This window comes from Prionailurus viverrinus, chromosome A1 (assembly GCF_022837055.1).
Source record: "Prionailurus viverrinus isolate Anna chromosome A1, UM_Priviv_1.0, whole genome shotgun sequence".
Lineage (NCBI taxonomy): Eukaryota > Metazoa > Chordata > Mammalia > Carnivora > Felidae > Prionailurus > Prionailurus viverrinus.
The window spans coordinates 90,613,376-90,723,873 of NC_062561.1; the positions used below are offsets into that span (position 1 = coordinate 90,613,376).

Sequence of the window (110,498 nt, forward strand, 5' to 3'; positions counted from 1 at the left end):
CAGGGGTGGGAGGTGAGCAGCAAAGGAGGGCCCTGAACGCAGGGCTAGACGCTCAGCCTTGACCCTGAGGCTTGGAGCAGAGGAGAGGCGCGTGGGCAGGGCGGCCCGCGGAACCGGAGGCCCCAGGAGAGGAGCTGCAAGGGCGCTGCTTGGCCAGGGCGCCCGCAGCCCCACCCCGCGGCCCGCGCGGCCCGCACTTCCCCGTGTGGCCGCGAGGGGGCGCCGCGCCGCGCTGCTCCGGGGCCGGCCTTGAGCGCACGGCGGGCTGCGCTTGGGAGCCGCGCTGACAGCGGGCGACGGGCAGCGCCCCGGGTCTGAGGCGCCGCGGCTCGCAGCGAGAGCGACGGGCGCTGCCCATGGGCCGGGCCCGGGGTCCTAGCGCGCCGGGAGCCGGTGAGTGGGGGCGCGGCCGGGCGGAACACGAGCGCTGCGGGCAAGGGCGCGGGGCTGCGGGCGCTGGGGAGGGGCTGCGGGCGGCGGCGGGGCGCGGGTGCCGAGGCGGGAGGTGCGGGGCGGCGAACGGGCGGGGACCGCGGGCGTCCGGGCCGCGGCGCGGGGACGCGCGGGCCTGACCCGGAGCACAGGTGCGCGCGCGGGTGACAGTGCGCGTGGCCGGCCGGTTGGCGGGCCCCGGAGACGCGGCGCGCGGGAGTGTGCGGCCGGAGCGGCGGAGGGGGGTGGGGGGGAACGGCGGGAGGGGGCTGCAGGGTGCGTGCGCCAGGGCGGCGGCGGGGAGGCCACCGGCGGAGGGCACACCCCCGGCCGCCCGCCGGGGCGAGAGACTGGCTCTGCTGCACGCCCCCCGCCACTCACTCGGGGTGAGCAGCCACCTCCTGCCTCCACCGGAGTGGCAGAAAAAGCCAGCCTGGACCCAAGGCCTCCACCCCGCGCCGGACCTCAGTTTCCCGGTCTATGAAATGGGAACAGCTGACCTGCCGGTTGCTTGTGAATGAGAGAAAGAGGGTGTTGTCTCTGAAGCTGGGATCGGATTGAGGAAAGGATCAATGCTACGAGCAGAGAGCCTGCAGGGACAGTGGAGTCAGCTTGGGATTCTGAGTGGTGCCTCACACGGTGGCAGCAGACAGGGTCAGGGGACCCCTAGTCCACTCCTCTCTGTGTTCAGGTAGGGAAAGGCAGGCCTGGAGGGGAGGTGGTGAGGTGTGCTCCCAACCCTGTCCCATGCTCTGCTCTGTATAGGGGGCAGTGTGGAGAGAGCAGACTTGGCAGCTTGGGGTCGTGGTGGAGGGGCTCACCCCAGCCTCTTCCCTCCTGCCTCCTGGGCCCCTGAGGCAAATGACCTGCTGGGCTTCAGTAGCCCAAGAAGCACCCTGGAGAGGCTTACCTGCGGGCAACAGCTATGTCCTCATCTTACCATGGAAATAACTAAGGTTTAGGGAGGTGACAGGACTTATTCAAGGTCACAGGACTAAGAATTGACAAAGCTGGCTTTCCAACCACGGAAGCCAAACTCCAGCCGTTATGCCCGGCGACCGGGGTGAGGTTGTCCACTCCCTCACCCAGGGCATTCACTGAGCCCCTATTGTGTGCTGTCTGCTCCCGGCCCCAGTAAGTGCTTAGGGAAGCTGAACGAGTAATTGAAGACTGAGGTCATGGCCAAGGATACCTGCTAGGAAGAAAACAAAACAGAGTTATTGCAGAGAGAGAGACTGGGGTGGGGGCTGAGACTTAGCCTGGTAAGGGGAGGATCAGGAAGGGTCCCTGAGAAGTGACCACTAGCTGTGATGCAGTTACAAGGTGGGAGCCCACTGAAAAGTTCTGAGGGAACAGCAGATGGGAGGCCCCTGAGGCAGACACAGGTGGTGGGTGGAAGGAGCTGGAACAGAGCTGTGAAGTTTGGGTTTTTCTCTGGGTGCGATGCACAGTCCTGGTGGGAGGGGGGAAGGGGAGAGGGGAGAGATTACAGTTTGTGTACTGCAAGGATGCCCCCCCACCCCAAGTGGGTAGAGAGGACTTGGGGCAGGATAGGGAGCAAGCAAGGAGGAGGCTGCTGGAGTCCACCAAGGATTTTCGAGGAGGAGCGAACCAACCCAATGTGGAGTCACCCTCACTCCAGTGGGACTGCAGCCACGTGGAGGCTTCCTCCCTCCTCACAGGGCAAGGAGGGCATGAGTATGGAGGGGCTTTCTGCAGGTGGTGGGGTTGCCAGCGGTAGTGGCCAGAGGAGCCTGGTTTGGGCTCAAGCAACTGCCCCACTCCTGGCATGTCCCCAGCAGGCCCCCACTGCTCTCAGACCTCCCCGTGGAAGCAGGGCACCTGCCGGGAGTTCGCAAAGATAAGACAGGGTGCTGCTGGATACTTGGGCTGGGTGTTCAGGCTGGTCTCTCTGCGTCCTTTTGACATGTCCCCAGAGGTCTTGGCACATTGTTCCAGCTCTCACTTGTTTTGACCCAGACCTAGAGTCAGCCACTTCTCCAAGAAGCCTCCAAGCCTCTGAGTGGGGGGTGGGCTTCAGAAACTAGTATCTGGACTTTCAATGTGCTCAGAGTGCTTGGCGTCATTGTCTCTAGGCCTTCTCAGTGCACCGAGGCAAGAAATCAGGTTTTTGTTTTTTAACTAAAAATTTGTATTTTCATCTTCCTCCCACAGTAAGAACCTGGTTCTCCCCAAACATCAACATAGGTAATCATTTGCTTAGTCTTAGAATATATCCCAAAGAGTTTTAGAGTCACTACATCCAAACCACTGCTTACCAAAACCTACCAGGTCAAGTTCAGGATGTCTTTGGGTGTGTAGTCGGCCCTGTGTGAGCTTGTTATCAGTTTGTTTATACCAATAGCTTCAGCTATTTCTGTTTGCATGAGATTTGGGTTTTTTTTTCCTTTTTAGTGTTTATGATATAATTTTATTTTTTGAGTACGTAGAACATTTACATGGTTCAATGCCAAAATTTCAAAAAAAAAAAAAAAAAGCTATACCAAGAAGTCTGAATCCGGTCCCTGATTCTTCCTCCTTGTTCCTACACTGGGTGTAACCACTTAAAACCACTTCTGGTTTATTCGTCCATTTATGCGTTATCACACAATTAACATATCCATCTCTTTTGCACCTTGCTTTTTGCAATTAAAAATGTCTCCTTACCAGTTAATAGAGACTTTCCTCTTGGTTTTGTACAAGGACCTACGCTACGGACTGGCTGTATCATACTTACTCAGCTTGTGCCCTGCAGAGGGACATTTGGTTTGTTCCAGGCCTTTGTTATTACAATCAGTAGGTTAAGGATAGCCTCACATACATGTTGTTTCCATTTGTGAAGGTGTATCTTTAATTCCTAGGAATAAATATGTATTTGTTTTGTTAGCTACTCCCAAATTCCCCTTTCCCCAGCAGTGAATGGCTGTGTCTGTTTCCCCTGCAACCTCTCTTGGAGCCAGGAAATAGTATTTCAGTGTGTTTTAATTTACCTTTCTATTATGAATGCAACTGGACATCTTTGTATACAATTTCAAGTCACTTAACTTCTTTTTCTGTCAATTGCCTATTTTGCCCGCTTCCTATTAGATTTTTGGTCCTTTTTCCCCCTTGGATTGAAGTTTGTTTAAATACATAGATTAGTGCTTTATCTATTATTATTTTTTTTTTGCAAGTGTTGCTCCCAGTTTTTTAAAAATTTTGTTTATGGCAGGTTTTGCCAGTAAAAGCTTTCTATTTTCACATAGTTGATTTAATTATTCTTTCATTGCATCTAGATTTTGAATCCTAGTTAGAGAGACTGTTCTTATATCTGATTGTATGGAATCTACCCATGTTGGGTTTTTTTTTAAGTTTTTTTATTTTGAGAGAGAGAGAGAGAGTGAGCAGGGGAGGGGCAGAGAGAGAGAGGGAGAGAGAGAATCCCACGTAGGCTCTGAGCTGTCAACACAAAGCCCCATGCGGGGCTTGAACTCGTGAACCCTGAGATCATGACCTGAGCTTAAATCAAGAGTTGGATGCTTAACTGACTGAGCCATCCAGGCGCCCCTACGTGTGTTTTCTAATGCTTGTTTGGTTCATGGATCCAATTGAATCTTCTTCCAAATGTCTGTATCTCTATCCCAGCACTATGTATTGAAGAGGCTGTCTTTTCCCCAGTGATCTGAAATGCACCCGTGTCATATAATAAACACCCAAATGCATTGGACCTAATTCTGGGCTTTCCAGTCTGTCTCACCAGCTCTGTCTCTTCAGGTGCTGGTACCCCATGGTGGGCATTGTAAAGGCGTCATTATGTTGCGCATGTGTGTGCAAAAGGCAAGGAAGGGCTTCATCCACAATTGTTGCAATAGGAGGGAGAGATTGAACTCAACTCCCATTACTGTGTTTGAATATCTGGTAGAGTTAGACCTCCTCTGTCTGCTTCTGTGTCAGGGCATCCTAGCTATTCCTGCGTGTGGCCACTATCTTTTGTTGGGATATCACATTTACAGACAAACTTCAGGGTAATTGACACCGTTATCAAGTTGAGCCATCTTATCCAAAACCAAGGAACATCTTTCTGTGTGTTCAAGACTACTTAGTCTTGGGGCGCCTGGGTGGCTCAGTCGGTTGAGCGTCTGACTTGGGTTCAGGTCATCATCTCACAGTTCGTGAGTTCATGCCCCGCGTCAGGCTCTGTGCTGACAGCTCAGAACCTGGAGCCTGCTTCTGATTCTGTGTCTCCCTCTCTCTCTACCCCTCGCCAACTTGTGCTCTGTCTCTCAAAAATGAATAAACATTAAAAAAAATTTTTTTAATAAAAAAATACTATTTAGTCTTATTTGTTCAAGACCACTTTCAGGAGCATTTTGAAGTTTTCCTCACATGTTTTTATTAAGTTTATTCATGAGGATGTGGCTTTGTTTGTTGTTATTATAATTTTTTTCTTCCATCCTGTCTAGAATGGGTCAGTGTGTGTATGTGTGTGTATGTGTGCTGTTTTGTGTGCACCTACCTCACTGAATTTATTTTGTTATTAATTTCAGCATTAATCCTTTTAGAGAGTTTAGGGATTCTATCATCTGAAACTTGAAATAGTTTGACTTCTTCTTTACTGATTTTTATGCATCTACTTGCTTTCTCTTACCTAATTAAATTGGCTAAATACCTCCCATTCAATATTTTTTTATTTTTTTAAGTTTTTATTTATTGGGGCACCTGGGTGGCTCAGTTGGTTAAGCCTCTGACTTCAGCTTGGGTCATGATCTTGTGGCTCATGAGTTCGACCCCGAGTCAGGCTCTGTGCTGACAGCTTGGAGCCTGGATCCTGCTTCGGATCCCATGTCTCCCTCTCTCTCTGCCCCTCCCCCACTCACGCTCTGTCTCTCTCTCAAAAATAAATAAACATTAAAAAAAACTTTTTAAAAACATGTTAAGTTTTTATTTATTAATTGAGAGAGAGGGAGGGAGAGAGCACAAGTGGGGGAGGGGCAGAGACAGAAGGAGAGAGAAACTTCCAAGCAGGCTCCACACTGTCAGCACAGAGCCCCATGTGGGGCTCGAGCTCCAGAACTGAGAGATCATGACCTGAGTCCAAATCAGAAGTTGGACATTCAACCGACTGAGCCACCTGACACCCTTCCCATTTAATATTAAATATTAGGTATAATGGGCCTCTTTCCCTTGTTCCTGAGGTTAGGAAAAAAAGTCTCTAGTACTTCTCCTGTTACAGGAGATGCTGACTTTAGCGCCCCCCCCCCCCCCCCCCCCCGCAAAATAAAACAAACACCAGCCAGGATGTTACATGGAAGGTAACACAGGATACACATCCATCCTTTGGCCACATGTGTTAACATGTTGTATTGTGTTGGTTGATCCCTAGCCTATTCTAGTGTTAGTTTTCTTCATTTATTGTATAAATTGTCAAATAGGTAATTTAAAAATTTCTGTAATAGGGGATTTCTATCTTTTAAATTATTGTTACCTAAAGTCAATCCAGATTTTGTGGTTTTTACACTGTTCAACACAAAAGTGAGTAACATTCTGCCTTGCATGTCAAAAAAAAAAAAAAAGAGAAAGAGAGAGAGAGGTACTGACTTTAGAACAGAGATAGGGGGATGTATGTATGTATATGTGGGGGTACACATTAATTCCTATTTTATTGGGTGGTTTCTTAAAATCAAGAATGAATATTGATTTTCATTGAAGACCTATATGGAGATAATTATATGATATTTCTCCTAGTACTGTTAATAAGATGAATCTTTTATTTTTATTTTTTTATTTTTTTAATGTTCTATTTATTTTTGAGAGAGAAAGAGAATGCATGCAAGCAGGGGAGGGGCAGAGAGAGAGGGAGACACAGAATCTGAAGCTGGCTCCAGACTCTGAGCTGTCAGCACAGAGCCCGACGCAGAGCTCAAACAAACCCATGAATCGCAAGATCATGACCTGAGCCGAAGTCGGATGCTTAACCAACTGAGCCACCCAGGTGCCCCCCACCTTTTTTTAAATACAGAAGGCTTCATAAACTTACCTGTCTTCTTGTGCAGGGGCCATGCTAATCTTCTCTATATTGTTCCAACTTTAGTATATGTGCTGCCAAGGCAAGCACGATAAGATTAATCATACTAATGGATTTCCTGATACCAGGTCCAGGATTAGAGGATAAGGCAAACAATAAGACACAAAATTTATTAAATATGAATATTAAGCCATCCTTGCCTTCCTGAAATGGAAGCCACTTGGGCATGATATATTATGTTTCAATATGATTGTGTTAGCCATCTGGATGTGAGGTCCAGGCGTGGCTTTGCTGGGTTCTTACTGGTGTCGGCCAGGACTAATCCTCATCTAGAGGCTGAGGTAGGAATGGATCTGCTCTTCTACCTATGTGGTTGCCAGCAACACTCACCTTTTTTTAGTTGCAGGACGAGAGCTTATTGCCATATTCTGTTGGTTAGAGGAAAGTCAATGGTTCCATCCACACTCCAGGGCGTGAACTCCAGGAGATATGGATGGCAGGTGCTTTAGTCCATCCAGCACAATGGTGTTAGATTTGGTTTGCTGATAGTTATTTTTACTAGTTTTCCTAGTCATTCCTTCGTTTGATAAAGTGTAGCTTCTGACAGGTTTTTCAAGAAGGACTCATGAGTATGACATTCCCTGATTCATTTCATGTTGACATTGTTTTCTGTCCTCTTGATACCTGAAGGATAGTTTGGCTGGTTATAAAATCCTAGCTCACACTTGCTTTCTTTGAATTCATTATAACATTGCTCTGGGTTGTATTGCTTACATGCAGTTGTCAAGAAGTCTGATGTAAACACACTTTTCTTCCTTTTATGAGTCACTTGATCATTTTTCCTGGAGCTCCAGAAGATTGTTTTTTTCTTTACCTTTAAAGTCTGACCATTTTACTAAGAAATATCTTGGAGTTGCCCATTCAGTATCGATTTTCTCAAGTGCACTGGGCAAGGGGTGGGGGGAAGTTGACTATGCAGATTCAAGTCTGCTTTTATTTCCAGAAAGATTTCTTGGAAAATCATTATGCTGCTAATTATGTTGTTTTTCTTCCAATGCTATGTCTATACACTAGATCTTTTTTGCCCATCTTCTGTATCTATCACTTTCTATATAATCCTCTTTGCTACTGTTTTTATTTCATTTTGGTTTTATGGTTGTTTTCATTCATTTCCTCAATGAACTTTATTAAAATTTCAGTCAAATCTATTCTCCCTAAAAGAGCGTCTAGTTTAGTGTTCATTTCTGAGATGATGTTGTGTTTTTCATTTTCTCTCCTGAGTTTGGGAATTCTAGTTTTGTGTGTACCTTTTTTGTGTGTGTCCATTTCCATTTTGAGTTTTCAAGTTTATATGTAAGGTATTTTGTCACGTCTCAGACACTTTCGTAAGGCTATTCAAGTCAGGATTCTGTGTTACATTATTCCCATGTAAATTAGTTTGTGGGTAGAATGATTGTCAGCCCCTTATATTGCTTTTGTATAGATACTGTTTGTTACCCTCTGTTAACTTAGAAGTGTCTTGGAGAGCCTGGGTGGCTTAGTTGGTTAAGTGTCTGATGAATGATTTTGGCTTAGGTCACAATCCCATGGTTTGAGGAATTGAGCCCTGTGTCAGGCTCCAGGCTGACAGCATGGAGCCTGCTTAAGATTCTCACTCTCCCTCTCTGCCTCTCCCCCCACCCCAAAATAAATAAATAAACTTAAAAAAGAAAAAGAAATGTCTTTATGTTTGCAGGTAGTGGGAATAATAGACCAATCATAGGCTAGCCTTGGGGATTTGGGTAACATCAGATTTCTTAGTTCAGGAGTGCCCTCTTCTGTTGGTTTAAGGACTCCTTTACTTGGAGTCTTACCCGGTATGGGATGGTTTGGTGTCTGCCAAATTTACCATTCACTTTTGCTTCTATAGGCCTTTGATTTCCCCATACTACTTTTTTTTTTTACCCTATCCATTTACCCCCAACCCTCTAAAGGCCTCCACCTCTGAGCCACATCCTCTAGAAGCAGGACCTTTCCAAGACAGCCAATCCTGGTCCTGCACACTTTCTGTCCCTTTTGAATCCCCCCAGAATCCAGTGCTGCCTCTCACCTGGTCTCACATCTGCTCTCAGAACTGCCCCACTCTAGTGGGACTTTCTCCTTCTGGTGTCATTTTGTCTAAATTCTTGGCCCCAGTTCCCTGCTCCTCTTTCCCACCTGGTCTCTGCCCGACCTGCCATGCCAGCGGTTCTCTGGAGCGGGCTCTGCAGGTGGGGTCTCTCGCCTCGCTCACACCAACTACAGGCGGGCAGCAGCCTGTCTCCTGGTCACGCTCTAGGCCCCAGTGTGGGTGGTTTTATTTGCGCTCTTGGTCAATCTGTATGGAGAAGTTTGCCTTTAGGTGGCTGCCATTATCTACAGGGACTTGGAGATGTCCCCAAGCTTTTTACTCAGAAAACTTCGTATGGAATGGTGTACACCCCACTTCAATCCATTCCTCGTTAACATCTGGCAGTGTGTGTTTTATCTCAGCCCTCATAACTTTAGCTGAACCATTTAAGTGTAAGTGTATCAGTATCTCCTTAGGACAAGGACGTTCTACAAAACCCGAGGTCGGGTGTCACACCCAGGAAACATTAACACAAAAACATTTCTCTTATACAGTCCATATTCAACTTTTCCCAGTGGCCCCAGTAATGTCCTTTTGGGCCTTATTTTTACATCTGGGATCCAATCAATGATCAAGCATTGCACTTGTTTGTCATGTTTATTAAAGTCTTTTAATCTACCACAGTCCCTCCATATTGTTTGTCTGTCTTTCCTGGTGTCGTGAAGGCTCCACATCAGTTTTCTCCCATAATCTGGATTTGTTGGACTCTTTCCTCAAAACTCAATTCAGGCAAAGTGTTTTGGGTTGAAGTTGTTTTAAAATTACAGACAGGGGGGCGCGTGGGTGGCTCAGCCAGTTAAGTGTCAGACTCTTGATCTCAGTTCAGGTCATGATCTCGTAGTTGTGACATCAAGCCCCACATTGGGCTCTGCACTGACAGAATGAAGCCTGCATGGGATTCTCTGTTGCCCTGTCCCCTTACCCTTACCCCACTCATGCTCTCTCTCTTTCTCTCTCAAAATAAGTAAATAAACATGTATAAAAAATAAAATAAAATAAAATAAAATAAAATAAAATAAAATAAAATAAAATAAGGGCGCCTGGGTGACTCTGTTGGTTAAGCGTTAAACTTCAGTTCAGGTCATGATCTCACAGTTGGTGGGTTCGAGCCCCTGTCAGACTCTGTGCTGACAGGTCAGAGCCTGGAGCCTGCTTTGGATTCTGTCTCCCTCACTGTCTCTGCCCCTCCCCCGCTAGGCTCTGTCTCTCTTTCTCTCAAAAATAAATAAATATTAAAAAAAATTTTTTAAATAAATAAATAAAGTTACAGACAGGGATGCATACCTAGGAAGAGAAGTCCACCCTGTATTCTGCCGGCCCATCCTGTACCCTCCTGGGAGCTGGACAGGGGCCAGCAGCAGCGTGGGGAGGGGCTGTTGGGAGAAGAGGCCAGGGCCTTGGGGCTGCAGGCTTTACTGGGGTGTCCTGTGGTACTCTTGGGCTCCGGTCTCAATTTCCCTTCCCACCCTCCTGTCTTCCTTCCTGGTCCCCTTCCTGTCACTATGCCCTCCCAGCAGGCTGCCTGGCCTATGCATCAGGCTCTGCCTTAGCGGGTTCCTTCTTTCGGGAAAGGTGCTCACCGTTTCATGCAGACCCCACAAAGATTCCTCCAGGAACCAGAGGTAGCAGAAGATGCCCACATCACCAAGGCCAGACTTTGAACCCCTTGCTTCCTCTCTGGGGGACTGCTCTTACACTCCCAGGATCACCCTGCGTTCCAGACACAAAATGGGGCTCATAATGGCAGTGTCTGGTGCAGAGAAGGCCTCCACTCTGTGTTCATTTCCTTCCCTTCCTGGAGACCCAGCATGTGTGCGTCACTTTCAGTAATAATAGCAAGAGTGGGGCCTGGCGCTCCCTTGCCCAGCAGAGCTCTGTGGGCTCCAAAAGGAGCCTTCTCATGCATGTCATGTCTATCTCCATTGCTTCCTTTTTTTTTTAAGTTTATTTATTTATTTTGAGAGAGAGAAAGAGGTGCAAGCGGGGGAGGAGCAGAGAGAGAGAGAACCCCACGCAGGTTCTGTCAGCATAGAGCCCAACACAGGGCTCAAACTCACAAACAGAGAGATTATGAGTGGAGATGAAACCAAGAGTCAGACACTTAACTGACTGAGCCACCCAGACACCGCTGTCTCCATGACTTCCGGAAGGCCTTACTACCCAGTCCACTGCCACCCGGCCATCAAGGATGCCCCAAACCCCAAGCCACATAAACTCAGCCAGGGAGAGTCTTATGGACTAATCTGTGAAAGGCCCATGACTGGGGGTGGAAGGAGTGCTCAGTTTTATTATTTTTGGAGAAAGCTAACACAGGCTCCAATATTGCCAGTTAACAGCCTTTCCATCCTGCACCAGGATCATCCTAATTGGTGAATTCCTGCTTTACACGAAACAGATCTCACTAAGAGTGGAAAGGAGCACAGCCTCTTGAAACCAGCAAAACACTGCCCCCTGCAGAGTAAAGATTTCCTTGACTTACTTGGTCAGTATATTGTTCATTTTTAAGTTTATTTATTTTGAGAGAACCAGTGCAAGTGGAGAAGGAGCAGAGAGAGAGAGGGAGAGAGAATCCGAGCTCCTAGCTGTCAGTACAGAGCCCGACGCAGGGCTCAAAGCCACAACTGCAAGATCATGACCTGAGCCAAAATCAAGAGTCTGATGCTCAACCAGATGAGCCACCCGGGGAACCCCGGTTCTCTCATTTCGTGAAGCAGACGGAGGTTGCTGTGACAAGTGCCTGAGGCCACAGGTACACAGTGGCCCTGTGTGGGTGCTCCAAGCATCAGAGAGAAGTGATCCTTTCATTATTATTATTTAGCCAAACTCTGTTGCTTTTGGATGCTGTTTGGATTTAAAAACAAACAAATGAACGGGACACCTGGGTGGCTCAGTCAGTTAGGTGACTCTTGATTTCAGCTCAGATCATGATCTTTCAGTTTCCTGAGTTTGAGCCCCACGTAGGGCTCTGCACTGGCAGCACAGAGCTTGCTTGGGCTTCTCTCCCCTTCTCTCGGTGCCCCTCCCCACCGCTCTCTCAAAATAAATAAAGTTAAAAAATAAAAAAATATGAGAAAACAGAGGTTCAGGGACATAAGGGAACCTCACAGGGTCATCCAGACCATGCGAGCCTTAGAGCTTGGTCTGTGTGTTTATTTCTGAGATGTTTGCATTCAGGTCTGTTCACATTCAGATGTTTACATTTAGGTGGTGTGACCTGCCTGCTCCTTCTGTCTTCATGGGGCCTCCACTCTGCTCAGCCACCCATTTGTCCATCCATCTGACCACTGGCCAGACATGTGCTAAGCAGACAGGAGTGCCTGTCTGAGTGCTTACTATCTTATCAGGCAGTGTGCACCACGTTGTTTTTTAAACATTACCTCACGAGAAAGGAAATAAATAATATAGAAAGCAAAAGAGAAAAAACCCTTTGAAAAGATTAATAAAATTGATCAAGTCTTAGCAAGACTGCCTAGAAGAACACACAAGTTACCCAAATCCCACAGACATTAGAAGGATAACAGATTTTTATGAGGAACTTTATACCAGTACATTTGATAAAAGGGACAAATGCCTTGAAAGATGTAACTTCCCAAAACTGACACAAGGAGAAATAGAAAATCTATTTCTGTTAAAGGAATTTAATTTATAATTTTTTTATTGTTTATTTATTTAATGTTTAGAGAGTGGGGGGAGAAGGAGAGAGAGAATCCCAAGCAGGCCCCCATTCAGTATGTTTGCCTTTTAGTTTTGTTGATTGTTTTCTTTGCTGTGCAGAAGCTTTTTATTTTGATGTAGTCCCAAGAGTTTGTTTTTGCTTTCATTTCCCTTACCTCAGGAGACATATCTAGTTAGAAGGTTTTACAACTGATGTCAGAGAAGTCACTGCCTGTGTTCTCTTCTACAACTTTTATGGTTTTAGGTCTCAAATTTAGATCTTTAATCCATTTTGAGTTTATTTTTGTGTATGGTGTAAGAAAGTGGTCCACTTTCTTTTGCATGTAGCTGCTCAGTTTTCTCAACACCATTTGTTGAAGACACTGTCTTTTTCCCATTGCATATTATTTCCTCCTTTGTCAAAAATTAATTGACCATATAATTGTGGGGTTATCTCTGGGCTTTCTATTCTGTTCCATTAACCTATGTGTCTGTTTTTGCGTCAGTACCATACTGTTTTGATTGCTACAGCTTTGTAATATAACTTGAAGTCCGGGATTGTGATACCTCCCATTTTGTTTTTCTTTTTCAAGATTACATTGGCTATTCAGAGTCTTTTCTGGTTCCATACAAATTTTAGTATTGTTTGTTCTAGCTCTGTGAAAAACGTTGGTGGTATTTTGATAGGGATGGCTTTAAATGTGTAGATTGCTTCAGGTAGTATAGACATTTTAACAATATTTGTTCTTTAATCGTGAGCATGGAATGTCTTTCCATTTCTTTTTGTCTTCTTCAATTTCTTTTATCAGTGCTGTATAGTTTTCAGAGTACAGATCTTTCTTCTCTTCGGTTAAGTTTATTCCTAGGTATCTTATTATTTTTTGTGCAATTATAAATGGGATTATTTTATTGACTTCTCTTACTGCTGCTTCCTTATTAGTGTTATATAAATGCAATGGGTTTCTGTACATTGATTTTATGGTGCAACCTTGCTAAGTTCATTTATCAGTTTTAGTAGTTTTTTGGTGGAGTCTTTAGGCTTTTCTATTTAGGGTATCATGTCATCTGCAAATAGGGACAGTTTTACTTCTTCCTTACCAATTTGAATGCTTTTTATTTCTTTTTGTTGTCTGATTGCTGTGGAGGGGACTTCCAGTACTATGTAGAATAAAAGTGGTGAGTGGACAGCCTTGTCTTGTTCCTGCCCTCAGGGGGAAAGCTCTCAGGTTTTCACCACTGAGGATATGTTAGCGGTGGGATAGCACGTTGTCTTTATCCATTCATCCATCAGTGGGCACTTAGTTTGTTTCCATATCTCGGCTATTGTAAATAATGATACAATAAACATGGGGGCGCAGATATCTTTTCAAGTTAGTGCTTTTGTTTCTTTTGGGTAAATACCCACTAGTGTAATTACTGGATCATAAGGTGGTTCTATTTTTAATTTTGTGAGGGACCTCCATCCTGTTTTCCAGAGTGCCTCCACCAGTTTGCATTCCCACCAACAGTCACACAAGGGCTCCCTTTTCTCCGCATCCTCACCAACACTTGTCATTTCTTGTCTTTTTGATACTAGCCATTCTGACAGGTGTGAGCTGCTATCTCACTGTACTTTTTTTTAAATTTTTTTAATGTTTATTTATTTTTGACAGAGAGAGAGAGTGCGAGGAAGGGAGGGGCAGAGAGAGAGGGAGACACAGAATCTGAAGCAGGCTCCAGGCTCTGAGCTGTCAGCACAGAGCCTGACGTGGGCCTCAAATCCACAAACATGAGATCATAACCTGAGCCGAAGTCAGATGCTTAACCAACTGAGCCACCCAGGCACCCCAATCTCATTGTACTTTTGATTTGCATTTCCCTGATGATGGGTGACGTTGAGCATCTTTTCGTGTGCCTGTTAGCCATCTGTCTGTCTTCTTTGCAAAAATATCTATTCAGATCCTCAACCCAAATTTTAAAGTTAAAATGTAAGTGATCATTAACCATTAATTAATCATAATTAATCCATTCTAATTGTATTGTTTGGGTGCTTTTTGCTATTGAGTTATGTGAGTTAGATAAAATATTCTTAATGAATTTTTTAAAAATTGCGGATAGTGGGAATGATGGAAGTGGGGTGGGTAGGGAGGATGGCCCAGGTGGACGAAATGGAGGGATTGATCATGTTTCCCTGCCTGATTGGGTGGAGGGCCTCTAGGCATCTAACTTGTTATCATGCTTCATAACATATATGTTACAGGTAATCTTTTTACATAGCAACCATTACATAATAAAATCACTTTTTTTTTTTTTTTAGTTTATTTCGAGAGAGACAGAGAGCATGAGCGGGGGAGGGGCAAAGAGACCCAGAATCCCAAGGAGGCTCCGCACCATCAGCATGGAGCCCGACTAGGGGCTTGAACTCATGAACCATGAGTTGATGACCTGAGCCAAAACTAAGAGTCAGACACCTAACCAACTGAGCCACTTAGGCGCCCACGTAACAAAATCACTTTCAGTGAATGCAAAATATTAAAAGGAGTTCTCATATTTTCTTCCCATACTCCTCATGTTGGTCTGTGCTATGGGGCACCCTTTGCCCTTGGCAGACCACTAAGTTCATCCAACCACGAGGTCACCAGCCCCCACATGCCCCCGCCCCTCTGCAGCAGGCCCAGGGCATCCCTGAGCTCACACCCCAGTGAAGGAGGGCTGCAGGTGGGGACAACTCAAGGGAGGCTCCCTGGGGGAGCCCATGCCCCGGCTGCTCTGGAGGGGGTCAACCAGGAGCCCAGGCAGAATGTTGGTGGTCAGGTAGGAGGGGAGGAAGGAGCAAGGGTCCAGGCCCCCAGTATCAGAGACTCGGGCAGTATGGCTGTGTGCAGCTTGAGGACAGACACTGGACCACTGTCGCTACCTGCATGCACACAGGCTGGGGGTGCGGCATGGGGTGTATGGGAGGGTTCTGGGCCTTCTTACCTTCTTTTTGTTTTAGTGTTTATTTATTTTGGAGAGAGAGAGAACATGAGCTGGGGTAGTACAGGGGTGGGGACTGGACAGGAGATCTGAAGCAGGCTCTGCACAGAACCCAACCTGGGGGCTCAAACTCACAAACTGTGAGATCATGACCTGAGCTGAAGTCAGATGCTCAACCAACAGAGCCACCCAGGCACTCCTGGGCCTTCTTACCTTCTTAAGCCATTTCCTGGCTTCCTTGTCAACCCTCAGCATACACAAACACAACAGAAGCAGGCAGAGGAGCCAGGAGAAAGGGGCTGGGGCTCTGGACTGGGTCACACACCCAGACCCACCCTGGGCAGGTGACGGCGGGGGGGGCGAGGGGGGGGTGCGGGGAGTGGCTGGCTATGATCCTCAGAGGTTAATAGTGCATCGAAGGCCCGCGCTATTGTGACATATCCCCAGAGAAATGAACTCCCTAGTCCTTTCGAGTTTAATGGTGGTGCCCTTCAGTCACCCAGGGGCACTGTGTCCTGACCACACCAGGGGCTTTCGCGGCTCAGCAGTTCTGATACCAGGGCTGTTCTGACAAGCCCCTTCAGAATCAAACATTGCACACTTGGTGGTTTGTGTGAATGTGTGCAAGGGGATTGTGGAAAGGGTTAAAGACACTGAGGTGACAGAGTGTGTGACAGCTGCTCCGGGCGTGAATTGCAGGCCCCCGGTGGCCTGCGGATTGAAAACAGATGTTTCTGCATGAACGCAGCCAAATTGTATTAGCACTTTGGATGATGAAAAGGGCTTTAAGTGTCTGCATGTTGCAGTTCTGAAATGTTTGCTGGGGAAAATGTCCTTATATTTTGCAAACAGCGAGTGTAAAGGGGGTGGGGGACAAATTAGGTTATTGGCTGTAACCAATTTCAGGAGCAGAGTTGTTGACAGATGCACATTGCGTGTAATAAACTGATCAGCAGTGTTGCCACTCACCTTAATGAGGAAGCCTGTGTCCCTGCTGCCGTCTTCGTCCCTGGCTCAGTCAGGGAGGGCAGCCCAAGGTCACACAGCACCCATGTCTCATGGGACTTTCAGGGAGAAAGTCACAGGCTTGCCTCTCTTTTCTTTTCTTTCTTTTTTAAAAATTTTTTTAAAAGTTTTTTATTTATTTTTGAGAGAGAGAGAGACAGAGTACTAGTAAGGGAGGGGCAGAGAGAGAGGGAGACACAGAATCCAAAGCAGGCTCCAGGCTCCAAGCTGTGCAGAGCCTGATGCGGGGCTTGAACCCACAAACCATGAGATCATGACCCAAGCCAAAGTCGGATGCTCAACTGACTGAGTCACCCAGGCGCCCCTCTTTTCTCTTCTAACTTTTTCTTATGGGAAATTTCAAAAACTTAAACATGCAAAGAATAGGGCAAACATGACCCGCCACCACGTACCCGTGTCCCAGCTCCTCTGCTAACCTCACAGCTCATTTTCCTCCGTGTGTGCGCCCAGCCTGCCCCTTCCCTGCCGTGACTCCAGTGTGGAGGGCTTGTATTTGTATAAGCGCCATGCCACTGACACAACTAATGAATGGATAACAATTTCTTAATATTGTTTAAAAGCCAGTCCATAATCAGATGCTTCAATGACTTCAAAAATACCTTTTCACACTTGGGTTGTTCAAACCAGGATCTAAGACATGCCCTGCACATTGCATTTGATTTTTTAACTTCTTTAAAAAAATTTTTTTAAGTTTACTTATTTATTTGAGAGAAAGACAGCACAAGTGAGGGAGGAGCAGAGAGAGAGGGAGAGAAAGAATCCCAAGCAGGCTCCACACTGTCAGCACAGAGCCCTGCATGGGGCTCGAACTCACAAAACTGCAAGATTGTGACCTGAGCCAAAACTAAGAATTGGACGCTTAACCAACTGAGCTGGCAGGCACCCCGATCTTTTGACTCTTAAGCCTCCTTTATTCTGGAATTGTCCTTCTCTCCCTCTCCTCTACTTTGTTTCTTTGTTTTGCTTTGTTTGGGTTTTGTTTTTGGGTTTTTTTTTTTTTTTTGGTCTTTAATCCACTGATTTCCTTGAGAAACAGGGACATTTGTCCTGCAGAGTGGCCCCTCTTCTGCATTTGTCTGTCTCCTGGTGTTGTTGATCTTGTTTGTGAACCCCCTACTTGCCCTCACCGAGTACTCTGATCTAGACCAGTTCTGTCCGGTAGAAATACCACAGAGTCCTGTGAGTCATGTGAAATTTTCTTGTGGCCGCATTAAAAAAGGTGAAATTAAGATTAATAGTCTATTTTGGGACGCCTGGGTGGCTCAGTCAGTTGAGTGTCAACTTCGGCTCAGGTCATGATCTCGCAGTTTTATGAGTTCGAGCCCCACGTCGTGCTCACTGCTGTCAGCGCGGAGCCCGCTTCAGATCCTCTGTCTCCCTCTCTCTCTGTCCCTCCCCCACTCACACTCTCTATCAAAAAAATAAATAAGCATGTTTTTAAAAAGACATGTAACCCAGTTTTATGTAACTCAGTATCTCCAAGATGTTACCATTCCAACCTGTGATCAATATAATACAATGATACAGCCTTTTTCATACTGTCTTCAAAATCAGATGTGCATTTAGTGCTTACCACACATCTCAGTTTTAATGTTAAGTTTCCATCAAAAATAGTTGACTAGGGGGGCGCCTGGGTGGCTCAGTCGGTTGAGCATCCAACTTCAGCTCAGGTCATGATCTCACAGTTCATGAGTTTGAGCCCTGCATCTGGCTCTGTGCTGACAGCTCAGAGCCTGGAGCCTGCTTCAGATTTTGTGTCTCTCTCTCTGCCCCTCCCCTGCTTGTGCTCCGTCTCTCTCTCTCAAAAGTAAATAAACATTAAAAAAATTTTTTTAAAGAAATAATTGACCTGAATTTAAATTTCATAAAAATAACGGTAGAAAAGTTGAAAAGCATACTTAAATGTTTTCTAATAACTATCAAATATCAGATTTTATAGTTATTTTTTAAACATCTGTATAGTTGTTGTACAACAAACACTCACAATATATATAAACATAGGTAAATACTCATGAAACCATCACCACAAAATGTTCCATGTATCTATCCAGCTACTTTCACTCAGCATGGTCATTTTAAAATACACCCATGTTGTTGTGTGTATTGAAAGCTTCATTCCTGGGGCGCCTGGGTGGCTCAGTTAGTTGAGTGTCCAACTTTGACTCAGGTCATGATCTCAAGGTTCCTGAGTTTGAGCCCTGAGTCAGGCTCTGTGCTAACAGCTCAGAGCCTAGAGCCTGCTTCACGTTCTGTGTCTCCCTCTCTCTCTTCCCCTCCTCCACTCATGCTTTGTCTCTCTCTCTCTCTCTCTCTCTCTCTCTGCCTCTCAAAAATAATCAAAAATTAACATTAAAAAAATTTTAAAGAAAGCTTCATCTCTGTCATTGCTGAGCAAGATCCCCATTGCATGGATATACCACAATTTGTTTCTGTGGTAGGCAACATTCTAAGATGGCCCCCAGGGTTCTCTCCACCCCAATAGATACACATTAGATAATCCCCTCCCCTTGAGTGTAGGAAGGACCTTTGAATATGAAGAAATTTCTGGCGATTTGTCAGTTGACTTTGAGTTACTGAAAAAGGGAGATTATTCTAGGTGGGTCTGACCAAATCAGGTGAACCCTAAAAGATGAACTGAGTCCTCCAAAAGTCAGCTTTGAAGCCTGAGAGAGATTCTTCTCTTGGCTTTGAAGAAGCAAACTATCATGGCGATCAGAAAGTGGGTGGCATCTTAGAGTTGAGGGTCTGTGTCCTACAAGTGCAAGCAACTAAATTCATTGAGGTTGGAAGAGGATCCCAATGCTCAGATAAGATGGCAGCCCCTGCTGAAACCTGATTTCGGCCTGGTGAGTCCCTGAGCAGAGGACCCAACCAGAATGTTCCAGAATCCTGACCCAGAGAAACTGGGAGATAATAAGTTTGTGTTTATTTAAGTTCATGGTAATTGTAAACAAAATTTGTGGCACTTGTTACATAGCCATAAGAAACTGGTACATGTATCTGTTTCGCCTGCTGATGGACATTTGGGTTGTTCATGTTGTGGGACTATTATAAATAATACTGCTGTGAACATTTATATGAAGTCTTTGTGTGCATATATGCTTTTATTTTTCTTGGATAAATACCTTGAAGTGGAATGGCTAAGCTATGTGGTAAGTTCATGTTTAACTTTATAAGAAACTGCCAAATTCCTTTTCAAAGTGCTTGAATCATTATACATTCCCACTAGTGATGTGTGGAAGTTCCACTTGCTGTACATTCAGTAGCTGTGTAGTAAATTTTGAAATCAGGATTGTGAGCCCTCCAACTTTGTTATTCATTTCAAGATTCTTTTGTCTCTTCACGACCCCTTGCAATTCCATATGAATTTTAGAATGGGTTTGGATTTCTGTAACAAAAAAAAAAAAAAGGCCACTGGAATTTTGGTAAGGATTGCATTGTATATATAGATTGCATTGAGTAGTATTGCCATTTTTATGACATTAAATTTTCTAATCCATGAAAATGAGATCTTTTTTTTTTAATTCTGATTTTCTTTCATGTCTTTTCAATAATATTTTGTAGTTTATAGTATACAAGCCTCTCACTTTCTTGGCTACATTTTTTCTCAGATATTTTCTTCTTTTGGATGTTATTGTAAAATGGTATTGTTCTCTTAATTTCCTTTTCAGTGTGTTAATTGCTTGTGTATAGAAACACGACTGATTTTTGTGTCTTGATCTTGTACTCCACAATTTTCCTGAATTTGTTTATCAGCCCTGGTAGCTTTTTTATGGGTTCTTTGGGATTTTGTCTATATGGGATCATGCCATCTGTGAATAGAGATGGCTTTACTGTTTCCTTTTAACATAATACCTTTTATTTCTTTTTCTTGCCCAGTTTCCAATAAAATATTGAGTAACAGTGATGAAAGTGGGCATCCTTGTCCTATTCCTGATGAGAAGGTTTTTAACTACAATTTCCATTTCTTTCTTGTTTGGTGAGATTGGGTAGTTTGTATCTTTCAAGAAAATTTTCCACGTCACCTAAATTGTCAATTGATTGGCATGAAGTTGTCCATGACATTTCCTTATTATTCTTTTGATATCTTTAGAACTTGTATTAATATCTTTCTCCCATTTGTGATATTGGTAATTTGTGTATCCCCTCTTTTTTCCTGATTAGCCGGACTAGAAGTTTATTAAATTTGTTAATCAGAAAACCAGCTTTTTGTTTCATTGTTTTTCTCTATTGTTTTTCTGTCATATACGCCATTGATTTCTGCTCTGAATAGTATCATCTCCTTTCTTCTGCTTTGTGTTTCATTTGTTCTTCTTCCAGTTTCTGAAGGTAGAAGCTGAGGTCATCAATGTGAGTATATGATTTAAGATCTATTTTTTTAATCTTTATTTATTTTTGAGAGAGAGAGACAGAGTGCAAGCAGGGGAGGGGCAGAGAAAGAGGGAGGCACAGAATCCCAACCAGGCTCCAGGCTCTGAGCTGTCAGCACAGAGCCCTACTCAGGACTTGAACTCACAAGCTGTGACATCATGACTTGAGCCAAAGTCAGATGCCCAACTGACTGAGCCACCCAGGTGCCCCTATTTTTTTTTTCTAATATAGGCATTTATATATAAAATTTCCACTAAGTATCACATCAGCTGCATCCCACATACTTTGACATGTTGTGTTTCTTTCTTCATTCAGATCAAAATATTTTAAAATTCTGTTATTATTTTTTCTTTTACCCCAATAAGTTATTTAGAAGCATATCTTTTAGTCTCAAAAGGTTTGTTAATGGTATCTAATTTAATTCCACTACAGCCAAAGAACATACTTTCTATGACTTGAATCCTTTTAAGTGTACTGAGATTTGTTTTATGGCCCAGAATATGGTCTGTCTTGTTAAATATGCATGTGGGTTCTTCTGTTGTTGTGTGAAGGGTTCTATCAATATAAATCAGGTTAAGTTACTTGGTAATGTTGAAATGGTCAATATTCTTCCTGGTTTTCTGTTTACTTGTTCTGTCCATTAATGAGTAAGTGGTATTCAAATCTCACCTGCAATTTCCATTATGAAATGGCCCTCTTTATCTATTATAATGTCCTCTGCTCTGAAATCTGTTTTGTCTGATGATAATGTGGACATACCAACTTTCTTTCCTTTTCTCATCTTTTTACTTTTAACCTATTTGTGTCTTTATATTTAAAGAGGGGTTCTTATAGGTGTGCTGGATGGCTCAGTCAGTTAAACGTCTGACTTCAGCTCAGGTCATGATCTCACAGCTTGTGAGTTCAATCCCTGCATCAGGATCTGTGCTGACAGCCCAGAGCCTAGAGCCTGCTTTGGATTCTGTGTCTCCCTCTCTCTGCCCCTCCCCGCTCATGCTCTGTCTCTCTCTCAAAAATGAATAAACATTAAAAAAAATTTTTTTAATAAAGAGGGGTTCTTGTAGACAGCATCTATGTGGTTCTTGCTTTCCTATTCAATCTGAAAATTTCTGGTTATTAATCCAGTTGTGGAGACCATTTACATTTAGTGTATTCATTGATATTATTGGATTTAAATCATCTTGCTATGTTTTTTAGTTGTTTCATGTACTCTTTATTCCTTTTACTTTTTCTGATTCTTTTAAACTAATTGGGGGCAGGGGACACCTGGGTGGCTCAGTCACTTAAGCGTCTGACTCTTGATTTCAGCTCAGGTCATGATCTCAAGTTCGTGAGTTCAAGCCCCATGCCGGGCTCTGCGCTGACAGTGTGGAACCTGCTTGAGGGGCGGCTTGGGGCCAGAACTTAGCTCCCTGAGCCTGTAAGCAGGGACCTAGGACCCAGGGGTGATGACAGCTGTTAAAGGACTCTGCAAACTGTAAAGTGCTTGCACACACCCATCCGAACCCCCAAATAGCAGGTTACCTTCTGACTACTTCTGGTCAGTGGTGGCAGCTCTGGGTTTAGAGGAGAGGGGCCCTGCAGCTATTGTGTCTGAAGGCAGCAGCCGGGCCACCCCGTAGGCCAGCCTCTGCTTTGACAGATGACTTGGAATCAGTTATCCCTGCCTTTTGTTAAACACGAATGTGCCCTACATGCGCCTGCATGTTATTACCTCCACGGATTCATACAAGCCTGGAGAGAGAGGAGACTGTTGCCTTTTTTTTTTAAGTTTATTTATTCTGAGAAACAGAGAGAGACAGCAGGGGAGGGGCAGAGAGAGAGGGAGAGAATTAGGGAGAGAATCCCAACAAGCTCTGTGATGTCAGTGCAGAGCCCGACACAGGGCTTCAACTCACGAACCGCGAGATCCTGACCTGAACTGAAGTTGGACGCTTAACCAACTGAGCCACCCAGTGACAGTTGCCTTTTAGTGGAATTGGCTGGTTTTCCCAGAGCAGGCAGACAGGTGCAGCCCCAGTAGGTGGCCTCCACCTGGCGCCTGCAGAGTGACCAGCGCTCCCGCCCACCTGAGGCCCCACACTTCACCCCCACCACCTGTTGGCTCTCTCCTTTCTTTTTGAAGGAACACAAAGAAGTCAGAAATGCAGAAAGGGGTAAATGAGAAATTGAAACCCCTCACTAGCCCATTAAATGAGATGATCCCTCTCGTCATTGAACGTACTGGGGCTTTTTCTCTGGGCACATGGAAGTGTCATTTTCTTCTGCAAAGATCCGTTCCTCCGAAAGCAGAGCCTGAATTATAACTGGCTTTTCTCACTCCGCCGCTGGCAGACATTCTTCTCAGAGGCTCTGGCGCTGCTCTGACGGCCAGGTGGTATGAAGAATGGGCTCACACTTTGTTGGTCAGTGCTCTGTTTCTGGGCTCCCCTCATGTTCAGCCTGGTGAGGTGCTACTGATGGTTACACACACACCCCAACGCTGGATTGGGTCCCTGAGTAGTTGCTGTGTAAGGTCAAAGGTGTTGATCCAGGCCACCTTCTGCCTTCATGCCATCCACCAGGGGGTCTGGGGAGGGTCCTCAAAGCCTCAGGCATCACCTGTGGGGTCACTGTGCCTTGTGGTCCCCTGCCCCTGGCTGTACCCTGGACCCACTGATCAGCCTTTCCGTCCTGCACCACCCTCCTCCAGGCCTCCAAGACCCCCTCCCCCAACCTCCTCCCGCTGTGGTGCCCATCTCTCCCCACCCACCCCTCCAGTCTCTTCTCCCTACAGTCTCCCTCATCTTCATCAAGTCACCCCGGTGGCCAGGTGTTACCCAAGTAGCTGAGTGACCTTCCCATCAGCAATGCCCCTGCCATCTGAACATCAGCATAAGCTGTGGGCCTCACCTTCCCAATCTGTCCAGATTGCAGCCACTCCTTTCCACCCCAATTCCAGCTCGTTCCATACTCCTGGCTCTCCCTCCACCTGGTCTTCTCCCAACAGTCAGAGACCCATCAGAGACCCTCCAGGCCATCCTGCAGCACTTGACCAAACCTACCTCCTCCCCATCCTGTGCCCCATGGCAAGGGTCCCTATCACCCTGCTGCAGCCATAGTAACCTTGCCCTTCCTGGCTTACTCCCTCCTCTGGGCCTTGGCACTAGCTGGCCCCCTCCACACACCCTCCTCCCAGTCCCCAGATGTCCTTCCCAAGGCTGGTTCTTCCTGCCATTGAGTTTGACCAGATGTCACCTCCACACATCAGCCTGGGAGCTGGGGTCACTAGGCCCATTTTACAGACAAGAATGTGAGAGGGAAAGTGACCTTCTTAGAGTGTCCTGGCCAACAAGGACCAAGCCCACCTCTACCCTCTGGTCCCATAGGCCATTGCCAATTCAGCACAGCTCCTGCCTACTGGTGATGGCATATTCCAGATAGGCATATTCCATCCATCTCAAGAGTCTGGGGTAGTATGATTCTTCGTATTGCATGTGCAGAAGCTCAGCTCAATCAGACTTAAGCTCAAAGGGATAATTTGTTTGTGTCTGTAAATAAAAAGCCCAGGGGATGGACTTCAGGCATGGCTAGATCTAGGACATGGCTTCAGTCTCTCTGCCTTTGGCTCTGCTTTCTCCACATGCGTTCCTCTTACAAGGAAGCCCCAGAAGCCCCAGTCACACTTATTTTCTATGCTTTCCATGACCTGAGCAGAAAGACAGAGTGTCTGCTCTGACAGTTCAAATACATGTTCCAAGAACAGAGTGCAGTGGCCCAACCAGGTAACGTGCCTACAATGAATTGATTTCAAAAGCTGGAGGAATGAAATATGCTGAGTGGCCAGGCCTGGATCACATGCCCATCTCAAACCGTTGCAGGTCAAGGCAGCTCCTGCCTGGAGTGGCTACCAGAGCCGTGGGAGCCTTCTACCTGAGACAAGAGAGGAAGGACAAAATGGGTTTTGTTGACAGAAGGAGGGACAGATGATGGGCATGCAGAAGCCACAGAGGCCGGGGACCCTGGGCAGCCACGGCAGGGTCAGGTCTTGGCATGAAACCTGGAGGCAAACCTAGCCTCCCTCTGGCACCTGCCGCCCCCTGGCCTTCCTCGATCCATTAACTGCTGCAGCTTGGCAGGAGGGATCATGCAGACACTCACCTGAGTGCCCTCACTGGGGCTGCTGGAGCTGAGAGGAGGCTAAAAATGGAGCCAGTTAACAGCCTACTTCCTTAGGGAAGCTGCTAGGTGAGCGGAGCCTGAGCACTCCGTGAACTCAGCTTGAGTACTAAGGGACTAAGGCAGACCAGCCCCTGTGTTGGGAGGGGGGCAGGCCCCAAGAGGGAAAGGACTGGGGCTGCTGAGTCAGGGGTCTGATGCGCAGCTGGCCCCAAAGGCATGCTTTCCCCCAGGGTGGATGTTTCTGGAAGTAGCCCCCAGTCGTTCTATGGCCCTTAGGCCAGCCTCCCCATCGCTGCCTCTCACCCAGCCCCTCCTTCTCACCCCGAGGGTCTCACTGCCCTCACCCCAGTTCCATCCATCCCTGGAAGCCCCTCTTGTCTGCAGCCCCCTCCTCCAGGAAGCCAGGTTTACCAAGGTGTGCCAGGAGGGGATGCACGCAGGCACTGGCTTCTGCCAAGCGATTGCCAGAGCAGCAATGTTTTCATTGAATCTGTGTGGCTAAATCTTTTCTGAAGAAAGATACTAGCCTGAGCAAACCAGGGCCCCCCTGTCACCTGAGCGGCGGGGCCTGTCTGGACCAGCAGCAATTCCTCCCTGGTGCAGCCCGACAGGGCCAGGAGGTGTAATGGGTGACACCTGGCCTGGCCTACGGCCCACACAGAGCCCACAGTCATTGCCCTGATGACAGGATGGATGGCCACTCAAGCTGAGTCTTTGCAAGAATGAAGCAGGCAGTCAGCAAGGCTGGCTCATCCAGTGTCCTCCTTGGCCATTCATCTGCAGGAGCCCACAGAAGCCAGGAGGGCTGCGGGGAGGGTGTGGCCTCTGCCTCAAGGGCCATCTGCTGCCCAAGCGTGTCACCTGCTGAGGTCCAGGCTTCCTGCAGGGCTCAGGCATGTCAAGGAGCCAGCTTGGTTTGCCTAAGAGACCCCAGCGTAGGAGGTCCCAAAACCCACCCCACTGGCAGCCAGTGATGCTGCCTCTTCAGGCTGGACTGAGGATTAAATATAGCCATGTGTTTGTTCACCATTCAGTCATTGTTACGTGTTGATGTGGTTATTTTAACACATTTTGAAAAGCATACAGCCAGCACACATTAGACCCATGAGGTCATAGATACTGTTGGTAAGGACGATGCTAATTTTATAAACATTTTTTTTAAGTTTATTCATTCATCTTGAGAGAGAAAGAGAGAGAGTGTGTGTACTTGAGCAGGGGAGGGGTAGAGAGAGAGAATCCCAAGCAGGCTCTGCACCGTCAGCACAGAGCCCGATGAGGGGCTCAAACCCACGAACCATGACATCATGACCTGAGCCGAAGTCAAGAGCTGGACGCTCAACTGACTGACCCACCCAGGTGCCCCAGGACGATGCTGATTTTAAAACGTGGATTGATATGAGGAACGTGATTGACTAAATAGCTGTGCAGGAAGCAGTCAGGCCTGGAAATACCCGCAAACTGACCCTGGAGTGCCTCATTCAACAAACGCTGAAATGGAGGGACCATTTCCCAAAGGCCCTAAGCCTGAGGCCGGGTTCTTGGAGGGACCCTAGGCGCTGCCCAGGACAGGTATGCCCAGGGGGAGCCCCGTCTGTGTCACCCACCTGTACCTGGCATACAGGTGTCCCCGATCCTGGGAAGGCCCCCCTCCTGGTGGGGGTCCTCGCTCCTCCAGCACCCCTCAGGGACTCCACACGCTGCCACCTGTAGCCCAGGGCTCACCACGGAGGAGGTGGGGTGAGCTGGGTTCCGGGTCATACACCACCACAGCCCAGCTCCCTCGCCTGCAGGGGCAAGTCAGGCACCACAATTTCGTCATGTGAAACAGAACAAGAGCAGCCTCATGCAGATGGGCAAGTGCAGGTGACAGTGCTGGCTGCTGGAGAGGAGGCAACGAGCCCAGACTCCTGCTGTTGGTGATCACGATGACGGCTCCTCCCCCTCGCGACTGCTCCAGACCCCTTTCTTCCAAGGCATTGTGGTGCTTTCTGATATCACATGCTCATGTTCAAGCACGTGTGTATCAGCCATGTTTGGACTGTGACTTTGTCTGAAGCAAATCAGCCATGTTTGGACTGTGACTTTGTCTGAAGCAAAGTGGCTGGTTCACAGCTGTACCCTCCCCTCCACCAGCACGAGGCAGTGCACTGGTGGCCACTTCGTTTGGAGGCTCCAGGTGAGGACCCAAGTCTGTGGCCTCAAATCAGGGACCTCGCTGGTTTAAGGTTCTTGCCAGCCTGAGCATCAGAATTATGCAGGCTGACCAAGATCAGAAGCATCTGTGAGCCCCCTGGAGGCAGAGAGCAGGGACAAATGTCCAATGCCCGCAGCCGAGCAGGTGGCTTTTCCCCCAGTGGTGAGACAGCCTGGCCTCTGAGGCAGGGACTTGCCGGCTTCTGCAGTGGTGGACACGACCACGTGGCCTTCAAGCCAGGATTCAGGTTCTAACCCAGCTGCCTCCTTGACCATCTTTCAGGACAGTGCTAGGGAGACTCCATTTTTCCCGGGTTCCTGGGGTTGACCCTGTGCAGGGGGGCAGCCTCTAGGGCCTGTGGTCAGTGTAGCCTGCCATCCTTCATCCTTCCTGAGCCTTTCCCCACACGAGCTGCCTGGGGTCTCCATGCAGAGATCCTCCCAAGTCAGAGTCAGTCCCTGTTTCGGGCTATTCTGGGCCCGCTTGCAGAAGACGGTAAAAGCCTGCTATCAGTTTGAGTCCCTGGAAGCGGTGGGGGCCATTCTGTCCCCATCATGCTCCAGCTGGGTGACCTAGCATGGGTCAGGTCCTCTTCCTAAGCCTCAGTTTCCCCTTCTGTGAAATGCAGAGAAGGACGAAACTGCTTTTAGGCAAGTCTTGGGGACAGCAGATTCACAATGGTGTGTTTGTGCACATGCAGCCTGGGTGTTGGCTGCAGCCCAGGACAGGGACTGAACCCACAATTGCGAGTGTAGCCGCCAAGCTGGGGGGGGGGGGGGGTTCAGATGCACACATGCACATGTCGTCCCAGCCTTTCTGACAACGGCCTTTTCTCTGTTTGCTGGATGTTTCTGAGAGAAGCCGGAGAAAAACAGTATGTTTCTTTGTTTTGTTATAACACTGATGACTTCATCCATCCTTGTTCTTCCGAGAAAAGACGATGACGAATTTGTTAAAGTTCAGCTGCGAGAGCCCCCTCTTATAGCAAGAATGAGAAGTATTTAAAGGCAGCTTCTTGCTTCTTGGAGTTATTTTCAGCTAAGTGGCCCTTCCCGGTGTCACTCAGGCCTCACTTGGGTTCACAGCAGGTCTCCAATTCCTCCTGTCCATGGGGAGAAGGGCTAGGAGCCCCTGTCCTGGTCACTTGCCCCCCGACCCCCTGGGACTTCCCCATATGAGTGGCCCCCATACCTGTGGATCCCAGTCACGGGTCACCATTAACAAAAACCTGCACAGTTTCCAACTCATTCCCCCAGATTATCAAATTCAGGGCAGAAATGAAATGATTTCTCTGTCCTTGAAGATTTTCCAGAACCTTGACAGACATCTCCAGTTAGAAGGAAATGAATGGCCTCAACTCTGTTCTGGCTGCTGGGCATCCCTGGACCTCTAGGCCCCACTTCCTTAGCCATCCTGTGATCCCTGGGCCCTGACCAGGACAGCCCCACGCTCATGTGGCCAGGCCCTGGGTCTAGACTCAGAGGGAGCAAGACAATGCAAGTGGCAATGGAGGGTCAGGAAGCCTGGGCTGGGGGGACATTCCTGCATGGGTAGAGGTGCAAGAGCAGGCTGGGACGACCACCCAGCTGTCTGGGCATGACGGGGGCCTCAGTGTGTCCTGTCATAGACAAGGTAGCTCCACTGGTCCTCCTTGGCCCCCTTTCATGTGCAACGGGGCAGGGTACACTGATGCCTGCTCCCAACCCCAGTGGACCCACCTATTGGAGGGTATTATGAACCCACTTTACAGATGTGGAAACTGAGGCTCAGACAGGTGAGGGGGCTGTCTCACAACCAGACAGCGAGGAAGACCCCCAGCGAGCCACACGCTGCTTCCCCCCCTTGGTCACAGCACCAGTCTCTGGGTCCCACAGGCTTACCTCTCCAGATGATTCTTTCAACTCCCAGAAGCTGCAGGGAGAAAACAAAGCATTTATTTTTGCCAACTGTTCCCCATCCCTGAAGGCGCCTGAGAGGTGTTTGTCAGGAGGTGTGGGTGACTCATGCAGACATGCAGAGATGGAACTGGCTATTTTTGTCCCAGACTCTGGCAAGCTATGGGCAGCATCCCTGCCGGGTGAGCGGGTGGCCCAGGCTGACCCACAGTGGAGGAGACAGGGCCGTGAAGTCAGTGTACCCAGGGTTGTAAGCATGCCTGAAGACAAGCCCCTCAGCCCAAAAGGCAGGCTCTGAGTTCCCTGGGGTGCCAGTCGACCCCAAGGTCTCCCGCCCTCTCAGGGACTATGTTGGCTCCAGGCTGTGGGGAGGGAGGACCGTGACTCTGGTGGCCACCCCCTGCCCTGCCGACTCCAGGCTGTGTGTCCCCAGATGGCTCACGCTTTCTTCCAGATCCTTTGTGGCTGCAGCTGTGGAAGCTGAAAATCCCAAGCTCTTGTGGCCCAGGAGCTACACATCTTCAGCACAGGGTGGTTTATCTCCTCTGTGCTCCCACTAGGTGCTCCCTCCCCAAAGAAGTTAAGGGAGTGGGGATACCCAGACTGGAGGGCCGTGGCCAGTGTCGCAGTGTGGTCCCCACATCCTGGAGCCAGGGCTGTGGCCTTCTGACCCAGGCTGTCCCCCGCTGTCTGGGACTCAAGGGCTTCAATTTGGAGAGGCTCTGCGGTGCTTACGAGAGCCCCTTGCCTCCAGGCCCACACCGGGCAGGGGCCACAGAGGGGTCCTCCTGACTCTATTTGCAGGAGGGAAACACACATACCCAGGTTGGACCTGGGGACAGCTCCCACAGCTGCCAACATGTTGGCGACTCAGCCCTGAGGACGAGGGGAGCAGGAGAGGAACATGAGCGGGTGAGCAGATGCCGCACAGAGAGGGGGTGCAGGCCAGAGGAGGCAGGCGGAGGTCTGGGGGGCCCCAGTGCAGGATGGCAAGGAGGGAAGGCTGAGACCACAGGAGCCATTGAAAGGTTTGGTGGGAGAGGAAACTTCGAGCATCTGACCCTGGGTGGTCACAGGAGGGCGGTGAGCCAGCCAGGGCAGTGGTCCTGCAGGGATGAGGCAGGCAGTGCTGGGAGAGTGGCCTAGCAGGGGGCTGGTGGAGCTAAAAGCATCTCAGCGGAGGAACAGTTAGCGCTTTCATGCCTGGCCCTCCCCTTACACGTCTCAGTGGCAAATGTGTTCTTCACACAGTCTGATAGTCATTCTCCGTGATGGTAAATAAGACACTTGTTTCCCTGCACAAAACAGGCCATGTTGCTCCCTGACAGCTGCTGCCTTGCTGGCCAGGCCGCAGAGCAGCCTGGTCACCGCTGTCGACCTCGGCTGGTGGCCAGACGCTGCAGAGCCCTTTTTCCATTCTCCTCCATCGGCCCCTGCATCCAGTCACCTCCTGGTGACTGTCATTCCTTCAGCCATCCATCTGTCCATCCATCCATCCACCCATGCATTCATTCGGCCAGCAAGTGTTGATGCCGTGAGCAGGACAGACAAAGCTGTATCCCCGAGGAGCTCACAGCCCTGTGGGGAGGAAGGCAGATAAACAAGTAGATAAAAAGACGCCTATTAACTTCACACTCAGATGAATGCCACAGGCGCACGAAACGGGGCCCAGGGCACAGTGAGTGGGCTCTGATGGACAGTAGTAGGTGAGGGTCTGGAGGAAGAGCATTTCCAGGGAGGGCACAGCAAGCACAGGGCCCCGAGGCAGGAATGAGTGCAGTGTGTGCCAGAGGGCGGTGTGGGGGGCAGGAGGGGGAATTAGACACAAGGTCAGAGAGGTGGGAGCTCATGGGCCACGAGAAGGACTTTAGGGAAAGGCCCAGGCATGTCACGGGATGTCACCAACGCTGGTGCCAATCATCACTCACAGCCTCTCCAAGCTTACACAGGCTTGTTAGCCTCCTTGTGCATGGGGGGAAACTGAGGCACAGCGAGGTGCCTGCACACTCCCTTGCCCCACACATCCACCTGACACAGCTCTTCCTCTCCCAGCAGACCAACCCTCGGACATGTCCTCTTCGGGGACCCCACTGGCTCAGAGGACCCTTTGTCCATCCTCCAAATGCATTCCTTGGCCCCTGCCCCCTGTCCGCTGCAGTTCTGAAGGTCTCTTCTGGGAGGGGACATGGCATCTGGACCTCCCAGGGGAACAGGAGAAGGGTGCTCTAAAACAGAGGAGACCATGAAGCCTGACTTGGAGGTGGCAGTGTGGACAGCATGTTTGGGCACAGCAAGCAGGCAGATAGGTCCAGTGTAGGCTTACTGTTTTTTTTGTAAAATCGACTCATTTATTAAAATTAATATATCTTATAATGAAAGTTTATGTTCCTACCTAAATCACCATAAATAGAAAGTGACTATAAAAACTAACGTAACAGGGCACCCGGGTGGCTCAGTCAGTGAAGTGCCCGACTTCAGCTCAGGTCATGACCTCACGGTTCATGAGTTCGAGCCCTGCTTGGCGCTCTCTGCTATCAGCACAGAGCCTGCTTTGGATTCTCTGTCCCCCTATCTCTCTACCACCCAACCCCTCTCTGCCTCTCTCTTTCTCAAAACTAATACAAAATAAACAAAACAAAAAAAAAAGTAATGCAACAAAAACAAGCATTATTAATTTGTAAAAAGAATAAAATTAAAGTTCTAGGATGGCTCCATTCTACCTCTCCCACTGAATGCACCTTCGAATCTGACAGAATGCATGGAACAGCTATTTGGGGACTTGGAAAAGTAAATAATAGCAGGCAGGCTGGAGAAAAAGAGCAGAATTTGAAGTGCCACCAAATTGACAGTGAGTTTGCCATTTTCCCTTTCTTTCTTTCTTCCCTTCCTTCCCCTTTCTTTTCTTTTTTTTATTTTTGAGAGATAGAGAGAAAGAGGGAGAAAGAGAGAGACTGAGCATGAGTGGGGAGGAGCAGAGAGAGGGGAGACCCAGAATCCAAAGCTGGCTCCAGGCTCTGAGCTGTCAGCACAGAGCCTGACCTGGGGCTTGAACTCACAAACCACGAGATCATGACCTGAGCCGAAGTTGGACTCTTAACCGACTGAGCCACCCAGGTGCCCCATGGGATGAATGTATTTCTTATTATGAATCACAAGATCACAGAGGTCCCCTCTGGGAGACACATCCCAGCAAGCTCTGAATGATGGGGAATCAGCCAGGTGAAGTGAGGGGACGGTGCTCCCAGCAGATTGGTTTCAGGGGCTGAGCCCAGCGGAGGGCAGATGGTATCTGATTGACCTCTCTTGCCCTCCAGCTGTTCTTTAGAGTCCTGGCAATCCCCACCCACCTGGGAGTGCAGATCAAGGTCTGTTTGGACATCTGCCCTCCAGGCTGCATCCAAGGCACTAAAGTGTGGGAAACTAGGATGAGGCACTGATGTCAGAGGCCCCTCAGCCTGGGAATCCCCGTGGCCCCATCTGGGCCATGCAGGTGAATCATGTTTCAGCCCCATGGCTCTCTGCAACCCCTCCCTCTCTCCCCCAAGCCTGGGAGACACTTCTCTAGCCTGGAGGCTGTGGAGGAGACCTGCCTGTACCCATGGTGTCTGTCCCAGGCATATAAAATGCAGAGGCCTGGGAGAGGCCTGTTTCACATCCTTTCCGGGGCTCTGAGCAAAGCCTGGCTGGGGGCAGGCGAGGTAGGGTCTTAAGTGATGCCCCTCCTCCTTTCAGTATCCACGACTTTCCAGGGGAAGGGGCCAAATGGAGGCATGTACCCCTGCTCAGGTTTTCTGTCGTCCATCGCGTTGACACATTTCTCTAATGCCACCACCTTTATGCCATAAATACGGATGCCGTGGATGTGTATGTAAATAGCAGCATGCCAAGGCAAACACGCCTTAAAGCATTTGTGGGAAGTACCTCTCAATCCACCCTAGGGATCCGCCAGGTTTTCACAGGCAGGTTCTCAAGCCGTGTGTGGATTATTGCTGCCAAGAGACTCAGCGAAGGAGATATTTTTCTCAGTTTTTGCCCCCTCTTGTGCTCCTAGCTAGAGGTTAACTTTCGTTTTCTTTTTTTTTAATTTTTTTATTTATTTTGAGAGAGAGAGAACGAGTAGGGGAGGGGCAGAGAGAGAGTCAGAGAGAATCTGCCAGTGCAGAGCCCGATGCCGGGTCCGAACCCACAAACCCTGAGATCACGACCCAAGCTGAAACCAAGAGCCAGACACTCAACTGACTGAGCCACCCCAGGCGCCCCAAGGTTAACTTTCTATTTGTTACCTTTAAAGGCATTTTAAAGGCTTTTCTAACACTGTATCATGGGTGACGGACATATAGTATATGGCTTATCTGTGGTAGGGAGCCAGGTTTTTTCCTCGCAGACGCAAGTCTGGCACGGATGGTGGGAATGATGCTGGAATTGCATTAGGGTAGGGATGTGTGTGAGAGAAGCTTGAGGGTCTCTCCCTGGAGGCTGTGCTACAGAGAGCCAGGTGGAGTGACCCCAGGTGGTGAAGCAGTGGCCAGTGTGTGTCACTGACACAGGGGACATTCTTCCCAGAGTGGAGCCCACCCCTCACACAGCCTGGAGAAAGATGTCTGAGTTTGCAGAACAATATACCCAGGTGTGTGGGAGGCAGGAGGCAGCCAATCTGGGGGTACCCAGAGGCCAAGTGCACATGGAAGGAAATGGTGCCTTGACTGGACCCCGGAGCCCTGACTGACCCCTCTCTGCTCAGGCCCAGCCAGAGCCAAATGGCTTCTTGCAGGAGGGATCTTGGAGGGGTGCTGCGCTGAGCCACCAGGAACTAGGGGGAATCTGCAGGGAGTACCTCCAAGTTACCAAAGAGCTCCACCTTTCATGGGATAAATGAGGCCACAGGTGGGCAGGCACGAGCCCTGCAGGCAAAGTGTCACTGGAGCAATTTGGGGGCATCAAGACTCTTTCCACGTCCAGTGATACCGGCCCAGGTCAAGTTGGCCAACACAAAACAAAACAAAAAAGGGAATCAACTGTGTCATATACAAAAAAGCCTAACACCGGGGCTAACTTTGAGTGCAGCTGGATCCCAGACACGGTGCTCAAGGCTTTTCCCCCTACCCCCTCTCAGGGGCAGAAAGGGGCCTTCCCAGCCTCCCCTTGGTGACCAAATGGCCACCAGCAGCTCAGGCCTGCATCTGCTCAACCTCCATTCCTGCTGGAAAGAGAGCATCGGGAGAACAGGCTGAACACCCTGCCCCCACTGAAACCTCCACTAAAATACACTTTTGTTAAACACACACACACATACACACACACACACACACACACACACACAGGGAGGATAGGGGTAGCAACAACAGCAAGAAACTTTAGGAGGCTGGAAAGCAGGTGGATGAGTAACCAATGACAGAGCAGACCTGAGAAGTCAAAGCCCAGTGGACTAAGGGGGTTGGTTCCGGCGAGGAGTCAGGCCCATGGCTTCTTTTCCAGACTCCTGTTAGAGTTCCTCCCCCCAAGCAGCCCACCATGATTTCCCCACCAGGAGCTACTCCGCAAGCCCTGCCCTCTCCCTCAGAATATCCAGTCAGCTTCTTAGTCTCTATGTGACAGCCGAAGATTCCCGGACACCTGAGGAATACTACCAACAGGGAACATGTTGACCGAGACAAATGAGGGGGGAAGGCAAATTGGGGCAAACAAAAGCAATGAAGGAAGAAGAAAATTTCTAATAAAACGAAGTCACTAAAAAATAAGATTACTAATATCCTCAGGGAAGTAAGAGAGGATTTTACATCTGTGAGAAAAGAACAGAGTGTCATATATTTGAAAAGGAACATTCAAAGGAAAAATACATCATAGAAATTCAAAACATGTCAATAGAAATAAACAATAGAAGGTTCGGAATACAAAACTGAAAAGCTTTCAGAGAGTAGAATGATATGTTTTTTTTTTAATGGAAAATAGGAAAGAGGGGCACCTGCGTGGCTCAGTCAGTTGAACGTCCGACTTCAGGTCAGGTCATGATCTTGTGGTTCGTGGGTCCGAGCCCCATGTTGGGCTGTGTTCTGACAGCTGGGAGCCTAGATCCTGCTTCAGATTCTGTGTCTCACTCTCTCTCTCTGCCCCTCCCCCACTTGCACTCTCTCTCTCTCTCTCTCTCTCTCAAAAATAAATAGACATTAAAAAAATTTTTTTTAATAGAAAGGGTAAAAAATTGGAGGACAAGTCCAAGAGGTCCAACATGAATACTAAGAGTCCCAAACAAAAAAAAAGAAAGTCTTCTGTGAAATTACTTAATAAAATATTCCAGCACTGAAAGGCCTGAGTCCATCTGGAAAGTGCTCCACACAAGGGATGGAAATGACCCATACCAAGATGCATCATTGTAAAATTTCAGGACACTTAGGGCTGGGATGAACAACTGTCTTGATTTGCCTAGGACTGAGTGGTTTATTAGGAAATGGGACTTTCAACGCTAAAGCCAGGATGGTCCTGGGAAAGCCAGAATGACTGGTCATCCTACTGAGAACCAAAAAAAAAAAAAAAAAAAAAAAAAAAAAAAAAAATTCTACAAAGCTCAGAGAGGTAAGCCACAAGACAATGTCTTCAAAATTCCGAAGAAATATGATTTCTGATTTAGAATTCTATACCCTGCTGAGCTTTCAAACATACTAGAAGTATGATGGTAAAGTAAGAACATTCCCAGGCATGTAAGGTCTCAAAATTTTGTTCCTAAGTATCTATTCGCAAGAAGCTACTGGAGGACGTGCTCCATCAAAATGAAAATAAGCCAAGAAAAATGAGAAGACAAGATACAGGAAGCAGGAGACCCAGTAAAAGAAGTGAGGAGGGAATTCCTCAAAGGACGACGGAGTGATCCCAGATCAGCAGCTCTGCTCCAGATGTGGGGGCAGCTGAGCCGTTCTGGCTCTGACACAAGAGACAGACAGACGGTCATCACTAAGATCCCCCTTCCCCTGACACTTCCATCGGGCCATGCCCTTAACCCAAGGACAGATCACCCATGAGAGGTTGGCCCAGATTTTCATCAGGACTTGGCTTGCCTTGACCATGTGCTGCTGAGGATTTCTCCCCTCGTGCTCTGCTGAGGACACATGTATCACTCCCAAAAGTTCTTGGCTTTCCCCGAGAGCCAGAGGGCCATGGCAGGCTCAGAAGTGGAAAATACAAGGCAGCCCATTCCCTCTGGCCATACTTCTGTCGGTTGCCCGGTGCACACCTCAGCCTTGCCAGGCGCCCGGCTGTGGAGAGCCCTGTGTTTCCCCAGACTCCCTTGTGACCTTGCTTGCCACTTCCCCAGAAGGGGCCTTGTCAGCTTCCAGCGAAGGGGAAGTCAGCCCACGACCCAGAGAGTGCTCTCCTCACCCTCTCCTGGAGCCTCTGTCCAGTGTGCTTACCCTCTGTTTTTAAGAATAGGTGGTATATTGTCTGGAATGGATACACAGGTAGAACTATAAAGAAAAGCAAGGAAACAATTAGCATGAAAGGATGGTCATCAGCTAGAGTTGAGGGTTAGGAGGTCAGCTTGTTTGCAGAAGGTGAATAAGGGGTTTTAAGGTACTGATAATCCTTTTTATATCAGCCTGGATATCAGTTCACAGATGTTCATTTAGTTTTAATAATTAAAAAATTGTTATAATTTAAATTGTAGATGTATTTATAAACTCTTTTGTGTTTAATTTTTGTATAAGTATAAGAGAGGAAGGGCACCTGGGTGACTCAGGCTGTTAAGTGTCTGGCTCTTGACTTTGACTCAGGTCATGGTTTCATGGTTTGTGAATTCAAGCCCCACATGGGGCTCTGTGCTGAGAGTGCAGAGCCTGCTTGGGATTCTCTCTGTCCCTCTCTCTCTGCCCCTCCCCCACTCACACGCATGTGCGTGAGCTCACACACACACACACACACACACGCGCGCACACACTTTCTCTCTCTCAAAATAAATAAATAAACTTTAAGAAATAATAATAAGGTGCCCGGGTGGCTCAGTCAGTTAAGTATCTGACTTCAGCTCAGGTCAAAATCTCATGGTTTGTGGTTTCAAACCCCACGTCCAGCTCTGAGCTGTCAGCAGAGAGCCTGGAGCCTGCTTCGGATTCTGTGTCGCCATTGTTCTCTGCCCCTCCCCTACTCATGCTCTGTCTCTTTCTCTCTCTTTCAAAAATGAATAAACATTAAATTTTTTTAATAAAATAATAAAAGTATAGAGAGGAAAAAATATCGAGGGAACATCTCTGGGTTGATCTCCAAACAAGGCCCAGGATTTATTCTGATTAGATAACCCAGGTCCCTGATCAGGGATGGGAGAAGGGGATGCTGAACTCTCACTGGCCAGGCTTCAGTTAACCCCTCACCCCACCCTAACCAGGATTCCATCCAGTGGTGAGAAATTGTCCTGGGAAGTAAGGAAGCATGACCATTGGGAATCCAAAACAAAACCCCTTCTCTGTGTTCAGGGGAGCAACCGGGCAGTATATTTTGATCCCCTTGAAAGGACTACCATTCTTCAGCCCAGTGGCTCTCCTTATAGAAGTGTGTCCTCAGGAAATAATTGAGGATGGAGACCAAGAGTGAGGGACCCTATGGATTATGGAGCAACAAAGGGGCCGACTGTTCCCTCTTTGAAGAGCTCTATTTTCAGTTACCAGCCTATGGTGGGTCTTGGTGCTATCAACCTGCATGTGGCAGACTGGCTGCAAGTTGGACCCTGAGCTTGCAGACACAGGAGCTTCCTGAGATGTGGAAGCAGCAGGTTCTGTCAGCAGGAGCTGAGAGCCATATGGCGCATAAAAAATAACTGAAGCCAGTCCTTCCCTCACAGCCAGGTCTATTGGGTGGCCTCCTGAAGGCAAAGCCAGGTGCATTCCCAGCTGAGGCAAGCAGAACCCCTGGGCTCATGCCTGGGGGAGGCCCTCATACCTCCACGGCATCCTTTCAGACACCAGGGAACAGGGAGGAGCCCTTTATGGGGCCCAAATTGGAATGAGATGAGTGCCTCAGCCCCAGGCTTTGTTGGGGAGGGAGAAGTGGAGGACCACAGCATTTTGTGGACACTGGACAAGATACTGCCACTGCTCGGAGCAGCAGGCATGAGTTGACATGGTCCAGGGCCCTACCCAGGGTGGACTCTTTTCTCCCCTAAGGTTCCTATGAGAGTCAGGAAGAACTTGGCTATCGACTGAGGTCTCTTCTTCAGCTGAGTCCATTAGGGGCTGCTCAGTGGGCTCCCTGCTTCCTGGAAGCCAGGCCACATTGGGGTTCTCAACATTCAGGTTGCCCTCCCCAAGCTCCCCGCCCCTGAGCCCCACTCCTTTGCTGAATCTCTAGACCACATCTATCTTCTGCTCAGGTTGTACCAGTTTCCCCTCCCAGGGACAGGGCCAAGAGCTGGGCCGAGAGTCAGGAGCCCAGGGGCCTGAGGTACTAGTCACTGAGCTGGTAACCCTGCCCATCCTGTTTTACCTTTTAGGGTCCAGATTTTCTCATCTATAAAGTAGGTAATCATTCCCATGTGTTGTTTTAAGGATTAGGTGACATATGAGAACAAAAGACACATAAAGCATGACACATGTTTTCTCTGAACTGAAACCTGGGACATAGAAACTGTCCAGGTCAGGTGGAGCAGGCACTTTGCCCAAGACCTTTGAAAAAGACTCCAAGTTCAGTACCCCCACCACCACCACCCAACCAAGGACACAGGGACTGTCCCTGTTCCTGCAGAAGTAGTCCAAGCAAAGATGCCCATCTGACTCTTTTAATAATGCCCTGGTCTGGCTGGAGCTCCAGATACGCTATCTGGGGAGCAAGTCTGGTGTGGACCCTATGAGGAAACCTGTAATTCAGGCCTCTTCTTGGAGATTCTGCAGGCCCTGCACAAATAGAAGTAAAACTGAACAATGCTGAAACATGGACTCTGCAGAGGTATAGCTTGACAGGAGAAGGCACTCTTTCTCATGTCAAGGGAAGGAAGAGAGATGGGGCTCTCGGGACACACACAGTGCCAGGAGCTGTGTGCCTCAGCTCCTCCCAAAAACCTGCAGGGGGACTAGGAACATCATCCTAAAAGGGCTCTGAGCTCTATCCCATGGCACACCCGGCCCTGACAGTAAGATAGAAAAGTATAGGATGCTTATTCTCACCAGCACTATTCTCTTTGTTTCTCCTGAAAACTTCTGTCCAATGTGTTATGATAAGAAAAGTGTGTGAGGTTTAACCACCAGAAAGGAAAAGATTAAATTACCATGAATTGTAGACATAACTGCCTTCTGGAAAAACAAGACTGTTAGAACTAATGAGATATAAAACCCACATGTAAAATCCAATACCAATATGCAGTTAAAGATATAATGGGAAGAGGAGGGTATCAGGAAAGACAGTGGAGCAGGAAGCACCAAGACTTTTCAGCCAGACAGCTGAACTGGCAGAATCCATCTGGTGTAACTATCTTAGAACTCTGGAGCCTGTTCAAAGACCTGCAGCTTCCATCAGAATGCTTGGAAATGTTCAGTTAATTTTGGTCAATTTAAGACCATAACACAGTAGCAGCTACCCATCTTCCACCCACCTCACCCCACCCAGCCTCATGACAGGCAGCCATACACAGGTTCCTGGAATAGTTTACCCACAGCTTGTGGGAGCCAAGGTGGACAATAAGGGCCTTGTCTGCAAATTCTGGAGGATCTGATGCTTATTGCTGTTTCTGATCACAAAAGTGCAGATACAGAGGCAGGCCACCATTGCTTCAATCTGTACTGGCTGAAGAGGCTTCCAGGGGACTTCAAGGGCCTATTGTTTTCCCCCTTCATTTCTTCCCTTTTCTCCTTTTAGAAGCTGGGCTTTTAAGGATTTGGCTATTTAGAAGCAACCACATATACAAGGGAATTTAGAAAGTTACTGCACATGCAGAGAAAGGCATAGGCTCAGAAAAGACCCAAAAGGACCTTAAATGTATATCCCAGCCCAGAGGCACCCTACAACAATTTTTAAAAAAGAAATAGATAAAACCCTGCAGAAATCTCACCTCCAGAGTTACCACATTATAAGACTCAAACATCCCATTTCAACAACAACAACAAATCACAATACCTACAAATAAACAGGAAGGTATAGACAATTAAAGGGAGGAAATTAATCAAAGAAGCCATCCCTGGGGCACCTGGGTGGCTCAGTAGGTTAAGTGCCTGACTCTTGATTTCGGTCCAGGTCATAATCTCACAGTTTGTGGATTTGAGCCCCATGTCAGGCTCCACACTAACAGTGTGGAGCCTGCTTGGGATTTTCTCTCCCTCTCTCTCTACCCCTCCCTTGCTTGTTCTAAATAAATAAATAAACAAAAAACAATTGAAAAAAAGGTGGATAGCCAAGAAAACTATGTATGAATAAAATAGAAATGTCAATAAAGAGAGAACATAAAAAGAAACCAAAAAGAAATCTTGAAAAAGAACAATGCAATACCTAAAATTAGAAATTCACTACAAGTGTGTAAAAAGCAGATTTGAGCAGACAGAAAAATCAGTGAACTTGAAGATAGGACAATTGAAATTATTGATTCTGAGGAATAGGGGGGAAAAGATTAAAGAAAAATGAACAGAATCTAACAGGTCTGGGGGACACCATTAAGTAAACCGCAATGCATGTTGCTAGAGTCCCAGAAAGAGAAAAGAGAGAAAGGGAAAGAGATTATTTGAAGAACTAGTGGCCAAAAACTTCCCAAATTTGATGAAAGACATAAATATAAACATACAAGAAACATAATGAACTCCAAGTAGGGTAAATACAAAGAGACCCACACTGAAACATATTATCAAACTGTCTAAAGACAGAATATTGAAAGCAGCAAGAGAAAAGTGATTTGTCCCATACAAGGAATCCTCAATAAGATTATCTGAAGATTTCTCATCAGAAACCTTGGAGGCCAGAAGGCAGTGGGTTGATCTATTCAGAGTGTTGAAAGTAAAACAATTATCAACTATCAATTATATGTAGCAAAACTCTATGTCAAAAATGAGGGAGACATTAAGACATTCACAGATAAATAAAAGCTGAGGGAGTGCATTACCACTATACCTGCTCTACAGTAAATACCACAGGGAATCTTTAGGTTGAATGAAAGGACACTAATTAGTAACTTGAAGCCACATAAACATCTCTGGTAAAGATATATACATGGGCAATTATAAAATCCTGTATTATGATAACTTTGTTACTCCACTTTTTGTTTTCTATATGATATTGTAGACTAATGCATCCTTTTATTTAAAAAATAATTATTGGGGCACCTGGGTGGCGCAGTCGGTTGAGCGTCCGACTTCAGCCAGGTCACGATCTCGCGGTCCGTGAGTTCGAGCCCCGAGTCAGGCTCTGGGCTGATAGCTCAGAGCCTGGAGCCTGTTTCCGATTCTGTGTCTCCCTCTCTCTCTGCCCCTCCCCCGTTCATGCTCTGTCTCTCTCTGTCCCAAAAATAAATAAACGTTGAAAAAAAAAATTTTTTAATAAAAAATAATTATTGGTCTGTGTCTCCCTCTCTCTCTGCCCCTCCCCCACTCACACTCTGTCTTTGTCTCTCAAAAATGAATAAATGTTAAACAAAATTTTTTGAGTGAAACAAGGAATGTCTGTTGTATTTTTTTTAATATAGTTTATTGTCAAATTGGCTAACATACAAAAATTTTTAATTAAAATAAAGGGGGGCACCTGAGTGGCTCAGTTGGTTAAGTGTCCAACTTTGGCTCAGATCATGATCTCATGATTAGTGGGTTCAAGCCCCATGTCAGCTTCTTTGCTGGAAGCTCAGAGCCTGGAGCCTGCTTTGGATTCTGTGTCTCCCTCTCTCTCTGCCCCTCCCCTACTCACACTCTGTCTCTGTCTCTCAAAAATGAATAAATGTTAAAAACTTTTTTAAAATAATTAAAAGTGTGCTTGGGTGGCTCAGTCAGTGAAGTGTCCAGCTCTTGCTCAAGTCATGATCTCATGGTTGTAAGATTAAGTCCCACATCAGGCTCTGCACTGGGTGCTTAAGATTCTCTCTCTCCCTCTCTCTTTCTGCCCCACCCCTGCTTGTGCTCTCTGTCTCTCAAAACTGAGTAAAAGTTTTAAAAAAAATTTTTTTAAGTTGGGAAACGAGGGGCACCTGGGTGGCTCTGTCGGTTGAGTGTCCTGCTCAGGTCATGATCCCAGGGTCATGGGATCATCCCCTTCTCACGCTCACTCCCTCTTAAAAAAAAAAAAAGAAAAAAGAAAAAAACAAACAGGAAATGAAAGAAAGATTATCCTCTGGGTCTGGGCCTTCCTTATAATCCCACCTGGTCCAACACTTGTCCCTGCAGACATTTCCCCCTGTCTCCCATAAAGGAGTTAGGTTTAGGCCACACAGTCCCAAAATGTCCAGCACTAGATCCTGGCCACCAGTGGGCTCCGGGTCTGAACCGCGTGCAACACAAGAAGGAAGGATGCCCACCTGCAGGGTGGGTCTCCAGGGAGGCCTTCCCCCCCTCTGCAGATGCCATGCAGACTGGCTGCCTCATAACTGTCAGGAGTGCCCCAGGACCTCCAGATACTGGGCTTGGAGACCTGAATGTGAAGAGACGGATGCATCTGACAGGTGTGGGCTGGGCAGCCGGAGTAGGGGATGTGAGCAGGGACATGGAGGCAGAAGTGCATGCCTAGTTGGGGGAAGCTGTGACTCAGAAGCCTGCCTTCAGGGGTTAGGCCTCTTTGGGTCAGGTTCCCTTCAGGTGCATTTTTCAGTATGGCAGCGTCTGATTGGCCCAGCCTGTTATGGTGCCCACCCTTTGGCCCGCTGAAGGCATAGCCTTCCTGACAGTCTCACCAGGATGTTCAGTGTTCATTAGAGAGTGTGGTGGTTATTTCCCCAAGCAAAACCCTGGTGTTCTGGCCAGAAGGGAAAGGAAATGGATGCTGAGAAGGCAGACTCAACAGATGGAGGCACCAGGAGGGTGGACTTGGGTCTGGAACTAGGGTCTGGGGTGGGAAAGAGACACAGCACCTGAGGCTGGCACCCACAGGCCAAACACAATGTTTGGAAGGGCTGGCCTGTCCCAGGAGGGGCCGCGGTGATCCCTCTGCCAGCCAAGTCCCTTGGAGGCTGTGGTTTGGGGATGCCAACATCAGTGCCCATGTGGGCTGGTGGACAGAACAGGGCCCAGGACCCAGACACACCTGTGCTCAAGTCTCAGCTCTGCTGGGTACTTAGCTTGTGAGCTGGGCACTGGCCATTCACTCTCTGAGCCTTACTTTCCTCATCTGTAAGATGGGAAGGCTAGGGGATGAGATGAGGGGGCAGGCAGGGAGAAGTGGCCCCATCATCCTTCCTGGGCCAGGACCCCAGACATCTCCCCTGCTCCTCCCTCCCCACTGACTACCACCTGAATCCCTTCCACATGTATGTTAGCCACATCCCCTTTGCAGTATTTAATCTCAGGCTTCACTGCTTCTCACCTGCATTACTGAGTCACTTGAACACCACACATCTTGACCAAGCACCCACTATGAATGTGCCAGGTGGGGGGGCTGACCCTAGGAGTTCAGCAGTGAGCAACCCAGTCCCCTCCTAGAGGAATCGCAGCACAGGGAGAGTCACGTGGTGCTGGGAGGCCACCAGGCAGGCAGGTCTGGTGTGTGCCAAGGCCTGGTGAGTCGCTCATCCCGGAGTGCAGGGGTCCTCCCCTGGGCAGGTCAGAGAGTGCAAAGCGTGGCTTGGCCACTCTCGGTTGTAAGTCAGAGCCAGGCATCTGTGCCCCCTCAGTGACATCATCACAGGGTGGACATGCCCCTGACCCCAGCACCCCTTGCAGCCCTGGGATTGGTTCAGGTGTTCCTGGGGCCTGTCATCCTTGAGGCTTTGTTTGATGACTGGGCTGGAATAAAGGACACTAAAACAATAACAGTGGTGGGGGTGGGGGGATGCATATCAGTGACACCTTTTGCAGTGCCCCATTGTAGTCTTATCCACTCCAATATGTTTTGTATCGTGCTATGTGTGCAGTGGTCTCTCCTTTTTTTATATAAATTTTTAATGTAACTTGCTTGTTTTGAGAGGTGGAGGAGGGACAGAGAAAGAGGGAGAGAATCCCAAGCAGGCTCCACGGCGCTCAATCTCAGGAACTTTGAGATCATGACCTCAGCGGAAACCAAGAGTCAGACACTCAACCAACTGAGCCACCCAGGCGCCCCTCTCCTTCTATACCATGACCGCTTCTGTGTTGCCACCAAGTCTTCATTACCCCATTATCAGTGACAACAGACACCGCACTAAAAGGTGCATGCTAATGTTCTTGTCCCATCTCCTTTCGTTCATCATCTATGGTGCTCTGGATTTAATCCCCTGCTTATAGTTCATGCCAAAGCAGACCCCTCTCCCCAGCTTTTCCCCTTCAGATGATTTTCTTGGGATGCGTTTCCAAGCATTTGACTGAGGTGAAAGGCGCTATCAAACTTCAGGCTGTTGGCACATGGAGCCAGATCTTGTACGATTCAAAGGGGCCGTGACACAGTACACCCCCCCCCCCAGCTGTATTTAATGGGATTCTCCAGCATACCTGATAGCACCGGCTGTTTAATGCAGTCTTGTGCATTAATGGGTATAAAGCAGAAGCCTACTGGAGCCATATCATGCACGTGTCTCTTCACACACACACAGAGCCCCAGGCCCCCAGCAGGGCAGAAGGAGAGAATCGAAACCTCTCTTTAGAGGTCACAGGCAGAGCAGCCTGCCAGTCTGCCCAGTGTCCCCAGCCATGGTGAGCCCCTCAGGCTCAGACCCTGTCTATGCCCAGACCCCCAGCCCCCTGCACATACACCATGCAGGCTGTGTTCACAGAAACACAGATTGGAAGACTTACTGGTGATCTCAAGGATTTTTCAAGGGAAATTGTGACAATAAACAATTTTCCCATCATCACTGGCTTTAAAAAAAAAAAAATTTTTGGTAGAGGCGTGTGGGTGGCTCAGTTCAACTTCAGCTCAAGTCATGATCTCATGGTTTGTGGGTTTGAGCCCCACATCGGGCTCTGTGATGACAGCTCAGAGCCTGGACCCTGCTTAGGATTCTGTCTTTCTCTCTCTCTCTGCCCCTCTCCCACTCATACTCTCTCTCTCTCTCTCTCAAAAATACATATTAAAAAATTTTTAATTGTGGTAAAATACACATAACATAAAATCTACCATATTAGCCATTTTTAAGGGCACAGTCCAATGCTATTAAATACATTCATGTTGTTGTGCAGCCATCCCTGCCATCTATCCTCGTAACTCTTTACATCTTGCAAAACTGAAATTCTGTCCCCATTAAACACTAACTCCCCATTTCCCCCTCCCTCCAGCCCCTGGCAACCACATTGCTTCCCCTTTCTGTCTCTATGAATGTGACTACTCTAGTACCTTGAATAAGTGGAATCACACAGTATTTGTCCTTTGGTGGCTGGCCTTTTTCACTTAGCATAATGTCCTCAAGCGTCATTCATGTTGTAGCACATGTCAGAATGTCCTTCCTTTTTAAGGCTGAATAATATTCCATTGTAAGGATAGCCCACATTTTGTTCACTCATTCATCATCAGTGGACACTTGAGTTGCTGTATTATTGGCTTTTTAAAAAAAAATTTTTTTTGAGAGAGAGAAACCAGGGAAGGGGCAGAGAGGGGAGAGAGAGAGAATCCCAAGCAGGCTCCACACTGTCAGTGCAGAGCCCGATGCAGGGCTCGAACTCACAAACAGTGAGATCATGACCTAAGCCAAAGTCAGACGCTTAACTGACTGCACCACCCAGGTGCCCCTGCAACATTGGCTTTTAAAAATTATCCCTGGGGGAGCCTGGGTGGCACAGTCAGTTAAACATCCAACTCTTGATTTCAGCTCAGGTCAGGATCTCATGGTTTTGGGTTCAAGCTCTATGTCTGGCTCTGCCTGTTTGGGATTCTCCCCTCCCTTGTGCTCACGCATTCTTTCTCTCTCTCTCAAGATAAATAAATAAACTTAAAAAAAATTATCCCTAGACATCTAAAGCATGGAAAACCATGAGGTGGTTAAAAAAAAAAAAAAAAGAACAAACACCCTCTATGCTGCCAAGGAAAGATCTTCAAAATACATTGTTAGTAAAAAAGAGCACAGGAGAATGTGTACAATATTCTAATAAAGACAGAAAAGGTGCCATATATATATATATATATATATATATATATATATTTCTTCATCCTTGCATAAAGAAGCTCTCCTACAAGCAGTTGCTTATGGAACTGGGGCGTTGGGTGGGGGGGCTCTGTCTTCACATGGCTGTGTTTTTGCACATGGGCGTGGGATGCCCCCAGCACCCAGTACTTTCCCTGATCCCCTACTAGGTCACTCAACCCCTATCTCTCCAGGAACAACAGCCTGGCTCCTGCCACCCAAGCACACACTCCCATGACCACAGCGTGTTGCCCCCCAGCTTGCCTAAGCTTTTGCACACGCTGATCCCCTTGGCCTGGCAAGTCTCCAGACAGACTGCCTCCTGCCCTCAGTCCTCAGCACAGACAGCACCACCTGCCCCCAGCCCTTCTCTGGAGCCCCTGCTGGAGGAAGGAGGAGGCTGGCTTGTGCCCCCAGGGCCCCCACAGCCCTGTGCTCCCCAGCACACCTGCAGGAAGGGGCAGAAAGATTGGTGGGGCACCACCATTCCCCTCTCCCCTCACCTGGGCACACCCTGCAGAGCACATGCCTCCGTGGGACACTCTCTCTGCACACATTGGTCTGCTCGTGGTCTACTTCCCACCGCCAGTTCTGAGAGATCCCACTGAGTCCACGGCACCTAGAATGGTGCAGAGGGAGCCAGAGACTGCAGCAGCAGGAACACAAGCCCATCCACTGAGCCCCAGGCCTGGGCCCAGCCGAGGTCACAATGGGTAGCTGGAGGTCGGAGGGGTGATGCCAGCAGCCTGTCCACTGGGCATCCCTGTGGACCACGATGTTTCTGGCCTCCAGCTCCACTCCAGCCTCCAGTGTGAGCCTGTTGCTCCAAAGCAGAGCTGAGTCTGAGCCCACCCACCTCCCCACGTGCCCAGCATCCCGCATCCAGCCCCCAGTGGCAGTCCAGGCCTGGAGGTGATCTGGGGGCTTCCCAGCTCACCTCTTGAAGTGGTGGCATCCTGGCCTCCCCAGAAGGGATTCTCCCACCCTGCCCTGCAGAGAGGTTTCTAGAATCACCTCCACCCAAGATAGTGGCTCATCTTTGAGAAAATTGGACTGGGATCCCTGGAGAGAGAAGGTGCCAGGTATCCAGCAGGAGAGACCACGCTTTGCCGGCCTGGCATGAGTTCTGTCTTACGGAATTAGGCTCAGACACCAGGCCCTGGGTGTGGGGCAGAGCTGGCCCTCATCCCAGAGCTGACAGCCACCCCCCCAGTAAGCTCAGCAGCCTCCCGTGTGCCCACATGCACACCTGTGGCCTCCCCCACAGGTTGGCAAGAGGTGGTTTTGTGACATTTCACAGTTGCATCAGCTGAAAATTGAACACTTACAGCTTTGCCAGGGAGGTGAAAATAAAGTTGCCGCTGTGCTCAGGGCCAGGACTGTGCCGGCAGACATCCACGCTGGTTCCCACACTGCCAACCCCCACCCCATGCTGTGACCCAGTCCCTGTACACCCTCAGGACAGCCCTCCTCAGGGCTCCCTCCAACCCCCAACCTCAGCTCTGACTCTGCACACCCCTGTCTCTACGTTCAGAGCCAGGTCACCCAAGGGGTCAGAAAAGACAGAAATAGGCCTGGGTTCCAGTCTGCCATGGGAAATGCACAGGCAGAGTGAGCAGGGTGATGGGGAGACTCTGTTCCCTGGAAGGTCCCTATAGGAACCCTGCAGGACTCCCTGGTTAAGAATGTGGGGGTGACAGCGACTGGATGACTCAGTCGGTTAAGTGTCTGACTCTTGATTTCAGTTCAGGTCATGATCTCATAGTTCAGGAGATCGAGCCCCAGGTTGGGCTCTGCACTTACAGCTCAGAGTTTGCTTAGGATTCTCTCTCCCTGTCTTTCTGCCCCTCCCCTGCTCGCTCTCTCTCTCTTTCTCTCATTCTCTCTCTCAAAATAAATGAATAAACATTAAAAAAGAGGGGCAGCTGGGTGGCTCAGTTGGTTGAGTGTCCAACTTCAGCTCAGGTCATGACCTAACAGTTCGTGAGTTCGAGCCCCACATTGGGCTCTGTGCTGACAGCTCAGAGCCTGGAGCCTGCCTCAGATTTGGTTTTCCTCCCGGCTGTCTGCCCCTCCCCCCACTCCTGCTCTAGCTCTCTCTCTGTTTAACAGAGAGATAAACATTAAAAAACATTTTTAAAAACATAACATTAAAATAATAAACATTAAAAAAAAAGAAGAAGAAGAAGACTGTAGGGTGACTTCAATGCCCAGCATGGGGGATGGTTAAACAGTCACAGGCTTGGCCAGGACTCACAGACATAAGTGCCCTGAAGGCTTAGTTCAGGAAGACTGGCCTACAGGGATATGCGGAAGAACCTGGGGGAGGAAACCCGGGTCCACAGCACACACACGGATGGGCACCTGCTACAGGCCAGCCCTTGACTAGTGCCAGCTCAGAGCATGTGTGCTGAGCCCCGCCTGGATGAGGTTCGGGTGAAGTCACTATACAAACAGGCCACAGGTGGCCTTTCTCTGCACCAGACACCACCAACCACATCGAAAGCACCCAGCAGCGCTGACAAGGAGAATCTGGTGCTGCCCACCTGAAGTGAGGCCCAGCCTTGGCGGGGGTCACTGTAGGGAAGAAGGGAAGGCTTCACGGACGAGGAAGCATTTTAGCCAGGTGCACAGGGATAAGCGAGTGCACATGGCGGGAGAGCATTTTTGTGGAGGAAACAGCTGGATGTGTCAGTGGGTCTGAATCACACAGAGTCTGGAGCGCCAGGCTACACAGGGCCACCTGAGAGAACCGCACGTTAAACAGGCTCACACAATGGAGGAGTCCACACAGCAGCTTCAAGCACAGCAGGACGCAAGGCCCCACCCAAGGAACTCAGGAATGTGCCCACCTCCCTGGCTCCTTGTGGGGCCAAGATGGCCCGAATGGTGCCATTCTTGCCTGCTCAGGGACTCCAGGGGGAAGAGAGCTTCTGAGTGCCACAGAAGTTCTGGGATTGTACATGAGCTCTCCAGTTTGGATCAGACCCATCCCTGAACTAATCGTCTTTGTGGCCAGGGGCAGGGGCAATATGCTAATTGTCCAAGTCTTATCAAAAGCAACCTTCATTGCTTTGAGGTAGGAGTGGAAGGGGTTAGTCCCTAAATGGCTTGGACCAAGAGTAGAGGGTGGCTGGTTCCTGAGGAGTGCTGTGCTGTGGGGCTAAGGATCCCTGGAAGGCCTCCCAGGAAGTGATCACTGGACTTGGGTGGACATCAAAGTGCCTGTAGGAGTCAGAGCCATGCAGCCAGGAGCCCGGAGGACCAGCAGGCCCCAGCTCAGGCGTGCCTCAACTTCTCCTTGTTATTACAGGCAGGCATGCCCCGGACACTGAGCGCCTCCGACATGGTCACCCCAGGCAGCCTTGGCCCACCCCCCACGGAGCCCACGGATGGCGAGCAGGCCGGACAGCCCCTCCTGGATGGAGCTCCCTCCTCAGCTTCCCTGGACACCCTCATCCAGCACCTGGTGCCCACGACTGACTACTACCCCGAGGTGGGTGGCCCACTCAGTGGGGAGGAGGGGCCTCAGAGTGGGCTTTCTTCCACTAAGCATGGGGAGACAGTAGGGCTGGGGCTGGGCTGGGGCCTGAGGGCACATCCCTGCCATGACTTGGGGAGCACATGCTGCCTTTCTCTTTGTCCCCCCAGAAAGCCTACATCTTCACCTTCCTTCTGAGCTCCCGCCTCTTCATCGAGCCCCGGGAGCTCCTGGCCCGGGTCTGCCACCTGTGCATTGAGCAGCAGCAGCTGGACCAGCCGGTGCTGGACAAGGTGAGGGGCAGGGCAGGGGCCCTCTGAGTATGCAGGCGCTCCCCTGACGTGTCCTCACACATCTGCATCTTGGAGTGGCAGTGAGTCCCCATTCTCCGGAGGAGAAGCCCACAGGGGTTTCTGACTTATCAGAGGACCAGAGACAGAGGGGACAAAGTTGCAACCTTTAACCAGGTACTGTTTTCCAATGCCCTATGGGAGCCCTTGGGCTTACACCAAGTCCAGACCCAGGCCCCCAGAGCCCCGTCAGTAGGACTCTTGCCACGTGGGATGGTTCTGCAGCCTCTGCTGGGCTTCCTGCCCTCCGCACACTCTGTTCCAACCTTCTCTCCTCTGTGGGGTCCGCTGATGGCCTAGCCTTCTTGTGGTTCCCCACATCCGTCCCTGGCCAGATCCTGCGGGCTATGATTATTTATAGGTGTGTCGATCAGGCTCTGCTACTACAGTGATAGAAACCCACTTGCAACTGGCCTAAGACAAAGGAATTTACTGGCTCATGTAACTGCAAAGTCTCAAGTGTCTCTGGCTCCAGGGGCTCAAATGACCCGCATTGAAACCTGGTCTTTCTCCCTCCCACCCTCCGCCCTGTTTTCCTCTGTGCCAGCCTCACCCTTTCCCTGCACAGTGGCACGTGGCCTCTGCCGCCCTAGGCCCACCATCTACTCTTACCAATTTGGGTGGAAAGAGCATGCCGCGTTCTAAATAGTTCCCAAAAAAAGTCTCTATCTCATTGGCTTACCTTAGACGCCATGTCCATGTGTGAGCCAATCACTGTGCATGATGGGTGTGTACTGTGTTCTGATTGGCTAGCACTGATCCGGTCCCATGCCACGAGGCCTGCAGCTAAGTAAGCTGCCACTGAACCCCAAGGACTGGGAATGAGTGAGAGGGGAAACCCCAAAAGCAAACTGAGATGTTATCACCAGAGGAAGGGAGACCGGATGCCCGGCAGGCAAAAATAAGAGAGGACCCTGCCTCAAAGGTGTGTCTGTCCCTGTCCCACGGTGGTCAGCCCCATCCCCATGTCGCATCCCTGTCACCTGACACAGAGAAGGCACGAGGCACACCTCCCTTGGCCACCAGCGCTGCTGCCTCGGTGGTCCAGACCCCGGCAGAGGATGCGCGGTGAGGGGCTGATGCAGCGGCTGATGTGTCCCCGCCTCCAGGCACCCTTCACCTGGCGCAGACGCTCCTTGGCTTGCCTTGCAGGCCCGGGTCCGGAAGTTTGGCCCAAAACTCCTCCAGTTGTTGGCCGAATGGACGGAGACATTCCCGCGGGACTTCCAGGAGGAGTCGACCATCGGGCACCTGAAGGACGTGATGGGCCGCATCGCCCCCTGTGACGAGGTGGGCAGGCCTAGCGCGAGTCCTACACCCCCGTCTGCACCCCTACACCCGGGACCTGAGCCCGTTCCTGTACACTGTAGCTCCTCTAAAATCAGCCCCTTTCTGCCCCATCAGGAAATCAGGCCCTACAGAGCTGGCAGGGAAACCACGCCTCTGGTTCCAGGCGTCTCTTGACCTCGTTCCTGGCCTGTACTCATACATGGCATCAGATGGCAGGCGAGGAAGGACCCTCTCATGGGCTCTTGGGATCAGGCCCTTGGTCAGTGATCCATTAGGCTGACCTGGAGGGCCCTGGTAGTGGCAGAGGAGGAGAGAGCGCCCCCGTGTGGCCAAAACCTCATCCCAGGGTAAATGCTCTAGTGGCTTGGAAGGCAGCCAGTGTACTGGGCATCAGGTGCCTCCGCACCCCACACCCTGCCCTGTTCTCCCAGCCGCATTACTCTGGGGAAGACACTTAAAGGTAAAAGGAGGGCAAAAATCCCCACCTCTAAGCAGAGTACAGAGAAGGGCCCGGCGAAGGGGATGGAGATCTCCTGGTACATTTAGAAGGGGCAGGTTTATCAGAATCTCCAGGATGACTCCGTGGCCAGCACTGATGTTGCTTTACCTAGGAGAGAACATTGGGGAGAATGCACATCACTTGCCCTGGGAGGAGACTGCATGTGGCAAGCTGGTAGCTAGTCATGTGCCTCAAAGTGGGTCTGGACATGGCAGAACCAGGTGCTTGTGAAACAAAGGAAAACTAAATCAGACTGGGCAATAAGAAGCCATAAGGTCCACGACCTAACTGAGGCTCAGAGAGGGAGGCCTTGCCTGTGGGCCACTTCACAGAGCAGACAAACGACTTAGCCATTCTGAGGGCTCAGTGAGATAAGTCATCTCTTCTTCCTCCCTCTCCTCCTTCTCCTTCTCCTCCTTCTCCTCCTCCTCTGCCTCCCCTAAGCCATCTGGGGATCCTGACACTTGGCTTAGGTTGCAGCAGGAAATAGGGTCAGAGAAAGCTCAATGATTGGATGAATCAGGAGGGTGGGCAGAAGCAGGGAGGGAGATGCTGGCTGACTGGCTGGATAGATAGTTGGCTACTTTGGTGAATGGGTGGAGGGGGAAGATAGATGTTTGGGTATTCTGATAGACAGATGGACTTTTGGTGTGAGCAGATGTGGAAAGGTTGATGGGTAGATGGGGGGATGGATAGATGGATGGATGGGAAGGTTGGTGTGTGGGTAGGTGGATGGGTCTATGTGGGTGTGGGTGAGTGGATGGATGGATGAATATGGATAGATGGATGGATGGATAGCTGAATAATGGATGGGTGGATGAATTGGTGGATGGATGGATGGATGAATGGGTGGGTGAATAATGGATGGGTGGATAGATGGATAGATGGATGGATGAATAAGGGTGTATGGTTGGGTGAATGGATGAGTGAATAAGGATGGATGGGTAGATGGGAGGATGGATGGATGGATGGATGGATGGAGTGGATGGATGTATGGATGAGTGGAAGGATGGTTGGGTGGGTGTGTGGATGGTTAGGTGGGTAGAAGTTTGGGTTAGGTGGGTAGGTGGATGAAGGTATGGGTGGGAGGGTGAGTGGGTGAGTGTATGGAGGGATGTAGGAGTGGATGGATAGATGGATGGATGGATGGATGGATGGGTAGTTGGATGAGTGGCAAACATTAGGAAGGACAGAGGAAAGATAGATGAGTGAATTAATGGATCTGTTGGTAGGGGACTATATAAAAAGGGAGATGGGCAATAGCAGATGAGGGGAGAAGAGATGGATGGATGGATGGATGGATGGAGTGGAGGGTATGCAGGGGGATGAGAGCTCCCTCTCCCCAGGAGGCCTTCAGTAGAATGAGATCTAAATCATCGGCGGAACTATCCACCCTTGTCAGGCCTGCCTCTGCCATTGGTGAAGCCACTTCAAAGGCAGACCCTGCCATTCTGGCTACAGTGGTGGGGATGGGTGTAAGTCCTGGACTGGTTCCCTAGGGAAACAGGGCGCAAGTGCCAAGCCCCTGAGAAACTGCCAGGCCTGCCACCAGGGCTGTACTGGGAAATTTTTTCTAACTACCCGTGGGTGAGAATAACTGAGGCCTAGGAATGGCTGTCAAGAGCAGTCATCCACCAGGTGGAGGTGTTTTGAGCAGAAATAATTCATTGCAGATGTTCTCATTCCCTGGCTTGGGATCCAGTTAGGTGTGCTGAGCAGTATGGGCTGGAATGAGGTTTTGTGGCCCCCTCCCCACCCACCCAGGCCCAGGCCAGGGTGCTTTCATGTGTCTTTGAGATCCCCAAGTTGCCCTTACACAGGAGCAGCCCCTCCAAAGCAGATGTCCTCTATGTGCAACCTCCCCTCCCCTAGATGGGGCTGTGGGTTGCTCCCTGCCCCCCAGCAGGGGCAAAGGCTGGGCTCAGAAAGGAGCTGGTGACCACACTGATAAGGCAGGACCAGTAGAACTCTCCGAGCATGAGGTCTGGACCATACCATGTGAGCCCACATAGATCCAGGCTCAGAACCCACATCTGTGTGACCTCGGACAAGTTACTTCACCTCTCTGAGCTTCAGTTTGTTCATCAGCAAAAATATTGTTCCCACTACACAACTTTGCAGCAAAGAATCCCTGAAGTCACTTGTGTTCTTATTTTGGCACTTGGTAAATGTGAGCTGTGATGGGGAACAAATTATTTCCAAAATTCAGGCATATGGGGCTTATTTTTAACTTTTATGGAGTTGCTATTGTGGAACATTTCAAGCATACACAAACACAGAGAATAGTAACTGTGAACACCTGTGTATTTATCACCTAGATTCAACAATGATCAACATTTTGCCAAATCATTTCTTCTATCCCTTCACACACTTCCCCCTCCCTCCAAATTATTTTTTTAATGTTTATTTATTTTTGAGAAAGAGAGCACAAGCAGGGGAGGGGCGGGGGGGGGACAGAGGATCCGAAGCAGGGCCGACAGCAGAGAGCCCGATGTGGGACTCGAACTCATGAACCGTGACATCATGACCAGCTGAAGTCGGATGCTTAACCAACTGAGCCACCCAGGTGCCCTCATCCAAATTATTTTTAAACAAATTATAAACATTATATCTTTGGCTCCAAAAATATTTCAGCATCATCTGATAAAAGATTTCTCACATAGGAATAGGATCAAATGATATAAAATGCCATGCATAAATCCATGAAATGAGCACGAGTGTTTTCACAGCTGTGTGTCTTTGGGCAAGTTACTTAACCTCTCTGAGCCTTAAACTTCTTTCTATAATGAGGAAGCATGGTAAGGACTGTGACATAACAATGGAGCTCAGGGAAGAAGAGGAAACAGCACAGGGCCAGGACCAAGGAGGCATTCCCACTAGTGGACTGTGAAAGGTGACACCTCTCTCTTATGAGCTGCCCCCTCTCCTGAACCCTCATGTCCCTCCCTGTACTGCCCACTGCCTGTCAGTATCTGGGAACAAAAGGCCAGAGAGGAGCTGAAAAGGCTTTTCTCCATGACTGAACATGGAAGTCTTCCCAGCACCTGGCCCTCGCATTGAACCTGCTCAGGGCCACCCTGTGCTAGGGAGAGGACCCTGCCTTAGAGGGGCTTCCGGTGGGTTGGACTCAGCAGTTTTGGCTCAAGGAGGCCAGTGCTGAGGCTGAAGGAGAAGCCAGGGAAGGCCCCAAGGTCATAGCTCCAGTAAAGGAGACAGGACGGGAGGATCTTGGTGCCCTGGCCTCACCCATGGGGCCAGCCACACAGGAAGCTGATACCATGGGCTCTCCGGGGGACTGACCTTGCTTTGCCATTCACACAACTGTCTGCTGGGCTGACCCACTGCCCCTGAAACCTCACCCGCACCCAAGGGCACAGGTAGCAGAAAGCTGACATGGAGAACAAACTGCAGCAGGTGCCACGCTCCTGCCCATGCAAGGTGGGCCAAGCCCGTTGCAAGGCACCCTGGGCTGGCTCGGGTGGGATTTGCAAGAACTCCAAAGAACAGAGGCCCAGGGCTGTCCAGCCAGAGATGAGTTCTTACCATGAAAGTCCAAGAGGCACCTTGGAGAAGCACAGCCTTCACTCTTGGACAACCTCTGCACTTGAAACCCAGCTCTGTGCACACAGCAGGTGGCTCTGTGGAAATGGATGGCATGCAGGAAAGCCACGTGTTCCAAAATGTGGATTCCTGATGGGGACAAGGACGACCTCAACATTCTTAGTGCTAGGTCTCTCTCGGCCTGCTCGGATGCACCTAGGGGATCTCTCAGCCTCTATCCACAAGGGTATAGGAATCAGCGAGGAAATGAAGGGTAAATACCATCCCCATATTCCGAGGGGGTGCAGAAGATTCGGGAAAGAACCAACAGTAAGCTTGAGGCTAACACCACCAGATAAATTCTAAAGGAATGAGCTAACAGGAAAATGATAACCATTTGGAGTGAACCATATTGGTTCAGTACAAACAAGTCTTGCTAAATTACCTGCATGTTTTCAAAAATTTTTTTAACACATTCATTTTTGAGAGACAGAGAGAGACAGAGTGCAAGCAGGGGAGCAGCAGAGAGAGAGAAGGAAACACAGAATCTGAAGCAGGCTCCAGGCTCTGAGCTGTCAGCACAGAGCCCAGCGCAGGGCTTGAACTCATGAACCGCAAGATCATGACCTGAGCAGAGGTCAGACGCATAACTGACAAAGCCACCCAGGCGCCCCTATGTGTGTATTTTTAAAATAGGGTAAGCACGTGGTTCTAGCAAACTAGAACAGATACACTGCATCCTTGACTTCAGGAGGGCTCCGACATCTACATTGGAGAGGCCAACCAATGAGAAGCAGGTGAAGGCCACATTAATCCAATCAGCACGTGTGTGAGTCCCCGTGTCCTTCACGCTGGGGATGAGCAAAGAGTGACACGGTATTATCTTCATGGAGCTGATAGTCCAGAGAGAGGAGATACTCAATCCCCTGATCGAGGCTTGGCCGAGGGTTTGAAGGAAGCCTGGTGCTCTGAGGTCCCAAGGATAAGAGCATGCCAAGAGAGAGAAGGCTGCACAGGCCCTGCCGGGGGCAGGGAAGGGGTCAAGGGACGAAGGAGCTGCATGTGTCTGGAGCACTGAGAAGGCAGGCAGGGGCTGTGTGGAGGCCACCGAGCGTGGTCAGAGCCTGATTTCAGGACCCCCCAGTCCTGCGGGGCTTCTGTCTTTGCAAAGGCATGGAGGTATTTTAAAGAAGGGAGAGGCAGGGGTCAGATGTGCATTTTCGACAGATGGCTCTGGCTGCAGAGTGGAGTCTAGAGAGGCCAGCATGGATGCGGGCGGCCCTCTGAGGTCTCTTAGGACCACAGAGACAGAGCATGGAAATGTCAGAAAGCAAAATCAAGAGGGTTGGTGATAACCAGGAGGGATGTGAGGGAGAGGGTGGCTTGAGGATGGCTCCAGGCCTGCGTGCCTGACGGCAGTGCTCCAGTCACTGAGACAGGGTTGCAGACAGAGGGGACAGCTCTGGACAAGGTGAGGATGACTTCCACTTACATGCATTGGGTCAAGGTGACCCCTGAGCCGTGATCTGATCTGGAGATCAGAGAAGTTGGATGTTGTCCACACACAAACACTAAGTGACACTCTAGACAGCGTATGACTGAGGGGAAGGGGAGGACCAGATGGAGATAGGGAGGACCACTCCCCCCACATACCCCGAAGGATGATGCAGACAAGCCTGCTGACAGCCTGAGGCAGGAGGACCTGGAGGCTGAGGCGATGAGGCCAAGGCAGATGCCGCCTGAGAAAGGGCCCTGGGCTCTCCTGACAGGAGGTCCAGGGAGGCAGTAAGGGCCAGTCCAAAGGCTGACAGGAGTGGGCGACTAGTGGGGTGGTGTGGTGGAGGGGTGAGTGGGGAAGGAGGGAACATGATGACAGTGTGACCGCTTAAATCTGAGTCTGAGTGAGGACAGAGATAGGGGGCCAGTGCAGGTATTGGGGCTCACAGGATGGACCCAACTCCCCATTTTCCCAGCACACAAATAAAGATCTGATAGGCAGCGTGCTGACCACACTTTTGGACCTGACACAGCTAGTCTGCAGGCAACCTCAGTTTATCCACATACTATCCAGCTAACCAGTGGGTCTGCCCACCATGGCTCTGGAAGCAAGGCTTAGCGTTCGGGTTCAGTTAGGGTTGACAGCCTCCCATCCTGGTTCCCATGTCCTGAGGGCTCTGCCCATGACTGCTTGACAGAGAAGCACTTCCATGAGCACCAAGCGGATGCCATCTTGGTCTCCCAGAGCTCTGGGCACCACAACAATGCTGGGCCTCAACCGCCCCACCTGGAGCCCTGTCAGATTCAGTGTTGAGGCCTCTCCGTGCACACTCGGCCCAGCTTGCCAGACGCCCCACCTGCAAGCTGCTGCTGGATTTGTGTGATTCAAAGTAGCATGAAGAAAGCACACTTCTGTCTGAAATAACCTGGCAGCGCTAGGGGCACCTGGGTGGCTCAGTCAGTTAAGGGTCCAAATTTGGCTCAGGTCATGATCTCACGGTTCATGAGTTAGAGCCCCACATCAGACTCTCTGCCATCAGTGCAGACAGCCTGCTTCAGCTTCTATGTCTCCCTCTCTCTCTGCTCCTCCCCTGCCCATGCTTACTGTCTCTCGTTCTCTCTCTCTCTTTCTCTCTCAAAAATAAACATCAAAAAAATTATGAAATTACCTGAAGTACTGATGACTGACCACCCATTATTCTCCCAGCCCTCTAGGCCCTCTGGGCACCCTGCCTGATGGCTCATCATGGCCAGGAGGCCAGGCGTCAGACACTCCCACCCAGGCTCCGTGGCCTGTGGGGGTTAAATCAACCTCTGGGGGGCCATTTGCTGACAAGTTCAGGGGCTCCTTCTGTGGATCACTGAGAAAACCCTTGGGAACAGTGGATGTCAGGCTTAGTAAACACAGCCAGTCTGATGGTGCCTTCCTTGGAAATAGGGGTCTCTGATGGGGGGGAAATAATCAATCTCCCTGTGGATATGGGAGGGGAGGATGGGTGCCCCTCCAGGGTGGGGCCCTGGCCTTTCTTCCCCAATCCAGGGCAGCCCAAAGCAAGAAGGCATCTGTCTGAGCTGAATGGTGAGACACTTTTGTCAGTACAGTCAGTAGTTATTAAAGGCCCACCGTGTGCCCAGAGCCAGGCCTAGCCCTGACAGCACAGAGGTGGCAACACAGGCTTCCCTGAGCCTGCCGAGCTGTCATTCTGGTGGGGCAGTAAACAACCCCGATCACCTCCCGCAGTGGCCCCATAGAGAAGTCACACGCAGCGACCTGGAGAAGTACTGTCGGGGCAGAGATAGGACAGCATGGCTAGTCAGGAAGGCCACTCTGGGTCAGGAGAGAGGAGGGCCCCCAGTGGAGGGGCCCCCATTAAAGCCCAGCAAAAGGCCAGCACCTGCAGCATCTCCCTCCTCTCTCCCTCCCTCTGTCCCCCTGGCAGTGCACACCCCAGCCCAAAGAGGCGGGGCGGCCCTGGACCACGGTCACCCTCCCCGATGTGTGATCTTCCAGCTTCCACAGAAGGGGACAGGCACGGGCACATCAAGCAACAGCTTGTCTCTGCCAGCCTAGAGCCCCAGACGCTGGACATGGGGAGATGGGTGTTCGGGCACGAGCCCCTCTCTTTCCACCTCCTCTCCAGGCGTACCGGAAGACGATGCATCAACTCCTTCAAGCTCTGCACCAGAAGCTGGCAGCTCAGGGCCAGGGCCCGGAAGGCCTGCTGGGGGCCGACAAGCCCATCTCCTACAGGACCAAGCCACCGGCATCCATCCACAGGGAGCTCCTCGGCGTCTGCAGTGACCCCTACACTCTGGCCCAGCAGCTGACCCACGTGGAGCTGGTGAGCAAGCCTGTGCCATCCTCTACCCGCACCCAGAGCCGGGAACAGCTGAGAATCGGCTGTCCCTGATCCCAACCCCCTTCCCCACCCTCCCCCCCACCACCGCCCTGCATTGTGTCAGCATAACCCAGTGCTTGGAGCCTGTCACAGCAGGGCCGGCCAGTGTCTCCAGGATTCCCTAGCTCTGGAACAGTCTCGCCACTCCAGCAGGAGGGCTGGATACGCTCGGCCTGCCTGAGAGTCTGGGCCTGGGGCAGAGGACCCGGGTTCAAATACTGGCTCTGCTACCACCTGCTGTGTGATCTTCCACCAACTAGTGTCTTCCCTACCAGGGCCTAAGTTTCCCCAGCCAGGACTCACAGACACACTGCACCCACCCTAGCTTCCCAGAGGAGTCCATATAGGCCTTCCTGCTTGTGAAGGGGATACCCCAGCCTAGCCTCCAGCATGGTGGAGTCCCTATAGATGCAGAGGGTAAGGGGCCTGCCCCAGAGAGAGAGGGGGAAGTGGGGGGATAGGTTTCTTCTCTTTTAAACCTCCACCATTTATGGCCCCCTTACTGCTTTCTGGCATTAGACTCAACATGTGAGGTGTGCTGTTGTATTTTGTCTTCCCACCACCCTGCCCGGTAGACACTGTTATTCTCCTCTTTGCACAAATGAGGAAACCAAGGTCCAGAGATGTTAAGTGACTTGCCAGAAGTCACACAGTAGAAGGGACAGAGCCGGGATTTAATTCTGACCCAGACCCCATGCTCTTAGCTACCAGGCCTCCCCTGGAGGGAGCTGGTCATTTCAATTACCCAGTTTTGAGCCTAGTTTCCTGGGTATCACACCCCCCATGGGGACATTGCTTCCTGCCCCCCATGAACCATGGCAGCCCCTGGGCATGGGAAAGGCAGGGCGCCTCCTTCAGGTTGGTTTTGAGCTCCGTGACAAATCAGTATAGGGGTTGTGGAGCCCTAGTGAGAAGGACAGGTGTCCAGAGACCTTTTTGGGTGGGCTGAGAGGGAGGGAACCCACAGGAGCACCATGCAAGGCCCCCAGTGGGCACCCTCTCCATACCTTCCCCCCTTTCCCGACTCCTCCTCTCCCTTCTGGTGCAGGAACGCCTACGACACATCGGGCCTGAGGAGTTTGTCCAGGCTTTTGTGAACAAGGATCCTTTGGCCAGCACAAAGGTAGAAGGCCCTTGGACGGCTGTCCCAGCAGCATCCCCCCCACCCACTGGTCCCTCTGGGGAATGTCACGAGTGTCAGCAGGAGCTTCGGAGAGGCCCAGAGTAGAGCAGATGGGCTTGGAGGGGCTGTGTCCACTCCACCTGTGTCCCTCCAGCTTGCCACCCAGCCCAAGGGCCTCGAACCCCGACAGTCCCGGAGTCCTGGGGAAGCCAGCTGGTCACCTACCCAGGGAGGGTGGAGGGGAGGGGCAGAGCCAAGGGCCTGGGTGAGAAGGAAAGTGGAGGGCGCACCAGATGCTCTCCAAGACCCCCATGCTCTCCCTGCGCGTTTCGGTGGGCACTGGTGCCCTCCAGTGGCCACCCGGGGTAGTGCGTGCTAGTGCCCACTGCCCAAGAAAGGTAAACGTGTGCTCTCCCAAGTGGTGCAGTGGCCCCTGGGCCATGTGCTACAGACAGCATCTGCACACCGGATCTCGGGTTTGCCCCTCCTCCTCAGAGCCCAACCAGCAGGGTGCTTGGTGCTTATCAACCGGGTTCAATTCTAATCAGAACTGGAAACACTGTTGTCTTCTCCTCTCTGACCTAATAAAAGAAGAGCAACTAAATATGAATTCCTTTTCACCTCTCAGATAAGCAAAGATTAAACGTTGTGGGTGTGTAGGGAAAGGGACACCCTCACATACGTCTGGTAGGGGGTGAAATTGGCATGATCGCTTTGGGGAGCCACTTGGCAATCACACCAACACTTAACATGTACACCCTTGACCTCAACTTCCCATGCCTCATAACTTATCCTACAGATGTACACACCCATGTACACAAAGATGTATGCGTTAAGATATTTGGGATACACTGTGGCTATTATGGCCAAAGGCCGGAAGCGAACTACCTTATGGGGGCTGGATTACATCACGGTACCTCCACACATGGAATGCTGTGCGACCCTTACAAAGAATGAGAACAACTGGAAGAATAGAATAATCCCCCAGATCTCTGTAGAGACAAAAAGCAAGAGCGAAGAGCAGTGACAAAGAGGATGTGACCATTCGTGTGACAACAAAAAGGAGGGTTCATGATACATGTCTGCTTGCACAGCACATGCATGTAGACGATCTCTAGGAAAACCAGAGGGGTGTCGGGGGTCGGGCGGGCAGAGTAGGAAGGAGACTTTGCCACTCATAGCAGATTGTTTTTTACATTTGGGTTTGGGTTTGGGTTTTTGGCCATATCCAAGTATCACTTTTTTATTGTGAACCACGTCAAGATTGCAGTGACCTCTCTTTACCCACTCTATGGTAGAGGAACATGTGTGGTCTTTCCAGCCTCCTGCTAGTATAGATCCTGCTGCTACGAACACTTACAAGTTTTCATATACATCAGGGCATATTTTTCTAGGGCATCAATTCTCAAATGACTTGGTCTTACGGCCTTTTGTATACTCTTAAAAAGTATGAAGGACCCCAAAGAACTTTTGATTATGGAGATTATATCTACCGATATTCATCATATTAGCCATTAAAACCAGTAAATTTTAGGAGCACCTGGGTGGTTCAGTCGGGTAAGCGGATGGTTCTTGATTTCAGCTCAGGTCATGATTTCGTGGTTTCTGAGATAGAGCCCCTAATCGGGCTCTGCGCTGACAACGTGGAGCCTGCTTGAGATTCTTTCTCTCCCTCTCTCTCTGCCCCTCCCCTGCTCATGCTCACTCTCTCTCTCAAAATAAATAAACCTTAAAAAAAAAAGGTAACTTTTAGAGATATTTATTTATTCAAATTAGCAATAACAACCTAGTATAGGTTCACATAAGTAATATATTTTAACTAGATTTTCCAAAGTAAAAAAAAATTGAGAAGAGTGGCGTTGTTTTATAGTATTTTTACAAATCTCAATAATGACCAACATAACTAAAAGACAGTTGTATTCTCTTATCTGCTTCTGCATTCAATCTCTTAACACATTCGCCCCACGTTATTTTGGTTGAAAATCCAACCTCCCACAAATATGTAGTTGGAAAAGGGAATGGTATTTTAAGCCTTTTCAGATAATTGTGAATATTTTTCCTTGATACTATGCTAAAAACTCAGCAGGTGGTAGTTTTTTAAGATTAATTGCAATTTGGAATCTGAAAATATATCCGTGGACTTTCTGCACTCTATTATATTGAAATCTATTGATTCGTCTTGCATCCGGAATGTATCTTTTGCTCATGCATGATTTTATAACATCATACATTGGTCATTTGGAAAATAGGAGTTGACTGAATCAGGCAGATCTTCCAAATGTTGGTACCTTTCATCATACAATATTTTTTAAATCCTTTTTTTTCTTTAAAGTTTATTTAGGGAGAGGGAGGTGGGCAGAGAGAGAGGGAGAGAGAGAGAATCCCAACCGGCGCTGTGCTGTCAGCTTGAAGCCCAACCTGGGCCTCAAACCCATGAACCATAGATCATGACCTGAGCCAAAGTCAGACACTTAATGGACAGAGCCACCCACACACCCCTCATCATACAATATTTTAAAATCATATCCATTGATATCACTACTGATCTCATCCCTCCAAAACAGCCCTTGAGTATTGGAAAACTGTCAAGGTCACAGAGACAGATACATGTTTTACAAGTTCCAAACCTTCTCTTAAAAACTTGAATTTTATCATTGGCAACAAATACTATCAATTGCTTCCTTGAAGTGACAGACTCATCTTGTTGATTTTCAAGAAAATATTAGCCAAATACTGAAGTCTGAAAAACCATAGTTGGTCAGTCCTTCTTTTGAGTAAAAATGGTGTCTCCTGAGAAAAGTGGCCAGTTCTTCTCACAAGCCAGTCACACCAGTGCTTTTCCTCAAGACCTGAATTCTGTATGCATCAGAAGTGTTTTGTGTTTAGTCACTTAGAACACCAAAAAGAGGGGCACCTGGGTGGCTCAGTCATTAAGCATCCAACTTCGGCTCAGGTCATGATCTCACAGTGTGTGCGTTCGAACCCCGTGTTGGGCTCTGTGCTGACAGCTTAGAGCCTGGAACCTGCTTTGGATCCTGTGTCTCCCTCTCTTTCCACCCCTCCCCCACTCATGTTTTGTCTCTCTCTCTCTCTCTTTCTCTCAAAAATAATTTAAAAAATAAAAATAAAATTTTTAATTAAAAAAAATACCCAAAAGATGTGTACACAAGGATGGAGATTTAATAAAATTGAAATGTTTGCCTCCTCAAGGACATTCTGAAGTCACACTCACTTTTCTTTGACCTCGAACGTGTGATAGTGAGGAACACAATGACCACTGATTATGGCTTGGTGACTCTGCCTTGCTTCGGGCTAAGAGGGAAGCCATTTTACACGATTTTCTTTTACACATCAGTGCAAATGTCAACACAATGAAAAGACAATGACATTGTATGAATATGAAAATAGTTGTGCCCTAGGCTCCACAATATATCTAGGACAGAAAACACTGTGTCACAGGCTGGGCCCATGGCCAGCCTTACCAGGCAATGCCCGTTAGCACTACCGGCAGGGAGGCATTCTTGCTTCACACCCTCACTGACACATGAAACTGTCCCACCTTTTTTTTTTAAATGCTTATTTATTTATTTTTGACAGAGACAGAAAGAGAAATCAGGGGAGGGGCAGAGAGAGAGGGACACAGAGAACCCCAAGCAGGCTCCCTGCTGTCAGTGCAGAGCCCAATGTGGGATTTGAAACTACAAGTTGTGAGGTCATGACCTGAGCCGAAACCAAGAGTTGGATGCTTAACTGGCTGAGCCACCCAGGCGCCCCTCAAATTGTCAGACTTTTAAATGTCAAGCTATTGAGCGGAACATCTTTTCATGTGTTTTGGACATTCTTGTTTTCTATGAAATGCCAGTTTCCTTTTGGTGATTTGGCTTTTTCTTAAGGATTATCAAGAGCTTTTTTTTTTTTAATGAGTTGTTTTGTTTTTGTTTTTTTTAAATATGTAGTAGGTGATTATTTTTTGTCAGTTAGGTTTTGGGGAGGTAGTAAAGAAATCCCTCCCTACTCCCTACCCAGGTCATGAAGATAATCTCCAATGTTTTCCTCTAGAAGTTTTAAAACTTTTGCCCCTCACATTTAAGTCTTGGATTTGAAATTCACTCTGTGGCTATGGATTGAGGTGGGGATCCATGTTCATGGTTTTCCACACAAATAGCAATTGTTCCTACACCATAATTTATGGATTGCCTTGCCCACCAATATGCCCAGACAGTTCTGTCACTATCGTGTGTCAGGTTTCCACACACATGTAGATCCGTTCCTGGACTGTCTCTTCTGTTTCCCTGGTCAATTTTTCTATCTCTGTGTCAGTATACATAGTCTTAATTTTTTTTTAATTTTTTTTAACATTTATTTATTTTTGAGACAGAGAGCATGAACAGGGGAGGGTCAGAGAAAGAGGGAGACACAGAATCTGAAACAGGCTGCAGGCTCTGAGCTGTCAGCACAGAGCCCGACGCGGGGCTCGAACCCACGGACCGCGAGATCATGACCTGGGCTGAAGTCGGACGCTTAACCGACTGAGCCACCCAGGCGCCCCTACATAGTCTTCATTTTTATAGTTGTATGATCAGTCTCGCTGTCTAGTGAAGTAAATTCTCCTGTTCTTCTTTAGGGGTGGCTTGGCTGTTCTTGGCCCTTTGTTTTTCTTTTTTTAAGTTTTATTTATTTATTTTGAGAGAGAGTGTGTGTGCATACATGCAAGTGGGAGAGGGGCAGAGAGGGAGGGAGAGAATCCCAAGCAGACTCTGCACTGTCAGCAGAGCCCGACATGGGGGCTTGAACTCAAACTGAGAGATCATGACCTGAGCTGAAATCAAGAGTCGGGTGCTTAACCGACGGAGCCACCCAGGTGCCCTTGCCTTCTGTTTTTCTGTTTGACTTTTTACATCCTTTGTCAAATTCAATGAAAAATCCTACTGTGATTTTGTTAAGATATATGACATGTGGACCAGTTTGGGAAGAATTATCATCTTCATGATAATAAGTCCTCCAATCCATACAAATGGTGGGTCCCTCCATTTACTTAGATCTACTCTGTAATACCTTTCTTTTTTTTAATTTTTATTTATTTTTGAGAGAGAGACAGAGCATGAGTGGGGCAGAGAAAGGGAGACACAGAATCTGAAGCAGGTTCCAGGCTCTGAGCTGTCAGCACAGAGCCCAACGCGGGACTCAAACCTATGAGCCATGAGATCACGACCTGAGCCAAAGACGGATGTTTAAACTACTGAGCCCCTCAGGCGCCCCTCTGTAATACCTTTCTAATGCTTTATAACTTTCTCCATAAAAATATTAAACAGATTTTGTTAGACTTTTTTCCTCTGAGTACTTTTTGCATATTTTTTTATCATTTATTTTTGAGAAACAGAGAGCATGAGCAGGGGAGGGTCAGAGGGAGAGGGAGAAAGAGAATCCCAAGCAGGCTCTGCAGTGTCAGCACAGAGCCCGACAGGGGGCTTGAACTCATGAACCATGAGATCATGACCAGAGCCGAAGTTGGACACTTAACCAACTGAGTCACCCAGGCACCACTCCATTCCTTATTCTTTTTATTTCTATGGTAGCCATACAAAGAATCCTCACTGATAAGAAATGGACATGACAGATGGATCCTAGTTTTTAAAACTCTGAAATGTTGGGATTATTAGTTACTGCAGAATAGCCCTGCTAATTCTGACTAATAAGAATTTCTCTTTCTTGCTTATTATGCTAACTAGGACCTATGGTAAAATGCTAAATAGAAGTGTTGCTACCCAGCATCCTTCTTTTGTTCTGATTTTAAACAGAATGCTTTTAACAGGTCACAATAGAGTATGGTGTTTACTATAGGATCATTTTTTTAGATGTCCCTTATCAGCTTAAGGCAGTATCCTGGTCTTACTTGGCAGAGAGTTCTTATCATGAATGGTTGTTGTATTTTATTGACTACTCTTTCTTTTTTTTTTAAATGTTTTTTAAGTTTATTTATTTATTTTGAGAGAGACACAGAGAGTATGAGCTGGGGAGGGGCAGAGAGGAAAGAGAGAATCCCAAGTAGGCTCTGCAGAGCCAGTGCAGAGCCTGACATGGGGCTTGAACTCACAAAACCATGAGATCATGACCTGAGCCGAAATTAAAGAGTCAGACGCTTAACCGACTGAGCCACCCAGGTGCCCCTCTCAACTAGTTTTTCTGGATCGATTGACCCTAGGTTCTCTTGTCTTTCAAACTGTTAAGTGATTATTTATACAGTAGTCTCCCTCTTTATCCACAGGGTATATACTCCAAAACCCCAGTGGATGCCTGAAACCACGGATGGTACTGAGCTCTATACTATGTTTTTTCCTATACATACATACTTATAATGAAGTTTATAAATCAGGCACAGTAAGAGATAACAACTAATAATCAAATAGATCAATTATAATAACATACTATAACAAAAGTTGTGTGAATGTGGCCTCTCTCTCTCAAAATATCTTATTACACTGCACTCACCCTTCTTGTGATGATGTGAGATGATAAAATGCCTATGTGAGGAGATGAAGGGAGGTGAATGATGTAGGCCCAATGACGTGGTGTTAGGCTACTGCTGACCTTATGTCAGAAGGAGGATCATCTTGCTTCCAGACCTTGCTCGATGGCGGGTAATTGAAACCACAGAAAACAAACCACAGATAAGGGGGGAGCTACTTACTGTATTAGTCGGTTTTTTTCCAATGTGGAGCCCCCCCTCCTTGCATTTCTGGGATATATGAAATCGGGTCGTGATCGTTATCTTTTTTGTACATCCTAAGATTCCGTTTGCTCTTGTTTTGTTTAGGATTTTTGCAACTATAATCATGAGACGGTCTTGTTATTTTCCTGCCTGCCCCTCTTCTTTTCTAGTCTTTATTTTCTCTTTCCCTGTTCTCTCTTCTGTATAAAAGACTGAATTTCCTCCTCCTGGATCATTGGGCTAGAATTTGCCAGCGAAACCATGTGGGCCTGCTATTTCCATTTAGGGAAGACTTCCATGCACTGATTCAAGATTTTCCTTGTTTGTTTTAAACAAACAAGTCATACTCACCTCTAATATTCTCTGTATTTACATCCGTCCTTGTTCCGTCATCCCTCTTGCTAAGTGTTCATCAATTTTGTTAGTCTTTTCAAATAAAGAGCTTCTAGCTTCCTTGATCCTATGTGTTGCATCTTTCTTTACTATTTCATTTTTTTCTCTAATCTTTATTATTTCCCTCCATCTACTTTTTAAACTTTTTTTTTTCCAACGTTTATTTATTTTTGGGACGGAGAGAGACAGAGCATGAACGGGGGAGGGGCAGAGAGAGAGGGAGACACAGAATCGGAAACAGGCTCCAGGCTCTGAGCCATCAGCCCACAGCCTGACGCGGGGCTCCAACTCCCGGACCGCGAGATCGTGACCTGGCTGAAGTCGGACGCCCAACCGACTGCGCCACCCAGGCGCCCCTCCCTCCATCTACTTTAAAGAAAGTAGAAATCCAAAAATCCAGAAAGCTTTGGATTCTTTCTTTCTTTTTCCTTTTCTAATTATTTTTTATTGTTGGATATTCAGCCTGTTGTTACCGTTTCTTCTTCTTTTTTCTTTTTGAGAGACAGAGCACACGTGTGCAAGCGTGAGTGGGGGGGCGGGGGGGGGGGGGCAGGGAGAGAGAATCCTAAACAGGCTTCCTGCTCAGCGTGGAGCCTGACGCAGGGTTCAATCTCACAACACGAGATCATAACGCAAGCCAAAATCAAGAGTCAGACACCAGACCAGCTGAGCCACCCAGGAGCCCCTGTTCTAATAAAAGCATGAAAGACTATCCATTTCTTTCTAAATATATTTTTTGTTTGCATCCTCCACATTTTGTTTTTCAACATTTTCGTTCTTGTTTTAATTTCCGCGACGATTTCATCTTTGACCCATAGATTATTTTAAAATGTGTTTTTCGATTTCCGACTATTTGAAAAGAATGCACATTCTCATAGGGTGGAGGGTAGACAGGCTTCCATATCTGTCCATTACTTCAGCTATGTAAATTGTGTTGCTCAAATTTATATTTATACTGTCTTGTCTCCATAATCTATGGATTACTGCCAATGTGTGAAAATCTTCCACTGTGGCAAGAAGATGTGATTTCACCCTATAAAGAGGTTTACTTTCTGACTGCATTTGCCTTCATATTTTGAAGCTATGTTGTTAGGCACAAGCAAGTTTGGACTTGTGACATACCCTCAGTTGATCAAACTTTTACCATTATGTGGTTACCCTTTAATCTTCTCTGATGCTTTTTGCCCTAGAGTCTTTTTTTCCTGCTTGAAAATCTATTTTGTCTAATATTAGTACAGCTATGTGATATTTTTCATATATATTTTTCCATTTTTTAACCTATATCTTTGGATTTGGGGTGTCCCACTTGAAAATAGCAAGTAACTGGGGTTTCAAAATTACAGCAATTGGGACAACTGACTGGCTCAGTTGGTTGAGCATCCAACTCTTGATTTCTTCTGGTCATGGGATCAAGCCCCGAGTCAGGGTCTGCACTGAGTGCAGAGACTGCTTAAAATTCTGTCTCTCGGGGCATCTGGGTGGCTCAGTCTGTTAAGGATCCAACTCTTGATTTCAGCTCAGGTCATGATCTCATGGTTCATGGTGGGATTGAGCTCCACATCGGGCTCTGCACTGACAGCATGGAGCCTGCTTGGAGTTCTCTCTCCTTCTCTCTCTGTGCCCCTCCCCCTCTCAAAATAAACAAACATTAAAAAAAAATGATTCTGGGCACCTGTATGGCTCCATTGGTTAAAGCATCTGATTTCAGCTCAGGTCATGATCTCATGGCTCATGAGAGCCCGGTGTGGGACTCTGTGCTGATAAGCTCAGAGCCTGGAGCCTGCTTTGGATTCTGTGTCTCTGTCTTTCTCTGCCCCTTCCCTGCTCACTCTCTCTCTCTCTCTCTCAAAAATAAATAAACCAAAAGAAAAAAATTCTCTCTCTCTCTCTCTCTCCCTCTGTCCCTCTCCTCTGCTCACGCGCACACACACACACACACACACACTCTGAAAAATAAAATAAAGTAAAATAAAATAATATAAAATAAAATAACAGCAATTATAGTTACTGATATATATGGATCAGGTTTTACCACTTTCTGTGCACCTTTGACTTGTCTTCCCACCTCTTCCCTATCTTTTTTCCTCTTTTCTTTACTTCTTTTGGATTAATAGATCCCCAATTCCATCTCCCCCTCTACTTATTGAAAGTCACCCTGGCAATTTCAACATGAATATTGTTGATTCAACTTATTATTGTTAATAAGTTAAGTTAAATCTTTTAAACTTCAGTACATTTATACAGCTGAATATTCCACATCAATTGAAAAATTATGTTTCCAAGGGATATTTTATGACACATGAAAAGGTTCATCTGGAAAAATACGGAAGCATATACACAGTTATGTGCAGATAGATACATACAGTTGACTCTCATAATTTAACATGATTATATCCATGAAGTTGTCATGAACACAGAATTAGCAAATGCCACTGCTCCCAAGGGAAATACAGGGGTAAGTTCCTTGCAAGCCTCCCACCACATTTGCATCGACCAGCCAATACATAACCTTGCATTGTGCGTGTTTCTGTTCAAAGACACCGTATTTAACGTATATTGTTCTTCCAATAACATTGAACTCATGATTCATGTCTGAGTGCAGCTTACCTAACACATATTTTCTCGTTAGGGCACATCACAACCTTCATGTGCTCAGGAACTGCAGCACTGTGCTTGGAGCCACGTTAAGCAGGGAACTCACCATCACACTGAACAGACCACAAAAAAAAAAGGACAGTTTCTTCACAGTAGGGGAGCTGAAATGAGAAGGCAGGGTGTCAGCTCAACCTCTGCTGGGAACAAAAAGGCACTTTGAGTGACTCAAATATTTTTTTTAATGTTTGTTTGTTTTTCAGAGAGACAGAGAGCATGAGCAGGGGAGGGGCAGAGAGAGAGGGAGACACAGAATCTGAAGCAGGCTCCAGGCTCTGAGTTGTCAGCACCAAGCCCAATGTGGGGCTCGAACCCATGAACCGTGAGATCATGACCTGAGCTAAAGTCAAATTTTTTGCCACTCTGCACATATCCATGAATGACAGCAAGTGACAGTGACATGAGTAGCGATTTGGGGCTACAAATACGTTTTTAGGAAGCAGACAGATTCACAAAGACAGAATCCATGAAAAATGACAATCAGATGTGGGGGAGCTATGCATATACATACATATATATATATATCATATTAACTTACATCTTCGAGTATATAAAAAAAAGACTGGAAGGATACTCTTCAAACCATTGGTATTTGTGGATGATTTTGAGGTTTCAACGGTTTCCAGATTATCTACAATAATGGTCAATGAACTGACTCCATGTTCCAAAAGTTATTGACAGAAAGACTGAGTATGATCCTTGTGTCTTTCCCAGCCTTGTTTCAGTGACAAGACCAACAATCTGGAGGCTTATGTGAAATGGTTCAACAGATTGTGCTACCTCGTGGCGACTGAGATCTGCATGGTGCGTAGAAAGCCGGGGGGTATGACCTGGCTTAGCCAAAGGTGGTGGGGGTTGGGGGAGCCCACCTGGGAGGGAACCAGAAGGGCCTCTTGAGCTTGTCTGTGTCCAAACCCGGGACCAAGCTGGGCACCTCTCTGGGACACCAGGTGTCACCACCCAGCTTGCCTACCGTGACATTTCTCTCTGGATGGAGCCTGGCACGGATCCACTGGACTCTGACAGAGAGTGTCAGAGATGGCTTGCTGAAGGAGTCAGATCTGCCAAGTGGTCCCACCCCCATCTCTTCCTATCTGCCTTGGGTGGCGTGGCCTGCCCTGCTGCCACACTGTGTTTGGCTCTCTCAGGATTTAGAGTAGAAATGCCCCAACCTTTTAAGAACTGGGAGATTGTACATGCAAAGCCCAGGTCTCCAGCTTCTCCCAGAAGGCAGGAAGACATCAATACTGAGCCAGGTGCCCTTGTCACCAAGTCACGGTCCCTCAGGGCCAGACCCTGCCCACCCTCTTCTCTTCCTTAGAGTGGAGGAACCTCCTCCAAGCCCCCTGTCACCATCAGGTGAGGCCCTGGGGCCACTTGTGTCAGGGAAGGAAAGACTGAAGGCAACACAGGTGCTAGGTGGGGCTCTCTGGAAGCAAATGCTGAGATGGAAACTGGGGTAAGGGGCAGAGAAAGGGGCAGAGGCAGGCCTGCTCAGAAGGAGAAGCTGGTCTGCGATGCCTCAGCCTTGGGAGTGCTTCCTGTTGGGCACCCACAGCGGGCTGAAATGCCTGGCCTCCATCCCCGCCAGGCTCAGCCATCTCCACCACTGTACAGACACCCCGACAGGGACAGGAAGGACCTCAGGTGGGAGGCTTTCTGAACGGGGTTTGGGCAGCAGGTCTCATGCTTCCTTGTGGCAGTAAAGACCACTGCTGCATGTAAGAGCAAGCCGGCAAAATCTATATGGAAAGAACACAGGGTAGGGTTCCACAGGGCCCATCTGCTTCCTGCATTTGCATCACTGGCCTGGCAGCTCACGATGGCGGTTTTTACATAGGCAAAGCTGGACTGAGCCCTCCCAGGAGTCAGGCAGTGCCTCAGTCTAGGACGGCCCAGGGGATGACATTGTTTGGAGCCATCAGAGAAGTCAGGGTCCCAAGCACTTGGCCACAAGCTGGAGGTGAAGTCATGCAGTCATTCAACAGGAAGCAGTGGAGGGGCCACTCTGGGGACAGGGCCGGGGTCCGTGCAGCCCCAGTGTGGAGAGAGCAAGCTCAATGCACGGGGGACAGGTGAGGGAGCCAGGGAGGATGCTGGAGCTGGGCCTGGAGGGAGGAGCAGTGTCTTGGAGGGAGAGCCCCTCAGCACTCTGGATGCCCCATGGAGTCCCGTCAGACCCCCTCCCCCGCAGCCCTTCATGGTGGTGGGCTCTGCTGGCTCTGCCGAGGACGTGCAGAGACCCTGAGCTCTCTGGCTGCAGACTACCCAGCATCAAGCGTCTCCACCGTGAACTGGGTTGAAAGAATGTTGATGAGGGACTGGCCTGGTGACGGGGTGGGGCCGTGTCACCACTAAGGCTCAGATGCCTTGTCCCCAGCCGGCCAAGAAGAAGCAGAGGGCCCAGGTGGTGGAGTTCTTCATTGACGTGGCCCGTGAGTGCTTCAACATTGGCAACTTCAACTCTCTGATGGCCATTATCTGTGAGTAGGCCAGCCGGCCCGGTCCCCGTGAGAGCGCCCCCAGAGGCACATGCAGACAGGCCAAGGGTGGGGTGCGGGGGGGGGGGGGAAACCAGGGCCCTCCTCTGAGCAAGGTTGGTGCTGCTGAGCCCATACTCCCCTGCCCCAGAGGTCCTGGAGACTTGACCCCCGCCCCCTTGAGGCCTTCCTTGCCAGGGTGTTTGGCTGGACAGTGTGTCCCCAGAACCAGGGACAGCAGGGGCCCAAAGCAGACCCTGGTCATGGTGTGGGGCCAGTTTGGCGGGGACTAGGACAGGGACCTGCACACATGGGCCGGTTCGCCCAGACACAGTGTCCCCAGCACCCATACACCACCATCGGGCCGTCTGCGGAGGCCTCAACCTTGGTTCAGGCGGCCAACTGGGGCCACCCCCCAGGCCTCCCGCCCTGGGGAATTAAGCAGACTGTGCAGCCCAGAGACGCTCCCCTAGCTCAACCCTCCCTCTTCCAGCCGGCATGAACATGAGCCCTGTCTCCAGGCTGAAGAAGACCTGGGCCAAAGTGAAGACAGCCAAGTTTTTCATCCTTGAGGTAAGCAAGGCTGCCGGGCTGCCGGCTGGAACTGGCCGACCCTGGGATGCAGCTCCCCCACATACTTCCCTGTCTCCTTCCAGCACCAGATGGACCCGACAGGGAATTTCTGCAACTACAGGACAGCCCTGCGGGGGGCAGCCCACCGCTCCCTGACTGCCCACAGCAGCCGGGAGAAGGTAGGTCAGAGGCTTGCCTGGCCTTTAGAGCTCCTCACTACTCCTTCCTACTCCCTACCTTGGCCTAGATGGGTTGTATCAGAGAGCCTCTATGCCAACTCCAACGTCACTGGGTCCAAACCCCTGCCCTTCTACAGCATCTGTATAGGCAGCCATGTTCCTTCTTTGCCTCCAATTTGGGGAACTCAGCACCTTACAGAACAGATCAGCCCATGCTCACGCAGCTCTAGCTGGTAGGAAGTGTTCCCTTATGGGGCTGGGGTTGTCCTCTCTGGAGGACCATGCAGAATGAGGCTGCTCCCTCTTCTATCAACCAGTCCTTCGGCGCCCCCGGGTCCCCTTCCCCTCCCTCCTAAGTCAACAACCCAGGTCTGCCCCGCCATACTCGGTCTCCAGTCCACTCCCCACTTGGATCTCTTTGGTCCCTGAAGAGTGTGACTTGTCAGAGTCCCTTCTGTTTCTGATCAAATTGTTTACAAGTACATGGGGTCTTACACCTCCTTACTCTAAACGCAATACCTTCATTGATATAGCTTCAGATCACATTCACGGTTTTGGCAATGACTGAACCAAGCTTCTCGCTCACTAGAACTGCCTTTTCACAGGCTCTGTTCTTATACATTTGCATTTGGGGGCCTCGCTGACCCTGATCAATTGTATTTGTCTCCCAAATTCTCCTGGTGGCCTCCAATATAAGAAACTGGGCCCTGGGATTGCGGGGAACCTCTGGCTTAAAACCTGTCACCAGCCCGATGATTAGAGTTATATCCATGGGGAAGAAACACCAAGACCTTTTCTGCCTGATCTCCTGGCAGGAATATTGGCAGAATTAGGTCTCTGCCGTGTTTGTGGAGGTCTGTTTCCAGTTTGAGAACAAGTTGCTGTTCTTGAAATTCAAAGTCCCTGTGGAATTAGATGAGATGGCTACCAGGGTTTTAAGTCTGGGGAGCAGGCCAAGACCTGCACGTTTGTGCCACCCAGCCGGCCCTCCCAGCCCTCCACCCCCCACCCAGGGGTGGGGGTGGGTGTTCACAGACCCTGACCCCACTGATGGCTATGTCCTATCCAGCTGGCCTTTCCTATTCAGGCTGTGAGCCCTTCAGCAACTCTGGGTCTGAGGAGGGCTGATGCCAGGGAGCAGCATTCAGTGAGACAGAACCTCAAAATCCCGGGCAAGTGAGCCTGTCCCCCAGGAGCCAGGAAGCTGCAAAACCAGAGTGGCAGGGACAGAGACCTTGCTTCACTGAACACCTACCACGTGAGGACTACTTGACTCTGTCTCTCCCTTCCATTCAATTCTGATGACTAATTACCAGGTGGATTCTAGCAGTGCCATTTCCCAGATTAGAAGACTGAGTCTCAGAGAGGAGACCTCACTTGTCCAGTCTCACAGCAAGTGGGTGGCAAAACCAGGAGTCAGCCTCTCCAGCGCACCACCAGGCCTCGTCTTATTCCCAGAGCTCAGGTGCTGTGTGGCAGTCACAGAGGTCCTCGCCTGTGGCCCAGGAGTGGGACTGTGGAGTGGGGGCAGATAGAGTTGGCTGCCACCTTTGGTCCAAGATGTCAATTATGGCACTGGCACTCTGCACTATTTTTCTTCCATCTGTGCTCACCAGGTGGCTGTGGGGTGGACTGTGATGTCCCGTTCCTGCATTCTGAGCCCCCCTCCAGCTCTGGGGTACGGGGCTCGAGGTGGGTGATTTACAGAGCTGTGCCTTTCATTTTGCTGCATTCTCCTCTAAAGTCCAAAGAGATATGGATCATCGGCTGGGCCCACAGAAGGTGCTTCATAAATGGATAGGAGACTGGAAGATGGATGGATGAATGGTTGGATGGATGGAAGGACAGATAGAAGGAAGGAAGGAAGGAAAGATGGAAGGAAGGAAGGAAGGATATTTGCTGATGCTCTCGCAGTTCCTCACTGCTACAGCTGAAATTTTGAGGCCAGGAGGTCTCAGTGGTCATGACATTCTATGCTTTCTTCTTATCTATAGCTAGTTCCTATCTGCCCCTCTTTCTCCCCATCTCTGTGATGGGGCCCACTCCACACAGGATTCTTTGGCTGACCCCCTATTGCCACCGCTTAGCTCCAGAAAACAACATCAGTGGGTTGCAGTCAACCCATGGGGGCAGGAAGACCGGCCAGGATGCTAAAGCCTGATAGGATGGTAGCCTGAGCCCATGTGGGCAGGCAGAAATGGTGAGAAGTTCTCAGAAAATGCTGCCCCTTTGAGGACCAGTTCCAATGTCCACCCTCTAGGAAGCCTGCACTGAGTCCCCGAGGACCACTGACCTTAATCCCCTCCCTGTCCTGGAACATTTCAGGCACATTACAACCCAACGCAGCCATCATGCCCCAACCCTGGGCCTGGGGCTCAGCACTGTGGTGGGCGTAGGGAGATGCACAGAGACTGCTCTCCCTCCTGGCACCGTGAGAAAGCAGGCAGGACAGGGGCTAGTCCTTCCTCTGCTACTTACTGCTGTGTGAGCTTGTATGAGTTGCTTAACCTCTCTGGGTCTCGACTTCCTTGTCTGTAAGTTAGGGTAATAGAACCCTGCATCTCGGAACTTGCTGAGATGAAGCTTGATCCCCATGCATGTATAGCTTGGCACAACGGAGCACTCAGGCCAGCCACCAATGCCCCTGTGACAAGGGCATGAGTGGAGGGCTCTTTAGGGGCCCAAATGGGAATTAAACCCAGCCTATAGGTAGCAAAGACTTCAGGGAAAAGGCTCCACTACACTGGATGTGTCTGACACACCCTCACTCTTCTCCAAGCCCCAGCACCTACCACAGTGAAGACCTGAGCAAATGTCTGAGGAGTTGACATAAATCTAAGGTGACCAGTTTGTCCCAGTTTCCCTGGGATGGCTCCACTTTTAGCACTGAAACTGTATCTCATGTAACCCCTCAGCCCTGGACAAACCAGGCAATTCATCTCCCTGCTAAATCTGGCTCTGGTCCCAGCCTCAGCATTCACTCGCTTGGGTGACCTTGGGCCAGGCCCTGCCACTGTGTGGGCCTCAGTTTCCCATCTTCCTTGACCCACTGAGCCATCCATGCATCTGTACTGTGCAGAGTGGTCATACCCAGGTCCTGATCTCAAAGCCTTTATCAACTTAGATAAGGGGTTAGCCAGAAATGTCAGGTCCTGGCGCCTGGTCCCAAGGGTGATGGGCTGAAGGCTGCTCCTGGCTGGACTGGCAACACATGCCCAGCTCTGGAGCCTAAGGGCACAGCAGGTGTGTTAGTTCCCTGGGAACTGGCTTAGAACAACAGAAATGTTGAGGCGCCTGGGTGGCGCAGTCGGTTAAGCATCTGACTTGATCTCAGCTCAGGTCTTGATTTTGGGGTAATGAGTTCAAGCCCTTGTGTTGGGCTCCGCACTGGGTGTGAAGCCTACTTAAAAATGAAAAAAGAACAGGGGCACCTGAGTGGCTTAGTTGGTTGGGTGTCCAACTTCGGTTCAGGTCAGGATCTCACGGCTCATGAGTTCCAGCCCCGCGTTGGGCTCTGTGCTGACAGCTCAGAGCCTGGAGCCTGCTTCGGATTCTGTCTCCGTCTGTCTCTGTACCTTCCCCACTCACGGTCTGTCTCTCTTTCTCAAAAACATAAACATTTATAAATGTTATATATAAATTTATAAACATTAAAAAATTATAAAAAGAAAAGAACAACAGAAATGTATTGTCTCCCCATTCTAGAGGCCAGATGCCAAAATCAAGGTAGTCCGGGTCGTGCTCCCTCCAAAGGGGGCATCCTTCTTTGCCTTTCCCAGCTTCTGATGGCCCTGGGTGTTCCTTGGCCAGTGGCCAAATCACTCCCATCTCTGCCTCTGTCTTCACATGGCTCTCCTTCCTGTGTGTGTCCAAATTTCCCTCTTTTCACAAGGACATCAGTCACTGGAGGAGAGCTCATTCTATCCGGTATGACCTCCTCTTAACTCGATTCCATCTGCAAAGACTATCTCCAAATTAGGTCCCATTCACAGGCACCAGGGTTTAGGACTCAAATATATCTTTTGGGGGGACACAGTCCAACCCACCACAGCAGCGTGCACCCAGCCAGCTCCCCTCAGGTCGCCAGAGCTGTCAGCAGTGGGTGTCCCTTCCCTAGGGGCCAGGAGTTGGCATGTGCAGAGCAGGGAGGGAGAAATGAGACATCCAGGCAGTGATACGCAGAGACCCCCGCCCTACTCAGGCCGGGCTCCAAAGTCTGTTCCTTCAGGCATCAAGAAAGGCATAAAATGACAAATCATGAAATATATATTTTAAAAAGTAGGCTGCAGAATTTCACAACAGGTGACTCACTTTCCATACATATCTCATGGTGGGCTCTGCATGCACCTGAAGTCCTCCTGGCACACTTGAACCAGGTCGTCTGCAGATCCCTGGATGGTGGAGGGTCGAGGGGAACCGCCACCAGCCTCTCCCAGCAGAGAGTGGAAGAAATGTTAAAAGGACATGAGGACCATGCATCTTTCATTCAGCCCCAACACGGGGAGGCGGTGGGGGGGGGGGGTGCCGTATACAGTAGGCGCTCAGTCAGCACTGGAGTCTGATGGGGCCTGGGGAGAAAGAGTCGGGTGCTAGGGTAAAGGGGCCTGTGCTTCCTGCCGACTGAGGGCTGACCTGCACCCTCTCTCTTCCAGATCGTCATTCCCTTCTTCAGCCTGCTCATCAAAGACATCTACTTCCTGAACGAGGGCTGTGCCAACCGCCTCCCCAATGGACATGTCAACTTTGAGGTAGAGTCCAGGGGCTCCCAACAATCAAAGCCCCCAGGACAGGGGCACCAGACGAATGGGGGACGGTTCACAAGACATCACGGCAGGATTATCAGGGTCTCCCCACCCCACCCCTTCCACAGGAGACTGAGGGTCATGCAGGCACTGATCCCCCACTGCCCGCCACAGGTGAGGCAGACTCATTTTCAGCCCTCGAAGAGCACAAGGCTGTGAGAAAGCCCCATGGACCCACAGTGACAATGGGTGAGGTGCTGTGACCCGCACAGGGCACAGGGCATGTGTCAGGGAAGGCCTCCCTGAGCACAGGAGGAGGTGGGCAAGCAGTATGGGCAGAGAAGGAAAGATTTCTACTCCCTCTGCAGACACTCACTGCCATCAGCTCAAGTGTCTCCCTCCTCCAGGAAGCTCCCCTTGACCTCCCAGACAGAGGGTGGTCCAGGCCATACTCAGTGGACTGGGCATTCCTTGGTCACAGCTCTCCAGTCCCTGAGCTCCTTAGAAGCAAAGGCAGGCTGACCCTCCCCACACACACATGGGACCACCCAGCACACATATCTTGGAGTGGCTGGTGGGCTAGGCATGGTAGGAGCTGAGGCCCAGGAGCCCTGAGAGCCCTGGGCAATGACAGCAAGTGGTCACTGAGTCAGACAGACAAAGCCAGCCATACAGCAGTGACAACCCCCGAATCTGCAGGAAGGAGGAGACTCTTCTCCCTAGGAACGCTGGCCCACACTCGTGCTGGCCCCACCCAGCCTCCAACACCAAGGGACAGTCAGTCCTGGGCTGGCCCCTGCGCTATCTGAGCCCCAGTCTCTCCCTCTCTAAAACAGGGTTTTGGCACAGAGCCCACCAAGGGCTCTGTAGGGACAGCATCCCCTGCTGGTGGGTCCACCACCCAACGCCTGGGCCCTCTGGCCTGGAGCTGCCTCTGCTCTGGGGCCTCACACAGACTCCCCGGCAGACTTTCCTGTGCTGCCTGCAGGCCTGGTTAGCCCTGAAAACCTGTGTAGCAGGGAGAAGTCCAGTCCAGCAGGGAGCCTGGGCGCCCCATCCCCAGGACAGTCCGGACTGGAAGTGACATGGAGGAGGCTGGCCTTGGGTTAAATTAACAGAGGGGTCCGGGAGCCCAAGATCACACTTTCCAGAAGACCCCACACATACCAGCTGTGGAAAGCCCTGTATTGCACTCTTCTTAAACTGGTCCTCAGACCTGAGACCAAGGGAGGAAAGGCAAGACTGTAAAGTGTTTCTGAGGCCCCAGATTTGGGGCAGGGGTAGTGGGGGCTGGAGCCAGCCACCAGGACTGATGAAAGATGCCATAGAGGGTCATTCCCACCCAGTCATGACTTTATGCTGGCAGTTTATTTAAAAGCCTTCTTTAAGTCAGCACAGATGTTTTTTTAATTTAAATAAATGTATTTAAATTTTACTTAAATAAAATTCTGCTTTAAGTGGATCCACTTAAATCTTCCTTAAATACATTTATTTAAATTTATTTGCATTATTCTCTAGATAAACAAACACAGGCATAATCATGAAAAAGAATGAAACTAGAGTAATACTCGCCTCTTGCTGGATGTGCTGCCTGCCGATGACCTGGCCCTAGATGCTCTCTCTCCCCAGATTCCACAGAGGGAATGAAGAGATGTGGCGAACACCCAGGTTTCCTAATGGGGGGTCTGTCATTTACTGCCCAGTGCTCTGCCTTGCCCTGCCCAGGAGTGGGCCCCCAGGGACAGATGAGTGAGACTGGCCCGCTCTCACAGGTGACCTCCAGGCACTGAGGGGTGGAGGCGGGGTAAGGGGCTCCCATTTGTGTTTCAATGACCCTGGCAGAAATTTCTGGAGCTGGCCAAGCAGGTTGGAGAGTTCATCACGTGGAAACAAGTGGAATGTCCCTTTGAGCAAGACCCCAGCATCACCCACTACCTGCACACCGCCCCTATCTTCAGCGAGGATGGTAAGGTGACCCTATGGCCTCTGTCACCCCCAGCTCTGGGACTCTGGGGTGGTCTCCTAGTCACATCTCCATATGGGGCCCCTGCTGCGAGCAGGACGCATCACGCCCATGTTTGCTGGATGTGAAAGGGAGCAGAGAAGGCTGAGCACTAGTCAGGGCCTGAGGAGCTGCAGGCTGGGGACCTCCAGGGTCCCCAGGGCCAGGCTTCCCCTTGGACACAGTATGGCTGCTGCTGGGCATCATAAATTGAAACCATCAGTCCCACCCACTTCCTTCATTGGTAAAATAAGCAAGATGGTGAGAACTACCCTCCCTGTGCTCACATAGGGAAGGCAGAGCCCTGGGCTCCCCATGGGTCTTTCCACAGCTGGGGGTGTGTGCATGTTTGTGTGAGTGCGTGCATGCCTGTGTGTGTGTGTGTGTGTGTGTGTGTGTGTGCTGAGGCATCTTTTCTCCAGAGTGCCATTAATGTCTGTGCCCTCCAGTAAATCAGCATTCCCATCTGATCATTTATCAAATGTGACAAATTTGCTGTGAATTTTCTAAGCAAGCATACTCCAGGAAGAGAAAGTGCTGGAAGCAAGTGGCCATTTGGTCCTGAGTTGATCATCTCAGGGGAGGCAATGTGGCCCCATGGTCAGCTGCTTCCTGGATCCAAGACCCTCAACCTACCCCAGGAGGTCCCCACTGAGCACAACAAGCATTTAAAAAAATTTTTTAATGTTTATTTATTTTTGAGAGATAGAGAGACAGAGTGTGAGCAGGGGAGGGGCAGAGAGAGAGAGAGGTAGAGAATCTGAAGTAGGTTCCAGGCTCTGAGCTGTCAGTACAGAGCCCAATGCGGGGCTTGAACCCACAAACCACAAGATCATGACCTGAGCTGAAGTCAGATGCTTAACCAACTGAGCCACCCAGGCGTACCCACAGCAAGCATTTTATAAAGGGACCCACACCCGTGCCTGGGAGAACACGTTCTGCCAAAAACAAAAACTTAGGAGAAAGGAGTTTTTAATGATTTTGCTTTTAATTGTTAATACTTTCAAGTTTGCCATTTTATATGTTATGTTTTGGAACCATTAACTTTTGGGGGTGGGTTGGGGGGAGGGGAGTGTTCACCTGAAACAGCAATCCCTACCTGCAACAAGAAGTTCAGCTGACTGATGGATAAGCCAGCCTGGGCTGTTCCCACCCCAGCAAGCTGTGTGACTCTAGGCAGGTGCCTCACCCTCTCTAAGCCTCACCTGCTGCATCTAGCTTAGTGGCTCAAAGCAACATTGATTTATTCTCTTAGAGTCCAAAGTCAGTTCCACTGGGCTGAAATCATGGTGTCAACAGAGCTGGTTATTTCTGGAGGCTCTGAGGGGAAGACTGTTCCCTGGCCTGTTATGACTTCTAGTGGCCACCCATATTCCTTGGCACATGACCCCCTTCCTCCGTCTTCAAAGCACATCATTTGAACCTCTGCTTCCACCATCACATCATCTTCTCTCTTGTGGTCAAGTCTCCTCTGTCTCGCTCTTAGAAGGACACTTGCAGTGTCATTTAGGGCCCTGCTGGATAATCCAGGATAATCCCCCCATCTCCACATCCTTAACTTAATCTCATCTGCTGAGTCCCTTTTGGCCACGGAAGCTAACATATTCACATGTCCCGGGGAGTAGGATCTGGATATCTCTGGGGGCCATTATTTAACCTACTAGTTACTGTGATAACTGTTGTCATTAACCAATAGAACTTGTGCAGTAATGTGTCAAAAGCATATTAAGAAAGGGGTGGGAGAGCCTGGGGGCAGGGAGAGGAGTGAGAGAAGGGCATTTCTCTTCTCTCTCTCTTTCTCTTTTTTTTTTTTTTTTTTTGAGAGAGAGAGCATGAACAGGGGAGGGGCAGAGGGAGAGAGAATCTTAAGTAGGCTCCATGCCCAGTGTAAAGCCCATTGTGGGGCTCCATCTCATAACTGTGCGATCACGACCTGAGCTGAAATCAAGAGTTGGATGCTTAACCGACTAAGCCACCCAAGTGTCCCAAGAGAAGGGCATTTCATTCACTCCTTCAGCCAATGGTATCTCTAGACAACCTGCTGTGTGTGAGACAGTGATTCAGCCATGAACATACAGCAAAAAAACTTAGCCCTTCTGAAGTGCCCTTAGAAAGGAGCACCTTCCAAGGCACCTGGGTGATTCAGTCAGTTAAGCATCCAACTCTGGATTTCAGCTCAGGTAATGATCTCACGGTTCATGGGATTGAGCCCCGTGTTGGGCTCTGCACTGACAGCATGGAGCCTGCTTAGGATTCTCCCTCTCTCTCTCTCTCTCTTTACCTCTCTCTTGCCTTCCCCCACTTGCACTCTGTCTCTCTCTCTCTCTCTCTCTCTCTCTTTCCCTCTCTCTTGCCTTCCCCCACTTGCACTGTCTCTCTCTCTCTTGCTCACTCTCACTCTGTCTCTCTATTTATCTCTCTCTCTCTGAAAATAAATACATAAACTTTAAAAAACAAATCAAAAAAGAAAGGAGCTCCTTCCAGTGACCCTTGTTTCATCCTCTCCTTCCCCCCACCAAAAAAAACCAATAATAATAATAATAACTGGAGAAAGCAAGAGAAGGGACCTAAGCTGTATTGAGCCCCAACTGGGTTAGTCACAGCCTCTGACAGAATCCTGCCCAGCACTCAGCTCCAGGCTTCCTCTGGCAAGACCTGCCTAGCAATACAGCCAGCCTTGAGGCTCTCTGAAACAGGTGACAGTATAGAAAGTATCAGCAAAGAAACAGAAGATATAAAAGGGAGCCAAGTAGAAATTATAGAATTGAAAAATACAATAACTAAAATAAAAAACTGAGTAGATGGTCTCAACAGCAGAATGGAGAAGACAAAGCAAAGAATCGATGAGCTGGAAGGTGGAACAATAGAAATTAAACAATCTGAACAGCAGAGTGTCAGGGACCTGTGGGACTATAACAAAAGATCTAACACTCTTGTCATCAGAGTCTGGGAAGGAAGGGGACAAAATGGACAGGGTTGAAAAAATAATCCAAGAAGTAATGGCTGGAAAGTTCCCAGATTTGGAAAAGATAGAAACCTACAGATTCAAGAGGCCAAGTGAATCCCAAAAAGGATCAACCCAAAGAAACCCATACCAAGATACATCATAGTCACATTTCTGAGCACCAAATAAAAAGACACAAATTTTGAAAACACTGAGAAAGAAATGACACTTTACCTATGAGGGCAAAACAATTTGGATGACTAGAGTACTCATCAGAAATCATGGTGGCCAGAGGCAGTGGCATATTTTTCACGTGCTGAAAGAAAATAGCTGCCAACCCAGAATTCTATATCCAGTGAAAATATCCTTCAGGAATTTACTGTACATAAATCAAAATGGAATTCTAAAAACTGTTCAAGTAACCCACAGGAAGTTGGTCCTTTGAAAAGAACTGTAACATTGCCATTCTCCAGCAAAGAACCTCTTAAAGAAAAAGAGAAGACAGAAAATGCTAATATCTAGAATGAAATGGAAGATGTCACTATAGCCTCTGTCATCATTGAAAGGCTAATAAGAAAATACTGTGAACAACTCTAGACCCATTAATTTGGCCAGTTAGATGAAATGGACCAATTCCTTAAATAGCATAAACTGCCACAAACAACACAAAATAGATCATTTGAATAGCCCTATAACCATTAAGGAAATTGCATTTGTAATTTTAAAACATCCCAAAAATGAAATCTCTAGGCTCAGACAGTTATACTAGAGAATTCTATTAAACTTTTAAGGAAGACTTAATATGGATTCTACACAATCGTTTTCAAAAAATAGAAGAGGACAGGGCACCTGGGTGGCTCAGTCAGTTAAGCATCCAACTTCAGTTCAGGTCATGATCTCATAGTGCATGGGTTCGAGCCCTGTGTTGGGCTCTGTGCTGACAGTTTGGAGCGTGGAGCCTGCTTCGGATTCCGTGTCTCCCTCTCTCTACCCCTTGCCTGCTCACACTCTGTCTCTCTCTCTCTCTCTCTCTCTCTCTCCCAAAAATAAATAAACATAAAAAAAAAAAATAGAAGAGGACGGAACTTCCCAGCTCATTTTACGAAGCCAGTATTACCCTGACACCAAAACCAGATAAAGGTAGTAAAATAAAGAAAGTAAAGACTAAGATCCCTTGTGAATATAGATGCAAAAATTCCTTAACAAAATATTAGCAAATAGAATTTGGCAATATTGAAAAATAGTTAGATATCATGACCAAGTGAGTTTATTCCAGAGATACAATACTATTCAATATTTGAAAATCAATCAGTGTCATCTACCATATTAACAGACTAAGAGAAAAATGACTTGATTATATCAACTGATACAGAAAATTCATTTGACAGATTTCTACACCCATGCATGGGAAAAACTCTCAGAAAAATAAGAATCGAGAGGAATTTATCAATCTGATAAATTGCACCTACAAAAACCTTTCCACTAACATCATTTTTAATGGTGAAACACTGCTTTCTCACTAAGATCAGTAATAAGGCAAGGAGATATACTCTCACCACTTTTGTTCAAGATAGTAATGGAGATCTAGTTCATGCAATAACGCAAGAAAAGAAAATAAAGACGGATCAGAAAGGATGAATTAACACTGTCATTATTTATTAAAAAATGTAAAAAATCCCAAAGAATCTCCAAAACTCCTAGAACTAAGTGGGTTCAGCACAAGTTGCAGAATACAAGATAAAGACACAAAAATCTATCATATTTCTGCGTGCTAACAATGAATATGTGGACACTGAAATTAAAAATACAATACCATCACTCAATATAATCGCTCAAAAACATTAAATACTTAGGTATAAATCTAACAAAACATATCCAAGATTTGCATGCCAAAATCTACACGATGCTAATGAAAGAAATCAGAGAAGGTCTAAATAAATGGAGGGACATGACATGCATGAATTGGAAGACTCAGCATAGCAATGATACCAATTCTCCCCAGATTTAAGTACAGATTTAATGCATTTCCTATCAAAATCCAGGATTTTCCCATCAAAAGACAGTGGTGTTTTTTTTTTTTTTTGCAGACAAAGATACAATTATTCTAAGATAATTGTATATGGGGGTGAGCCTGGGTGGCTCAGTCAGTTGAGCATCCAACTTCAGCTCAGGTCATGATCTCATGGTTCATGAGTTCGAGCCCCATGTTGGGCTCTGTGCTGACAGCTCAGAGCCTGGAGCCTGCTTTGGATTCTGTTTCCCTCTCTCTCTGCTCCTCCCCCACTCACACTTTGTCTCTGTCTCAAAAATAAATATTTTTTAAAAATTTTTTAAATGAAATGTATATGGGAAGCCATAGAAACTAGAATAGCTGAAACAATTTTGAAAAAGAAGAATAAAATGGGAGGGATTACTCTACCCAATATTAAAGCTGATATTATACAGCTACAGTAATCAAGACAGTGTGGTATTGGTAAGACAGATACGTGGATCAATGGGACAGAATAGAGAACCTAAGAATAGACCCACACAAATGCCCAGTGACTTTTTTCAAATGTTTATTCAATTTTAAGAGAGAGAGCATGTGCATGGGGAGGGGTAGAGAGCAAGAAGGACAGAAGATCCAAAGCGGTCTCTGAGCTGACAGCAGCAAGCCAGATGCAGGGCTGCAACTCACGAACCACAAGATCGTGACCCAAGCCGAAGTCAGACGCTCCACTGACTGAGCCATCCAGACACCCCACTGTGCCCAGGGATTTTTGAGAATGGAGTAAAAGCAATTCAGCGGAGGAAAGTGAGCCCTTGCAACAAATGGAACAGGGGCATCTGAGCATCCATAAGCCAAAAAATGAACTTTGACCTCATCCTTACACCTTTTATGAAAAATTAACTCAGAATGAATCACAGACTCGAATGTAAAATGTAAAACTGTATAGCTTTTAGGAAGAATAAAAGTAACAGGAAATCTTCAGGATGTAGAACTAGACAAAGAGTTTCTTATAAAACTAAATTTGCACCGACTGTCTGACTCAGTAAATGTGCTCTCGGGCATTTATTTATCCCAGAGAAACGAATACTCATGTTCACACAAAAAACCCGCACTCCAATAATTACAGCAGCATAAATAGTTCTAGAGAAACACTGGAAGCAATGCAGATGTCCTTCAGTGGGTGAGTGGCTAAACACACTGTGGTATATCCATGCCACGGAATAGTCTTCAGCAAGAAAAAGGAATTAAGTATTGATTCATACTACAGCTTGGATGAAACGCGGAGAATCACTCGGAGTGAAAAGAGACCATCCCATATGTTACATACTGATTCGATTTATATCACATTCTTCTTTTAAAATTATGTATTTATTTTGAGAGACACAGAGACAGCAAGAGTGAGAGAAGGGCAGAGAGAGGGAGAGAGGGAGAGAGAATCCCAAGCAGGCTCTGTGCTGTCAGCATAGCACCCCACATGGGGCTTGATCTCACAAACCACAAGATCGTGACCTGAGTGGAAATCCAGAGTTGGATGCTTAACTGACTGAGCCACCCAGGTGTCCCTATATCACATTCTTGAAATGACAAAAATCTGGACATGGAGAACCTATTAGTAGTGGCCAGGGATTAAGAAAGGGAAGCAGGTGGGCCTTAAAAGGGCAGCATGAGGGATTCTGGTGGTGATGAGGGTGTTCTGCAAATTGTCAACATGCTGGTGGTGGTCCTGTGCTATAGTTTTGCAAATGGTTACCACTGGGAGAAACTAGGGAAAGGGTACACCGACCTCTCTGTACTAATTAGCACATACAACTAACTGCATGTGTACCTCCCAACACGTTTAATTTAAGAATAAAAAGCAGGTCAGACTCTGGGTATAGGGCAGGCTATTATCATAGGCCATAACTGTGTGATTTTACCTCGTTTTCTGACCAGGTCTTTATTTGGCTTCTTATGAAAGTGAGAGCCCAGAGAACCAAACAGAAAAAGAGAGGTGGAAATCTCTAAGGTGAGTCTGTGAAGACGGGAGTAAAGACTGGCATGGGGGAGAAGGTGGGTGCTTGGGGCCAGGCCAGGGCCGAGGGGCTTCGTGGATACCCAGGTCCGTGGGGAGGGGGCAGGACAAGCCAGGCTCTTAGGGGTGGGGGTGGGACTCATGCACTGGGTGGGAGGGAGGTTAGGATTGCAACCCGCCCCCACCCCCACCGCCATGGCCAGAGGCTGGCCCTGCAGGGCTTCAGGATGTGTGTCCAGGTCCAGGAAACCCCAGTCCATATTCTTATGCCAGAAAGTGAGACACCACCTCCTGCTCGTTCAGCCTATTAACACGGCCCAGCGGAGGTCAGACCAAGCCTGCAGCAGTGGGCTCTGAGGACTAAGCCAAGAGGGTTGTACAGAGCCCCTCTGGGGTGGGAGTCACCTGCCTTGCAGGGGACTGGCTGGAGGGAAGTATAATCACTACCCTGGGCATGTTTAAATCTGCAGATCTTCTATTTTGGGGAAGACGTGAGAAGCGCTGAGCAGGAGGAGGAGGAGGTGGAGGAGGAGGAGGGGAGGAAGTCAGCAGAAGCCTTCCGCAGCCCTGCCTCAGCCGGCCCAGCAGAAAGTGGAGGTGTTGGTGCTTCCCTGCTTTGCAAACCGTGACCCCACGGCCTGGCGCCCGCCCCAGCGACCACACGGCACAGGAGACCTTCCTCCACCTTTTGTGGAACTTCGGCCCCGGCAGGCCCAGGGGCCTCCTGACATGTGGGTGGCACGTGCCTCAGGGGCCCTGCCTTCAGGATGGTGGGGGTCACATTACTGTGACCTCGGCAAGGACACGGCACGACCCCCAGAGGGCTGGGTGACTGTAGTGTCCCTCTCATTGGGTGATGAGTGCCACAGGGGCTGACCCCCAGTCTGTCACCAGGTGGCCTGGGAGCCTCTACATCTCCAGCAGGCACCACGCCGCTGGCCCCTGCCATTCTGCTGATGGACCCTACCCTGTCCCCCTCCCCTGGCCCCAAGATGGGCTGGTTTCTGCAGCCCAATTCACTCCCTTTCTGGATCCTGCTGGTATCAGGGGATAGCTTTACGGTGACAGCTGTGACACAGGTCATGGGACAGATTTGAGTCACAAAAATGACAACATGTACAGTACATTGTAAACTCTAGAGTTGGTATAAACATGTTCATACACCCTGCATATCCACGTCTACACTGTGCTTTTCACTCGTGGGTCTGGCATAAACTTCTGGCAGGATGAAGGGCAGTTTCCCAGCTCGGGCCTGGGGATGCGGTGGCCATTTCCACTCTGTAGACCCCATGTTGCACTGACAGGGCCTGGTGAATGGACACCCAACAGCCCTACATGTGACCAGACACTTCTTTTATGTGGGGGTGAGATGGGGTTGATGAACCTACCATGAGACTCCTCCCATTACCCGCGCCCCCACCCCACCCCCCCGCCCCAGACCCTCATACACTGAGTCACGTTTCTATGCCAGGAAGCAGATGGGCCATGGAGCTGCTGAGCCCCCACCTGGCATGTGACCAGGTCACCCAGCCAGGAAGTCAGGGAGTATGATGTGTATCTTTCACCCAGTCAGGATCTGCTGGGCAGAGGGGGGTGTGTGTTAGGGTTCACTGACCCACCCTGGCCAGTCTCAGGCCCTGCTCAGTCTCAGACCTGGCTGTCCTGGTGGCATGGACTTGGGTCCCATCTGAGAGGGACAGGCAGAGACAATGCCACCACATTTCCAAGTGCCTCCTCTCTGGGGAATTCTGCCCAACAAACCCCAGATGTCAGCAAGGCCACAGAAGGCATGAGAACATTAGGGTTGGGCAGGATCTGCTCTTTGCCCAGCCCAGCACACCCCCTTTTCATCCGAGACCCCAGAGAGGGCAAGTAGTGCAGGGAACAGAGCAGGGATGGACTTCAGCCAGCAGCCAGGCTCAGGCTGCCGCCCTGCCTCATGCCGCATCCAGCCCCTGATGGGGCCTCAAGGAGCCCTGGCTAGAAGCACCTCGCTCCCTCACTCTCTCGCTCCCTGGTATCTCTTGGGCAACATTAGATAGGACATGCAGACATCAGCAGGGACTGTCACTGCCTTCTGATCACACTGAGTCCTGTATCAGAGGCAGGAAGCAAGCATCACAGGAGTTAGTGGCCTTGAGACACATGATGGCAGGTCCAGGGCTGGTGCCCATGAAGCTCAGGGAGGCCTGTTCAGGGTCCAGTGCCCACCCGAGAAGGTTGTGTCCTACCCCAGCCACGGGGAGACAGAACACTCTGGACCCCAGCCCTTGCCAGTCACCCAGCTCCATCTCCTGGTTCCTGAGTGACTTGGTGCAGGGACCTGTGAGGAAACCCCAGAATGCCAAGCTTTGGGAGAGGCCTCGGGGCCCAGGGTTCCAGCTTCTTCTCCAAAGCCAGGCGCCCAAATGCCTCCCCACAGCCATGCCTCCCCATAGCCAAGGCCCAGCTCAGTCCTTGCTCTCTCCTGTTCAGAAATGGCAGCAGCCTCTCCCCTACCAGGCTGCAGGGAACATGAGGAAAGGACATTGGAGAAAGCGGAACAGCACCACAGTTGCAACTCCAGCAGTTAGACAGGAGGTAAATCAAGTTTGTCGGTGCAGGTAGAGGGGGGGACCCTTCTGCCCCCAGGCTTGTGGTCCCAAGGCAAAAAACACTCCATTTCCTGTTTTCTGTGACCTTGTGCATGCTGTTCCCCACCTTGTCAATCTAGTCAGAATGCAGCCTCTGGGGAGGGATTCCTGACATGCAGCTCTGTCTTCATGCCTGCTTCCACCAGCCCCTCAGTGGCTCAGTGCAGAGTGGGTGTTGGGAGGATGGCAGGGAGAGGCTGGGGCTCACCCCATGCTGGGCAGGTGAGAAGGAGAAAGTCCATGATCAGCCCCACAGAAAACGCAGGGCCCGAGGAGGCTCAGGCCAAGTGTGTTTGTATCTCAGGTTCATCCAATAGGCCCTTGAACCTGCTGGGTCGAGGCCCCAGTGCAGCGAGGAGGAGGCTTTCTCTGAGAGACCTGCCTGGCAGCCCCCAAGGTGAGGATTGTGGTGGCCCTTCTCCAGGTGCAACCTCAGAACCCCAAGAGGGATGGCGCCTTGCTTACAGCCTCCCAGATGGTTCTTTTGCCGCCTCCAGGAATCATGGCCCTTCCCCATAGAGACCCTTTCTGTCCTCCTGCCGACCTGGCCTCAGTCCTTACAGTTGGGTTAGATGGCCCACAGGGGCTCTGAAGGGCGGGGCTCTGAATCAAGGGTCAGCATCATAGGTGGCACCCAAGACTGATGGCCGTGAGGCTTGGTGCAGTGCCAGGTGGGTGACATGGGCCCCCAACACACAGCCCAGGGTTTGAAGCTGCCCAGCTCGTCCACAAGGCAGGCATCTGGGCCTTGGGGCAGCCAGCAGCCAACAGCCCCATGGTGCCCAGGAGGCCAAGGAGAGGGTACAGCCATGGTCTCTTTCTAGTGCTTTTTCCCAGAGCCCTCCAGAGAGGGCAAAGTGGGGGAGGACACGAAGATATCCCTGAGTGGGGTTTGCTTCAGAGGCCCCTGGGCCTGGCTGAGATTCAGAATCAATCACAGGGGATCCATGGGAGAGCTGAAAACCCTGACCCCACATCGCTGTATCACTGAAGATGCATCCCACTATCCCCAACCCCCCACACTTCCTGAGGTGAGGGCGTCTCCATCATGACCAGCAACTTATTCCAGTAACTTAGCCACATACAGGCTTCTGCAGAAGCCTAGTTATCCCACCCAGCAGCCCCCCAGGGCAGGACCCCAAGATATGACCCCAGAGTGGTTCTCAAAGGCGTGGCCAAAGCTGTCCCAGAGGAACCCACAGAAAACCCCCTGTTCCCTTCCTGGGCTACCAGCATGGCCCCTGGTCCTTTGAACTTCTCAAGCAGCCAACAGACCTCAGGCCATTGCACCCCCCACCCCGGGCCTCCCCACACACTGCAGGGCTCACGTGAGGTTCTTAAAGAATGGGTACCCCCAAGCAATGCCCCAGTCTCTAACTCTCAGTGCTGGCACACCCACTGATGGGCCAAGGGAGCAAGAAGCCAAGTAACTCAGTCAAGAACCACAGCCAGGGAGTGCCTCAGTTGGAAGCTTCATTTCACCCAGAAACTCAAATGCTTCTGTCAAAGTGCCAAGCCCCAAGCCTGGCTCTTTACACACAGCCTAACAAACCCCCCAGGTGGGTGCTTTCACCATCCCATTTGGCAAGTGACAGAGACTCTGCCCAAGGACGATCGGCTCACAGGGATGAGGCCTGGGCTTACCGGAGTCCATCAGCCTCCAGAGCTCAGCTCCCGAGGGGGTGGAGGAGCTCCAACTAGCAGCCTAGGCTTGCTGCAAACACAGACACAGTGACAAATGTCTTTCTTCCACTCCTGCCTCTTCCTTTTATGGACAGTATAGGCCCCCTGGTGCCCTTGGGGTTTCAGGAGTGACCTGGAGTATCTCATACATGTGCAAGGCAAAACCTCCCACTGCCTCCACCTACCTTACTGTGCACACCCCTCCATGGGCCCTGTACTGGGCAAAGTCACGCATAATGCCCAGAAATAGAAGACTTCAGACCTCCTTCCCCATTATGCGGCCCGTTGTCACCAATATGCACGCTGTGAGGCTCACATCCTGCAGCATAGCATCTTCAGTGAAAATGACCCCATTTTCACTCCCCAGGACCCAGGTGGGAGCCCTGGGGCTCTGGACCAGGAGACAGATGCTTTAGGAAGACCCTGACACATGCACAAAATACCTCTCAGCCAAAACTGTGCCCTTGCCCATGGCTGAGCAGGGTGCCTAACAACATCTTCCTTTGGCATCCAACCCTGGGCCTGCAGGCAAGACCAGAGAGGTGGGAAGATTAATTGGAAATGAACAGACCTGAGGCATGAGCCAGAACCCTCACTATTGACCAATGGGACCACTAAGAGAACAGTTCAGCAAAGAGTAGGGAGCAGAAATCCAGCACATCAGGGGTGGAGAGCAATGGCAGGAAAAGCCAGCAGAGGCCAGACAGTGAAAGACCCCCACAAGGCAGACCAGGAGATTGAAGTTTATACTGCAGGCTCTGGGAGCAAGGGAGCCGGGTGGGCATTGAAGAATTTAAGGGAGCCATGTCATGGTCAATTTGATATGTCAACTTGACTAGGCCATAAGGTGCCCAGGTATCTGGTCAAACATTATTCTGGGTGTGTACCTGAGGGTGTTTCTGGATGAGATTCACATTGGAATCCATAGACCGAGTAATATAGATTGCCCTCCCCAATGTGGGCGGGCCTCATCCAGTCAGCTGGAGGCCAGAAGAAAACAAAAGATGGAGGAGGGGAAAATTTGCTCTTTGCCTGTCTTCTGCATTTGGATTGGAATTTACATCATTGGCTCTCCTGGGTGTCCAGCTTGCACACAGCAGATCTTGGGGCTTCTCAGCCTCCAAAACTATGTGAGCTAATTCTTTTCTTTAAATGTTTATGTATTTATATATAGAGAGAGCGTGCACACATAAGTGCACACAAGAGCGGGAAAGGGGCAGAGAGAGGAAGAGAGAGAATCCCAAGCAGGCTCCGTGCCTGGGCACAGGGCTCAATCCCACAAACCATGAGATCATGACCTGAAATAAAATCAAGAGTCAGATGCCCAACCAACTGAGGCACCCAGGCTCCCTGTGTGAGCTAATTCTTTATAATAAATCTACCTGTCCATCTATTTGTCATTTATCATCTATCTTTCTATATATCATCTATCTATCTATCTATCTATCTATCTAACTACGTATCTCTCCTTTGATTTTTCTGGATACCCCAACTACTACAAGGTGGAACTTGGTCAGTTTTAGAAAGATCTCTTAGAAAAATACCTTTTAACTCAGTAATTCTACTTCTGTAACTAATCCTAAGGAAAAAATCCAAGATTAGAACAGTATTTGCATAACAGAAAAGTAACAAATGGTTACATTATTCCTGTTCCTAGGGCAGAGAGCAGGTGGATTGAGCTCCCCACCCCAGCCCATCCCAGCGCCTGGAGAGCCCCTACCTGTGGATGAGCCACACCTGAACCTTTTCTTGGAGTCCAAGGGGGAGACTGACACATTGACCTGGCCTCAGCGTGCACATCTGATGAGCTAACAGTGGAGGGCTAAGTGCCACAATAAGTTTAGTGCAGCCTAGCAATACAGAAAGCTGTTCTCTTTTTTTAAATGTTTATTTACTTATTTTTGAGAGAGAGAGAGAGTGGGTGCATGCAGGGGTGGGGGGGAGAGGAAGAGGGAGAATTGCAAGCAGGCCCCACGCCTTCAGCACCATGGCCAACGTGGGGCTCAAACTCACGAACCATGAGATGGTGACCTGAGCCAAAATCAAGAGTCAGAAGCTTAACCAACTGAACCACCCAGACGCCCCATGCAGAAAGCTTTTCAATCAATTTATTTACTCCTATTGCTTTGTGGGCAGTTACACCCTATTTATTTCAATAATGATTTTCCTATTTGGATGAGAACATAAATAAAATACAGCCATGTAGAGCCAAGTTTGGTTTAAATTAAGATCTCTTAACGCTAACCTACATAACCTCTCTGTGTAGGATCTGTCTTTAGAGTTAATCGTTAGATCTCACACACCACAGTGCTTAGCAGGATGGCCTGCTAGGATGTGATGCAGGTAAGAGAAGAAGGTGGGCTGAGCTGGGTGTAGGTGGCAAAAGGTGGCCAAATTTGGGACATATTTTGAAGGTAAAGCAAACAGGATTTGCTGACGATGTGCAGGTCAAATGTGAGAGCCAGGGAGAGGTCAAAGCCGACTCAAGGGTTTTTTGGTCTCCTCTCTCTGGAGAATGGTGGGGGTGGGGTGGGAGGGTACTGAAAATTCTAAGCTTCTAATCAGGGTTTGGTCTTTCTGGTGACCAACCTTCAGCCAGGAGCCATCCAGACTCACCTAAATGGAACAAAAGATGCTCCTAGAGATCTAATCACTTAGGAATTTACAAGGGTTTTAGAAGCTCTGTGTCAGGGATGGGGTCAAAGGCCATATATCAAAACAAGACATATTCCTAGTATTCTTACCACTGAGGAAATTACAAGTGTTTCAGGAGCTCTCTGCCAGGAACCAGAAGCAGAGACCAATATACATTTTCTGTCATCTCACACTCATTCATGTGACTAGCACACTGGTTGGGGGGATGACAGTAAGGTTGAGCTCAGCTGAGACTATCAACTGTAGCACCTATGGTTGTCCTCTATGTATGATTAGCTCAAGACTGCTGAGAGCATGTCAGTCTCAAGGTAATCAGGCTGGATTGCTCCACAGTGAGGGTTCCAATAGGATAGGTAGAAAGTGCCTGATTTCTTATGACCTAGCCTCATAAGTCCCAGAATATTACTTCCACTGCATTCTGTTGCTCAGGTGGGTTCTAAACCCAACCAACGTGCAAGAAAGGAAGAGGAACAGATTTTACTTCTTAACGGAGATACCTTAGTGTTCAGGGTAGGAAATAATTAATGATGGACATCATGGAGACAAATTACCACAAATAGAAATATCCAAATTGAAGTAGAGATTTTTTTTTCTTTTTTTTTTTCTTTTTCAACGTTTTTATTTATTTTTGGGACAGAGAGAGACAGAGCATGAACGGGGGAGGGGCAGAGAGAGAGGGAGACACAGAATCGGAAACAGGCTCCAGGCTCTGAGCCATCAGCCCAGAGCCTGACGCGGGGCTCGAACTCACGGACCGCGAGATCTTGACCTGGCTGCAGTCGGACGCTTAACCGACTGCGCCACCCAGGCGCCCCGAGATTTTTTTAATAAAATAAAATACAGAAGAGAATGTAAGAGACATGTGGAACACAAGAATGAAAGTAAACCATGAGAATTGGAGTCTTATAAAGTGAGGAGAAACAAATGGAGCAGAAGCAATATTTGAAGAGGTAATTCTTAGAATTTTCCAAAATTAATTAAAGACATCAAAGCACAGATTAAAGTAATGCTGCAAACCCCAACAAGATAAATACAAAGAAAACCACACTTAAGTGCATTATAGTAAGTGGTCAAATCAAAGAGGGAAATGTAGAAATCTTAAAAACACCCAAAGAAATAGAATATGTTACCTTTAAAGAAAGAAAAATAAGATTGATGACTGACTTCTCAACAGAAATGATTCAACATCTTTAAAACATTGAAACAGGGGCACCTGGGTGGCTCAGTCAGTTAAGTGGCTGACTCTTGATTTTGGCTCAGGTCATTATCTTGCAGTTGGTGAGTTCGAGCCCCAAGCTGGGCTCTATACTAGCAGTGTGGAGAATGCTTGGGGTTCTCTCTCTCTCTCCCTCTCTCTCTCTGCTCCTTCCCCCACCCCTTCTCTCTCTCAAAATAAATAAATGAACTTTTAAAGAAAATAAAACATTGAAACAAAACAATTACCAACCTAGAATTTTATAGTCAAATAAAATGTCCTTCAAACATGGAGCAAAATATAGACTCTTAAAACATACAAAAACTGAAAGAATTTATTGTCAGCAAACATATCATAAAACCTAAAACTTAAAAAAAGTTCTTAAAACAGAAAAAAGGTGATCCCAGAGAGAATTACAGAATGGGAGAAAGGAATAAAAAGCACAAAAAGGGTAAGTATATAGGTTAAAGTTAATGTATATTGACTGAGTAGTGACTATACAAACAATAATGGCAATGTCATGTGGTGTCTAAAAATACATGTAGAAATAAAACACATACCAATGTTATTGCAAAATCCAGGAAGAGTCTATTGAATTGAAATGTTTTAAGCATCTAGCATCAACAGAGAAATGGTAAAAAGTAATATTTTGTGTTGGAAAATTGTAAAAACTACAAATTGCTTGCATTTGTAATAAGAATGCTTACTGTGGTTTCTAGGTTAATTACTAAAAGAACAATAAAAGAAGTATAGCTAACTATAAAATGAAATAATCAGAAAGATTTAATTAATCCAAAAGAAGTAAATAGAGAAGAGAACGAGAAACAAAACAAGTCAGTCAAAGAGAAAAATTAATAAGGTGGTAGATATCAATACAAGCATACATTAAATATGAATGAACTAAATATTCCAAGTAAAAGATCACAACTGTCAAATTTTATTTTTAAAAATCAAATGCTGGGGCGCCTGGGTGGCTCAGTCGGTTAAGCGGCCGACTTCGGCTCAGGTCACGATCTCGCGGTCCGTGAGTTCGAGCCCCGCGTCAGGCTCTGGGCTGATGGCTCAGAGCCTGGAGCCTGCTTCCGATTCTGTGTCTCCCTCTCTCTCTGCCCCTCCCCCGTTCATGCTCTGTCTCTGTCTCAAAAATAAATAAAAAACATTTTAAAAAATTTAAAAAAAAAATCAAATGCTTAAAAGAAATAAACCTTAATATAAGGACCCCAAAAGGTTGGAATGAAAATGGTGGACAAAGATAAATTAGGCAAATATTCACCAAAAGAAATTTAGTCTAGCTATACTAAGGAGAATTTAAGGCAAGAAGCACTAGTAAAGGTAAAAAGAGACATTATATAATGTCTAAATCCACTGAGGCTGCTATAACAAAATATCACTAACTGGGTAGATTACAAACATCAGAAATTTATGCTTGGGAAGTCCAAGATCAAGCACCAGCATGATTACCTTCTGGTGAAAGCCCTCTTCTGGGTTCATAGCTGGTGCCTTCTCGTTGTATCCCCACGTGGTGGAAGGGGCAAGGAATCCCTTTGGAGTCTCTTTTGTAAGATGTTAATCCTATTTATGAGGATTCCACCCTCATGACCTAAGCACCATTCAAAGGCCCCACCTCATTTTGGGGGGTTAGGATTTCAACATATGAATTTTGAGGGGACATAAATATTAAAACCATAGAGATATAATGATAAAGAACTCAATTCAATAGCAAAATATCATAATTCAAAATATCTATGAACCCAATAACATAGCTTCAAAAGATATTAAGGGCAAACTTGAAAGAACCAGAAAGAGAAATAATAGAAGTCATAGAGGAATATTTTAACATACCTCTGTCAATAGTTGATAAACACATATGTAAGCTTTCAAGAAACTAAGAGAAATCCCCCTTGTCCAACCCTTAGGGGAGTGCCTTTTTAGATTTTGCTCCTAAGGTGATTCACCCCCTTATTACTTATTCCAATAAAGCATTCCTAGAAATAGAAAAGAATAAAACAAAACATTCCAATGGAAAAATGGCCAAAGAATGAATAAACAATTCATACACAAAAAAGGAGAACAGAGGGGTCCTTAAATACATGAAACAATGCACATTCTCATGCATGATAAGAGAATGACTAATTAAAGTCACACCAACATAAGATTTTTCACCCATAATATTGGCAACATGCTCTTGACCAACTTGTCAAGTCTGTGGGGGAAATGGGCACTTACATTAGTCTTCTCAAGCTGCCATAACAAAAAAACATAGAGTTGCTTAAACGGTAGAATTTGTTTTCTCACAGTTCTGGAGGCTGGGGAATCCAAAACCAAGATGCCAGTTGGTTTTGTTTCTGGTAAAATTCTATTATTAGTTTGCAGGCAGACACCTGCCATCTTGCTGTGTGTTCATAAGATCTCTTTTTTGCACACATGTGGAAAAATAGTGAGAAAGCAAGCTCTCTGGTGTCTCTTCTTATAAGGGCACTAATACCATCAGACTAGGGCCCACCTTCATGACCTTATCTAACCCTGATTACCTCCCAGAGCTCCATCTCCAAATACCATCACATTGGGGTTTGGGGCTTCAATATATGAATGAGGGGCTGTCATAAACATTCAGTATATTACAGCACCCCATTAAGGGCAATTTGGTAATGTCTGCCAAATTTACATTGTATTTACCCTTTGAACCAGGTATCCCACTGCTTATTATATAGCAATTGTCACAGGCTTCGTTGTACCTACCCTCCAAATTCACATGCTGAATTCCTAACCTCAGGTAACTCAGAATGTGACTATATTTGGAGATAGGGCCCTTAAAGAACCAATTAAGATAAAATGAGGTCATATGGGTTGAATCTAATTCATTATAACATAAGACATAGACACACACAAGGGGAGGACCACATGAAAACACATGGAAAAGACCATATACAAGCCAAAGAGAGACCTCAGTATGAAATCAATCCTGCAAATACCTTAATTTTGGACTTCTAGACTCCAGAATTATAAAAACAATACATTTCTGTTGTATAAGTCCCTCAGTGTGTGGTATTTATTATGGCAAGCCCTAGCAAACTAAGACAGCAGCACACATACAAAATTCCAGGTATACTACTTGACTCATTGAAGCATTGTTTGTGATAGAAAAAGACTGACAATACTCCAAGTGCTCATCCAGAGGGTACTGATTAATTTAACTATGATCCATCTGTGTGGTAGAATACTATGAAGCTGTGTAAAAGGCTGAAGAAACAGTGTACTAAACATGATATAATACTAAATTTAAGAAAACAAACTGCAGGGGCGCCTGGGTGGATCAGTCAATTAAGCGTCCGACTTCATCTCAGGTCATGATCTCGAAGACTCAAGACTTCATCTCGAGGTCTATGGAGTCTGAGCCCCATGTTGGGCTCTGTGCTGACAGCTCGGAGTCTGGAGCCTGCTTTGGATTCTTTGTCTCCCTCTCTCTCTGCCCTCCCCCACTCATGTTCTGTTTCTTTGTCTTTCAAAAATGAATAAACATTTAAAATTTTTTAAAAAGAAAAGAAAAGAAAGCAAACTATAGAATACAGTACATAGCATATTTCCATTTACCCAGGCTAAAAAAGAGGACAGGGAATAAGCCATATGTGCACTTATTTGTATTTGCATAAATTATGAAAGCAGGGGCATCTGAGTGGCTCAGTCGGTTAAACATCCGACTCTTGATTTCAGCTCAGGTCAGGATCTCACAGTTCATGTGTTCGAGCCCCACATTAGGCTCCATGCTGGCAGCAAGGAGCCTGCTTGGGACTCTGTCTCCCTCTCTCTGCTCTTCCCCTGCTCATGCTCTCTCTCTCTCTCTCAAAATAAATAAATAAGCATTTTTTAATTTAAAAAAAGAAGTATAAAAGACAGAACTTTACCCAGAAACCAATAAAAGTGCTTACCTGTTTTACGGGAAGGATAGATTCCTCTCTGAAGCATGTGAATACATCCATTGTGAATGCAATGTGAGTGTCTCACATGTGAGCATATCCCATGGGAATGTATCCTGTGTGGCTGTATCCCACATGAATGTACTACTCTGACAGTAATTAGTGCTGTTCACTCAAATTTCTGGATCTCCTATTCCTAAGCCCACTGTCAGATTGCACTTCTGCATCCCCAGAAGTTAGGTGCAGGCCTGTGACTTGTTTTAGTCAATAAAATATGAGCAGAGGTGACAGACGCCATGTTCTTCCTCTTCCCCCCCCCCCCCCCCCCCAGAGATTAGCAGTGTTCAAGCAATGGAAACTCTGTCAGCCAGGGTTCTTGAGTAAGAGCTACATGGAGCGAAGCTGCCAACAATTCAGGATGAACGTGGAGCACCAGAAAGGTGTGAAAGTCAATGGGGGGCGCCTGGGTGGCTCAGTCAGTTAAGCGTCTGACTCTTGAATTCAGCTCAGGTCAACAATCTCAGCAATCTGTGAGTTCGAGTCCCATGTCGGGTTCTGCACTGACAGCTCAGAGGCTGCTTGGGATTCTCTCTCTCTCTCTCTCTCTCTCTTTCTCTCTCAAAAATAAACATTTTTTAAAAAATTAAAAAATAATAAAGTCAATGGGATTTTGGCAGTGTTACTACAACACAACCTAGCCTGTCCTGACTGATATAGTTACCTATACAAAAAATAAAATAAATTTTGAAATAAAAATAAAAACACATGCATCCATCTTAATCTAGTCAAGAGAGAGAAACCACTGAGTAATTTGTACAAGAAAAGTTTGACACACCAAGTTATTATCCACAACATGGGATTGGAGTATCAAAGGCTTGCCTGGTAAGAAGTAGAGAGACCTTGGGGTATCTTGTTGGCTTAGTTAAGCATCTGACTTCAGCCTAGGTCACGCTCTCACCATTCCAAGTTTAGTCCTATGCTGTGCTCTGTGCTGACAGCTCAGAGCCTGGAGCCTGTTTTGGATTCTGTGTCTCCCTCTCTCTCTGCCCCTCCCCAGCTCACACTCTGTCTCTCTCTCAAAAATAAATAAACACACAAAAAATTTTTTAATTTTTAATCAAAAAAAGAGAATATTCTAAACAATATCAGAATATTATAAATAACTTCATGATTAAAAAAAATGACATGACAAAACTAAGTTTCCCAGAAAAATAGAAGATAACAATACGAACAAGAATAGAAAAATCTGAATAGGCCAGTAACCCTAAAGTATTGAAGCAGTTCTGTATTCTGCTTTATTAATAAAAAGGCATTTCCTCATAGACTACATCTGCCAGGACTCTTTGGGTTGTGAATAATAGGAATCCAACACAAACTGGCCCCAGCAAAATTTCAGAGTCCTTTGCTCAAATACTATAGAGAACAAACCAATGGTTACCACAGGGGAGGGGTTGGGGATGGGGGGGTGGGAAGTGGGTGAAACAGGTGATGGGGATTAAGGAGTGTACTTGTTGTGATGAGCACCTGGTGATGTAGGAAATTGTGGAACGACTGTATTGTACACCTGAAACTAATGTAATCCTATGTTAACTATATTGGAATAAAAAATTAAATTAAGGGGCGCCTGGGTGGCGCAGTTGGTTAAGCGTCCGACTTCAGCCAGGTCACAATCTCGCGGTCCGTGAGTTTGAGCCCCGCGTCAGGCTCTGGGCTGATGGCTCAGAGCCTGGAGCCTGTTTCCAATTCTGTGTCTCCCTCTCTCTCTGCCCCTCCCCCGTTCATGCTCTGTCTCTCTCTGTCCCAAAAATAAATAAACGTTGAAAAAAAAATTAAAAAAAAAAATTAAATTAAAATAAAATAAAATAAAATAAAATACAGGAAAATGCAGCTCAACTGTGGCTTGAGGACTGCCTGCACTGCAATGCTATGGGAGCTTGACCTTTCTTCTTTGTCTGGTTCCTCTCTCAGGCAGGTTTACCCCATGTAGGTGGACATCATAGCCCCTCCTCTCCACTGTGGCTCAAGGCTGACCCACCAGGAGCTTGGCAATCCCCCTTTCCAGAAATTCCAGCAAGGATCTTGGAACACCCCCTTGTGGACCGACCTGCAGCACATGCCTACCTGGGCCCTTTGCTGGCCTATAAGCAAGGTTGCATCATGACTTTTGCAGACCCCAGGCACTTCTGCTTTTGTGGGTCCCTTCTTCTATAAAATATACCTTTTTCCTTTTTTTAATATATACATTTTAAAGTTTATTTATTTTGAGGAGAGAGAGAGAGAGAGAGAGAGAGAGAAGGGGAGGGGCAGAGAGAGGGAGAGAAAGAGTCCCAAGCAGGCTCTGAGCTGTCAGTGCAGAGCCTGATGTGGAACTCGATCTCACAAACCATGAGATCATGACCTGAGGAGAGATGAAGAGTCAGATGCTTAACCAACTGAGCCACCCAGGTGCCCCTCTATAAATCTATTTTATGACTGCCTTAGTATAAAGACAAATATAATCTTGGGCCCCTACATTTTTTTTTTAATTTTTTTTTCAACGTTTATTTATTTTTGGGACAGAGAGAGACAGAGCATGAACGGGGGAGGGGCAGAGAGAGAGGGAGACACAGAATCAGAAACAGGCTCCAGGCTCTGAGCCATCAGCCCAGAGCCTGACGAGGGGCTCAAACTCACCGACCGCGAGATCGTGACCTGGCTGAAGTCAGACACTTAACCGACTGCGCCACCCAGGCGCCCCAGGCCCTTACATTTTAAAAGAAATTAGAACATTTCCCTGAGTCCCTGGAAATATTGATGGCCCCAGACACTGTGCCTAGGGGTGATTTTGCTTCGCCAGGCTGGAGCCATGGGCTCCCCTTGAACCTAGGGAGGCAGGGCTCACCCAAAGTACATGAGCCAAGAGTGAGAGTGAAAGTTCCACAAAGAAAACTCAAGGGTCTCTCACCAGAGGTCATATATAAAGAGGTCCCTGCAGGCAAACCAGAGATGAGCCAAGGCTGGGCACAGCTGAAGAGCTTGCGATCCTTCTTGGATCCACGCTTCTGGTGCCAGGCCTGACGTGAGCTGGGGTAGTGGTGCAAGGAACAAGAGCAGGGGTGAAAATATGGGGGGAAATTTAGCTTGAGCTCCAGCCTTGAGGGGTTCACAGGAAGGACCTCTTTCTCTGGAAATCTGTGCATGTGAGTAAAACCCAAAGGCCTTTTCTGAAAATGCTGGCTGGACCACAGACCTGGGGCTAGATTCACTGATTGTTTATTTCAGTCAACAGTCACTGAATGTCAAAACCTTCCATTTAATTGGGAGGCACAAATAGGGTCTGCAGGCTGCACTGTGCTTTGACCCAGGAGAAGGGGGACTCTCCCTGTTTCAGTCTGTATAGTTTCCTTAAACTTTGAATTCATTGCCTTACCTCTGTGTTCCTTCACCCTGTCCTCTTTATATAAAAGTGGTCATAAGTATTATGTCTACAGACATCACAAGACCAATCACACAACGTTATAATTTCCTCTTTCAATGATCATCCAGACTAGAAAAAATAATCTAGTATATTTACCCAGTTAGCATTTCTGTTGTTCTTCCCTCATTCCGTAAGTCCCATGTATGCCTCTGGTAGCCTTTCTCTTCTACCTGAAGGACTTCCTTTAGCATTTCTTTGATTGCAGTTCTACCAGTGACAAATCTCAGTTTCACGAGACAAATCTTTATTTTACCATCATTCCTAAAGGGCATTTTCACTGGATATAGAATTCCAGATTGACAAGTATTTCCCTTGAGTGCTTTAAGGTGTTGCTCCACTGTCTTCTGGCTTCCGTGGTTTCTTTTCTTCTTTTAAGTTTATTTATTTATTTTTGAGAGAGAGAGAGAGACAGAGACAGAGACAGAGACCGAATGAGGGAAGGGAAGAGAGAAGGAGAGACAGAATCCCAAGCAGGCTCCATGCCATCAGCACAGAGCCCAGTGCGGGGCTCAAACTCACAAACCTGAGCCCAGCCAAGATCAAGAGATGGACACTTAACCAACTGAACCACACAGGTGCCCCAAGTTCATCATTTTTAGATTCCATGTATGGTTTGTGTGTATCATATGATTTTTTGCTTTCTCTGTCTGACTTATTTCACTACGCACAATGTCTTCAAGGTCCATCCATTTTGTCAAAAAAAAAAGCACAAGATTTCCTTTTTTATGGCTGAATAGTGCTCTATTCTAGATAGATAGATAGATAGATAGACAGATAGAGCTAGAGATAGATATAGATATATCACATTTTCTTTACCCATTCATCTTTTGATGGACATGTTGGTTGCTTCCATGTCTTGGCTATTGTGAATAATGTTGCAATGAACATGGTGGGGGGCAATGCAGATATCTCTTCAAGATACTGATTCCATTTCCTTCAGATGTATACTCAGAAATGGGATACCTGGATCATTTCTGGTAGCTCTATTTTATCTATCTATCTATCTATCTATCTATCTATCTATAGGGTGTGAGTAGGGAAGCAACAGAGGGAGGTGGGGGGAGAAGATCTCTCCGTGCTGAGCATGGAGTCTGACACTGGGTTTGATCTCATGTACTGTGAGATATTGATCTGAGCCAAAATCAAGAGTTGGACGCTCAACCAACTGAGCCACCCAGGTGACCCTCTGCCCCTCTTTTAAAATTTAATTGCATTTTTTGAAGAACTTCCATACTGTTTTCCACAGTGGCTGTACCAATTCATAGTCCCAGCAGCAGTGCTCCATATACTCACCCATATTTATCTCTTTCCTTTTTTCACAATAGCCACAATTATAGGTGTGAGTTGATATCCCTTTGTGGTTTGGTTTCCATTTCCCTGATGATTGAATGTTGAGCACATTTTCATGTACCTGTGGGCCATTTGTATGTCTTTGGGAAAATGTCCATTCAGGTCCTCTGCCCAGTTTTAAATTTGAGTATTTGGGGTTCTTTTCTTTTGATGTTTGTTTTTTTGCTCTTGAATTATATGAGTTCCTCATATATTTTGGATATTAATCCCTTATTAGATGTATGTTTTGTAAATATCTTCTTCCATTCCATAGGATGTGTTCATTTGTTGATTGTTTCTTTTGCTGTGCAGAAGCTTTTAGTTTGATGTAGTCCTACTTACTTATTTTTGCTTTTGTTGCTTGTACTTTTGGTGTCGTATCAAAAATATTGCTTCAAAGACCAATGTCAAGAAGCTTTTTCCCTATGTATTCTCCTAGGATATACATAGTTTCGGGTCTTGTATCTGGGTCTTTAATCCATTTCAAGTTAATTTTTATAAATTGTACAAGGGTCCAATTTCATTCTTTTGCATATGAATAATCAGTTTGCCCAACATTTATGGAAGAGTTTATCCTTCCCCATTGAATATTCTTGGTTACCTTATCAAATATTAGTTGACCATATGTGAGGAAATTTGTTTTTGGATTCTTGATTCTGTCCCACTGATTTATATGTCTGCTTTTATGCCACTACCGTGTTGTTTTGATCACTATAGCTTTGTAATATAGTTTGAAATCAGGAAGTATGATGCCTCCAGTTTTGTTCTTTCTCAGAATTTCTTTGGCTATTCAGGGTCTTTTGGGTTCCACACAAATTTTAGGACTGTTTTCCTGTTTCTGTGAAAAATGCCATTGGAATTTTGATAGGGTTTACATTGAATCTATAGATGGCTTTGGGTAGTATGGACATTTTAACAATGTTAGCTCTTAGTACAGACATTTTAACAACGTCAGCTCTTCCAATCCATTAACACAGCATTCAAGATTTACTCCCTGTCTTTAGTTTTCCATCAGCTTGATTATGATGTGTTTGAGCAGAGAGGTTTTTGTTTAATGTTTATTTATTTTTGAGAAAGAGAGAGAGACAGAATGTGAGTGGGGAAGAGGCAGAAAGAAGGGGAGACACAGAATGTGAGGTGGGCTCCAGGCTCTGAGCTGTCAGCAGAAAGTCCAACACGGGGGTCTAACTATGAGATCATAATCTGGGCTGAAGTTGGACACTTAACTGACTGAGCCACCTAGGCGTCCCTGAGCGTAGTTTTCTTTGAGTTTATCCTACTGCTATTTGCCGTAAATGTTGTCTTTCATCAAATTTGGGAAATTTTCAGCCAAATTTTCTTTAATTTTTTTTCTGTATGAATCACTTTCTCCTCTCTTTCTGAGACTTCAATAGCATGAATCATGAACCTTTTGCTATTGTCCCATGATCCTTGAGGATTCTTTTTTTTCTTCACGTTCTGTTTCTGTATATTTTTCAAATTGAATCATTTCTTGATGGTTTACCATCAAGTCCACTATTTCCTATGTCATATCCATTTTGGCACATATCCCATTCAGTGAATTTTTTTATTTCTTATTTTTTAAAATTTACATCCAAATTAGTTAGCATATAGTGAAACAATTATTTCAGGAGTAGATTCCTTAATGCCCCTTACCCATTTAGCCCATCCCCCCTCCCACAACCCCTCCAGCAACTCTCAGTTTGTTCTCCATATTTATGAGTCTCTTCTGTTTTGTCCTCCTCCATGTTTTTATATTATTTTTGTTTCCCTTCCCTTACATTCATCTGTTTTGTCTCTATCATTCAGTGAATTTTTAACTCAGATACTGTAATTTTTTGGTTCTGAAATTCCCATTTGTCTGTTTCCATTTCTCTGTTGAGAATATCCATCTTTCCAATTTTTTCTTCCAAATGTGTTTACCTTTCCCTCCTGGAGCATAGTTCTAATAGCTGCTTCAACATATGGGTTATCAGGAGGTTGGCATCTTTTGTGGGTTGTCTTTTTACTTGAGAATTGGTCACATTTTCCTTGTTATTGGTACTTGAACTAATTTTGGATTGTATTCTGGATGTTTTGAATACCATATTGTGAGATTCCAGGTACTATTAAAATCCTTTGGAGGATGAATTTTGTTGTGTTGGTTTTAGCAGTCAAGCAATCCTGGTTAGGTTCAGACCACACGTTCTGTCTTCTCTTCTGTCATTGGTAGATCCAATGTCATCTTAGTTTTCAAAGGTTTTGCTTGGTGGGGATGTAAAATGGTACAATGCTCTGGAAAATAGCTTAACAGTTTTTTATAAAAGTAAATATGCACTAACCATATGACCCAGCCATTGCACTCTTGGGCATTTATCTCAGAGAAATGAAAACAATGTTCACACAAAAACTTTTACATGAATGTTCATAGCAGATTTACTTATTTACTTACTTATATATGTATGTATGCATGTATGTATTTACTTTTTAAGTTTATTTATCTATTCATTTATTTATTGAGAGTGAGAGAGACAAGAGCATGAGCAGGGGAGGGACAGAGAGAGAGAGGGAGACAGCAAATCCCAAGCAGGCTCCACACTGTTATCCCAGAGCCCAACATGAGGCTTGATCCCACAAACCATGAGATTATGACCTGAGCCAAAATCAAGAGCCAGAAGCTTAACCAACTGATGCACCCAGGCACCCCCATAGCAACTTAATTTATAATAGCCCCAAACTGGAAACAATTCAAATTCCTTTCCTAGGGTAAATTAGTAAAATGAACTCTGGTGCAACCATACAATAGAATATTACTCAATGAGGAATAAGCTATTGATACGTGTCACAACTTGGATGGATCTCATAGGAATTACACTTGGTGGAAAAAGCCAATCTTGGAAGGCTATATATTGTATGATTCAATTTATATGGCATTCTTGAAATGACAGAACTACAGAAAAGGGAACAGTGTTCGTTGTTGCCAGAAGATACAAATATGAAGGGACAGCAGGAGAGGGTCTATTTGCAGAGATGGAGCCATTCTGTGTCTTCATTGTGCTGTTGATTCCACAAATCTATATATAAGATAAAATTGCATAGAACTACACACACACACACACACACACACACACACACACACAAGTGCATGTAAAAACTGGTGAAATCTGCATAAGGCCTATGTTGTGCCAATGTCAGTTTCCTGGTTTTGATATTACACTACAATTATTTACGATGTCATCATTGGGGGAGCTGGGTGAAGGGTACAGTCCTATGAATCTGTAATTATTTCAAAATAAAAGCTTTTAAAAAACACTTAGCCATGCTGCTTTGGATCTGTTCTGCGCAGCTTGGAGGTGAGCCTGGGGATTTGTGTTGGCTTACCCACAGAATTAGGAATTCCTCCTCCGACTCTCTTCTCTCTGGGATTCACCCCACCTTCTCTGGCTCGCATGGGCTTCCTCTTAGATCTGTAGGTGTTCGTGCTGCTGGTACCAGAGTGTAGGTCTGCAGCTGGGGCTGTCCTCAGGACAGGGGCAGGAGAGAAAAAAAAAGATTAAATAAAGTGAGCTCAAGAATTTCTCCCCCTCCCCCATGCTTCATCTTGCAAAGACCCCAGTCCCAGTCCTCTGGCTAGAGAGTTGGTTTCTCTGCACATTCTACCCTGGAGTTGACCTCCATTCAAAACTGGGGGACCAGAGAGAAAAAGAGAAACTGGGAATCTCACCCCCACGATGGGTCATTCTTCAAGTTTTGACTCTTCTCTTCAACCTTCCTGCCACTGTTAGCATGTCAGAGTTATGTATTTACTTTGTCTTGAGTTTTTAGTTGTAATCAGTGGGATAGATAGACTGTAGTGGCCTTCATCTTAACCAGCATCAGAACCCAGAAATACAACTTTCAACATTTCCAAGTGCCATGTGAGAGCAATATTAATCCCTTCATTTTAAAGATAAAGAAGTTGAGGCTTAAGGAGGTATAGCCACCTGCCCTGGAGAGGTGCCTGGGGGCTCAGTCAGTTAAGCATCTGATTCTTGACTTTAGCTCAGGTCATGATCTTATGGTTTGTGGGATAGAGCCCCATGTCTGGCTCTGTACTGTCAGCGTGGAGCCTGCTTGGGATTCTCTCTCTCTCTCTCTCTCTCTCTCTCTCTCTCTCTCTCTCTCTCTCAAAATAAATAAATAAACATTTAAAAAAATTACCTTATGGAATAGGCATATGGAATGGAGTTTGCAGGAGAGGGCAAAAAGGAAGCAGGAAGTGGAAGGACAGAGTCGTAGGGAAAGAGAGGACGAAAGGGAAGAGAAACAGAAGAAGAGGCAGAGAAGGAGAGAGTAGGGAAGTCGAGGTGGTCTCTTGCACATGGGTCAGAGCAGCATCAAACAGCAGCAGCTCTGTACTGAGAGTACCTACACACAACTCACCCCCCTTTACATGTATCCCTTTCCTCCATGAAGTTAGTGCAAGCAAAGCTCCAGCCTAAGCGATGATGTAATCCTAGCTCCCTTTCCGTCAGGGCTCAGACTTAACCCAATGAGCCTTGGCATTTCCTTGTTGACCTTATTTGTCCAGGGGTAACTGGGCAGGTCACCACAATTGGCTGAAGATGAGGATTTTTATTCTACAGTTGAGGGAACGCATTCTGTCTCCCCACCCAAGAGGAACAAGGAAATATGTTGTTCCAGTTACTGCTGGCATCCTTCAGCAGCTGTGAGAGATGACAGCCTGGGGATAAAGCCCACACAGGATAGCCTGCCTGGCACCTCCTTTTCCTCCAGATTTCCTTCTCAAGTGAGCCAGTTTAAGTGAAGGCTTTTGTTACTTGCAGCCCAAAGCATCCTAAGTGACCCCTCTCAGCCTGAGCTTCTCTTGGATGTGTTCCAGGAGCCACTGTCCCTAGGTTGGTGCCAGAGAACTACCTAACAAGAGCAAGCCTACCTCTGGTCATAGGTAAGGATCCCAAGTGTATCAGTTATTGTCCCTGCCCAGATCTATGTCCTGTAAGCTTGTAAGTGCATCCTTGGATAACCCCTCTGGTGTGTGTGTGTGTGTGTGTGTGTGTGTGTGTGTGTGTTTTCCACACCAATAACCAATTCTTCAACTCTCTAGACACCAACTCTGACATCAACTGGGTGTCCTATAATCCAATCCAATTCTGACACTAACTACCTGGAGTTAGCATCAGGCTCCACAGGTCATAGGCTCCACAGGCTCAGTCACACAAGACTGTCCCCACTTCAGATGCCAGAGTCTAAAGTATCAGGTTCCCAGCTCACCTGTGCTTCAGGTCGACTTAGCTACAAAGTCAGGCATTCCCACAACATCCCTCTTTAAGGCTTAATACTTTGCTAGAATGATTCATAGGACTGGGAAAATACTTCACTTATTATTACCAGTTTGTTATAAAGGATACATCCAGGAATGGCCAAATGGGAAAGAAATGCATAGAACAAGATATGGGGAAGTTGTGGAACTTCCATGCCCTCTCCAGGTGCGCTACCCCTTCTAACACATCGAAGTGCTCACCCACCTGGGAGCTCTCAAAATTCTGTTGCTTAGGAATTTAATGGAGTTCCAGCACATAAGCATGACTGATAAAATCATTTGGCTATTGGTGATTCAGTCAGTCTCCTCCTTGGAGGTTTGCAGGCTGGGGCCAAAAGTTCTAACCCTCTAATCATGCCTTGGTCTTTCTGGCAACCAACCCCCATTCTGAAGCTGTCTAGCCACCAACCCCCCAACCCCACCCCAACCATCTCACCTCCTTAGCATCCAAAAGACACTCTACCACTCTGCAGATGCCAATGGTTTTAGGAGCTGTGTGCCAGGAACCAGGGACAAAGACCAAATATTTTTTGTTTTATTATGCCACATCTTCATTCTCAGTTCACAAGGTTGGATCAAGTAGACTCCCTCTGCCTCCAGGGGTGAGCATGTGGTAAGGTCTGGCCAGTCAGAGCATTTTACCCACTTGGTCACAGTGGTTGGCTTAGTGCTGAACTCATGACATGAGGCAAATGAATGGGACTCAGAATACAGATTGGAAAGTCCACTGATAAAGAAAAGGACTTTCTCTCTTACTGTGCCCTTTTGGGACTCTGAAAGAATAGAACGTAGCCCCCCACCCCAGATCCTGGGGATTATCTTGCATCCATATGGGGAGAGCCCACCTGAGAACGAACCAAGGCAACAGAGAACAAGGTCAAGAGGGGGTCAGAGGAATTCCAACTCTGATTATCACTTGACCTCCTAGATTCACTTGTGCCTGAGGTTAGACTAAACCCTGGACTTTTCATAAGTGACCAAATATAAACTTCTCTTCCACGTTGAGTTGGATTTCTGATAATTGCCACTAACATGGTCCCAATTAGTATATACTGCCCAGAGACTACAGGGCCACCAACCTGCTGCAGGGCCCTCCTCAACTTCCCTTTTCACTCACCCCATATCCCAAACTCCTTCATCCTTAGAGTTGCATCCCGTCAGTCAGGAGGAGCTCCCTTCTCTAGGCAAGGCTTAATTTAGGAATCTTTTAAAATGAACTGTATGGGGGATGTTTCAGGATGCCAAGACACACAGTACCCAGGAATAAAGTTTTTCTGTGCCCCCTCTTTTCTCTCTCTCTCTCCCTCTCTCTATACCAGTTAGGGCTGCATTCAGATGCAAATAATGGGAAATCTTTCACACAGTGGTTTAAACAAAGAAGTGCAGAAGAATGCAGAGGGTACACACCCATGCTCCTACACCCTTGCTTCTCCAACCACCCTTGGTGTGT

The 110,498-nt window shown here is 48.0% G+C and overlaps 1 protein-coding gene and 1 non-coding gene across 2 annotated transcripts; one reads left to right on the forward strand and one right to left on the reverse strand.

The window, feature by feature from the left end:
* The first annotated feature begins 269 nt into the window (after positions 1 to 269).
* RASGEF1C (RasGEF domain family member 1C) lies at positions 270 to 87,390 on the forward strand. The gene is made up of 14 exons (XM_047863983.1): positions 270 to 393; positions 49,340 to 49,522; positions 49,678 to 49,800; positions 51,010 to 51,147; positions 58,825 to 59,025; positions 60,131 to 60,205; positions 70,674 to 70,763; positions 72,340 to 72,442; positions 72,933 to 73,012; positions 73,096 to 73,191; positions 77,844 to 77,939; positions 79,776 to 79,899; positions 86,802 to 86,874; positions 87,351 to 87,390. Exons 2-14 carry the CDS (start codon positions 49,346 to 49,348, stop codon positions 87,373 to 87,375), a joined length of 1,401 nt encoding a protein of 466 aa, XP_047719939.1. The 5' UTR covers positions 270 to 393; positions 49,340 to 49,345; the 3' UTR covers positions 87,376 to 87,390.
* On the reverse strand, positions 6,421 to 6,526 carry LOC125147017 (U6 spliceosomal RNA). Its single transcript, XR_007144963.1, has one exon. It is a non-coding gene; the product is annotated as a U6 spliceosomal RNA (small nuclear RNA).
* Positions 87,391 to 110,498: the final 23,108 nt, after the last annotated feature.

What these genes read in the sequence shown, in the direction of transcription:
- RASGEF1C (XM_047863983.1), top strand. Translation starts at nt 49,346, where the DNA reads ATGCCCCGGACACTGAGCGCCTCCGACATGGTCACCCCAGGCAGCCTT. An exon ending in ATCCTTTGGCCAGCACAAAG is followed by an intron (nt 60,206 to 70,673) that starts GTAGAAGGCCCT and finishes TGTCTTTCCCAG; the next exon opens with CCTTGTTTCAGTGACAAGAC. An exon ending in CCCACAGCAGCCGGGAGAAG is followed by an intron (nt 73,192 to 77,843) that starts GTAGGTCAGAGG and finishes TCTCTCTTCCAG; the next exon opens with ATCGTCATTCCCTTCTTCAG.